General features: G+C 45.2%; 3 protein-coding genes and 1 long non-coding RNA gene across 6 annotated transcripts; 2 read left to right on the top strand and 2 right to left on the bottom strand.

Moving 5' to 3' along the window:
• Positions 1 to 26241: 26241 nt before the first annotated feature.
• On the top strand, positions 26242 to 58544 carry GDI2 (GDP dissociation inhibitor 2). The gene is made up of 11 exons (XM_077837310.1): positions 26242 to 26396; positions 42979 to 43086; positions 44266 to 44365; positions 47096 to 47230; positions 51142 to 51340; positions 51828 to 51959; positions 53543 to 53642; positions 55125 to 55296; positions 56853 to 56997; positions 57420 to 57474; positions 57562 to 58544. The coding sequence occupies exons 1-11, from the start codon at positions 26352 to 26354 to the stop codon at positions 57715 to 57717; spliced, it is 1347 nt and encodes a 448-aa protein (XP_077693436.1). The 5' UTR covers positions 26242 to 26351; the 3' UTR covers positions 57718 to 58544.
• A 3138-nt stretch (positions 58545 to 61682) lies between these two features.
• TASOR2 (transcription activation suppressor family member 2) lies at positions 61683 to 137832 on the bottom strand. Of its 3 annotated transcripts, none has more exons than XM_077837296.1 (24): positions 137761 to 137832; positions 120779 to 120924; positions 116758 to 116853; positions 115877 to 115949; positions 113209 to 113300; positions 110757 to 110894; positions 110489 to 110613; positions 110361 to 110380; positions 110158 to 110257; positions 108235 to 108335; positions 106536 to 106639; positions 104221 to 104293; positions 104032 to 104106; positions 97459 to 98247; positions 96211 to 96447; positions 93455 to 94367; positions 90521 to 91055; positions 80850 to 85616; positions 77810 to 77935; positions 76098 to 76251; positions 74505 to 74610; positions 69994 to 70175; positions 68370 to 68484; positions 61683 to 62496 (listed from the first exon to the last, which is right to left on the bottom strand). In XM_077837296.1, exons 2-24 carry the CDS (start codon positions 120911 to 120913, stop codon positions 62493 to 62495), a joined length of 9060 nt encoding a protein of 3019 aa, XP_077693422.1. In that variant the 5' UTR covers positions 120914 to 120924; positions 137761 to 137832; the 3' UTR covers positions 61683 to 62492. The 3 variants fall into 3 exon arrangements, with proteins under 3 accessions (XP_077693422.1, XP_077693406.1, XP_077693414.1); XM_077837280.1 differs by lacking the exon at positions 137761 to 137832 and adding an exon at positions 136891 to 136991; XM_077837288.1 differs by lacking the exons at positions 61683 to 62496; positions 137761 to 137832 and adding an exon at positions 136891 to 136991 and having other exon boundaries at positions 68366 to 68484.
• LOC144259621 (uncharacterized) lies at positions 64724 to 66866 on the bottom strand. Its single transcript, XM_077807916.1, has 2 exons — positions 64994 to 66866; positions 64724 to 64767 (listed from the first exon to the last, which is right to left on the bottom strand). Exons 1-2 carry the CDS (start codon positions 65947 to 65949, stop codon positions 64761 to 64763), a joined length of 963 nt encoding a protein of 320 aa, XP_077664042.1. The 5' UTR covers positions 65950 to 66866; the 3' UTR covers positions 64724 to 64760.
• Positions 97883 to 128446, top strand: LOC144276899 (uncharacterized). Its single transcript, XR_013348361.1, has 3 exons — positions 97883 to 97939; positions 121611 to 121700; positions 128147 to 128446. It is a non-coding gene; the product is annotated as an uncharacterized LOC144276899 (long non-coding RNA).
• Positions 137833 to 144179: the final 6347 nt, after the last annotated feature.

The raw sequence follows: 144179 nt of genomic DNA, 5'->3' as shown, positions 1-144179 counted from the left end.
GCAGAACGAAGGTCTGTCGAATCCCAGTCTGCTGCTCTATTCACTAGGCCACACTGCCTGGAGACAGTTAGGTGCTTCTCGACACAAGTAACAGGATCAGAAACTGGCTGAGAGCAAAGTACTGCTCAGTGCAAATGTGGGTGGCAGAAGTGAGGACTAAATGAACACAGCGCAAACATTAACTCTTAAAACACCATTGAAACTGAAATGATTGGCACCATGGAAAGATATATTTGTAGTCGTGTGCACACAGGTCACTGACCCCATGTTTTAAAAAAATCCCCAGTCAGGCCTCCCAAAATGATGAGATTGATTTTACCATCATGAGCTTTCCAACCATAATAATAAATTTGGGGTACTTTTTATCTGCCTTCTGTTTTTTGAGCCTTTAAGGTTCATGTTTTCAAACTTTTCTCAGTAGCCATGAGCGCTAGAAAGTTCCTTTAATAAATGCTGAGATTCTCCCATAATCACATGACTCCAGGAATTCAGTCTTTAGGAGACTGTCATATGTTGAGACTCGTGATAAAATCGTGAGAGTGATCACCAGGGCAAATGAAAGGTGGGCTGGATAGCTCAGGGCCTTGGTCCTGGGTTAACTAGCCCTTTTGGGTCTGCATTGCCTGTTTGAATCTAACCCACATTAGTGGTCATCAGTAACAGTTACCTTCTCCAGCAGGGCCAGGACCAAAGCAGCTGGAGTGAAGGTTTACCAGGTGATCACCAGACCATAACTTTTTTTCTCATTTTATATCTAAAATATAGATTGTGCCTCATTGAAAGGAAGGGACGGAGCTTCCGGCATGAACAGGAACAGAAATGCCATCCTTACATTTTGATTCACGTTCGTTGCAGACTTGTATGTTTATTTTTGTATGTAAGCATACCTCTCCATGGCTGCAAAGCCAAACCCGGTGGGCCTACTCCTTAGCTCCTTACTCAGTGAAACGCTGCCAGTTTCCACCAGCTGGGGATCTGGTCCCTGGTGTAGTGCATGAGAAAGTGAAATTGACTAAAACAGAAAGTGAAAGTGGTTCCACTATTCAAACTGAGTGAAGTACAGGAAGTAAAGAAACAGATGAATGTTGAAAAAGTACATTTATTATTTATATTAAAGAAGCACCCAGTGGCCCCAACTGAAATTAGAGCACCATTGTACTAGCCACTGAACAGACACATAGAAAGAGACAGTCCCTGCCTCAAAAGCTTACAGTACAAATAGACAAAGGATGGGAGGGGAAACTGAGGCACAGAGGGGTGGCATGATTTGCCCAAGGTCACCCAGCAGGCTCGTGGCAATGCTGGGAATAGAACCCAGGTGTCCTCAGTCCCAGTCCAGTGCTCTCTCCAAGAGATCACACAATGTTGCTGAATTTTAAAATATCTTTTCACTTTCAATCACCCTGTGGCTTCTTTGTAACACACGCCCACCACTTAAACACACACACATGGGCCATGACTTTCAAAGAGGAGTGCCTGAAATTAAGCACCTGTCTCCATAGTTAGATATCTAAATCGTCATCTACAGTACTTAACTCTCCCCCCTTACTGTTGTACCTGAGCGCTTCACAATGTTTAATATATTCACCCTCATAACCCCAGTGGGAGGGAGGGCATTGCTGTCAGCCCCATTGTACTATTCGGGAACTGAGACACAAAGGGGATGTCTTCACTGTACACTGAGCCTGGGCTCTGACTCGGGTTTGAGCCTGAGCCACGCCCTGCCTTCTGTCAGACATAAATCAGTCTGACTCAGGTAAGCAAGGCCTAGGTAGTGGCGTGAGTCAGAGCCCAAGTCCTGTCATTTTGCAATGTGAACAAGCCGCAGGCCCAAGTCAGAAGGCCCGTGTAGTGCAGTATGGAGACATTAGCCAAGCTGCGAGACCCAGGGCCAGCAACTGCAAGCCCAGTTTATCGTGTAGTGTGGACACTCAAGGGTGAGCTTGGAAACACTAGGTATGTCTGCACTGCAATTAGACACCTGCAGCTGGCCTGTGCCAGCTGCCTCAAGCTCGCAGGGTTTGGGCTTAGGGGCTGTTTCATTGCTGTGTAGACTTCCGGGCTCAGACTGGAGCCCAGGCTCTAGGACCCTGCAATTAAACAGCCCCTTAGCCCAAGCCCCGCGAGCCCGAGTTAGCTGGCACAGGCCAGCTGCAGGTGTCTAATTGCAGTGTAGATCTATCCACTGAGTCCACATGCCCAGGTCCCACAGACCCAGGTCCACAATGCAGTGTAGACATACCCAGAGAGACTAGCCCCAGGTCACAGAGAGCAAGACACTGAACCCAGGTCTCCCAAGTCCAGGACTCGTACCCTAACCACTGGGCCACCCTCCCTCTCCACTCATTTTAAAAAAAGTGGTCGGCACCTTTCAATCAGACCAAATATTTAGCTATCTCAGTATGGACGTAGGCACCTCATTTTAGGCCTCTGTTTTTGAAAATCATGGCTCGCTCCTTCATGCTGATGTTGCCTTTCTAACCACATCCTGGCTGTCATGCACAGAGCTGAACGGAAGAGCACAGTTTGCTGCTTTTATGTGGGGTTTATTGGATCAGAGGTTCCCTGGAGTAAAACAAATTGAAAAGCAGCTCAAAGGCTATATCAGCACATGCATTTAGGCCCACGCGGAAACAATCCTCAGCATTACAAGAAAGGGACCGAGGGGATGCTCAAGTTTGGGTGGCTTTAACCGTGTCTGAAAGCATGGGTGGGTTTCTTGGCATTGAGAATTTTTCTGTGTGACCCGTAATCCTTTATTCAGCTTTCAGACGGCTGTGGCCAAGGGGAGGGAAACACTACACTGACCTTTTCTCTTTGCATTTGTCCTCGGCTCAGCCTCTCCGTGCCTGCTGGGCAAACGCCCCCACAGTCCTTTCTCCCCAGCTCAGGCACACAGCTGCATGCATTTCTGACCACACTTGCCAGTCAGATGTGCCCGATCCCCGAACTTGTTGAAACCAATAACACATAATCAAATAAGCTGAGCCACATTTTCCGTTGCTTTGTCTTTTGTCTTAGCGCTGACAGGCCATGGGAGCCTGCTCTTGACATCAGAATCCCGACATCAGAATCCCAACGGTTACGATGGCATGGTGATGGGGTGTCACGTTTTATTCAGATCAATTTATTTTCATTGTTTCTCTGCTGTCGGCAGAGAAAGCTGCTCCTGGGACTGGAAAGTGCAATTCATTCAGCTGTGACTGCTACAGCCTTCCTGGCTCTCCTGGCCCTTGCATTTATGATCGAATGTATAGCTGAGGATCTCAAAGCACTTCACAAATACGCAAGCCTCGATTACCCCCTCCTCTGAGGGTGGAGCCTCCCAGGATGGGGTTTAGGGGTGAGGAATCTCCATCCCCTCAGGATCTCTGCAGGTACTAGGGGATCCACTTGTAGCAAAGACCTTCCATGTGGAGGTCCTGTGCCTCCATACAAGCTCTGGGCTCCCCTGAACCTCCCTCAGCTCCCTGACAGTGTGGCTGCTTGGCATCTTCAAAGCAGTGCACCCAACTCCCCCAAGAGGCAGAACAGGGCTATGGAAAAGTGACTGCATCCTCAAGTCTCCTGCATCAGCTGCAGGCATTTGCTGGGCTTTGCTCTTGGTCCAACCAGCAGTAACCTCCAGGTGAATGTCCCCTGGGGACTCCTTTTGGACATGTGGTAGCATGCCTCACCGCATAGCATGCTCCTTACTCCTCCCACTCTAATCTTGCACCCCAGGGCCACTGAGCCCCAACTCCATGGAGCGCCTGCAGAGAGGCCTCCACAAGGTCCAAGGAAGTGAGGAGAAAAATAGTGGGGAGCCAGTCCACCCCTCTTATTTGGCACCACCAGCCTCTGCCCAAGCTGGGCCCCCTCCATATTCCCAGAAGCAGAGAGGGTCACACTTCAGAGCATCTGCACCTGTATTCCCCCTCTGTGGTCCAGCCAGGGCACGCACTCTTAGGTTTCGGCTCCCCAGCTGTCACCCCTTTTGGGGAGAGCCCCACATCTCTCCCTTTCTGACTGGGGACTTTCCAGGCTGCACAGTTCCCTGCCTACACGATATTATTCCCAGCAAGCCAGACTGGCTAGGCTGGCCTGCACTGGTGCAAATGCTTACTCTTCGAAAGCTATGAACAACGTAATGCCCACAGCTGCAAGCTGCCACAGAGCCTTTTCTAAGCAAGCACATTTATTCTTAAAGTGAAAGCATTACAGAGAAAACGTATTAAAAACAATAAGAAAACCTACCTGGATGATAAGACGCTGACCAGAAATCTCCCCCAACTCCAACAAGGGCTTTGAGAAGATCCAGTCCTTCAAAACCCACAAAGGGTTTTCATGTGGTTACAAGTTCATAACAGCTTTTAGCTCAGAACATGCACCCCCAGTGCATAGGTTAGCCTTCTCTTTCTACAACTTAGGTCGTTGATCTCCTGAGACCGTGAACAGGTAATCAGCAGAAAATGGTTCTCTCCTCAGGGCATAGCTTCAAAAGGTTGGGTCTGGAGGTGGGAATTTGCATTTACCTCCCCCCAGGTATTTACTAGGAAACCCTCTTAACTTTGTTTCTCCCAGAAGTTCCTTCTTGTCTGGCGTATCATCCTCTGAAGCTTGTAACACTTCCCAGTGTTTACATAGACCATGTCTCTCCCCTCAAGAAGTTATACACAATCCCACAATAAAGCATAACCTTTGCATTTATAATACAACGGACTCCAAAGCTATTTAAACTTAATTCAATAAGATCTCCGAGAGATATTCCCGAAAACTCATGTTTCGAGAAAGAACAATCAGGCTCTTGGCACAGAATTAATGTAATTCTGGGGCTGAGTAATGAGAGACCCACCACTTCTCTGAGACTACTTAGATTATGACCTTTCTGGGCCAGGGACTGTCTTCTCTATGACTTGTTGGTCGCACCATGAGACCCTGATAATTGACTGGAGTGCCTTGGGCAGCAGTCCCCATACTTTTGAGGGTCACCCCCCCAGAGCCGGAGCTGGGAGTCGAAACGCAGCTCCGGGGAGAACGTGGACAAGGGTAAGGGGGCCGAGGCTGGGGCTGCAACTGGGGGTGAATCTGGGGCCAGGAGCGGGGCAGCGGCCAGGGGTCGAGGCTGGGGGAGGGGACGGGAGCGGAGCCACAACCTGGCAGCCATGGGGCCAGCAGCCAGGCCTGTGGCCAGGTGTGGCTCTGCTCCTGGCCTCGCCCCCAGCCTCGGTCCTCAGCCAGGAACAGAGCCGTGGCCAACAGCTGAGGCTGGGGGCTGGTGTGCAGCTGCGAGCGGAGCCACACCAGGGCTCGAGACAGGGCTAGGCGTGGGGCTGAGAGCTGGGGGCGTGGCTGGGGGCGGGACCAGAGCAGAGCTGGGGGTGGGCAGGGCTGGGTGGCACTCCCTCCCTGCCCCCCGTGCGGGCTTTCCTGTGCCCTGCCGCGCCCCCCCCCCCCATGGATGTTCCTCCAGGCCCCCCAGAGGGGCATGCCCCACAGTTTGGGGACCTCTGGCCTAGGCACTAACCTAGTAGAAATCAATAATAATTGTGATACACTTTTTCAGTTAGTCACCATCTTAGTGCATTCTCTGTTTATCCCCAATGGACTGGAAATGCCATGCTCATCCTAGGAATTGGTGGTGGAAACTCCTCCACACAAAAATACGTTGCCTGACCCAAAAAACTCCCCCTCTTCTATCTCAAGGGCCAAATCTTGGTTTTATTGGCATCAGGGGGATTTTTGCCATCGGCTACAATGGGATCTGCATTTGGCTCCAAACTATTAGACATGTTTTGTACAAAAAAACCCCAACACTGAAAAATATTTTCTAGATGCGTTTGACAAGGTTCAGTGTAAACGGGAGACGAGTGGAGGTGACAACCGAGAAAGTAGACATGAGTGGGAAGTGAAAGCGGCACTTGAAAAGGGAAGTACAAATAATCTATTATTATAATAGCCGCATTGCTCTGATTAAGACTGAGCTGCTGTGCTGTTTCCATTATAAATCTCTCTTTTCAAGGCTTGGAAACCCAGCTCGTCAGAGTTTGAGCTGAGCTGAAATGTGGCAGGAAAAAAAAAATCTCACTCCAGGAATAAATCTGTCATTTGGTGTGCTGATCTTTCGAGGCGTTATTTAAGGGCAAACAAAGGAAATTAACATTTTTATATTTTTTATATGGTAGGAAGGGCAACTTGGTGGATAAGGTCCTGGATTCAGACACAGTTTTACAGTGTGACCTTGCGCAAGTCATTTACTCTACCTGTGCCTGTGTTCCCCATCTGTAAAATGGGGATAATACTTCTCTACCTCTCAAGGCTGTTGTAAGGATAAAATCCATGGATGACTGAGAGGCGCTCAGGTACTCCAGGGATGAGGGCCACATGTGCAAACAGAGCCAACCTGCTAGTCCACGTCTTAATACTCAAGAGATGTGTTTGGCATATGTGTTCTACTGCCAATCTATCATAAAAGAGAGTGTTGTCCTGTGGTTTGAGCAGGGGTCTTGGTGTCTGGATTCCTTCATTCGAGTTCTAGCTCTGCCATTGGCTCACGTCTAGCTAAGGTACTTATATGACTCCACCACCATAGGATATGATCGCTGTCTTTAATGTATTTATCCTCACAATTCCTCTGGGAACTAAGGAAGTGCTATTATCTGCATTTTACAGATGGGGATCAGAGGCATAAGGAGACAAAGGCCCAGATCCGCAGAGCTGCATAATAACTTCTATTGAGTTCCATGGGAGTTAAGTGCCTAACAACTTTTGAGGATCTGGGCCTAAGTGAGCTAGCCAAGATTACATAGGAAAGCTGTGGCAGAGGAGGGATTTGAATCCAGATCTCCTAAGTTTTAGGCTACTGTTTTAAACCAATGAACCATCTACCTCAGTTTTCCCATTTCTAAAATGTGTATAAATGTTATCTACTTCACAGGAGGTTTGTGAAGGGTAATTTAGCAATATGGGAAGGTCTGGGTGGTTATGACTTCCAGGCTGAGACACTTGTTCGAAAGTTTTCTCTGTTCTCATTTTATATGGTAACCATCTGTGGCCACCTAGAAACTTCAAAGTTGTCACTATTCTGCACACATTATGGTCATCGTGAACTTCATGATAGCAGTGGAGAGCTAACGGAGATGCTCCTACTCCATACACAGGACCCTCTCTTGGGATAAATGCCAGCACTATAGGGCAGATGACACAATGGAACAGTTAGGTTCCACTCCATAGTGGGCACACACACACATTCAGTATACTGTACTCTGGGATGCAAACAGACCTTTAGTATTGGAGAAAAACTGATTAATCTTTTATGCATGTCACAGGATCCAAAGAGTTAATTTTTTCTTCTTCAGATTAATTCCTCAGACAATAAAAATCTCACAGCAGCGTCACCTGACAATACCTCACTCAACACCTGACTGGATTTAAACATGGCCAGTGAAATGCAAGGATTAACAGACAAAGAGACAGACTGCATGGCAGGGTGATATTTACCTCCTTTGAATACAAGTGACTTTTAAATCATGTGTGTTTTTCCATCCAGTTCTTGCTAGACAAGGTTTATTTGTGGATTGTTGTTACAGGAAACAGGTCTGGATATTGGTGTTTTTAAGAACTATTTCAATATCATTTGAAGGTTTAAATGTCTCCCCCAATATAAAAGACACTATTCAGTTGCTGATCTCCCAGTATAACTGACACTGTTATATAACTGATCCTCCAGTGTAACCAACATCACCATACAGTTGATATCTTGTTCCACTATCCTGAGAATCCCCTCTCATTGGCTGTTGGGTAAATCATAACAAGGCTGCTGCTGTCCTGTGCTGTCACTTCCCCCGGAAATAAAACTGCTTCATACACCAGCAATTTAACTTCCCCAGGGACTCAGCTTCTTTTTCTGTTCTCCGTTTGCCATGGCTGAAGCCCAGATAGAGAAGTCAGCTGCATTTGTAAGCAGAAAGGAAAAAGGGAACCTAACGTTGCTTCCGCAGAGACAGGAGGGGAAGCTGTTTGATATTCTGAAGTCACCATGGGACATAAGGTTAAACACAATTCAGACACTTATGGAATATTGAAGTGTCCTGACATTCTGTGGGAATCAAGATCTCCGCTCTGGTCTCAGGAACCTTTAAGCATGTGAATGGTCTCACTGACTGCAAAGGAATTGTGCCTGTGCCAAAAATGTGGTATTAGCACTGGGAAAACATGCCAATTACTTTTCTTTTTTATTCAAAATTTCCTTCCAAAATGCTTCAGGCAGCTTTTTGGAAGAAGGGGGCGGGGGGAAAAACAACCACCACCACCACCACCAACAACTCCTCGCCACCCCCGCGCCCCAAACACACACACACTTTCCGTTTCTGAAAGCCATTTTTGGTAAAAGAAAAGTTGGCTTTTGGTTAAAAAACAAAGTTTACGAAATCAGAAACTGAATATTTTTGCGCCCCCCCCCCCGCCCCCAATTCCGTTTCTTTTTTCATTGAAAAGCCAGAAAAATCCAACCATAATGAAAATTGTCTTTCCAGAAAAGCCATTTTTCATAGCAAAATCGATAGAACAAAAAATATATTCAGCTGGCTCGATCCAGTAAAAGTCTGCTCCTGCTCCCACGCAATTCAATGGGGGAACCTCCACTGACTTCGAAGGGGCAGGACTGACTTCTGTTTTCTTAAGTGCTGGTTAAGGGACTTCAAACAGAAGGCAGACGGGGCTCCTTGGTTCTGTTCGCAGCTCTGCACAGAACTGCTGTGTGACCTCGACTATAAGTAAGGCCATGATTTAGTCACGGGTATTTTTAGTAAAAGTCACAGACAGGTCACAGGCAATAACCAAAAAATCAGGGCCAGTGACCTGTCCGTGACTTTTACTAAAAATACCCGTAACTAAATCTTACCTGCTGGGGAGGGCGGTGGGGGGGCGGTGCTCCAGGGGACACTGTGGGGGGGGGGTGGCCTGGGGCGCTGCTGCCGCTGCTGCTTTGGGGGGGGGAGCAGCCTGGGGATCCCACCACTGCTGCTCCAGGGGTGGAAGGGTGGCCTGGGGCTCCACCACCGCTGCTCTTCCGGGCAGGAGGTGGCCCCACTGCCACCACTCCAAGCCGGGGGGCAGCCCAGGACCCCCCTGCCGCCGCTACTCTGGGCAGAGGGCAGCCCGGGGCCCCACTACACCTGCTGCTCCTCTGGGCGGGGGCGGCCTGTGGTGCTGCTTCTTCTCCCAGACTGCTGCTGTGGGGCAGCGCCTGGGACCAGTTGCCTGGGGTCAGCTGCACCAGGCCGCCCCAGCTGCTCAGGCGGGCAGCCCTGGGGTCAGCTGCACCAGCCGCTGCAGTTGCGGAACTCACGGAGGCCTGGAAAGTCATGGAGTCCGTGATTTACGTGACGTCCGTGAAAGATTTGCAGCCTTAACTATAAGCATGCAAGTACTCCCATTGACTTAACTGGTATTCACACACGCGTAAAGTTAAGCACGTTTAGGTGCTTTTCTGGATGTTTCAGAGTAACAGCCGTGTTAGTCTGTATTCACAAAAAGAAAAGGAGTACTTGTGGCACCTTAGAGACTAACCAATTTATTTGAGCATAAGCTTTCGTGAGCTACAGCTCACTTCATCGGATGCATACTGTGGAAAGTGTGCATCCGATGAAGTGAGCTGTAGCCCACGAAAGCTCATGCTCAAATAAATTGGTTAGTCTCTAAGGTGCCACAAGTCCTCCTTTTCTTTCTGGATGTTGGCCACCATGAGATCATATACTACTAAGAGTTCCCTTTTTTTTTTTAACTTTGTTGCAATGCATTTGTTGGGTGAGTGTAGAAATACATATAAGTAAACTAAAGATGTTGTGATGCCATATCCTTGACACTAATTTGCAAATCACTGTAACCTGCAATGAGTTCCCCCAGCGGTCAGTGTGAACTGATGAGGTTCTGTTCCATTATTTTATAGGTGTGTAAAATCCCATAGCAGAACAGAATATGGAAAACAAACAAAGTTGTTGTTTTTTACATATGGGTTTGCTTCGTTTTGCACTTCGGCCCATACCCAGAAATGCAGATCTTTGAAAACTTGGCTTGGAGAGTGTGCGTTGAACCTTGCGTGTCCTTCTCTGGGACCAGTGTTATTGACTGCATAGAAATAACCTTGTGAACTGGGTGAGCAGGATTAGCCCCATGTTTGATGTTAATGAAGAATAAAGAGGAATGAGTCTTTCTCTGACTCACACTTCCAGATGCTATACGTTTCCTCATGTTTCCTCCTTAATCTCTTGATTCAGTGTCTCTCACACGTTACTGAATTTTAACTGTTCTTACTCGTTTATCCAAACAATACAAGAGGCAGTGCAGCAACATCCGATCATAACAGGCTGATACCTGAACATGCAGGAAAAAAGCCAACAAGGCAATGAGACTGGGCTCGGAGTCTGGGTCCAGTTCCCACCTCTGTCACGGTCTTCCCATGTGATGCTGGGTATGTCACTTCATGTCTTTGTGCCTTAATTCCCCATCTGCCAAATGTGGTTAGAAATAACAATGCTTCCTTTCTTCCAGCCCTTTATCTGGGTTGGCAATTTAGATTGTAAATTCTTAGAGGCAGAGACTGTCTTTTGTTAAGGCCTGCTCTACACTAGAAAATTAGGTCAGTTTACCTACATAGGTCAGGAGTGTGAAAAATCCACACCCTGGAACAGCATAGTTAAGCCGACCTAAGGGCTTGTCTACACTACAAAATTAAGTTGACTTTATCTCATTCGACTTCGAGCCTCCAAATTAATTGATTCGATTGTGCGTGGCCACTCCATGCTCATTGGATGGTGTGCGTCCTCACTAGCAGTGCCTGCATTGATGCACAAAGCAGTGCATCGTGGGTAGATATCTCAAAGTGAAGCTTGCCACCGTGTGTTTTGGGAAGTTTGTGCAATGCCTCATGGGACCAAAACATTGTCGCAGGGGAGAATGGGAGCATTGCGTCAGCATCCCATGATGCACTGTGTTCAACGGCAAACAACCCAGTGGTTTTTCTGCTTAAAACTGCTGCGTGTACGCCATAACCCCAGAAGCATGGAGCCTGCTCAGTCGTGCACTCTTGCTGTGAGCATCTCAAACACCTCGCGCCTTCTCCTGCAGTATTTCCAGAGCCGAAGTAGGGCCCGCCGTGAGGAACACAGTGATGTCCTGCAACTGCAAGCCATTGAAAAAAACAATTCACAGTTGCTGCTGGCAGTCACAGAGCAGCTGCACTCTGTTGAGCGCTGTTTCTGGTCCCGGGAAACAAGCACTGACTGGTGGGACTGCATCGTTTTGCAGGTGTGGGATGACGAGCAGTGGCTGCAGAACCTTTGAATGCGGAAGCCACCTTCCAGGAACGTTGTGCAGTGCTTTCCCCTGCACTGCAGTTCAGCAACGCAAAAAGAAGAGCTGCTCTGACAGCGGAGAAGCGAGTGGCGATCGCTATTTGGAAGCTTGCAATGCCAGACAGTTACCGGTCAGTGGGAAATCAATTTGGAGTAGGTAAATCAACCGCTGGAGCTGCTGTGCTCTGAGTGTGCAGGGCCATTAATCGACTTCTGCTATGAAGGGTAGTGAGTCTGGGAAATGTGCAGGACATAGTGGATGGTTTTGCCGCAATAGGGGTTCCTAATTGCAGTAAGGCAATAGATGGCATGCATATCCCCATCTTGGCACCAGATCACCTTGCCAAAGAGTACATAACCAAAAGGGATACTTTTCAATGGTGTTGCAAGTGCTGGTGGATCACAGGGGGCGTTTCACCGATATCAATGTAGGATGGCTGGGAAAGGTTCATGACACGCGCATCTTTAGGAACTCAGGTCTGTTCAAAAAGCTGCAATACAGGACTTTCTTTCCAAACCACAGAATGAACATTGAGGACATTAAGAGGCCTATCGTTATCCTGGGGGACTCAGCCTACCCCTTGCTCCCATAGCTCATGAAGCCATATACCGACCATCTGGATAGCAGTATGGAACAGTTCAACTATAGGCTCAGCAAGTGCAGAATGGTGGTTGAATGTGCCTTTGGCTGTTTGAAAGGGCGCTGGAGAAGTTTACTAACAAGGTTGGACCTTAGTGAAGAGAACATCCCCATGGTTATAGCAGCCTGCTGTGTGCTCCATAATATCTGTGAAAAAAGGGAAAATTTTCCGCAAGGCTGGGCAGTTGAGACAGATCACATGGCAGCCATTTTTGAGCAGCCAGAACCAGGGCAATAAGAAGAGCACAGCCAGGGGTGCTGCTTATCTGTGAGGCTTTGAAAAGCTGTTTCAATATTGAGTCACAGTAATGTGAGCTGCTTGTCTACTTTGTGTTTTCCCAAACCTTCACCTGCCCTGTATCACTGTCCCTGTAAAGCCAAGCCCATTGCTTCTACTCAATAAAGAACATTTATTTCTCAAATCCATTTACTTTATTTAACAAACATAAGTAAAGAGGGAGAACAGAAAAAAAAGGTAACCTTAGGGAAAAGGGGCTGTAAAGTTGGAACAGGAGAAACATTTTCAGCTCTGTAACATAATACCGCACTCCAGACCATCAAAGGTCCATGAATAGGCTCCTTCTGTTCCTTATACCCTCCCCCCAAGTTAAGTGAAAGGGATAATGGACTTCTTACCCATGCCTCAGGGAATGCTTGGGGGAGGGTGATTCTGCGCCAGCGATGCTAGATGTCTGTCCTCCAGGGTTTGCATAGGGATTCTACCCTCCTGCTTCTGTTCCTGCAGTTCAACCAGACGCCTCAACATGTCTGTTTGGTCCCTCATAATCTGAAGCATCTCATCCTGCACTGCATGCTCTTGCTCATTGGAAGCTTTCCTGCTCTCCATGTCCATGTCTAACTTCTTGGACAGTGAAATCCTCCACACTCTCCGCTCTGTGTCAGCTGTCCTGGAGCCGTTCATTCTCTCGGTGAACATGTCCTCCCATATTCTCTTTCTCTTCCTTCTAATCAGCGAAAGTCTGCTTTCAGGTGTTGATGACCCACCGAAGGACACATTTCCCGCTGTCAGTCATGGGAAAAAATAAAGGAGCCATTTTACATGAATAAAATGTTTCCATAGCAAGGCCATTTTCATTAAAAAAAAAAAACCCTTATTACACTAGGTGCAGCCATAACATCATCAGAATCCATAACTGTTCACTGTGCCATTTTGTTGCTCCAGCCATAGTGAGTAGGCCTCCCCGGGTCACGGGTGACTACACTTCTAATGAAGTTTATGGCAGGCCCATGTCAGGAGCAGAGGTAGCTAGTTGAACAATGGCCCTTCCCCATAGCACCATGGGAAGTTGAATTACACAACACTGCACCTGCACTTCCTCACAGCCGACCCATGAAAATCGAATTAAGCGCTATGCCTCTCGCAGAGGTGGATTACAGAAGTCGACATTAATGGTGACTTAGGTTGGCGTAAAGGACCCGGTAGCGTAGACACGTACATTAACAGGTTGACTTAAGGCGGCTTCCTTCGACCTAACTTTTTAGTGTAGACCAGGCCTAAGTCCCTGTGTAAACTGTGCTAGGTCAATGGAAGAATTCTTCCATCACCCTAGCTGCCGTCTCTTGGGGAGGTGGATTACCTATGCCAATGGGAGAATCCCTCCCGTTGATGTCAGCAGTGTCTATGCTGAAGCATACAGTAGCACAGCGGAGCCGCTGCAGCATGTTAAGTGCAGAAAAGCCCTAAGAGGTTGGAGGGAGAGAGAGTATAGCCTAGTGGTTAAAGTACGTTGGTGAAAATCAAGCGATCTGGATTCTATTTCCAGCTTGCCTCAGCCTCCCTACGTGACTTTAGGCAAATCACTTAGCACCAATTTTTCTAGAGTTTAGGGTCTAATTGCCAGTTTTGCTGAGCAGCTGCATCTCCCGTTGATTTCTACAGGAGTCGGTGGTATGTGGCAGTTGTGAAAAATCAAGCCCTCAGTGTCTCGTATTGGACACCCAAAAGGAGTGGGCACTTTGGAAAATGTGGCCTTTAACCTCTCCGCGTCTGAGTTCCATTTGACCAATGGGGATAACAACACTTATTAAATACCAGGGACGTTGTGCAGATAAGGGTCACCATTCAACAAAGCCCTGGCACACATGCTGAGCTTTAACTTTTAATTCAGTGGGTCTTCCGCACATGCTTAAAATTAAGCACATGCCACAGTGCTCAAGGAATCCTAGCAAGTGGCTCACAGAAATAGTCTTTTGGGAACAAAGCTTCTTGTAGATCTGTTGGTTTCCAGGCATGGGTATTTTCCATAAATAGCCTTAGCAGATATTTCAGGTTGTTTCTTTAGCATAATAACACTAATAGTGGGGTTTTAAAAAACACTCAGCTTTGGCCTCACTCTGTTCCCGTTGAAGACAGTAAGGCCCGTTGACTTCGGGGGGAGGAGAGTCAGGCTGAAAGCTGAGCACTTTTGAAAAATCCCACCCATAGCTCTTGTTTATTGCTTTGCATCCAAGGATTCCAAAGTGGTTTGCAAAAGCGGGTAAGTGTCATTATCTCCCATTGAGCAGAACGAGAAATTGAGGCACTTGGGAGGAATTCAACTAATAACACAAAGCCAGCCTGTTGCAGAGCCAGAAGTAGAAGTCAGGTCTCCTGCCATATGCTCCTATACTCTATGCATGGGACTTTGTCATTGCATCTAAAGCTGAAAGGTTCTGGTGCTTTTATATAAAGGTAAAACTGTCCGCAAGCCTCTTTAATGGTGGGGAAAGGCTGGGCTTGCCATGGAGGCTACATGCCTAACCCCTAGGGATGTCGGGGGAGACCACGCATTCCCTTGGATGACTGTGGGTATCAGAGGGACTCTGATCTAATCTCTCAGCTGGAAGAATAGCATCTATGACTTGGGGGACCAGTCAGGCTAGGGGAAGGGTTCTTAGAGGTCTGACAGGGATGTGAAAGACTCTTGCTGGGGAAAAGAATTTGAGGCAGTTGCTAAAAGTGGGAATAAAATGTGTACTGGGATGTGCATAGGGACCATTTCCTGATCAGGGCTACCATGCACATATATATGCACTACGTACCCTCTATCTATGGGCCATACCCTGTTATACACCGTCCGTGACTCATGTGGCTTGGAGGTGCAGGCTCCCCACAACTTGTCTAGGAAGCCTGGAGAGGGGTATCTTGCTTCCATCATGCAACTGAATAGTTATCCCGTGGGTTTCCTGGTCCTCTCATCCAAAACGGCTCCAGGAAAATACAAATCTTACACGGTGTGCAGTTTATCCTCCTCCTCCTCCTTTTTCTTCTATTGTGGTAACACCTAAAGGCCAATTAAGTTAGGCCCCATTATGCTCAGCGTTGTATAAAATATCGAAAATGACAGTCCCTGCCCCAAAGAGCTGACAATCTCAAAGACAAGGTGGATGAGACAAACAAGGGCGTGAGAAGGAGAGCAGGGACAAAAATAATCGAAGGTGCTCAAGTCTTAGCCAGTCAGGAGCTGTAATGGCCACAGAGAGAGAGGTTTAAACTCATTCAATAAAGCAAGGGGGGAGGGAAATTTACATTGCACTATAGTATTATTAGGTAACAATACACCTAGAGGCTCTAACCAAGATCGGACTCCATCATGCTAGGCACTGTACACACATAGTAAGAGACAGCCCCTGCCCTGAAAAGCTTACCAGCTAAATAGACAAAGGAAGCATTTATTACCCCCCTTTAACAGACAGGGAACTCAGAGTGAATAACTTACTGAGAGTCACACTGTGTGATCGACCCTATATCTTCTGAGGGCCAGTCAAGTGCCTTTCACCACAAGACCTTACTGTTGCATGTCTTATAGCAGAAACCTTCTTTTTATTTTAGTGCCAACCTCAACCAATCATCAGAACATTCTCAGAATGATTCCCTAAGAACATATATCACTTTGAAGTGAAAATCCTCTTTGGCTTATTCTGTGGAGAGATCAGTTAATACATCAAACAAAATCAAGGTCCAATATTCCCATTCATTTTCTTTGGTCCAGAATTTGCTTCTCCACTATCCCCGCCTCAGTGAGACATAAAGCAGTGATGAGCCTTGCCGCCATTTTTCATTCTTCTAGGATATTGATTGTTGAATTTATATGGGCTGCCTTTCTGTTGTATTTTCTAGTGTCCGGGTTTGCCACTGTTTATACTGTAAAGTTAAAAAAAGGGGGAGTCTTAAATTACAAAAAAACATAAGACTTTCCTGGATCTGCATGGGACGACTCATGACAGTAGAAAGTATTTCTCTAATTTAAGGTCAGTCTTTAGAGGAAACTGTTGCAACAGCTTCTCACAACTGGCTAACTTTTGCAGAACAAAAAGAAAAGAAGGACTTGTGGACCTTACAGACTAACAAATTTATTTGAGCATAAGCTTTTGTAAGCTACAGCTCACTTCATCGGATGCATTCAGTGGAAAATATAGTGGGGAGATTTACATATAGAGAGACCATGAAACAATGGATGTTACCATACACACTGTAACGAGAGTGATCACTTAAGGTAGATATTACCAGCAGGAGAGCGGGGGGGTGCTGTCAGGGTGCCAATGCCTGAGATAATGGGGCGTCCAGGATTTCCAGGTTTATGGATCTTGGGTAGCAAAGAATACCCCAGGTCGGGGTTCCAGGGGTGTGTCTGTGCGGATTTGTTCTTGTGCTTTTTCAGGGAGTTTCTTGAGCAAATGGTGTAGTTTCTTTTGGTAACTCTCAGTGGGATCAGAGGGTAATGGCTTGTAGAAAGTGGTGCTGGAGAGCTGCCGAGCAGCCTCTTGTTCATATTCTGACCTATTCATGATGACAACAGCACCTCCTTTGTCAGCCTTTTTGATTATGATGTCAGAGTTGTTTCTGAGGCTGTGGATGGCATTGTGTTCTGCACGGCTGAGGTTATGCGGCAAGTGATGCTGCTTTTCCACAATTTCAGCCCGTGCGCGTCAGCAGAACTATAAGCACAATAAACTAACTTTTGCATCATCAATTTTGCAACAGCTAAACCTCTGCTACCTCTGTTTATGCTGCACAGCACAGCCACTCATAACTGCATTGTGACCGTGGGATTGAACCCAGATCCTCTTGCACCAAAAGTTTGAGCCGCTAAAGGAATACCTTTAGCAGGTATTAGTAGTATAGGGTCTATAACACACACTTAAGTAGATGACTCCATCCAGCAGTGACTAGTGGTGTACACGTACACGACATACTTTCTTTTGAGGACTCCAACATGCTTTACGAACACTAATTAATAAGTTAAGCCCCACAGTACTCCTGTGCGGGAGGTAAGTGTCACTGTTTTCAACCAGGACTTTGTCTACTCTTTTGATCTGAGTATTTTGTATTTCAGAGCTCCCTGTATCTCTGCCATGCCTGAAAATAGTAACCATTATACAGATTAGTATACTGAGGCACCATTGGTAAGACTAACATTTTCTAAAATTGTTAACTGGAGACACCCTGTTTTTTAGCAGTAATGAAAACCCAAAGCTTGTGCTATTGTCATTTGGAGTTGTGAGTGGTCAGCACCCATGACTATCTGGCCCAAGGTGCTTCACTGGACACAGAAACAGAGGCACCAACATTTTGAAAAATTGGGGCTCAGTAACTCCCCCAGAGTCACCCAGAAAGCAGGTAATAAAAACAGGGGTCTGGATTCCCAGTCGTGTGCTCTAAACAGTTCTACTCAGTATTAATCACACAGGAAATAAATGTTTGTGCTGTTGACCATGCCAGGAGCTGGAAGCAAGATTTATGATAAGGGAAGTTCTCGGCCAGAGATTTTCATGCCGTGATACAGGCTAGACTTTCTGAGGTGCTGATCTCTTCAACAGGGAAGTATAACTAAGCACAAGGGGTTATTTTTTTTTTGCCTTCTCATACTATAACTTAACACAAGGATAGGCAAATTTGCAAAACTAACTCTCTGACTATTCACCATATGCTTATACTTTTGCCATGTCCTCAGCAGAAATACCCTGACATTGGCCCACCTGCAGCTGCTTCCTGTAGAAAAAAACCCCACTCCACGCAGCACATCTATGTATGCAGAAAACAGACAAAAAACCAAAACCCTGAGCAGATGGGTTCAGACCCAGCAAAACCATGCCGGCTGATAGGAACACAGTCAGATATCAGTCAAGTCTTGCAGTTACCAGCGATGTAAAAATGTGTGAATGGCTAGATAGACTGGTTTGATCTAGATCTGGGCCCTGAATCAGCAAAGGACTTAAGCATGCATTTAATTTTAAGTGCATGCGAAAGTCATATCCAGTTCAATGGGACTTAAGCACATGCTTAAAGTTAAGTACGTGCGAGTGTTTTGTTGATTTGGACCGTAGTTCTGTCTGTTTATCCAACTGTAGAACAAGTGCGAGTAAAACAAAGATGTCAATCACATTGTAATCACTTAACAAATCATAAATAATATCTAGCTAAATAGATCTGTCCGTGTAGCTGTCCGTTTGTGAAACAGAAAATGTGTCTGTCTTTTTAGATCTGTGTGCCTGTCCATCTCAACAAGAGGGATTGTCCCATCTTTTTCTCTTAGAATAGCTGATGGTTGGGGGTATCTCTGAAGCTACAGATAATATTTTGCAGTATGCACTTAATCTATAATCTGCAGAACTGGTTGACATTTTTTTCTGGTCCAAAATTTCTGAAAATTTCAACCGCTGGTCAAAAACACATACGTTTTTGCAAAAAAATTTCTTTGCAGTTTTGAAAAATGTTGACCAATTCTAAGTATCAGCCTTTCCGCTACAGCCAACGCCGACCATACGCACAAACAAGTGCCTGCATGGGGAGCTGCAGTCAAGAATTGTCTATTATTCCACTTTAATTTCACCAGGTGATGAGTGTTCCTATACTGTACACTCAAAATATACACGTTTTGAGTCCTGATTTCATATTGATTTTAAAAGTCTCAGGATTTAGCTTCCATCATCTCCTTTCGACTTTCAAATACCCAGCCTGTGTTCTTTCAAATACCCAACCCCAGAGGTTGCCCAGTAAAAATTATATAAAGAAAAAATTAAAATGAAATTCTCTGAATTGACTCTTACAGTTTCATTTCCCATTTTTTAAATTTAATTGTATGTGTTTGAGACTTTTTTAAAATGGCCTCTTTTCACCATCTTTAGTCTTGATAAAAGAAGCCTGAGGGAAGACCGGATAACAGTCTTCAAATATGTTAAGGGCTGTTATAAAGGGGACTGTGATCGATTGTTCTCCATGTCCACTGAAGGTAGGACCAGAGGTAATAGGCTTAATCTGCAACAAGGGAGATTTAGATTAAATATTAAATAAAACTTTTGAACTATAAGGATAGGTAAGATCTGGAATAGGCTACCAAGGGAGACTGTGGAATCTCCATCATCTGAGGTTTTTAAGAACCGGTTGGACAAACAGGTCAGGGAAGGTCTAAGTTTGCTTGGTTAGGCTTTGTCTACACTATCACTTTTGTCGGTCAAACTTTTGTCAGTCAGCCCTGGTCTACACTAGGACTTTAGGTCGAATTTAGCAGCGTTAAATCGATGTAAACCTGCACCCGTCCACACAGTGAAGCCCTTTATTTCGACTTAAAGGGCTCTTAAAATCGATTTCCTTACTCCACCCCTGACAAGTGGATTAGCGCTTAAATCGACGTTGCCGGCTCGAATTTGGGGTACTGTGGACACAATTCGATGGTATTGGCCTCTGGGAGCTATCCCAGAGTGCTCCATTGTGACCGCTCTGGACAGCACTCTCAACTCAGATGCACTGGCCAGGTAGACAGGAAAAGAACTGCGAACTTTTGAATCTCATTTCCTGTTTGGGCAGCGTGGCAAGCTGCAGGTGACCATGCAGAGCTCATCATCAGACCATGATGGAGTCCCAGAATCCCAAAAGAGCTCCAGCATGGACCGAACGGGAGGTACGGGGATCTGATCGCTGTTTGGGGAGAGGAATCCGTGCTATCAGAACTCCGTTCCAGTTTTCGAAATGCCAAAACCTTTGTCAAAATCTCCCAGGGCATGAAGGACAGAGGCCATAACAGGGACCCGAAGCAGTGCGGCGTGAAACTGAAGGAGCTGAGGCAAGCCTACCAGAAAACCAGAGAGGCGAACGGCCGCTCCGGGTCAGAGCCCCAAACATGCCGCTTCTATGATGAGCTGCATGCCATTTTAGGGGGTTCAGCCACCACTACCCCAGCTGTGTTGTTTGACTCCTTCAATGGAGATGGAGGCAATACGGAAGCAGGTTTTGGGGACGAAGAAGATGATGATGATGATGAGGTTGTAGATAGCTCACAGCAAGCAAGCGGAGAAACCGGTTTTCCCGACAGCCAGGAACTGTTTCTCACCCTGGACCTGGAGCCAGTACCTCCTGAACCCACCCAAGGCTGCCTCCTGGACCCAGCAGGCGGAGAAGGGACCTCTGGTGAGTGTACCTTTTAAAATACTATACATGGTTTAAAAGCAAGCATGTGAAAGGATTACTTTGCCCTGGCATTCGCGGTTCTCCTAGATGTAGTCCTAAAGCCTTTGCAAAAGGTTTCTGGGGAGGACAGCCTTATTGCTTCCTTCATGGTAGGACACTTTACCACTCCAGGCCAGTAACACGTACTCGGGAATCATTGCAGAACAAAGCATTGCAGTGTATGTTTGCTGGCATTCAAACAACATCCATTCTTTATCTCTCTGTGTTATCCTCAGGAGAGTGAGATATAATTCATGGTCACCTGGTTGAAATAGAGTGCTTTTCTTCAGGGGACACTCAGAGGAGCCCATTCCTGCTGGGCTGTTTGCCTGTGGCTAAACAGAAATGTTCCCCGCTGTTAGCCACAGGGAGGGGGGAAGGTTGAGGGGGTAGTCAAGCGGTGGGGGGAGGCAAAATGCGACCTTGTAACGAAAGCACATGTGCTATGTATGTAATGTTAACAGCAAGGTTTACCCTGAAAGAGTGTAGCCACTGTTTTATAAAATGTGTCTTTTTAAATACCGCTGTCCCTTTTTTTTTTCTCCACCAGCTGCATGTGTTTCAATGATCACAGGATCTTCTCCTTCCCAGAGGCTAGTGAAGGTTAGAAAGAAAAAAAAACGCACTCGCGATGAAATGTTCTCCGAGCTCATGCTGTCCTCCCACACTGACAGAGCACAGACGAATGCGTGGAGGCAAATAATGTCAGAGTGCAGGAAAGCACAAAATGACCGGGAGGAGAGGTGGCGGGCTGAAGAGAGTAAGTGGCGGGCTGAAGAGAGTAAGTGGCGGGCTGAAGAGAGTAAGTGGCGGCTGAAGACAGGGCTGAAGCTCAAATGTGGCGGCAGCGTGATGAGAGGAGGCAGGATTCAATGCTGAGGCTGCTGCAGGACGAAACCAGTATGCTCCAGTGTATGGCTGAGCTGCAGCAAAGGCAGCTGGAGCACAGACTGCCACTGCAGCCCCTCTGTAACCAACCGCCCTCCTCCCCAAGTTCCATAGCCTCCACACCCAGACGCCCAAGAATGCGGTGGGGGGGCCTCCGGCCAACCAACCACTCCACCACAGAGGATTGCCCAAAAAAAAGAAGGCTGTCATTCAATAAATTTTAAAGTTGTAAACTTTTAAAGTGCTGTGCTTAAAGTGCTGTGTGGCATTTTCCTTCCCTCCTCCACCACCCCTCCTGGGCTACCTTGGTAGTCATCCCCCTATTTGTGTGATGAATGAATAAAGAATGCATGAATGTGAAGCAACAATGACTTTATTGCCTCTGCAAGCGGTGATTGAAGGGAGGAGGGGCGGGTGGTTAGCTTACAGGGAAGTAGAGTGAACCAAGGCGCGGGGGGTTTCATCAAGGAGAAACAAACAGAACTTTCACACCGTAGCCTGGCCAGTCATGAAACTGGTTTTCAAAGCTTCTCTGATGCGTACCGCGCCCTCCTGTGCTCTTCTAACCGCCCTGGTGTCTGGCTGCGCGTAACCAGCAGCCAGGCGATTTGCCTCAACCTCCCACCCCGCCATAAACGTCTCCCCCTTACTCTCACAGATATTGTGGAGCACACAGCAAGCAGTAATAAAAGTGGGAATATTGGTTTCGCTGAGGTCTAAGCGAGTCAGTAAACTGCGCCAGCGCGCCTTTAAACGTCCAAATGCACATTCTACCACCATTCTGCACTTGCTCAGCCTGTAGTTGAACAGCTCCTGACTACTGTCCAGGCTGCCTGTGTACGGCTTCATGAGCCATGGCATTAAGGGGTAGGCTGGGTCCCCAAGGATACATATAGGCATTTCAACATCCCCAACAGTTATTTTCTGGTCTGGGAATAAAGTCCCTTCCTGCAGCTTTTGAAATAGACCAGAGTTCCTGAAGATGCGAGCATCATGCACCTTTCCCGGCCATCCCACGTTGATGTTGGTGAAACGTCCCTTGTGATCCACCAGAGCTTGCAGCACTATCGAAAAGTACCCCTTGCGGTTTATGTACTCGGTGGCTTGGTGCTCCGGTGCCAAGATAGGGATATGGGTTCTGTCTATGGCCCCACCACAGTTAGGGAATCCCATTGCAGCAAAGCCATCCACTATGACCTGCACATTTCACAGGGTCACTACCCTTGATATCAGCAGATCTTTGATTGCGTGGGCTACTTGCATCACAGCAGCCCCCACAGTAGATTTGCCCACTCTAAATTGATTCCCGACTGACCAGTAGCTGTCTGGCGTTGCAAGCTTCCACAGGGCTATCGCCACTCGCTTCTCAACTGTGAGGGCTGCTCTCATCTTGGTATTCATGCGCCTCAGGGCAGGGGAAAGCAAGTCACAAAGTTCCATGAAAGTGCCCTTATGCAGTGCGAAAGTTTCGCAGCCACTGGGAATCGTCCCAGACCTGCAACACTATGCGGTCCCACCAGTCTGTGCTTGTTTCCCGAGCCCAGAATCGGCGTTCCACAGCATGAACCTGCCCCATTAGCACCATGATGCATGCATTGGCAGGGCCCATGCTTTCAGAAAAATCTGTGTCCATGTCCTGATCACTCACGTGACCGCGCTGACGTCGCCTCCTCGCCCGGTATCGCTTTGCCAGGTTCCGGTGCTGCATATACTGCTGGATAATGCGTGTGGTGTTTAATGTGCTCTTAATTGCCAAAGTGAGCTGAGCGGCCTCCATGCTTGCCTTGGTATGGCGTCCGCACAGAAAAAAGGTGCGGAACGATTGTCTGCCGTTGCTTTGACGGAGGGAGGGGCGACTGACGACACGGCTTACAGGGTTGGCTTCAGGGAGCTAAAATCAACAAAGGGGGTGGCTTTACATCAAGGAGTATTTCAGGCAGGACTTCACGGAGGGTTCCAATAAGAAATGGTGCACCTAAGTTATTGTTCTTATTAGAACAAGGAGGTTAGCCTGGCCTCTGATTGATACATGGCTAGATTTACCTCGCTGCACCTTCTCTGTGAGTGACTGCAGGGTGACCTAGAGGAATGAGTCCCCTAGACAGGGGAGGAGGCAAATGAGTACAAAACAAATCTGGTCTATTTCTTGTTTTGACCCACTCCATCTATCTTTTACATCTTTGGCTGGCAGCAGACGGTGCAGAAGGACTGCATGCCATCCACATCTCATGGCTGCTCGGCAGAAGATGGTACAGTACGACTGCTAGCCATCCTCATCTCTTGCCTGCCTGGCAGAAGATGGTACAATACGACTACAAGTAATCCTCATCTCTTGCCTGCCTGGCAGAAGATGGTACAGTACGACTGCTAGCAGTCCGTATCGCCTGCCCGCTCACCATAAGACAGTTCAATAGGACTGACTGCAGGACTAAAGAGAATGACCTGGTCAAGTCACTCCAAATTTAGTCCCTGCGCCCATGTCTGTCCAGGCGCTCCCAGCCGATGTGGCCAGGAGCACCTCGGACACGACGAGGACGACTACCAGTCGTATTGCACCGTCTGCTGCCACAAGGCAATGGGTTGCTGCTACGGTGTAGCAAAGCCGTACTGCGTCTGCCAGCACCCAGGAGACATAGGGTGACGGTTACCTGAGCGGGCTCCATGCTTGCCGTGGTATGGCGTCTGCACAGGTAACTCAGGAAAAAAGGCACGAAACGATTGTCTGCCCTTGCTTTCACGGAGGGAGGGAGGGAACGGGGGCCTGACGATACGTACTCAGAACCACCCGCGACAATGTTTTAGCCCCATCAGAGTGCTCCATTATGACTGCTCTGGACAGCACTCTCAGATGCCCGATTGTTTGCCGTTGCTCTGATGCAGGGAGGGGCGACTGAGGACACGGCTTACAGGGTTGGCTTCAGGGAGCTAAAATCAACAAAGGGGGTGGCTTTACATCAAGGAGTATTTCAGGCAGGACTTCACGGAGGGTTCCAATAGGAAATGGTGCACCTAAGTTATCGTTCTTATTGGAACAGGAAGGTTAGCCTGGCCTCTGATTGATACATGGCTAGATTTATCTCGATGCACCTTCTCTGTGAGTGACTGCAGTGTGACCTAGAAGAATGAGTCCCCTAGACGGGGGAGGGGGGGAAGCAAATGAATACAGAACAAATCTGGTCTATTTCTTGTTTTGATCCACTCCATCTATCTTTTACATCTTTGGCTGGCAGCAGATGGTGCAGAAGGACTGCATGCCATCCACATCTCATGGCTGCTCGGCAAAAGATGGTACAGTACGACTGCTAGCCATCCTCATCTCTTGCCCGCCTGGCAGAAGATGGTACAATATGACTGCTAGCAATCCTCATCTCCTGCCTGCCTGGCAGAAGATGGTACAGTACGACTGCTAGCAATCCGTATCGCCTGCCTGCTCACCATAAGACAGTTCAATAGGACTGACTGCAGGACTAAAGAGAATGACCTGGTCAAGTCACTCCAAATTTAGTCTCTGCGCCCATGTCTGTCCAGGCGCTCCCAGCCGACGTGGCCAGGAGCACCTCGGACATGACGATGACGGCTACCAGTCGTACTGTACCGTCTGCTGCCAGAAGGCAATGGGTTGCTGCTACTGTGTAGCAGTGCCGTACCGCGTCTGCCAGCACCCAGGAGTCATAGGGTGACGGTTACCTGAGCGGGCTCCATGCTTGCCGTGGTATGGCGTCTGCACAGGTAACTCAGGAAAAAAGGTGCGAAACGATTGTCTGCCCTTGCTTTCACGGAGGGAGGGAGGGAGGGAACGGGGGCCTGACGATATGTACCCAGAACCACCCGTGACAATGTTTTAGCCCCATCAGGCATTGGGATCTCAACCCAGAATTCCAATGGGCAGCGGAGACTGCGGGAACTGTGGGATAGCCACTCACAGTGCAACGCTCCAGAAGTCGACTCTTGCCTCGGTACTGTGGAAGCGCTCCGCCGAGTTAATGCACTTAGAGCATTTTCTGTGAGGACACACACACTCGAATATATAAAACCGATTTCTAAAAAACCGACTTCTATAAATTCAACCTTATTCCGTAGTGTAGACATACCCTCAGGGGTGTGAAAAAGCCCGCCCCTGTGACCAAGGTAAGTTTCACCAGCAAAAGTGCTGGTGTGGACAGCTATGTCGGCAGGAGAGGCTTTCCTGCCGGCAAAGAGCGGCCACATGGGAGACCTGCCAGCGGCACGGCTGTAGCGGCGCAGCTGCAAGGTCGGCAGAGAGAGCCCCAGCGCAGGGGGCTCGACCGGATGGCTGGACCGGATGGCTTCTTGCGGGTTGCGGTCCGCCACGAAGGGCATGGCTGAGGGGCTGCGCGGCAAAGCCGTACCTCGAAGCCAACTGCAATGCACTATCCGCCGCCACGCTGGCGCTGGCGAATGGCTCGGCCGCGAGCTCCGCGCCCCAGCCGGTATTTCACCCCCATGGAGGGCGTTTGCAGGGAAGGAGATTGCTGCGGGGCCTCGGGAGGGCTACACGCCGTGCAATGCGTATGCATTGCCAGGCCTCGCTGAAAATGCATTGTGCCCCCTCCCCCACCATGCCCCCGGTGAGCGCGGCTCTGCCAGGCGGCGGCTCAGCCAGTGCAACCGTCTCTTTGCACCAGCGGCGCCCAGGGCGGCTCGCGCGGCAGCACTCGCGGCGCCCCGGGCTCAGCGCAGCACCCGCCTCCCTCCGCGCAGGCGCGCCCCTCCGCCCCAGCACCACGGTGGCATTCCCGTTGGCAAGGCCGGCGTCCCGCCCCTTAGCGACGGGCGGGGGCGGAGCCGTCCGACTGACAGCCGAGCGGCCCAACGGGGGGGAGCCGATCGGGCGCGATTGACAGGGGCTGGTGCTCGGCCCCGCCCCCTCGGTTCGTTGCGGCGGCCCCGCCCACCCCCCTGGCGCGGTCTCTTCACGGCGGCGGCGGCGGCGGCGTCTCCATTTTGCCCTGCTTCTGTCGCCGCGGCCTGCAGCGCCCGACCCGCCCGCCCGCGCCCCGGACCCGCCCGCGACCCCGCCGCCATGAACGAGGAGTACGACGTGATCGTGCTGGGCACCGGCCTCACGGTGAGGAGGGGGCGCCCGGCCGGGCCTCGTCCCCGCTCCCCCGGGGCGGGCGGGCGGGCAGGGCCGGGCTCCCGCCCCGTCTCCTCTCACCTCCGCAGCCCCGCCCCGCCCCTCACCCCGTTTCCCCCTGCCCCCCCCTCCGCCGCCCGCCCTCCCACTTCTCCCCCTCACCGCTGTCCCCGCCCCTTGCTTCTCCCGTCTCTGCCCCTCCCCCCGCCCCTCGCCCCCCCCCACAGCCCTGCCCTGCCCCCACTCCTGCGCCCGTTCTCCCACCCCAGGCGTCTCCTCCTGCCCCCTGGCTCCCGACCCTGCTCCCCCACTTTGCCCCCTTCCTGTCGCCTCTCTCATCCCCCCCCCCCCCCGTCTCCGAGGCCGGCTGGGTCCCAACAGGGCCTGAGCCGCTCGCTGTTCTCCCGGCTCCGCTTGCGGAAGAGGAGCCCGGCCCGGCCTGTTGGTGGGGGGGGATCTCCCGTGTGACTGCGGGGCTAGGGATCGGTAGTGGTGTCTCCCTTCCTTGAGGCGGCTTGAATATTTAGCTGTAAAATCCTGTTTCCTGAAGCTGCCTCTAGGAGGCCTCAGGAAATGCAGTTCTTAGAAAAACAATAAAAACCCCAGTAGGGCTTTTATTGCCTGGTTTGCTGGTGGCTTCTCCTCTCTCCCCCCCCCCACCCCGAAAAAATGCACGCGCTGGGGTGAAAGGAGTTTCAACTGGGACTCCGATCTTCGTGGGTGGGAGCTGGAAAGGCACAAGCCTAGCTTTAGGGTGGAGGCAGGCAGTCTTTCTCCCCCTCCCTTCCTCAATGCAGCGTTCATGCTCTGTCAATCCCTGACTGCAGTAGGAGGGGGTGGGGAAAAGAACAAGCAATTGCGTGACTGAGTTGTAAACAGGCAACCAGTCCCTTCAAGGGATTTTCTTCTGCCCACAAATTGTCCTTCTTTTCTCCACTGCTGAAATTTGACTATTAGTAATACTTCTGGTGGTCCAGATGCAACATCCTTTAGTGTTCATCTTATGAACACAAATCTTAAAAAGATCACATTGATCGTAACCTGTTTAAGAGCTACAGGTGCTCAACAGTTTTATTTGAATGGGTATACTTGAGTAAATGGCTGTATTGTTATAAAGTGCTTGGAGTGAAACTTAAAGATAGCTTGTGGTAAAAGGTAGGATTTAACTATTGTTTCTTTGTACTGTAGTGCCTAGGAGCTCCAGTCACAATAGGCATTGGATTTAATTGTGGAAGTTCTTCTAAAAGACTTTCCTCTTCAAAAGAATACTATGAGGAGATAAAATTGAGGTTTTTTTGTAAGGATAGACTCAAATGTGGGGAAGTGAATGCATGGGAACAAGGGGAGGAATGGGATAGCTAAGGGATTGGAATCAATAAACATAAACTGCAACTTTGAGAGGGAAATAGATTACCAGCCAAAAGTAGGGGATAAACGTCAAACCTGGAATATCATTCAAACTTGACTACAGGATTTCTGCCCCCGCAAATAAATGAGGTAACACACAAGAAGCTTTCAGAGTAACAGCCGTGTTAGTCTGTATTCGCAAAAAGAAAAGGAGGACTTGTGGCACCTTAGAGACTAACCAATTTATATGAGCATAAGCTTTCGTGAGCTACAGCTCACTTCATTGGATGCATACTGTGGAAAGTGTAGCAGATCTTTTTATACACACAAAGCATGAAAAAGATCTTTTTATACATGCAAGAAGCTTGAAATTGTTATGCTGTGGTCAATGTGGCAGCAGCATCTCTGATAACAGATGCTTTGAGTCCAGTGACGACTATGGGTAGAGGCTTAGGGCCTGTCTACACTGGCAATTTACAGCACTGCAACTTCCTTGCTCAGGGGTGTGAAAAAATACTCCCCTGAGTGCAGCAAGTTTCAGTGCTGTAAAGCACCAGTGTAGACAGTGCACAAGCACTGGGAGCCACACCCCTTGTGGAGGTGGATTTTTTTAGAGCTCTGCCATGACCATACAAGCCAGGTTAAAGCACTGCTACGGCAGGCTAGCCCTTAGAGAGTAAAGCTACAGCAGAATGACATGAATAACCTCTTTGCCCTGTTGATCCCCAAACCCCTGTTGAAACTTCACATGTCGGCTGGCCACACCCCCTTAGCCTCAAGGAATCTTCATCTGAGAGAAGCTGGATAGGGTTCCCTTCAGAGGTCCAGGTAGGAAGATGAGTAAGGCATGTTTTCTAAACTTTCTTGAGGGGGGTGCTTTATGGGATGGTTGTGAAGCTCTGTAAGAGTCTCTGGGGGTTCACATTTGGTATGTGTTTTGAGGGGGAATGGAGAGATGTCAAGCTCCTAGAGATGAGGAACCTTAATATATTATACATGGAAATACCCTTAACCTGCTTGTCAGAAGTAAACTGTAGAATAACTTGTATCCCTAGGCACTAGAGAAGTGTGTTAGCATTCAAATGTGTGACTGCACAGTACAGTGTTGCTATGCTGCACCTGTCCTTCGAATTACCATCATATCAGCACAACTTTTGGTGGACATGCCAAATGTTGCTGAACTCTCAACACAGTGATGTCAAGAACTTTGGAATTCCAGTCTATATAAAACACAATATATGAAATCTTCTTCCTTGTGTTAATCCCATCAAATGGGATCTGTGTAATGAGTCCTCCCTCCAAAGTACTCTGTTCAATGTCATATCCTCCATCACACTACATGCTAGCATGTCTTCCTTTATTACATCCCACCACCTCTTTTTTCTTTTTACTAATTTAAAATAAAAAATTGTTCTAAAAGCACCTGTTGCTTCCCCCTTTTTGTCACTCCCATCAAATGTGAAATAAAATCAATAAGTTGTCAGTGTTAAAATCTCCCAAGCCTTTGTACTGGGGCATAAAAACATGCATTGTCTATTGATCATTCTAGATCCATAGGTTCACTGTTATATAAATGTTGTGGAGAATTAGTAACCTACTGTATTGTCAAATAGTTAGTTTTGATACTTACTCAATTGAGGTCTCCTGTCAAATTGGGGAAAACTTGCAGTACAAATTTAAATAAGCCCCTCTCATGAATATCCAAAAGCATCACATCACAAACAACTGAAACATTTAGAAACAGATTAGATCTGCTAGTGAATTAAAACAAGCTAATTCTAGAGTTTGCTTTCCCAAGGAGCCTGGTGGATGTGGTAGCTTACAAAAAGTAAACCAACCCTTATACACTTTTGTAAGTCAAATTGGTAGTTCTTTTATTGTTACTTTGTACCTTTAGTGGGAGATGGATCAATTGCAATGCTAATTAGTCATGGTATTAATTGATAAAGAGGTGTTGGGATGTTTGTGCAACTTTAAATTACTAGGAAACTTGGTTTTCCTAGAGTTAAAAGTACAGCTGAACACGTGAACTCCTCATTCATGACAGGTTTCACAATCTTTTGTCTGTAGGAATTCAAACTTTGATGCTACTTGTGACCTATCAAATTAAACCTGTATGAGGATGGTGGGGGAGCAATTTTGATCCATCTTAAGAGGTGGTGCCTGTCTGCTTACATGCCTACCAAAAGGACAGTTTGTATTTTCAGAGCTGACTGCTGCAAACTATGATTGCAGTACAACACCAAAGCTAACACAGGCCCTGCAGTTTTCTTACTATGTCCTAGAAATCCTGGGGGCGAATGGCATTTCAAAGTTGCATTTCAGTAGACTCCTAATGAAGTCTTAACTTCTGACTACAACAATGAAGGTTATGTGCTTAAGGTGCATCTTCAGTTGAACCTATGTCTTGGTTACAGCCTGGTGTTGGCTGGCATCAAAGGGACAGATAGCAGTGTCATTCATTCCATGAAATGATTAGGTGATAAATCTTCAGTGTGTAAGAGCATTGGTTGAAGTAGAAGAGAGACTAAAGAATGAGTTTTTGCTGGCCAGGGGTCACTGTCAAAAATATTTCCATAGCATGCTTGGTTGAAAAGGCCTAGATAGGCTTACTCTAAACACTGCAAAGAAACATGTGTCAGTAATACCTTTCAAGTATCTGGAAAATATTATTTTAAACAAAATCTCTTGTTACTAATGTGTTTTTTCTCATTTTCTTAGTTTAATCAGAAATGAAACTGATTAAAGTAATGGCTTGAGCTCACGTAAGAAAGTGACATGTACTTGTGGCTGGAGGAGTCTGGTTTGACTGCCTGTCAAATCAGTATACATTCAAACAAAGCAATAGTCATAACAGTATCTCTGTAGGAGTCTTCACTTTGTCAAATAGTAATACACTGAATTAGATTTTGTCACCTTGGCAAAAATTATAGAACTAAACTGTATCCACAGATTAAATTGCTATACAAACACATCAGTAGATACTGGTCCTATACAAAACGATTGAGGTAACTCAACTTTTCAGCCTGTCAGCTGATATGCAACTTGGGGTTGATTTGCACTCCATAGGTAACAACTTTGGTTTAGATTCCTTGTCCAACCTAAATCTACCTCTGGGGGAATGTAATTTCCAAAATGGATGGCACGCTGTTTTGTGCACATCATCTCTTCTGGTAGCTGATTATGGAGATGGGATATCCCATTAATCGGAGCTTTAAAATTAGCTGACTAAATTCTCTTCTACCTTGATACCCATTGGTTAGAATATATTAATGATGGTGCTGTGAGTCTCCTAGAGATTTTTTTTGGGGGGGGGGGAGAGTGGGGGAGCTTTGAATAACATACACTGTATGTAAACTTAAAGATGAGGAGTATTTTCTCTAGTAAGTGAGGATCTCCACCTACTGACATACTACCTGTCAGGTTCTTCTTCGAGTGATTGCTCATGTACATGCTAATAGCCGTATGCACGTATGGGCCACATGCACGATCGCTGGAAGCTTTTCCTTGTGGTACCCATCGGGTCAGCAGTGGCGACCCCTAGAGTGGCGCCCTCATGGCGAAGTATATATGACCTGCTGCCCGTTCAGTCCCTTCTTAGCGCCCTTGTTGGAACAGCTTAGTGCTTGCTTGCAAGTTACTTAGCCTAGTGGTTTCCTTTGTCTTCAGTGTAGATAGTTATTCAGGTTGTTAATAGTTGTAGTTATTGTTCTCCCAGGGGGTTCCCCCCCTTAGTTCTACTCTTCCCCAGTGTTGGGGAATGCCTTGGCCGCAGGGGTTTAAACCGTGCAAGAGGTGTGGGAGGCCTATGCCCACAAGTGATCTGCATGCTGATTGTCTCAAGTGTCTCTGCAGGGGCCATCAAACAGATAAGTGCCCTATTTGCAGGGGCTTTAAACCCAGAACAAAGAAAGAGCAGGACTACCTAGGCCTGAAATTCCTTTTGATGGAGTCTGCCCTTCAGCCGCAGATGGAACCAGCGCTGGTCTCCTCTGTACAACATGCGCCGGTCTTGGTACGGGATGTCCCGGCACCGAGGAAGGACCCGGCAAGGAGCCCCCGGCACGCAAGGCCAGTGCCTTGTGTCCACACCGATACCAGTCTCCGGTGCCACATAAGAAAAATAAGCTGGACAGAGGTCGTTCCCCTGTCAGGAAGCCGAAGGGCAATCACAGTGGGGCGCATCCTCCAGCTGGACACCCCTGCAAGGCCCTCAAGAGCCAATACCATCTTCCTCGGCCCTGGCTGCAGAGCCCTTGAGTCCGGTGGGAACGGAGTCTCCTACCTGTAGGGAATTGGAGGAAGAGCTCAACCTCCCCTCCACTCCAGACACCTCATTGATATGATGTCGCAGTACCCGGCTCCGTACGTGCGAGATCCGGGCCTGCAGTCTCAGCTACCAGCGTAGGTACCGACTGTAGCACCTTGCCTGGCACCGAGGGGCGCCACTATACCACCAACAACTTCAGCACCAATGATGGGGGTTCTGATGACTACGGCACCATTGGGGACAGCAATGCCAGCACCGATGACAGCATCACCACTAATCCAGCACCGTGCTAAACCCATGATGCTACGGCGCTGGTCTCCGTCCACGCACTACCGTTCTCCGGCACCGTTGGGCTCTGCTCTACCGTGGTCGGCGTCGGAGGCCGAATGTTCATGGTCCCGATGCAGTCATTACCGATCTTGGTCCTGACATTGTTCCCGGCACCAATGGCTGGCGGACCAAGCGGCACCCATAATCACTTGGCCACCCCAGTGGCAGGACCCAGTGCAATGGCCCTTTTGGACCCCCGGGTCTACCATCAGGCATAAGGCCAAGGGTGTAGACCTGTGTTGGTGGTATCGGGACCCTGTGCCACTCCATCAGCGTCATCGATGGCAGTCCGCTCCCCTAGGGCACCGGAGGACCCTACACAGGATGTGACTGTTGATCAGCCGCAGTCGGCCACAGCTCCCGCTCCACCGACAGTAGCGGCCACTCAGCTGGTCGTTGTCAGGCCTCCTGAGTTACCATGTCCAGCCTCTAGACAACTGGAGGGGCAGGTTCCGGGAATGTCTTCCTCCTCTTTGCCTGATGAGGCTTTGGCGGGCACATCCACCGCTTTATCACCAATGGATGTCAAGGGCCACCAGGACCTACTTAGGAGGGTGGCAATTAACCTTAACCTCCAGGCGGAGGAAGTTGCCGAGGATTTAGAGCCCACAATAGATATCCTCGCCCTGGAGGGTTCCTCCAGGGTTGCATTGCCCCTCATAAAGTCTCTATAGACCACCACCAACGTGCTTTGGCCAGACTCCAGCTTCTATACCACCTACGGCTAAGGGTGTGGAGAGACACTACTTTGTGCCACAAAAGGGCTGTGAGCACCTTTTCGCACACCCCCAACCGGGTATGTTGGTTGTAGACCATAAGGAGTGGCAGGGCCAACTGGGTTCCGCTCCTAAGTCATGTGACGCAAAGAAGCTGGACCTCTTCGGCCATAAAGTCTGTTCAACTGGGGGTCTCCAGCTTCTAATAGCTAATCAACAGGCAGTGCTAGGCTGATATGCCTTTAATTCCTGGTCGGCGTTGGCCAAGTTTCAGGAGTTTATCCCAACTGATTCACTTAGGGAGTTCGGAGTCCTCCTGTAGGAAGGCTGGGTGGTCTCTAGAACTGCTCTTCAAGCAGCCCTCGATGTGACGGATTCAGCAGCTAGAACTATGGCCACTGCCATCACTGAGACATAGTGCATGGCTCCAGGTCTCTGGTACCTCTCCCGAGGTCCAAAATACAATACAGGACCTTCCCTTTGACCGTGAGGGCCTGTTTGCCCAAAATACGGACTAATGTTTACACAGCCTCAAGGACTGATGGGCCACGCTGAGATCTCTTGGGCTGCACACCCCTGCACCTCAGAGAAGACCTTTCAGGCCTCAGACCCCATCTCGCTTCTACCAAGGACCCCCTAGCTGGGACCCACCTAGAAGGAGGGGCAGAAACAATAGGAGGCACCCACAGTCCTCTTCGGGCCAAGGCCAGGGTTGGACTAAACAGCCCCCTGGCCCTAAGCCTAAGTTTTGAAGTTACGCACGAGTACGGTGCACCAGTTGCCTTACCGGACCCTTCCCGTCCCTTTATGAACCGACTGCAGCTTCTACTGAGCTTGGGCTCAGATCATGTCAGGGTTCTCAGCACAGTAGGGGCGGGATATTCTATCCAATTCTGCTCCCTACCACCCTCTTTCCCTCCCCGCCCCTCTTCAGGGACCCTTCTCATGAGCAACTTCTTTTACAGGAGGTTCAGTCGCTCCTAGCGCTAGGGCAATAGAGGAAGTCCCTCAGGAATTCAGGGGCAAGGGGTTCTACTCCCGTTCTTTCCTTATCGCCGGGGGGGGCCCTTTGGCCTATCCTGGTCCTGCGAGACCTCAATTCATACATAAAAAGTGACGTTTTGCATGGTCTCTCTGGCCACCATCATTCCCTCAATGGAACTGGGAGACTGGTACACTGCCCTCAACTTGAAGGAAGCGTATTGCCATATTTCAATTATCCCTTCCCACAGGCGTTTTCTCAGGTTCGTAGTCGGTGGCCATCACTACCAGTTCAGGGTGCTTCCGTTCAGCCTTTCTGCGGCCCCTCGGGTATTCACCAAGTGTATGGCAGCAGTGGCAGCGTTCCTCCGCAGGTGCCAGGTCCAGGTTTTCCCATACCTGGATGACTGGCTTCAAGGCAGAATCTCAAACAAGGGTAGCGCAGCATGTATCCCTGGTCAGGGACACGTTCCTCAGGCTGGGCCTTATATTGAACGAATCCAAGTCTATCCTGACCCCCACTCAAAGGATAGAGTTCATTGGAGTCCTCCTGGACTCTACGGTCGCGAGGGTGTTCCTCCCAGACCTACGTTCAAAACAATTTCGGACATTATTCATACCCTCCTTTGTTTTCCAACCGCCACAGCCAGAAATTGTATGGGGCTTCTGGGACATATGGCGGCCTGCACATACGTGGTGCAACACGCCAGGCTCCGCCTTCGACCTCTATAAGCATGTCTAGTACAGGTGCACAGGCAGGGCAGGGATCCACTGGACTCAATAGTGACCCTCCCTCCACGAATACTCAGCTCCTCCACTGGTGGCTCTAACCTCAGATGGTCTGTGTGGGAGTACCTTTCGCAAAGCCCCAACTGACTATTGTCCTGGTTACAGACGCTTCGGCACTTGGTTGGGGAGCTCATCTGGGCAGTGTCAGAACCCAAGGACTCTGGTCCCAGGCAGAGCTGTCGCTGCACATCAGTGTCTGAGAGTTGAGAGCAGTTCTCCTGGCATGCCAGACCTTCCAGAGTGGTCTCTGAGATAGGTGCGTATCAGTACTCACAGACATTGCAGCAGTGTGTTATATAAACAAACAGGGTGGTGCTCGCTCCTCTTCCCTCTGTCGGGAAACCCTTGCCCTGTGGGATTTTTGCATCACGCACTCCATACACCTGCAGGCGTCCTACCTTCCTGGGGTGCAGAATGAGCTGGCAGACCGCCTCAGCCGCTCGTTCCAGGGACACGAGTGGTCCCTCAGATTGGATACCGCCCACTCAATTTTCCAGAAGTGGGGCTTTCCCCACACAGATCTGTTCGTCACACGGGGCAACAGGAAGTGCCAGAGGTTCTGCTCCTTCCTGAACTACAGCCCGGGCGCTGTTGCGGACGCCTTTCACCTATCTTGGGCAGGGCACCTGATGTATGCATTCCCACCGTTTCCCCCTTATACACAGAGTGCTCCTCAAGGTTTGCGAGGACAGGGCCTCGTTGATCCTGATAGCACCAGTGTGTTCCCACCAGTACCTGTTCACCGTATTGCTGAACCTTTCAGTGATCACACCAATAGCACTCCCCATCTGCCCATCCTTAATTTCGTAGGACCACGGCCGGCTGCAGCACCCCAACCTGGAGTCCCTCCACCTCACAGCGTGGAAACTCCATGGTTGAACCCTTTGGAACGTCAGTGCTCAAAGTCGGTCAGGGAAGTCCTGTTGGGATGCAGAGATTCCACGTACCTGGCCAAGTGGAAGCGTTTCTCCGTTTGGTCTCGACAAAGAGGATCTGAACCACAATCGGCCCCAGTTCCCCTTGTCCTAGACTACCTCTTGGACCTCAGTGCCAAGGGTTGGTGATATCCTCCCTAAGGGTACACCTAGCGGTCATTTCGGCCTTCCACCCGGAAACGCTGCAGGGATCAGCATTCAGTAATCCTGTGGTGGGCAGGTTACTTAAGGGCCTTGACAGACTTTACCCACCTGTAAGTTGGCCTATTCCCCCTGGGACATAAACCTGGTCCTAGCCCCTCTCCCCCGATTTGAGCCTATGGCTACCTGCCCTCTCTCCTATCTGTCCTGGAAGGTGGCCTTTCTTGTAGCTATAACATCTGCGAGGAGGGTGTCCGAGCTCAGAGCCCTGACCTTTGAATCCCTGTACACAGTGTTTTATAAAGATAAGGTGCAGCTACGCCCCCACCCTCCATTTTTTCCCAAAGTGGTCTCCCAGTTTCATGTGAACCAGGATATATTCTTGCCTGTGTTCTTCCCTAAACCCCACGTCACCAGCAGGGAGTGCATGTTTCACACCTTAGATGTTAGGTGGGCCTTAGCCTTTTACATACAAAGCTGTTCCGTAAATTACCACAGCTTTTTATTGCAATTGCAGAAAGGATGGGGCGGGTTCCTATCATCACAGAGAATGTCGTCATGGATCATGTCCTGCATCAGGATGTGCTATGACCCGGCTAAAATTCTAGCTCCACCTATTACAGTGCATTCCACCAGAGTGCAAGCGACGTCCGCAGCTTTCCTGGCGCGGGTCCCTATCCTGGACATCTGCAAGGCAGCAACGTGGTCTTCAGTCCACACCTTCACTTCCCATTATGCCATTACCCAGCAGGCGAGAGATGCTGTTGCTTTTGGTTTGGCAGTCCTCCAGTCGACAGTCAGGTGAACTCCAACCCCTCCTCCGGGGTAACCGCTTGGAAGTCACCTATTGGAATGCACATGAGCAATCGCTTGAAGAAAAAAGTTACACACCTCTTGTAACTGTTGTTCTTTGAGATGTGTTGCTCGCGTCCATTCCAAATCCCGCCCACCTCCCCACTGTCGGAGTCTTCCGGCAAGAAGGAACTGAACGGGAGGTGGGTCGGCAGGGTCATATATATGTTGCCATGAGGGCCCCATTTTAGGGGTCTCCACTGCCGACCCGATGGGTACTGCTAGGGAAAAGCTTCTGGCGATCGTACATGCAGCGTGCGCACACCTCTATTGGAATGGACATGAGCAACAGATCTGGAAGAACAACAGTTACGAGAGGTGAGTAACTGTTCTATCACCTGGGCTTCCAGCTTGTTAGGTTAGAACACTTATGCCTCAACGTGTGCTTAGAGGGCCTTAAAATCAATACTTAATCTTCTAAACTAGAGGCTGTGTCACAAGATCACTTGAATACAGAATCTTTTCAGCCAATTGTGTCATTGTGGGGGAGTTTCTAGGATTCTGGCAGTTTGTGGCTGTTTCTGAATTTGTCATACTTGGCATCGAGCTCTAGGAGAAAATCCATACAAACTGAGACTTTTTTTTTTCTCGAAGGTTTTCTGTTTGAGAGTGAGACTTCTGCCATGTTGGCACCAGCAGAGAGAAGCAAATCCTGTTCATGTAAACAGGGCAGGTCACTTGGTGTCCTTGCTTGTGAAAAGCTGTTACTAGGAAGCTTAACTTAAGCCCCAGTGCCTCTGAGCTATCTTTTTCTGTCCCTGTGTTGATATGGGTTCATATCTTTCCTTACCTGTTACTGTATCAGACTATGCTGAATCACAAACTGGACTCTTGGATGCATACTTAAGGATGCATCCAAAAGGGAATCTGCTTTCAGCTACCTGGCAGCTAGTGAAAGGCCCTCAACCTGTTTTGAAGCCGTGCCCTGGACAAACAGTCTATGCCCTCAAGGAGCTTGTAGTCTAAAAGGACATATCACTGACTGACTGCATATGCTACAATGGCACATTGCTGCATGAGTATGGTTAACACTAACTTTCACTTTTCTGATAGTTTGAAAAATCTCTGGGTGTTCATCATGATTTATATGCAAAATGAGCGTGCTAAGCCTCTTATTACTACTTCATTCTTTTCTTACATTTTAAGATTCCCTGGGTTATCTGGGTCCCTTTCCCTTGTAGAAGCTTTGATGCATTTTCAGCAATATTTTGTGTTCCAACAGCCACTCTAACTTATTTTAAAAACTACTTGTTGCAGGCTGAAGGGCCTGATTTGGTTCCACCAATAAAATGGGTGGAGGTCCACAAACTGCTACTGAAAGGGAAGTTTGGCAGTTAAAAACTATCACTTTCTCCACCTCTTCCTCCCTCCCCAGAGGCTGTTCTTATTCTGTTCTCTGACTAACTTTCCCATCCCAATTTAACATATGGGCATAAAGTTTCAGCAGTGGGGTCCCAGGTGTGAACTGCTGCACCTGGGGCCTGGATGTGACCTCAAAAGCCTGATCAGCCAACAAGTTTGGCTTTGGACAGTCTATATCTGCAACTATCTTATCAGATTTCAGAGTAGCAGTCGTGTTAGTCTGTATTCACAAAAAGAAAAGGAGGACTTGTGGCACCTTAGAGACTAACAAATTTATTTGAGCATAAGCTTTCGTGAACTACAGCTCACTTCATCGGATGCAACAGACTCCATCAGAGAAAAAGATGACATATCAGCCTGATACAGGACATGACATAAGGCTTGATACAGTTTGTTGCTGCCTCTTTCACATTCTCCATCTGACATAGGCTTGTGGTATTTGGTACAAACTGCTTAAGTTGAACTTCAGTGCTGTGTGCTAGAACCTGCTTTTGGAGTTCAGTAGCAGGCCATTAGTTGCATGGATTTTAATCTATTACAAATGGATCTTAAATAAAATTGTACTAGTTCTTAAGTCCTGAACTATAAGAAGAACTGAAGGAATGAGGCAACTAGAACACTTCCTAGCCTTTTACCAAGCTCCAAATTCATCTTTTGCTGCTTCCTCTTAAGATTGTCCTGATGGAAGTAGCATACACCTGTGAACAGAGAGAGATGAGGCAAAAGGTACCCAAAATGTCTATTTGTGTCACTACTGGGGAGAGGAAGTCCGCTGACATCCGGCTTCAGGAATTTAGTTATTGAAGGCATTAGAGTAACTCAGATATGTTAAGTTGACTTTTTCCTTTTGTTTTGCAATCCTAGTCAGCTTTCTCATGGCTGAACTCAGGCATAGAAGTTATCAGTGCTGTACCACCATCTGCCAGACCTGACAAGCCAGTGTTTTGGCAGATTTTAATTTTTCAAATAAGTCACTGGAGGCACTTGGCTGTTGAAGAGCAGCTGTAAAGACAAGCCATTCAGTTAATGAGGACCTGTCAAGCCAAATCCACAAAACTACAAATGAAGACTTTGCAGGTTAATTTAGTGAACTGAGTCCAGGGTTTCAAATTAGCCAGAGCATTAATCCTGTTGTTCGCTGTCAGAATACAGCTTAGTGGCACCCTCTCTCAGGTAGGGATCGCTCTAATCTTTGCCAGCTCTGCTTCTTGATCAGTGTGACTTTTTTCTTTCTGGATTGAGCAGTAGGTAGGCTAACCCTCGTTCAGGACAAAGGCAATCTAGACATGTAGTTATGCATTCCATTTGGGCGGTATGTAACCAACCAGCAATAACCTCACTTTACTCGAAAGAGATTCACGTCTTCCTGAATTCTGGCAATGGTAAGGAATGTTGCTGCTGCTGCTGCAGTGTTCCTGCTCTTGGAGCTCTGATGTTAGCCACATTTGCGGATAGCGCGACATGAATTCAGCAGACCTTGATCTTACTCTAAAGAGAGGCCACAGGCTTGGTTCGGTGACGAAGGCACTCAGCTGGGTTTACTGTTGACAAAGCACAGTACTAGTGCCCTGGCTCCATGGTTACAGATGCAGAAACATGTATGGCCACAACAATGGGACCAGCTCAGTGAGCGTACCAAGATGCTGCCCCCTTGGCTGGCCAGAGATGCCCCTTCTATGACTTCTCCTTTTTATACACTAATACAAACAAATTACTTTTACTCCAGATATTGCTAGTTACCACCTTCTCCTTGTACCTGCTAGTTCGAACAGAACATCCTTATCCCGTATCCTGTCATCCCATCCCTATTTTATAAGGCATTGGTGTGTTCCTGTACCATCTCTTAAGAATGTTTATGTAGGTACTTGAGAACTCTGGGTGTTCTTGTACCTTCCTCTCCTGTCAGGAATATGCTTACTTGGTTAGCCAAAAATTAATGCGTTTTGCCAAGGCTGGGGGGGGGAACCCAACCCTGCCCCAAACCAACCAACACAAGCACCACTTAACTTGATCTTGAGACTCTGTATGGGTGGGAGTCAGGTTAGAGGCAACACTCCAGTTACAGCTTGAGCTAAAAATGCAGTGAAGACAAGCCCTTAATGTATTCTTGTTAAACATATCCGTGTTCTGTCTAAAAGGTTTAAGAGCAAACAAGTGTTGACTGTAGCAGAATATTCTAGTTCTGTAACTTACTTTTTGAGATCCATACACTAAAATGTAGACCCACAAGGGCAGATGTTTGGACTGTTAACCAATATGGGTTAACAGGTTCACTTAGCATTGTGGTAGACCAGACTCTGGGGGAAAAAAGAGAGAGCAGTGGACAATGCTGAGAATAGCAAACTAACCACAACATGTGGTGAATGTTGGTGAAAGAGCATGGCTAGATATGATGGCTTTTCGCCGACAGCTGCATGCTGCAGATTTTCAGGAAGTTGGTAGAAGAAGCATTAGTTTCACTAAAGAAGTAAACTAAACCCTTGGCCATTCTAGAGGGCAACTTTTGACATCTGAATGTCTTAAGGATGGATGTTAGCATATCCAGCTCCAGGTCAAATAGGGTGGCAGAGGAACGCTAACAGCTGGTAGCTATTAGGCATGGCCAAAAGACTTAGCATCACTATTGATGCCTCTGACAGTGGATGTAGAAGTCAAGGACTGAATGTGGAGAACTACCACCTCACTCTGCAAGCTGTCCTGGGATAAGAGGGAAGGTCCTCTCATGGATTGGTAACTTGTTAAAAGATAGGAAACAAAGGGTAGGAATAAATGGTCAGTCTTCACAACGGAGAGAGGTAAATAGTGGTGTCCCCCAGGGATCTGTACTGGGCCCAGTCCTATTTAACATATTCATAAATTAACTGGAAAAAGGGGTAAATGGTGAGGTGGCAAAATTTGCAGATGGTACAAAACTAGATAGTTAAGACCCAGCAAGGCTGCAAAGAGCTACAAAAGGATCTCTTAAAACTGGGTGACTGGGAAACAGATGAAATTCAATGTTGATAAATGCAAAGTAGTGCATGTTGGAAAACATAATCCCAACTATACATATAAAATAATGGGATCTAAATTAGCTCTTACCACTCAAGAATGAGATCTTGGAGTCATTGTGGATAGTTTTTTGAAAACATCCACTCAATGTGCAGTGGCAGTCAAAAAAGCAAAACAATGTTGGGCCTCATTAAGAAAGGGATAGATAATAAGACACAAAGTATCCTATTGCCTCTGCATAAATCCATGATACGCCCACATCTTGAATACTTCATGCAAATGTCGTCGCCCATCTCAAAGATATATTGGAATTAGAAAAGGTATGGAAAAGGGCAACAGAAATGATTAGGGGTGTGGAACAGCTTCCATATGAGGAGAGTTTAAGAAGACTGGGACTTTTCAGCTTGGAAAAGAATCCAGTTTCATTTATGTGCTCGGGCTATCACTTCAGCTGTTTCTCTACAGGGCCAATGTAAATGTGTTCTAACTTCAAACATGTGAATGGGGAAAAAGGGCCACAACTGGGTCAGTGTTAAATGACTAGTGGATTCCTAGGTCTAATGTTCAATAACATCTCTATTCTTAAAGGGCGCCAGCAGCAGCAGTATAAAAATTGTGTTAAGTCAAATTCAGAAGAACTGTGGTGTGTGTTCATATGCTCTTCTGCACATCACTCCGCTTGAACAGAAACATGGCAAAATAAACCTTCAGTTTTAACTTTTCCACAGTATGCATCCGATGAAGTGAGCTGTAGCTCACGAAAGCTTATGCTCAAATAAATTGGTTAGTCTCTAAGGTGCCACAAGTACTCCTTTTCTTTTTGCGAATACAGACTAACATGGCTGTTACTCTGAAACCAGTTTTAACTGAAGCTTACTAAGGAAATATCAAGGCCTTGAGTCCTTCAAGGCTTGGCTAGCACTTCTAGTGCTGATATAACAGCAGCTGCATCTCCCCATAAGATGGGCATCTTTAAACTGGTTGTAACCTGTAGCCCCACAACAGCCAGCTTTCCTGTCTTGACACACATGCACTTCCCAAAGCTTAATGTGAGAGCCACCATAGCTTCCGTTTTGAACAAAGCTCAGCAAAATGGTAACACAGCTTGGGTCTTCTACAGTCCATGCCAACACTGATGCCAGGCACTGCTTTCCTTCTAACTTGATGGGGAAAGTGGAGACGACTACTACTTGTTCTACCTTCAGTGGACATGCTAATCTGCAGCAGGGAAAATTTGTGTTAGATATTAGGAAAAGATTTCTAACTATAAGGATAGCTAAACTCTGGAATAGACTTCACTGCAGATTTTTAGGAGGCAGTTAAACATCTGTCAGGGATGGTCTAGTAACATTACTTAATCCTGCCTCAGTGCAGAGAACTGGACGAGATCTATTGAGCGCCCTTCCAGCCCTACATTTCTGTGTATGCTCCTAGTCTGCCAAAAGTTACTTGTGTATAACAGGCTGACGAGCTTCACTCTGAAAAAGAAATGTTCACAACGTGGGGTGATACCTCAGACAGAATATCTAGAACCGCTGTTTTGAAACACTTGACATCAATGGCTTTTATCACAAACAAAACTGCTAAAGACTAGCAGGCTTGTATTGACTTGTTAAATCAACATTGGATTTTGAGTTGCTTGCATCTATTCAATTTTTGCTGCTTATAAGTTGTCTTGCAATTAAAAAGTACTAAAATAACTACTTCAGCATATACTCTTTCTAACAGCATCTTAAAAAGATGCCTATTCCTCATGTCTGCCTGGTGGTCACATTGTCAAAAACTACAGCTTCCTGGCATGTGGTGGCTATATACTCCAAGGACTCTTTCCCTGCATTTAAAACCTCTTATTTGTACAGGAATGCATCCTTTCTGGCATCATGTCAGTGAATGGAAAGAAGGTCCTTCACATGGATCGCAACTCGTACTATGGAGGTGAAAGTGCGTCCATAACACCACTGGAGGATGTAAGTACCTAGAATAATACACTGTATTGTACTCACTCCTGTACCTACATGATCTTGCTTCTAACTCTTTAAGTATCCTCATCCTGAGTGAAGACTGAATCTTGCCCCTGTTCCTAAAGGGAGGATTAACTGCACATCTTACCAGGAGTGCAGCTAGTACAAGCATGGAAGAGACCAAAAATGTAGCTAACACCTAAAACAAAGAAATGCTGTCTTAGAGCCTTTGGTCCTTATTCCTACACCACTTGGGGAGCTTAACAATAAGGACAGCTCATTCAATGTCACGTGTAATCTTTCAGTGTTCATGCTAATAGCTAGTATTTTTAAACATGTCTCTAGAAACAAGTTGATCCAAAATAGCTTCGTTTCGACTGTCGTGGATATGACATGGCTGTCTTCTGTATTGCTGTCCTGCTCGCTGAGTGACATGACTGTTGTATTTTTATGCCAATGTGTCAAGGCGTCTAGCACTCAAATAGGATCAAAAGTAAAAGCACTAATGCATTTTAATCCAAAAGTCACTGATTGGAATAGACTTAATTGCTTACCTCACTTACGCATGATGATTGCAAAGCTCTCTGAACATCCTAGCCTCAAAGCTGCAGTTGCTGCAAATCACTTATTAATATTCTAGTAGGAATCGATCTCAGTAATCTCAACGCATAAATCCTACAATACAAGATGGACAAAACACTAATTCACATGGAAACTTTTGCTTTAAAAATCAGTCTCACAAATATGGATATTTGCCTTTCTGCTCAGTGAGGCAACAGACTTGATCAGTGGAGTGAAATTACTCTTGCAGTATTATACAACTGCAACTTCAGTTCGGCAGGTCACAAACCTGACAAGCTTGTCTCCAGTTTAAGAGCTCTGTATTAGAGGAAAATCAGACACTGAGGAAAGCAGGCCTACCTGATGCTATACCTAAAGTAGCAATAGCTTGACGTGATTTGCACATGTCATCAATTAGTCCAGTTTCCACCAAACTAAATTCTGGCTGGCCACAGGCTTGCAGCGGGAGGGCGGGCTATAGACTAATGCACAAGAAGTTTTGGCATGTTGTGGGAGCATAAGCATGTATTGTGATGAGATTATTTGTAACCGTGCAGATTCATTAATGTAATGAATAGTGCATGTTTTCTCCACTGTATAAGAGCATTTATCCTTTTTCTAAAGCTTTACAAAAGGTTTAACATACCAGGATCTCCACCAGAATCAATGGGCCGAGGAAGAGACTGGAATGTGGACCTAATTCCAAAATTCCTTATGGCTAATGGTAAGTAACTTAACTTAAATCAAACCAAAGATCCCAAGCTAGTAAACTTTCTATGAATCAGTCACTCTAACAGCTACAATTAAGGACTGGTTTATTGCAGTATCTACTCCAAGGCTTGAAATACTGCTCATCCAAACCAGCCAGATACAAGAGCATGCTCTCATTACTTGTAATACACATCTACCCTCTGATGGCAAGTCACACAGGTGCACAGTTCTAGCTGTCTTTCCAAATGAGATCTTGCACATGAAGATCTGTCTCATAGTAGATGCACTGTAGCGTCCTGGGCTACTCTAAAGGAAGCCTAAAAACACAACTGGAAAATTCTTGTCCTACTGTGTAAGAGAGGAAAGTCTGTAGATGACAAATTAACACCTGTTTTGCACACTAATTAATCAGGGAAAGTTGAGCCATGACTTGTGAGGACTTTATGGAAAAACACACTCTAAAACCCCTGTGCTTACTAAAGCAAGGTTTCTGAATTTTTAGCTAGAGTGGATGCCATTTGGCTGCAGTACTCCTCAAAAAATGTAGGAAGAAACAGTGACTGCAATTGTGTTGGGTGGGAAAATTGAGTTCACTGACACAAGCTGTTAGAGTCTATGGCTTGCATACTTCTCGACTCCAGTGATCCCTTCCTAACTTTTCCAAAAACTAATTTCTTTATAACCACTGGCAACTTCAGTAGTACTGAGGTTTCCTGCTTCTCAGTGCTTATTGGTGCTGTTAAGTGTTCTGGGATGGCTTCCTCTCTTTCATTGGCAGCTGCAGAATTTTTAGGGTGCGGTTGCCTTGTTGACTAGTCAACAACTTGTCCTGTGGTGGTGTCCCTGAGAACTTATACTTTCAATCTGACAGTGTTACTTCTGGTGACTTTGTCACTGAAATGTATGTAAGGGATAAGACACTACTAAGCATAAAACTTGTCTTTGCATAGTGACAATAACTACATAAAACTAGCTAAAGCTTGAATGTAATAGCTCTGGAACAGCTCATTATGTTGAGACTACTTCGTGTGCAGAACTCTAAACTCAACTAACCCACATGAAAACAATTAGGGATGTGACTTTTTCTGTCAGTAGGCTAGGTCAGGGGTCGGCAACCTTTCAGAAATGGTGTGCTGAGTCTTTATTTATTCACTCTAATTTAAGGTTTCGTGTGCCAGTAATACATTTTAACATTTTTGGAAGATATCTTTCTAGAGATCTATAATATTTTCTTTAAATACAACAATAGTTTAGTTTTATATAAGGTTTTTAAAATGTTTAAGAAGCTTCATTTAAAATTAAATTAAAATGCAGATCATATCAGTTTAGTGTGATCCTTGCCCTTGCTTTTCCTTGTTGAGTTTTCCAATGTCTGGCACATATTTGGATACTTTAAGCTGCACAGGCTTCTGAGTGATCAGTTGTTAACCGGCTCCGAGAGGGACAGATTTCATATGTGAAAATACCTGTTCACACAGGCACGTGGATCCAAATGCTGAAAGCATTGCAAACACAATTTTCTTCAAACTGTTAAATTTCACTGGCAGGGATGTCCAGCAGGTCAGAATAGAGGCCCTGTGATCTCTCTTGGTAGCTTCAAGTGCACTCCGCAGATCTCCAAACTTTGATGCCCACAATTCTGACCTTTTTAACTGAATGAGCTGCATTTCGGAATCTTCAACACCCATCCACTGAAATACAGACAAATCCAAGTCACTTTAATTGAACTTTTCAGGTTTAATTAGAAAAGAAAGCATTGGGTCAAATTGCTGGAAATCTTGAAATCGGTCAGAAAATTCTGATTCCAGTTCTTGCATGTACATTCTAGTCTCAACATCAAACACAGTGCGCTCTTCCATGTGGCACGATAGTGATGTCAAAGCAACAGACCAGGACTTAAAAATATCCCAGTACAATGGTGCTAGAACAATTTTTAAGGGTGGGGGTGCTGAGCTGTGCCCCCTCGTGCCCTTGTCTGCCCCCCTCACTGCCCCAGGCTGGGGCCAGTGGGCCGGGGGCTGGTATGCCAGCCGGCTGGGGTCCAGGATGTGCCACTGAAAATCAGCTTGTGTTCCGCATTCGGCACACGTGCCATAGGCTGCCTGCCGCTGAGCTAGATAGTAGTATGTTGTTTCCTGCCAGGGATGTATTCATGGGGTCTGAAGCAGGAGGGACAGGGGCAGGGGACCACACTACAACTGCATACAACAGCTTCTTTGTTTAACTTGTTTGTATACTTGACTAATACTCTGCTCTTATGGACAAGAGCTCCTGTCCCTGCTACTACAGTCTATTCTATGTAACATTATTTACAAAGTTGAAACTTAAGTCTAAACGTTGCTACGTGTAGCAGGCTCCATGATAAATGACAGGGATACTAATAGAGTGGGGACAGTGGTTGTAATATTCTTGTATACTTACCAATGCTTTAGTGTGCGTAATTTGTATCCAAGGAAGTTGTTAAACAGCTGTAAGCTGGCTAAAACTAATAGAATGTCAACATTTTCATAAATCTCTATAATTTGTGCAACCTCTACCTTGTGTGTGCTAATCTGTGGGAATGCTATGGCAGAGCAGTGCTCCTAGCATTGCAGGAGCTCATCCTAAACTGCAAAAGCACACTTCAGTCATAATGGGGGCCCTGCAAAAAGACAAACAGTCATCTGTCCTTCATACACAGAGTAAATGATCACCTGGCTGCAGACTGCGGGCTGACTTTTCTGTTGAAACTTCTTAATTGCAGGTCAGTTGGTAAAGATGCTGCTTTACACAGAAGTCACTCGCTACCTAGACTTCAAAGTGACTGAAGGAAGCTTTGTCTACAGGGGAGGAAAAATCTACAAAGTTCCTTCCACTGAGTCAGAAGCCCTGGCATCCAGTAAGCTGTTATACTTTGCTGTACTATTGCTTGTGTCCTTCTGAGAGGTCATAGCTGTAAGCTTAATTATTTGACATTTCCTGTGACTTGAGTTGTACCAAGGTCATCATAGGTCTCGGATGAACTGGGACTCGTTCCTGGATGTGTTCATCTGCAACCACGCTATAGAAAAGGGCAACAAGATTTGATTAATGTGTCAAGGTAATGATATGCATTAGTAATGGTGTTTATAATGTGATCTGTTCCAGTAGCGCATTCTATGCCTGAGTACAGTAATCATCCTCAGCTGCTCACTTTGCAGCAAGAAATAGATTTCTCATTTGGAAACACCAGATGTGGTCAGTGTGGCTGACAGATTCTCAACCTTCTTTGAATTGCACCCCACCTTAGTACTTTTTTTTCTTTTTTTTCTTTTTTTTTTGCTTGGAGCTCCTCCCCCTTATAGTAGCTATAAGGATGCTGTCTGGTATGTGGGGTTGCAGTGCCATTCAGATTTGATCCACAGCCCTTCCATGATAGGCAAATGCAGGTGTGTGTAGAAGTGCCTTTCAGCCAGAGGTGGCTGCAGGCAGGTGCAGGACCTAAATTTCAGTTTTGTAACTCATTAACTGTTGAGTTGGCAGTAGGGCCTGTTACCCTCCATCAGGGGCTGCATACCCCCCATTCTGCCATAACTGGGGTGGGGGAGGCAAAGCCCCTCTGGGGGCTGGCACTGCCAGGATCACTGTCCTAGCCCTGCTCCCTGCAGAAGGCACAAGACCTGGCCTCACTGAGCCTATCTCTTGGCACAGCTGGGTAGCTATAGAAGGGGCAGCCCTCAGGGTGCACAAGAGCTGCTGCTGCTCAGCAGGCCTGGCTCACATCCTCTGACAGAGGCAGAAGTACATCTGGGGTGAAGTGTGAGGCCAGTGTCAGTAGGGCTAAATGCAGGGGGCGATGCTTTGCACAGAACCTGAGCAAGGTGAGCCTCCTGGGGAACTAGGACCCATGCTCATCCTGTTCTGATCCCTTCTCCCCACCTGATCCTGACTGAAGACTCTCTGGAACAAATTTGAGTGGTGGTGTAACCTCATGCACCAAGTCATAATGCCACATATTCAGTCTGGGTCTGACATGCTCTGCCCCCTATTGGGTCTCTGAGGGATGGTCTCTCTAGAAGGTCTCCTGTAGTACAGGACTAGCAGACCAAACTCTGCCATAGACTTATTACCTTGTAGCTGTAATCTTTCCATCTCCAAGTTTCTTCACTGTGAACAAAGATGCTTGCTTATCTTGTATTGTAGGCAAACTGTTAAAATTCTCCTCCTCATATGAATGTGTTAAATAACTTTTCACCTGGCAAACCTGAACTTTCTCATTCCTTTACTACAAACTAGGAATCCGCTAGCAACAGTTAAGGCTAATGACTGAACAGTTTTGTCTCCAAGTAGTATGCTGGTGATTATTCACAGTCCAGTGCAGCTTTTTAGGATGGCCTAAGACAAAGTCAGGCACTCCCAACACTGCTCCAAATATTAAAATTGGGGTACTAGATAATACCTAGAGCCTGGAAAATCCAAAGATATCCACAGACCATTTTTGCTGACCACAGCTCCAATGCAGATACAAATTTTGTATCCGCGCAGGGCTCTGCAGCACACTCACCAGAACAGAGTGACGGTCACCCAGCTCTGGGGCTGCAGCTCCACTCTCTGAATCACACTGCAGCAATTGCCTGCTGGGCATTCTGGGAGTTGTAGTCTCTCCAGTTTGTTCAGACGGAGGTGATAAAATACTACTCCCAGAAGGGAGTGTGACCGTGCACTCCTGTGCAGTGAGTCAAGCACACTATGTGTTAGAGCTGCTGCTGCTGCATGGCGGTGTCCAAACCCCTCATTGGGTGGGTGGCGCTGCACGTGAGGGCCCAGGATGTAGGCTCCCCCCCCAATAGCGGAGAAGGAAGCATGAGTGTGCTATGGGAGGTCTCTGGGGAGAAGTGGGCGGTGGTTGGGAGTTTGGCAAAGCCTTGTGTCACTGTTGTGTGGTGACCTGTGGAGCTGTCAGTAGAGCCCTGCAAATCTGCAATATCTGTAGACAATTTATGTGGATCGGATGTGGATACAAATTTTTGTATCCATGCAGGGCTCTAGTAATACCCTCTCCAGAGGAACAAGACAGCCCAGAATCTTTCACAGGTGAATTAATAACCTTCCTGACGACAAGCTGGGGGAGGCTCTGAATGTGCCACGGAGGACGCTGCATGTGCTCTCCAGATGCACATATCATGCATGATACAGGGGAGACCTCTTTGTCAGTAGCAGACCTGGCTGTTAGGAAACCAGAGAGAACAGGTCCAGAGGCAAAACTGTATCCCTTAGTGACCCTATCAAATCAGCCCTTTGTGGCTAGTCTCTTGTTCTGATTAATTGGCCTTCTATAAGTTTTCTGTGGCATTCCCCTGCTTCAAGTTCCTATTTAACTTTTTCAGGTTCACTGACATGTAAAATCCTGAGACTCCAGGAAATTGGTGTATTTGACTTCTTGCTCAGTAGCAATGCCATCTCTCGGCACTTTAGAGTCTTTAGGTATGTGTACACTAGAAATGGCATAGCTGGAGCACTTTAGTGTAGACACTACAGCACTGGGAGTGGTCTTGCACTGCTGTAGTACATGCATCTCTTCAAGAGGCAGTAGCTAGGTCCAGGGAAGAACTCTTCTGTTGACCTGACAGTGTGAACACTGGGGCTTAGGTGGCTTAACTTCATCTCTGAGGAGTTTTTTCTCACCCCCAAGCGAGGTAGCTGGGTTGACCTAACTTTGTAATGTCTGCACTCAGACTCTTAAATGACATTAAGCAGGCAAGATGCATAAACTGAGGAAGAGTTATTTAGGTAGCCCTTTTAGTTCCTTTTGTACCCATTGCAAAAAAAGTGACCGTCTAGTAACTTGTAATCATATACAGGGTCCTTGTGCATTTCTGTTGTGGAACACACCTGAATAATATATCATGGGGCAAGACTCTCCCACTTGCTGTCCTATCCATGTAGTTGCTACAGTTGTTTACACGGACCAGCATTACATAGCCAACTCTGGCAAGTATGGGGAACTAAGCCATTAAGTTCCTTAAAGTTGTTGTAAAGAATTCTCAAACGTGAACTGAAAGCAACCAATGAAATGTCTGCCTAAATCTGCAGCTGCTCAGTCTAGTTCAGCATTGCTATCTGTTGACAGTGATTACCTTTTGCTTTTGCTTAGAACAGCAGTGGAATGATCACGTCTGCTTCATGTCTTCAATTTGAGGAAAGCTGGCAACGACATATACAGTTGCTAGCCTTTTGGGGAGGAGCCAAATGCTGTAGAAGAGGGTGTCTGGTTCCCAATGAATTGGATAGGGGGGAGAGCTCCTTCTCCCTTAGCTAGAGGGTAATAGAGCTTAACACAGACTTCTGCTAGTCTGAGGCTGATCCAAAAAAGCTCACTGACCATGGTCAGGGTCAGTTCCCTCCCCTCTTCCAGTGACTGGAAGTAGTGGAAGCCAGGCCACATGTAGGTTGTCTCTGAACTCTCTGGGTGTGGCTGTCATTCTTCCTGCCTCTGGGTAGTGTCTGGCACATCTTCCAAGCTCTTAATAGTCAGTTACTATGGCAGCTGCCAGTATTAAGCAAACTGGTTTTCCATGCTTAGCTGGATTTTTGGCCTCTGTAGCCTGAATGGTTACTTCATACTCGGGCACAGTTAACTTAGGGGTACCTTAGGGAAAGATTAAAGTGTAAACTTTTGCTGTCTGGGGTTAAACAAAGCCTTTCATCTCTGTTGTAATACTCCATGGTCTTTGCCATGGAACTGGAGGAAAGCTTACTTTGAAAGGACCTTCAAAGTAACTCATTCCTCACTTCTAACCTCTGATCTGACCCTTTCTTTTGGTGTTGTAGGTTTAATGGGCTTGTTTGAGAAACGCCGATTCAGGAAATTCTTAGTGTGTGTTGCCAACTTTGATGAAAATGACCCCCGGACTTTTGAAGGTGTTGATCCCAAGAAGACCACCATGAGAGAGGTGTATAAAAAGTTTGACCTGGGCCAAGATGTCATAGACTTCACAGGCCATGCCCTTGCACTCTACAGAACTGATGAGTAAGTGTTTGCTATTCACTGGCTTTTCCCAAAGTAATCTAGTGGCCAGTGAGTTGGGAGATAATCCTTCAGAGTAATGGACCATGTCCATTAGCCACAAATGTACCTTTCTTGAAGTAAATCTCATGCAGCATCCTTGAGTGCTGCTTGTTGGAATGGAGCCTTTAAACGCTGGGTCTTCAGTACTGATTGGGTTTCTTTCACAAGCAGAAATATCCTCCAGAGGTACTTAAAGCCTAAATGAGTTCTCCAATTGTACACTGAATAAAGTGTTCTCTTCCCTTTCAGCCTGACTGAGAGCTCTTCTGAAGGATAAGCCTTTAAGGGGAAGCAGTGGAGTCGGGGGAAGCATGGGGAGCATATCTTCATGGGGGGGGGGTGAATGTGAATTCTTAAAGCACAACCTAATCCAAGGCCATCTTGGGTCTGAGTAAATCGCAACTCATTTCACCACATGCATTTTACAGTCTTGATTCTCTTTTTGCAGCTACCTAGATCAGCCATGCCAAGAAACAATCAACAGGATTAAACTTTACAGCGAGTCTCTGGCTAGATATGGTAAAAGCCCATATCTTTATCCCCTCTATGGCCTTGGAGAGCTGCCCCAGGGATTTGCAAGGTGAGGACTGGGTTGTGGTGGTGTGAATAACTTGTCTCAAATGCGTCAAGTGTATTTGAGGATTCTGTTAGAATCTAATGCACAGACTCTGCTGAGAACCTTTTAACTATTAAACAGCATTTTCTTTAGCTTCCCTCTTGTCTCTAGGTAAATCCCACTGTGTGGGATGGGCAGCATCAGCCAGGAGCTGGGAAGGGCAGTGCTTCTGCAGGAGGGCAGGATGGTACTTGAATAAGCAGTGTGGATGGGGGCCAGGTGTTTCTCAGGGGGTGAAGTGTCTAGTGGGTCACATATTAGTTCTCTGGCCCCAGGTTAACTAAACTGACTTGAAAGGGGAAGGTCTTTCAAACTAAACTTTTCTGCAGAGTTGAGCCATGGTCTATGCTAATTGTTTAGTGTCAGAGGTGAGCTAAAGCAGAGGTTGTTAATATTGGCTTAACTTAGCAGTTAGCAGGGCATCTGAAATACTACAGAAACTGACTAAGCTGCCTTTGGGAGGTGTGGGTCTTGGTTTTTTTTTTTCTTTTTTAAAAAAAACAAACTGGAAACTACAGTAAAATGCAGTGACTAGCATTTCTACTTCAAATGTGCCAGTGTTTTATGTGGAATCACACTCCAGCTTCTTCATAACTGAGGCCTGCTGGCTGGTTTTCAGAATTACTAAACCTTTCTCTGACAAGGGAGATCTGACAGGGAGATCTGTATAGGCCGAGTAGAATTTGTTCAAAGTCCAAATCTTAAAGCTGAAACAGTATCCAGCTTTTTTGAATAGACTTGGCTTTTCCACCACAGAACAGTTGCCTGAATGCTGCAGATCTTGGAGTTATTAGTGGCTTGAAGCCTATTTGAGTTACTTGGCCATCAAGTAGCTGATTTACACCAGTCAGCAGATGTGAATAACGGCTTTGACTAGTCCCAAGTATTGGCTGGTGTCTTGACAGTTCACTCCAGCCTCCTCCTTTGGCCTTAAGCTGACAGTCCTTGACTCTTAATCAAAGAAGTAAGTAGTGACTGGACGTGTTAAGTCTCTGCTTTCAGTAATTCCCATGCAATTTCAAAACTTGTTGCTTAAGTTACCACATATTGGCCTCTCCTCTTAATATTTGAAATAAGCAGTTGCTACAATAAGATGCCTGTCTTGGCTAGAACTGCAACTGCTCTTAAAAGTTAATTGTAAAATGGATATTTGGGAGCAAGTATCTAAGTTACTGAACTATATTCTTAGTGGTATCCTAGGCAGTAAAACTATGACCCCAGATTCTTGAGTTACAGGAATAAGACACTTCTGACTCCAAACTAAAGGTTCACGGACCATTTAAATGGCCTACTGAGGAATAGTCCAAGTTACCTAGACTTGGGCAGGGCATGTGTTCACTGGGCGAGGTGGGGTGGGGGTGAAGGGGATTTTTCTTCAAACCCTCCTGGCTCTGACTCTTTCCGGAGACCAGGAAACTGTTCATTTACTCTGCCTTAGCAGGCAGCTGCATACACTGGAGGCGACTGAGCTTCTGGTAACAATGTGCTATAAGAAGGCTGTAGCAAACATGAGGCTTCATTATGCTAAAGCGTCCTTACTCTTGTAGGCTAAGTGCTATTTACGGAGGCACCTACATGCTGAACAAGCCAATTGAAGAGATTGTGATAGAAAATGGCAAAGTCATTGGTGTGAAATCTGAAGGAGAGGTACAGTAATGCTTTGGATTATTTTCTCAGATATTTGCTGTTCGAGACCTCCTCCTCAATCGGCATTAACACAAAAGCAAGTGTAGAGTCTGAGTAACTCAGGCTTGGTTTGGTACATGCACAAACTAGGTTGAGCCATCAGATTGTAAACTCATTGGGATTTTTGATTCAATCTTAAAATTGCTTTTAAGCTCCCAAAGCTGTGCCACCAGAGTGATGTGGTAAAAAGACAGTAAGAAAATCTAAACGGGTGAATGTCCTGTGTTACTTGAAGTAGACTTAGAAAATAACTTCAGAGGGATTTTATCCTAAACCTTAACTCTGGATGTATGTCAGGATTGTTGTTTTCCTTGAAAGCTGAGGAGACCGTTCAATCAAAACGAGACACCTTTCCTTGCAGCTGTCAGTGCATCTAACCTAAACATACAATTGACTCTGCCTGTCCTTGACTTGTCCTTAAGATGCATTAGTTGCTTGTATATTTCTGGCACTGAATTTTCTTACTGTTTCCCCAGATACACAATTAAATCAGCCTTGCACAACTATCAGAATTTGCCAGCCCAAGCAGAAAATCTACTTGCCCATATCTGATGGAAGCTCTAAATACACTTTACTCATCTGCCGGTTTGCTTGCAGTTTTACAGGGCGAGTTGAATTTCTCACTTGCTAACCATCTCTATAATACAGATGCCTCTTAATCTTCAAATCATGAAAAAAAGGCACAGTTGTTCATACCAGGATGAATCCAAATAAAACTCTACAAATGATGGATGCTGTATATAGCAAATATCTAACTTGTGCTCATATAATGTTTCCAAATCTCCAGATGGCCTCACTGACTGGACACATGCATTTATAACCTTAATCCCTCTGATGCTGATGGGGCAATTCTTGTTCAATGTCCCTACATTCTTACTATTGATACATCCATAAGATTGCACAATATAAATGCAAAGTTACACTTAATAAACGTCTGGATTAAGGAAACCAAACTTTGCAGCATGTATTAACTTCTAACCTTTCAATAGTTCATGCATATAGCTCAAAAGTGTAGAAAAATGTAAGTGTCTGCTTGTAAAGTTGCAGATAATGACTTGTATTGATGACGACATGTACAAAACTATGGTCTAGAGCTGATGGTGGAAAATCCAGATCTGCTGAAGGTGGAATACAAACCTATGACACAAGGAAAATAGCTCCTAAATGGAATGTTTCATAATACTGGAGGCTTCATTGCTCTAAGCATTTACTTCTCTGCTGTGAAAATCTGATACTGCACTAAACTGTCAGGCTAATCTACTAGAAACAACCACCTCACGGAACTAAATCTAAAATAGTTTTGTTTTTGTTGCTGGTCAGCAGCAGTGCATCTCATCAGTTCTGACTAGCGATGCTAAGAGGCTACTCTGTGCTTGAGAACATCTGGGAAAACTTTTCTTCCAGTTGAGGAATTTAAGTTTGTACTTTGTCCATCCTTGGCAGGTTGCTCGCTGCAAACAACTCATCTGTGATCCCAGTTACGTCCCAGATCGTGTAACAAAAGTTGGCCTAGTGATTCGAGTAATCTGTATGTTAAACCACCCAATCAAGAACACAAATGATGCCAATTCCTGCCAGATCATCATTCCACAGAATCAGGTCAACCGGAAATCAGGTGTGTGGGCAATAGTGGCTGTTAAATGCTTAGCATGTCAGTGTATAAGTGGGTGTTGCTATAGACTGTCTGCACTTAAGTTGGCATGCTCATTAAATCCATACTAAGTGGACTTGCCTCCACTGGGCCAAATGAAAGTCTTAGGCTTCTGTGAAGTAAAGAACTTTATCAATCATCAAGGAAAACATTTAAACAATTCATAATAAAAACCACTTCAGGAAGCCACCCTCCCAAAGAACATGATCACCTTCCTTTTTAATGGCTTGCACATGTGCTGCTTCTTGGGGTCCTCAGTGTCTTGGTATAGCTCCCTTCCTGATCCTACACTTGTCAAATTTGGTATTTCTTACTGGGGGGAAGAGAATACTAACATGGCTGCACATGTTCAGCTTTAATGAAGTGGGTACATTATGCAGTTGAGATCCCTGACTCGTGTTCAGTTCAGCTTCTTCTCTAATTTTGCACTGCTTTGCTGTCTGAGGCAATGTGCACTCTCCACGCTTGTTCCGTGTTGTCTCAGCATCATGTGGCAGTAATTCCTGGACTCCTTCTCCCACACACTAGTTTCTAGTCCTTTCCATTGTGGAAGCAGGATTGGTTCCTGAAGAAAACAGCTGTTGGCTGTTTCTGCAGGTAATGGTATCATTTAGGCATGCAAAGCCCATCACTCTCCCCAGCATGCATAAGATGTCGAAGTGCTTTATGGACCCAAGTTTGAGCTGCTTGCTGCCCTCCCATAATCTAGGCAGGGACCTCTGTATCTGAAGCACCAAGTGCCAGTAGAGCTACATGAGAAACTAAAAGGTTTAGGTGAAGTTTGTATTTCAGACTGATTTAGGCCGCAAACCTAGGGGGCCTTTCGTATTCAAATCCCTTGTCTGAATCCAAAGCATCCAAGTGGTTGCAGTCCAATACTGGGCACGGGCATGAGCCAGAATGTGAAACTTGCTGCTTCTAATTCAGCTTGGATCTGGAAACGCTCTTTTATGCCTGACACTTTCTTGAAGGGTTGTGATGTACTGGCTTATAAATAGCTGCCCGGTACTGGAAGTGGTTGGATCTGCCCAGTTTGCAACTCCGTTGATTGGCCTCATGAGAAGGGCCACCTCTTCTCTTACTGCTGTCAGTTACTGTCTGTCTTTACTCAAGCAGTGGAGGCAGAGGGCTGAATTCTGTTCCTAGTGCAATCAGCTGATGGGGGTTTGTGTGGCCAGAGATCTCAATACTGGGTGTGTAAACTCCTTGAAATTAGGGGTTTTCATATAAAATCCCACTGTATGCTGAGGCCAAGGGCTTGATGTACGTAGAGGTCTGAATTACATGTAAATCCTTGTCCCAACAAACTAAAACTAGATCTCAGACAAGGTTCAAATGCAACAAGTTCTAGGAGGAAAAAGAGGGAAACAGAAATGTGAATGCACATCCCCATGGCCCAGCTATGTGTGCAGCTGGATGGGTGAGTCAGCTCACATCCAAAGTCACTGCCAGCGTCTCCCTAGCTCTTCTCAATTGGCATGTGGTGTAGATGAAATCTCATTCCTGTAATGTTTTTCTAGATATCTACGTTTGCATGATCTCTTCTGCACACAACGTGGCAGCGCAGGGGAAGTACATAGCCATTGTTAGCACTACTGTGGAAACAGGAGATCCAGAGAGAGAAATCAAACCTGCCTTAGATCTCTTGGAGCCCATTGAACAGAAGTAAGCTTTCCACCTTGCATCAGCAATCTAGCGGCTCATATGCGTTCGTGATTACTAAACTAGCCCGGGGACTAGTTAACGATTACTTGCCACACACACAGACAGATCTGGGTGTCTTTTGGTTGTATTCTGATCTTGAGAGGTCATGGGGCAGATGAGGGAGGCTGGAAGGCCCGTAGATACATCCACTCCCATGGGAGTGGATATATCTGTCATTGGAATACCTACTCGGCCTACTCCTTCACCCCCAAGACAACTGCTCCAATGCTCTGTCCTAGCACCAAAACCTCCTCACGTGTGCTTCTTGCCCTGGGGCTTTGGCATTTGATCATATTGCAAATTACCTGGCTCCTGTATTCGTTCACCTTTCATTGAGGCGCTGGGGAACATTTAAGCATTCTGAAAAATGTCTTCTCTCATAGGTTTGTTAGCATCAGCGATCTGTTTGCACCAACTGACTTGGGAACCGAAAGCCAGGTTAGTATGAAATGGCAAACAATCAAACTGGTGTGCCCATGTAAGGGGAGAATCTCCAAACACTAAGCCTGAAAACTTATTTTCCAGATCTTTATTTCTCGTACCTACGATGCTACCACTCACTTTGAGACGACGTGTGATGACATCAAAGATATTTATAAGAGGATGATGGGATCAGAGTTCGATTTTGAAGAGATGAAACGCAAGAAAAATGATATCTATGGGGAGCAGGAGCAGCAGTAATGAAGTAATGTCTAATTAGGAGAAATTAAATCGGCTAATATGAATATAAGGAACTTTAATGAACACTGTATGAAACTCAATATTGTAAGGCCTGCTTTTGTAATCACATCTCTGAGAGACTGAAGAGTACTGCACTGGTAAATGCTCCCCTTTTGGGTATCATGTGTTAATTTCATTCTAGCAGGGCTGCTGTCCAGAATCTGGCTAATTACTGACACTGATTTAACTGTTCACTAACCTTATAAGCAAACAGCAGACTACTGAACTTTTTTTTTGCAGACCTAGACTTTGGTGCAAACTGAAATAACTCATTGACCGGTTACCTTTGTGTTTTTAATCATTTGTAAACCCATTTCCCAATTATGTGCTTCTGGTGCATCCGTGAATTTGACAGATGCCATTCAGACCTGATACCAAGAAAACGCTAAACTGAGCACTCCATTATTGTGGACAGCATCCCTAAAGTCTTTCCCATCAATCTTAACTTTGTGGCAAGTTGTATTATGGACAAAGCCCACATCTATTGTAGCAGCAAATGTTGGCATAGTTTTAGGCACAGAACCTAACCCACCCTTAAGCTTCTAAAACTGTTTACATCAGTTGGGACAACTGTGCCTAAGGTTCCTTTGTGTGTCAATCTAATAAAATTGAGAGAACAAATTACAAAGCAGGCATGATGTGAAAGTATTTTCTGTACCCCATGTGGCTTTTTGGATGGACCAATATTGCACTGCAGTATTGATATGACAGAGCCTCTGCTTCTGATGTCTCTTGAAAAGGCTCAAATGATTTCTGTACTGCAAAGTAAAGCCAAATTCTGGAAACCAGTCCTTTGCTCTGGTCTGATTCACTCCACTTAGTACAAATAGCGTCTGCTTAAGATCTTAAAAGATGCGTGCCTGCCAGAGTGAAGCCTCTGTGCCTTGGAATTCAACCATCCAAATACAAGGAAAAACCATGGATTTAAACATCCTTGGCTTGACTTTCAAAGCAGCTGTGCACTTACTTTCAGAGCAGTTGATGACCACGTAAGCTGTAAGCCCATCTCATGGACACTCAGTCTGTCCCCGCTAACCAGCAGTAAGGGCATAGACCAGATGAATCACTATACAAGGAGTGCACTGCAGCACCTGGGCTAAACACTTGAGCCCTTACTTCTAGCATTACTTGGCCCTATCCTCACTCTCTCAGCAGGAAGTTTGACAGCTTGGTGTGCAGCCAAATTCCTAGACTCTATTCAATCTCTACTTTCATTTGCCCCTCAAGTGCCACTGTTGCGGTTGAAAACAGCACAGCATCACCTTGGTTCTGGACCTCAAACTCCTGTCTAACTTGATGCCCATTAACAAGTCTAACTGTGGCTGTTTTAAAGATTCATGGGTGTCTCCTTTCTGATGGGGTACTTCAGACTTTAACCAGATCTGTTAGTACTTCTCATTTCAGTGTTCACACAAAGTAATCCTGCATTTACCAGAACAAGCTTTGCAGGGTACAGCTCAACGTGTTGGACTAAAGCTATGCTGTTACTCAACCTGTATGGGAGGTAGTAAAGCAATTGCTGACCTAGGTTTGGTAAATTGCCTCTGAACCATAACACTCAGTGGATGTGTAAGTTAGGAAGTGATAGCTAGCACCACTGTCTCAGTGAAAAGCCTCCTCTCAGCCCTAAATGTGAGCCAACGTGCTTGTGGGGGTGACATATGGCATTAGTGACTGGCCAACTGAACAACAGAACCAGAAGTACAAGGATGTTACCTTGCTACCCTACTGTTGCATGCTAAATTTGAATAAAATACTCAGTTTTACCAGTACCCCTCAAACGCCTCAGCAGTGCTTTTGGAAAAGCAGAAATGATGATGGTTCCTGACACACCACCACAATAAAACTGTGTTCAGTTGTAAACCAAGGGACCAGGCTGTCTGTTCCATTCCCAATCTGTTTCCAAGTATTCCAGTAATGTGCTAAAAGTGGGTGTTACTCCATTGATGTGGTGGAGGTGAACGAGGAATAGAATGACTTGCCTTGTTCTTTGAAGACAGGGCTTCTCTGAAGATCTATGTATAGTTGGAAGCCTCTGGTACCTAATAGGTAGTAAGAGTTGTGCTTGGTAGAGCAAGAGCCATTTCCAGATGTACACTCGCAGGAAGTGTCTCTAACTTGAACTAATGCACCTTGAGAACTTGCATGACTAGTTAGTTCTTACTATCCCTTTCATAACTCTCCCCTCAGTTAGTGGTTGCTATCTCCAATAGGCTGGTTTTAGTCTCAGTAGACTGATTTCTTTTTGGATGCATCTGCTAATTGCTGTCAGTACTGGCCACGCTCTTCACCTTTCAGCAGGCAGTGTCTCATCTCTTGTCTGATTCAACTACTTTTGGAGCCAGGTCTTACTCTTGGGTGACAATCAAGCTATGGGAGGAGTAAATCTTGCCTTTCCCTAAATTTGGCCACCTATGCAATAGCAGAGGAGTGTGTAAAGGTAAGCTAACAGAACTAACTTGTCTTCCACTCAAAGCTCATGGTGTAGGTGGTGGAAAAGGAATGTTACTGTAGTAAACTCTTTCCTGTGCTGTTGCTATCCATCCATTGAGTTTGCAGCTTCAAACAGTGAACTGTAGTCTGTTTTCAGAGTTGTTAGAACCCTGAACTCCCTGCTCATGCCCAAGAAGCTTGTTTCCTTCATGCTGTCAGCTAGTGGTTTTGGCATGAAACCTATTTCATAAGTGCTGTCTGGCTGCAGGCTCCTCCTTGGAGGCTTTAAGTGAAGAGGCTTATTTCTTAAACTATATCTGGTTAGCGCTCTCCTCTTCCTCCCCCCCCGCCACCCCTCCCAAATGGGGAAGGAGTAGGGGATGTCCCTGGAAGCCTACATCAGTAGTATCTGAGTGTAGTGTTTGCTTTCTCTTCTCCCTACCCTATAATACCATGAATATCTTCCTCATGAAATCCTTCATCTTTTAAGGTATGAAGTGGAGTGCCTACCTGGCCAACTACTAGAAAGATGTAGGCTTTGGATTCCATCTCAACTTAGTCTCCCTTGCTTCTAGCACCCTTTTTAATCATGAAATGTGAGAGGTTCATGGACTTCTGCAAACTATTTGAGCTGTCCAAAACCATAGCCATGTAGGCAGTCACACCCTGACATGACAAAGGACTAGAGAAGTGAACTTTCACTGAAGATGCTAAATACCCCAGGAAGGGTAGGATCACTCCATTGCCCAGTGTAGGGGGAAAAGTCAAGTCTTTCCTAGAATTATTGCCAAACTCTAAGCACTGCTATTTCCCTACAAGCCCACTGAGGGGTGGGGTAGTGGAGGAATCTTTAACCAACCACCAGCCATGGCTTTTTAGCTTGTGGCAACCAGTAATGCCCTATTACTGTTATCTCTTCAGCAGCCCCTTGAAACACAGGCCCTGACTCCGTGCCAGAGAGGTTACTGCTGGTGTACAGTAACTGAGCTTGAAGATGTGGTTTCCCCCATGCTTGTGACACTGTATGTTATGCAGTAGTGCTCCCTGCAGCTGGGATCAGAGATCTTTAGCCAGTGCCTGCTGGACTGCACACGTGCTCTCCCTCACTTGTGCTGTGCGTGGCAGCTCTAGAGGGCCGGGGGTCCTGTTTTTGTAGACTTAAACTCCCTCTCAAGGAAGTAAAAGCACCAGCGCAAGCTGCTTCGTATCCTGCACACCTCTACGACCGCAGAACCTTCCCTATCACCAAGGCCCTTCTAGATCCAGCCAAGGTTCTTTAGCCCAGCCCAGCGTTGATCCTGCCAACCTACAAGCCAGCAGATAAACATTACAGCCCTGCTAAGGATGTGGAATTTCTCTTTTCCTGCCCAACTCCCTGTTTGTCAATGCAGTTCACCAGAAGGATTTGTATTCGGGGGTAAGCTACACTAGTTTACAGGGGAGGAAGGTTGAGTGCTTTGGTAAAGTCCTAAACCAACAGCAATGCACGAGACTTTGAATTGTCTTGTTTTATTTGTCAAACATTATACAAAGTCATCTTGTACATGACAGCTTTGTTTTAGTCTGCTTTATTCTAAAAAAATGATTAGTTACAAAACACTTCCCAGTAGATACTGTAAGTATCTTACAAATGTCACGTGACTGCTGCAGTTTCCTTTCAAAGTCTATTTTTTTTTTTAGAATACCATAAATATGATTTTTGTTCCAGAAGCCTGACGTTCTGCTATTTACAAGAGTTCCATCTAGTGGAAAACAGAAGTCCCACAAGTCAAATGGAAATGGTACCATCAGAAAACCAGTGAGAACTTAATGTAGTGTTGATTAACCAATTGCAGACTTAGTGAGTTGGGGTAATCTTGAACACGCTGAAAATGTACAAAACTCCTGCTGCTCATAAACCACATGCATGTTGTGGACGTTATTTACATAAACACGCATTTATAAAAAGCACTTCCTAAAATGGACTAACATCTCTCCTAAGCTTCAAGTAAACTGCACTTCCCCTAGTTTCCATATGTAGCTGTACTAACTTCAGAAAACAAATAATTTAAAATACTGTATACATTAAAATAGTTCTCTTCCTATGCAGCTGGAGTAGGGTGCATCTGTTCCTCTAAGACTCATTGGCTATCCTTAAATAATTAACATTCTACTAAAAAAGGGAAATCTACTACCTCTGCCTTCTGCGCCTAGAGCTTTAGGCTGTAACAGCAGAACCCGAACAAGTTACCTTTTATCTAAACTATTTTAACAAAAGCTTCATTCTTTGTTACTGGAACCACCGCTGCTGTCCTTGAATTTCATCACCTGTAACACATGAAGTTTCCCAGATTGTTTTTAGTAGCTGTTTAAATGGCACTGGCTACCCACGCTATGCTGTATGACAGGCAGGATGTTCTGTACGTTCACAGGGGATTGCCATGCTGTCAAAATAGGGGCCGAGTCACTGGAAGAACATCCAGGCATCTGGTCGAATGACCGACTACCAGCTGGTGTTACCTCCAGCAGAGTCTCACTAGGGGAAACATTTTCAGGAAGTCTGCTCAATTCTCCCCCCTGCCCAAGGCTCTCTCCTTTCCAACAACAGGCTCTGAGCCCATCCCTTCTTCCCCTTGTGAGCGCAGGAGAAAGGAGAGTGCAGCTTGTGTGTCTGCTTGGCCACCCTAGAGCTGGCTTCATCAACCCCCGCTCCCTCCCTCTCCTTCCACTGCTCAGGGGAGGGGGGCGAGGGTGAGCTGGATTGCAGGTCTTCATTCAGTGCAGCACAGCCCCCTCTCACTCAATTCCTGCCAACCTGAACATCACAGCCAGCACAACGAGACCTGGGCTCAGCCGAGGCTGCTGCCTGCTGTCAAGGGAGAGGCTGTTCTTATTCCACACATGCTGTCCCAGCTGAGCTAGAGGGGAGTAGGCTGCTGACCCCCCCACTGCATAATTACCATAACAACCCTTCATCCCTGGAAAGTCTGTGCCAGCAGTTCTCAACCCACAGACTGCATGTGGCCCAAATAGGGCCCAGCTGTGTGCTAAAAAAAATTCAAAAATTTGCTGCTCCGGTCTGATAAGGGGAGGGCTCCTGCCAGCAGGGGGCTGGTGACTGGTCTATGGGCAGGGGCTTTGGGCTGTGAGGGGGCGGAGGATGCTGGGAACCAGAGGTTTGCAGGGTGCCAGCTTTTAGGTGGGGCTCTGTGCCTAGGGACTTGGCTGCTGGCCCTCCTCTGGCACTCCTGGCTTGGTGCAGGAGTCCCAGCTGCCTGGCCCCATGTGGTGGGATCCTGGGGTCTAGCTGCCTGGCCCCACACCACAGGGTCCTGGGGTCTGGGTTTGGCTGCCTGCCTCAGTGCAACGGGGTCTGGCTGCCAGCTGCCCGGTCCTGCATGGCATGGTCTCGGTCCCGCTGCCTGGCTCCCCGCAGCGGGGTCTAGCTGCCAGGTGCCTGGCTTCGCACTACAGGGCCCCACTCCAGGTACCTGGCTCCCCGCTGTCCAGTCCCCCCTCTCAGGGCTCCCCTTCGGGTCCCCTCTGTGGAGGGTTCTCTGGGGGGTGGACGCTGGACATAGGGGACTGTAGCTATGGTTCTCACTGATAAACAACTTGAGAATCACTGCTCTGTGCACGAGCAACCTGCATGTTAACACAAGGTGGGCTGTAAGGGCTTATCTATGCTGCAGTGTTAGCTTGAGTTGTTGCCCCTAATCTGCCTCCTGTCCACGCCAATCTCTAGCTCATGCTAAATGGTGCTTTATGCGGGAGCTAGTTGGTCTGTCCAAGGGCAGTGGGCCTTGGTTTAAAGCTCGACTGCTGCTCCTGCCAGAGCAAGTAACACAGCTGCTCTGCAGAAGGAGCATGCTCAGCAGAGCTACACGAACTCCAGGAGTTCATTTGCTAGCACAGCAGGGAAGCTAAGCCCTGAGGAGTTACGTGCACACCGAAATAGTCAGGAACTGCAGGGTGAAAGCTAACACGTGCCTGCCTTTTGGCTCCATGGTCTTTCAGACTTCTTTCATCATTAACCCCTTCTGACAGAAAGAAGAGGAGGACTTGTGGCACCTTAGAGACTAACCAATTTATTTGAGCATGAGCTTTCGTGAGCTACAGCTCATTTCATCGGATGCATACTGTGGAAACTGCAGAAGACATTATATACACAGAGACCATGAAACAATACCTCCTCCCACCCCACTCTCCTGCTGGTAATAGCTTATCTAAAGTGATCACTCTCCTTACAATGACAGGTTTCAGAGTAACAGCCGTGTTAGTCTGTATTCGCAAAAAGAAAAGGAGGACTTGTGGCACCTTAGAAACTAACCAGTTTATCTGAGCATAAGCTTATAATCAAGTTGGGCCATTTCCAGCACAAATCCAGGTTTTCTCACCCTCCACCCCCCCCCCCCCCACACACACACAAACTCACTCTCCTGCTGGTAATAGCCCATCCAAAGTGACCACTCTTCTTACAATGTGTATGATAATCAAGGTGGGCCATTTCCAGCATAAATCCAAGTTTAACCAGAACGTCGGGGGGGGGGGGTAGGAAAAACAAGGGGAAATAGGCTACCTTGCATAATGACTTAGCCACTCCCAGTCTCTACTTAAGCCTAAATTAATAGTATCCAATTTGCAAATGAATTCCAATTCAGCAGTTTCTCTCTGGAGTCTGGATTTGAAGTTTTTTTGTTGTAAGATAGTGACCTTCATGTCTGTAACTGCGTGACCAGAGAGATTGAAGTGTTCTCCGACTGGTTTATGAATGTTATAATTCTTGACATCTGATTTGTGTCCATTTATTCTTTTATGTAGAGACCGTCCAGTCTGACCAATGTACATGGCAGAGGGGCATTGCTGGCACATGATGGCGTTGGTGGATGTGCAGGTGAACGAGCCTCTGATAGTGTGGCTGATGTTATTAGGCCCTGTGATGGTGTCCCCTGAATAGATATGTGGGCACAGTTGGCAACGGGCTTTGTTGCAAGGATAGGTTCCTGGGTTAGTGGTTCTGTTGTGTGGTGTGTGGTTGTTGGTGAGTATTTGCTTCAGGTTGGGGGACTGTCTGTAGGCAAGGACTGGCCTGTCTCCCAAGATTTGTGAGTGTGTTGGGTCATCCTTCAGGATAGGTTGTAGATCCTTAATAATGCGTTGGAGGGGTTTTAGATGGGGGCAGAAGGTGACGGCTAGTGGCGTTCTGTTATTTTCTTTGTTAGGCCTGTCCTGTAATAGGTGACTTCTGGGAACTCTTCTGGCTCTATCAATATGTTTCTTCACTTCCGCAGGTGGGTACTGTAGTTGTAAGAACGCTTGATAGAGATCTTGTAGGTGTTTGTCTCTGTCTGAGGGGTTGGAGCAAATGCGGTTGTATCGCAGAGCTTGGCTGTAGACGATGGATCGTGTGGTGTGGTCAGGGTGAAAGCTGGAGGCATGTGGGTAGGAATAGCGGTCAGTAGGTTTCCGGTATAGGGTGGTGTTTATGTGACCATTGTTTATTAGCACTGTAATGTCCAGGAAGTGGATCTCTTGTGTGGACTGGACCAGGCTGAGGTTGATGGTGGGATGGAAATTGTTGAAATCATGGTGGAATTCCTCAAGGGCTTCTTTTCCATGGGTCCAGATGATGAAGATGTCATCAATATAGCGCAAGTAGAGTAGGGACGTTAGGGGACGAGAGCTGAGGAAGCGTTGTTCTAAATCAGCCATAAAAGTGTTGGCATACTGTGGGGCCATGCGGGTACCCCATAGCAGTGCCGCCGATCTGAAGGTATACATTGTCCCTAAATGTAAAATAGTTATGGGTGAGGACAAAGTCACGAAGTTCAGTCACCAGGTTAGCCGTGACATTATCGGGGATAGTGTTCCTGACGGCTTGTAGTCCATCTTTGTGTGGAATGTTGGTGTAGAGGGCTTCTACATCCACAGTGGCCAGGATGGTGTTTTCAGGAAGATCACCGATGGATTGTAGTTTCCTCAGGAAGTCCGTGGTGTCTCGAAGGTAGCTGGGAGTGCTGGTAGCGTAGGGCCTGAGGAGGGAGTCTACATAGCCAGACAATCCTGCTGTCAGGGTGCCAATGCCTGAGATGATGGGGCGCCCAGGATTTCCAGGTTTATGGATCTTGGGTAGTAGATAGAATATCCCAGGTCGGGGCTCCAGGGGTGTGTCTGTGCAGATTTGATCTTGTGCTTTTTCAGGAAGTTTCTTAAGCAAATGCTGTAGTTGCTTTTGGTAACTCTCAGTGGGATCAGAGGGTAATGGCTTGTAGAAAGTGGTGTTGGAGAGCTGTCGAGCAGCCTCTTGTTCATATTCCGACCTATTCACGATGACAACAGCACCTCCTTTGTCAGCCTTTTTGATTATGATGTCAGAGTTGTTTCTGAGGCTGTGGATGGCATTGTGTTCTGCACGGCTGAGGTTATGGGGCAAGTGATGCTGCTTTTCCACAATTTCAGCCCGTGCACATCGGCGGAAGCACTCTATGTAGAAGTCCAGTCTGCTGTTTCGACCTTCAGGAGGAGTCCACCTAGAATCCTTCTTTTTGTAATGTTAGCTGTAGCTCACGAAAGCTCATGCTCAAATAAATTGGTTAGTCTCTAAGGTGCCACAAGTCCTCCTTTTCTTTTTACCAGCAGGAGAGTGAGTTTGTGTGTGTGGTTTTTTGAGGGGGGGTGTGTGAGAAAACCTGGATTTGTGCTGGAAATGGCCCACCTTGATTATCATACACATTGTAAAGAGAATGGTCACTTTGGATGGGCTATTACCAGCAGGAGAGTGAGTTTGTGTGTGTGTGGGGGGGGGGGGGGTGGGCGGAGGGTGAGAAAACCTGGATTTGTGCTGGAAATGGCCCACCTTGATTATCATACACATTGTAAAGAGAGTGGTCACTTTGGATGGGCTATTACCAGCAGGAGAGTGGGGTGGGAGGAGGTATTGTTTCATGGTCTCTGTGTATATAATGTCTTCTGCAGTTTCCACAGTATGCATCCGATGAAGTGAGCTGTAGCTCACGAAAGCTTATGCTCAAATAAATTGGTTAGTCTCTAAGGTGCCACAAGTCCTCCTTTTCTTTTTGCAAATACAGACTAACACGGCTGTTACTCTGAAACCCTTCTGACAGCTTTTCTTAAACTGGGGGAGGAGTCGGGGGCAATCAGGTGGATAGCGGCCGCAAGACAATTAGGCAGGGAATGCCCCGGTGGTGGGCGGGGTGGGGAGGGAGCTGGAGTGGTGGCAAGGGGAGGAACAGATGCAGGAGCAGGAGAGCAGCGGGGTGCAGAAGAGGTGGGAGGCCAGGTGCCTGGTGTGGCAAAGTGTTGCAGAACAAGGGGCGCAGGCTGGGATTCTCAGGAAGACGACAAGAGCCTAGCGGAAGTGTGTGCGGACACAGCTCCACTGTACCCATTTTACTTGTGCGCCGTCCAAGAGACGGCACGGCCCTTTGACATGCTCAACTGTCTGACGGAGGGAAGTAGTTTGAGAGAAGGAAGGCACAGATACCCGGGCGCTGCTGACCACTGGAAACATGCAGGCTGGGTAGGAGGGGCGCTGCCTTTCTGCCTTGACCTCAACGCTTTAAAAAACTGCAATGGATTCAATAAGGAGCACATGCCAAGGCAGGTACGTGAGTGTGTTCCATGTCCTAAAGAATTCTATTCCGGAGCACTAAGATTCCTTTATTCGCGTTCTGGACCCTGCTGTTCCCTTTTTCAGCTGCTGGAAGGCAGCTACCACTCTAGGAATACCTGGCGGGTGTCAATTTAATGTATTGGTGGCTGTGGGTCCCTAGCCCTTGATGCAAAGCACTAGTGCAAAAGACAGCAGCACTCAGGAATCCCAACTCCTGGGTCTTAGACACAACACACACAGGATTTAGCTACAAAGGTAACTCCCTCTCCCAAAAGCACCAGAGGGAGCCATTGAGTTGTCAAGCTCCTGAAGTGACTGGGAGGAAAAGAACAGTAATAAGCTATAATGTTATATAGCCCCCCCTGTGGAACAGGCTAGATCAGCCTCATCTGAGTAATTCTAAACTCCAGGACTCCACTCTCTCCCCACAGAGCACTGATAAATTCCCTCTATTATTGAGAAGTCTGTTACTAGATTTGCTGCTTCTGCATTTCTACAATTCCCAGCATGGGCATTAGTGCACTTTCTGATAGAGGGATTCGCATCGTAAGCCCTCGTTTGCTCTTACCAATAGCTGCTTTGAAATGGGACAACCACGTTTTGCACAGTTCCAGTGAAGTTATTTACATCAGTGACTAGGATCCCTTTGCTTTCAAAGACCTCTCTGCTGACACTGGGCTTATCTGCAAATGGAAAAGCAGCAAGAAGAAGAATACCCTTGATGAAATGAAACAGTCCTTTTTTGCTTATGGAAACCCTAAAGTAACTGTCAAACTGACACATCTAACCAGCATGTATTCTCTTCCTCGTGTCAGAGTGAAGTGGGTTCATCTCCCTGGGTGAAATGACTGATTCCAATTATTATTTGCTGTTTTGCAAATTTCAGCAGATTAATGGAAAGTGCCTTGTAAATATCTATTGAGCAGCCAATAATAAAATGATCAAATATAAAAAAATACGAGTGCATTAAATAGCCTTGAAAAATTGGCACACAAAATTTACTAACGCAGGCAGAAAATTCTCTTGCCCTTTACTGTGGCGAATGATAACGAAACAATCTTTTATTTGCCTGATAAAAAAAATATTACTTGCACTGAGCAACTGGAAGTTTGCAATCCAGTACAATAGTACTGAGGATAGCACTGGAATGGGAGACCCGGATCATATTTCTGCTCTCCTTGTGTGACACTCGTCTGTGCATCAGCTCCCCCAGCTCTAAAGAGCAATTAACACAGTCACTTCACAAAGCTATTCTACGCTTTAATTCCTTAACTGCTTGTAAAGCACTGTGAGATTATCCGAGGGAAGGAACTCTAGAGCATGCAACACCGAGTTATTAGCTATGCCTGTTCCATGGACCCATCTGTTTTCTACCCTCCTAGACTGATGGTCCATGGAACCACAATGCTCTGTGCCGACAAGCAAACTCTCATCTATGCAAAGCTCACAGAGCACACAGTGAGCCTGCGGGCATGTCGGCAAGGCAGGTAAGCATCTTCACATCAAGCAGCTCCTTTTGAAGAAGGGTGAAGGGAAGCCCAGAGGTCAGGTGCATCCTTCCAGTGAAAAAGCCAGATAGTAACAAAGCTGGGAAGACAACAAGATGCCTGTGCTTCTAATCCCCTATGCTATAGACACTGCCCCTTTATCAGGATCAGAGGACACTGCAGGTGCTTGCCTCACAGCTTTGAGTTAATTAGCATTCAACTCCCAAAGGAATCTTTTCTTTATTTTCACCAACTATAATTCATGTCAAAATCCGTTTGTCATCAAAAGGGAATGTTTAATAGAATCCGTAAGAACGGCCATACTGGGTCAGACCAAAGGTCCATCTAGCCCAGTGTCCTGTCTTCCAACAGTGGCCAGTGCCAGGTGCCCCCGAGGGAATGAACAGAACAGGCAATCATCAAGTGACCCATCCCCTGTCGCCCATTCCCAGCTTCTGGCAAACAGGCTAGGGACACCAGAACTACGTGCAACCGGATGTCCCTGTTTTGTTACCCTTGCCTCATGCTGTGTTTCACACCCACCTACCGTGTCTGTTTATGTTCTAACGAAGGACAATTTGGGGGCAGACACTGTCTATTTTACTATTGTAAAGCACCCAGCACAATGAAGCCCCAATGCCGACTAGGGCTAAAGGGTACTACTGTATGACAAATCATTAGTGGTGTTCTGAGCTCAGTTCTCACCTGTGAGATACACAGCAAACCTAGCACTGATGTGCTGAACCTGCAAGTTTAATAAGCACTTCAGATGCTCGGATTTTGTGCAAGATTTGGAGTCGCACTGATGGTAATGAAGAACTTCAACAGTATTAGCTTCTTGGCACGATTTCAGTATCCAGTTCTTTTTGTGCGCAGTAGAATCCACCCTGTTGGAACAGAAACAAGTTTTACCCCGTGAATCATGGCGCTGGTTTACGTTCAGACAGAATAATCATGGATAATATTTAAAGCCTTTGTTCTACACATTTGTTTCTTTCCCCTTGACTTTCCTCCCTACATGTGTTTGCTTTTTAACCTGTGCCAATGCAATTACATTAGTAATTATCACTACGGCTCACCCCCACCCCGCCACCTTGCAAGAAAGTTTGCCAAGGGAGCTCCCAACGCTGACCACTGCTTAGGTGGTCTCAGGGTGGCTTGTTACCAGCACCAGAACAGGGCTTGAGAAGGGCTGCTTGAGTCTAACTGAAGTAATGGTTCCATCTATGTCGCTAACACCTACAGATGTTACGCACTGCAGGAGCCTTGTCTGGTAGATTCTGAAGCGCGAGCCGTCGAGGGAACGTCCGCAGTGCAAATAAAACGCTGCAGCAGTGAGTCTCCTGCTCCGGCACTCAAAATAGTAGCACAGATGCTCCCACTAGGGCAAGAGCCCAGGCTCTGAAAGCCACCTGGGCCTGAGCGGGAACGTCTACGTGGCTATGGTTAGCACTGGAGCGCAAGCTTGAGTCCGTAAACCCAGACTCGCTGCCCCGGCTTTTGGTTTGGTTTTTTTGCAGTGCAGATGTCAGAGGCCCAAAGTTTCTGAGACACCAGAGGCCATTCAAAGGGACGTACTGTCCGATGACAAATCGCATTTCCTGACCTGTATCCACGCGTTAGGTTGCTGAAGGTGAAGGAATTTTAAAACTATATTTACTTTTCACCAGTTTTCCTTTCAGTACTTCTCTCTGCTCCGGCAGTGAAAACAGACTGCTCAGTTTTCACCTCTGATTCTAGTAAGTTTCACTTTCTGTCTCACTTGCTAGCTGGGGAATGTTCAAACAAATGGTTTTCATTTAAAAAAACCATGGAAGCAATACTATTAAATGGACATTGTTAGCTTTAAAAAAAAAAATCACTTTTTTTTTAAACTTAGGGGTCTTACAAGTAGCACCTAAAATGACTGACTGACAGAGATGTTTTTTCCAGCATATATAACTTTGTCCATTTGACAGTACTTCCTAATAGTTGGTTTCACGGTTTTCCTGGCACGGTCATTGTTCGTGTGAGTCTTTCACACAGCAACAGCGGGAAAATGTTTTAAAAAACACAAAGCCACAAACATTATTCTGGAAACTTAGTGGCTGATGTAGGACCACAAAATACTTGGAACTATTTTTCGTTGAAAATTGACTAGAGTTCAGGTTGACAATGTCCCTTTAGCTTTCGCAAAGCTCTGCCTTTACAAAGCTTACACTGAGCCTAATCTGATCTGACAGTTTAATAATAGTACAGCCAAACCCACTTTACCTGAAACTGCTTAATGGAAATTTGTAAAATTAATAATTTCCTTTTTAATATCAATTGGAAAACCCACAACCCACTCCAAACAGCCCTCAATAAACCAAATGTTGAAGTCCTTACACAGATACCACTCCCAATGATTTCAATGGGAGTTTTGCACAGTAAGGACTTCAGGATCTGGCCCCATGCCAACAAGTCCAGTACAGCATGAGTGGCTTTTTAATTGCCTATACAATACACCTTTGTTTTCAGTGTAGCTGCACAGTTCGTATATGCACTGAATGAGGCAGGTGTCTGGTGGAAAGATAGTATGTGATCATTTAATTAACGACTATCATGAATATGCACAAACAACCTTAATTCTGGCATTTTCTAACTCCAGAGAGCTTGACTTGGCAAGCATAATCTCTTTCACCACCGTTGTGTGTGTGGTTTCACTGATTGAGGCCTTTTTTCACACTCCCCAAGGTTAACAGATTAAAGAAGCGTTTTTGCTGACCTGGATCAGATGATTTTTTGTAACTTTTACTTGATTTATAGATCGTCTGGATTTCAGATTTTAATTATAACCTTGCTGGAACTGGTCCTTGTCTAACAAAAAATTGCTCAGGTAAACAAAAAGTAACATGAGCAGAACTTAAAACCCTCTAATCAGTCCAATAAGGGACCAAGACAAAGTTTCAGATGCTTAACTAGCCCGATCAGTCCATACTGGACTTTCTGAAGATTGTGATGTCAGGATGTATTACTCATGCAACTGACGAAGGGCTGGAAGCTAAATGAATCTGATGGGGCCTGGTCTACAAGGGGGTGTGATTTCTGGAGCACTCTAACATATTGTGCTCAGACTTCTCCATAGACCCTGCTGGCGTGGTCTTAAAGGTACTTAATGTGCATTAATGTAGTCCTGTTTGAAACACAAATGAGAGATCTTGTAGTTCGTGCCAGCAGAGGCTACATAGGGCAGAATGCTCTAGAAATCACACCTCTGTAGTCCACACTGCAGCACTGTGTGGACAAGCCCTGGGAAACCAGCCAGCCAATGCTGTCATTACTTTAGAATCACAGAATCGCAGGACTGGAAGGGACCTCGAGAGCTCCAGTCCCCTGCACGCAAGGCAGGACTAAGTATTATCTAGACCATCCCTGGCAGGTGTTTGTCTAACCTGCTCTTAAAAATCTCCAATGATGGAGATTCCACAACCTCCCTGGGCAATTTGTTCCAGTGCTTAACCACCCTGACAGTTAGAAAACCGAGGAGTACCAATTCATTAAGGTGAGCTATTCTTTATTCTTTTGTGTAGAGATTGTCCAGTTTGGCCAATGTACCAAGGTTGCCAACAATGCTCCTCTGCCATGTACATTGGCCAAATTGGACAATCTCTACGCAAAAGAATAAACACAAATCAGACGTCAAGAATTATAACATTCAAAAACCACTTGGAGAACACTTCAACCTCCCCAGTCACTCAATTTCAGACCTAAAAGTTGCAATTCTCCAGCAAAAAAACTTAAAAACAGACTCCAACAAGAGACTGCAGAATTGGAATTAATTTGCAAACTGGACACCATTCAATTAGGCTTGAAGAAAGACTGGGTCAGTACGCAAAGTAAAACTATTTCTCCGTGCTAATTTTTCCCCCTACTGTTACTCACACCTTCTTGTCAACAGTTGGAAATGGGCCATCCTGATTATCACTACAAAAGGCTTTTTTTCTCCTGCTGATAATAGCCCACCTTAATTAATTGGTCTCCTTACAGTTGGTATGGCAACACCCATTTTTTCACATTCTGTGTGTGTGTGTGTATATATATATATATCTTCCTACTGTATTTTCCACTGCATGCGTCCAGTGAAGTGGGTTTGGGCCCACAAAAGCTTATGCTCAAATAAATTTGTTAGTCTCTAAGGTGCCACAAGTACTCCTCGGTTTTTTTGCTGATACAGACTAACATGGCTACCACTCTGAAATCTGACAGGAAGTTTTTCCTAATGTCCAACCTAAACCTCCCTTGCTGCAATTTAAGCCCATTGCTTCTTGTTCTATTCGCAGAGGTTACTTCCCTCCTTCTTGTAACAGTCTTCTCTTCTCCAGACTAAACAAACCCAGTTTTTTCAATCTTCCCTCATATGTCATGTTTTCTAGACCTTTAATCATTTGTGTCGCTCTTCTCTGGACTCTCTCCAATTTCTCCACATCTTTCCTGAAATGTGGTGCCCAGAACCGGACACAATACTCCAGCTGAGGCCTAAGCAGTGCAGTGTAGAGCAGAAGAATTACTTCTCGTGTCTTGCTTACAACACTCCTGCTAATACAGCCCAGAATGATGTTTGCTTTTTTTGCAACAGTGTTACACTGTTGACGCATATTTAGCTTGTGATCCACTATGACCCCCAGATCCCTTTCCACAGTCCTCCTTCCTAGGCAGTCATTGCCCATTTTGTATGTGTGCAACTGATTGTTCCTTCCTTAATGGAGTACTGTTCATTTCTCCTTATTGCATTTCATCTTATTCACTTCAGACCATTTCTCCAGATCATTCTGAATTTTAATCCTATCCTCCAAAGCACTTGCAACCCCTCCCAGCTTGGTATTGTCTGCCAACTTTACAAGTGTACTCTCTGTGCCATTATCTAAATCACTGATGAAAAATACTGAACAGAATTGGACCCAGAACTGATCCCTTGCTGCGGGACCCCACTCATTATGCCCTTCCAGCTTGACTGTGAACCACACTCTGGGAATGGTTTTCCAACCAGTTTTGCACCCATCTTATAGTAGCTCCATCTAGGTTGTATTTCCCTAGTTTGTTTATGAAAAGGTCATGTAAGACAGTATCAAAACGCTCACTAAAATCAAGATATACCACATCTACCGCTTCCCCCCATCTACAAGGTTTGTTACCCTGTGAAAGAAAGCTGGTGGTTTGGCACAATTTGTTCTTGACAGATCCGTGCTGACAGTTACCTTATGTCTTCTTTTAGTTTTTTACTTTCTTTGTAGTGAAGCAGCCATTTCCACTTTCCATGACTGTTCAGCTTTTCCAGTGTTTTAACTATTTCCTTCAGCTGACCTGTGGGAATAAAATATTTCAGTATCGTGTCTGAGAATCAGGTGGTGTCAGAAAACCAGATGTCCAAGCATTACTACATATAAAAAGCACATCATCATGTTCTTAAAGAGCAATCTGAAGGCCAAAAAGTCAAAGAGTTTTGTATTATTTTCAGTGAGAGTTCAAGGGGTTATTAGAACAGAGGCATCTTTCATCTCTAACTCGCCAGTGGATCCAGAGAAGTTTGATATTGGCCAAAAGATGTTACCCACTAACTACTGTCCTTTGGCCTATGTAAAATCAATTAGTGGGAATCTCTGCCTAGTTTCTAGTGTACAGATGTTCATACCACAAAACACTCCCATTCTCACTGGAATGAACTGACACCACAACTGTCATAAGAATGGCCATACTGGGTCAGACCAAAGGTCCACCTAGCCCAGTATCCCGTCTTCCGACAGTGGCCAGTGCCGGGTGCCCCAGAGGAAATGAACAGAACAGGTCATCATCAAGTGATTCATCTCCTGTCGCCCATTCCCAGCTTTTGGCAAACAGAGGATAGGGACACCATCCCTGTCCATCCTGGCAAATAGCCATTGATGGACTTATCCTCCATGAACTTATCTAGTTCTTTTTTGAACCCTGTTCTAGTCTTGGCCTTCACAACATCCTCTGGCAAAGAGTTCCACAGGTTGACTGCGCATTGTGTGAAGAAACACTTCCTTTTGTTTTAAGCCCGCTGCCTATTAATTTCATTTGGTGAGCCCTAGTTCTTGTATTATGAGAAGGAGTAAATAACGTTTCCTTATTTACTTTCTCCGCAGCAGTCATGATTTTATAGACCTCTATCATATCCCCCCTTAGTCGTCTCTTTTCCAAGCTGAAAAGTCCCAGTCTTATTAATCTCCCTCATATGGAAGCTGTTCCATACCCCTAATCATTTTTGTTGCCCTTTTCTGAACCTTTTCCAATTCCAGTATATCTTTTTTGAGATGGGGCGACCACATCTGCACGCAGTATTCAAGAGGTGGGCGTATCATGGATTTATATAGAGGCAACATGATATTTTCTGTTTTATTATCTATCCCTTTCTTAATGCCCATGAAGGGCCATGGACACTGAACTACGCTCTCAGCCCTAGAGATGATCTCGCATTGTTAGGGTTCAGGAAAGCTAGCAATGGTGCCCATTTTGTGGACAGAGGGAAGCCAATCCAATGCCTTTCACAAGCATTATATTCAATACACAGAAAGAAAAAAGTTCTCTCTTCTGGGGGGAAATGCTCCATCCTGAATGGCTTTGGGAATACTGGCATCTGCTACCAACCAACATCTCTCGAGAGGCTCCTGACAATGCCACAGCCTTCTAGAGCCACGTGTTTCCCTAGATCCATCCTAAGCCTGCGCTGTATTTAAGTCACAGTTATTACAGTACTGCAATATCATCCTCTTGCAACAAAGACCAATGATTTTCATGGGTATAAAGAGGGAGGGGGTAATTAGACTCACCTAAAGTTACAGTTTCTAACACTTCATCATCAGAGACCACAAACCCCCCCATGTGAAACAGCTCCTGATAAGTGTGATCAGTTACGTCCTCTGGGCTGTCCACTCCAGCAAAGGTTACATTTGGGCAATGCTTTAATCTCAGCAAGGAAGGGATCTGTTAAAGGCAAAAACATTCTTCATGTACAATATGTACCTTTTAATGGGTCAGACTTCACACACCTAACCAGGAACCTCTCTCATTCTTTCTTCTTCCAGGAGACGGGCGTCCCTGCTGGAGTCCTGAGGATGTTGCCCATTTCCTCCAGTTTTACGCACTCCATCCTCAAGTCTCCACAGCACAGCCCCGCCAAGCTGTAGATGACTCAGTGGGACTCTGCAGGAGCCTCTGAGCCCTCTTTTTATGAATCCAGTGGTGATCGCTGTGAGGCTATGAGGTATTTCTCTCTCACGCTGAGCCACGGGGCTGAACACATCACACTGCTCCCAGCACACTGGCAGCAATTCAAGGACTATGGGTACGTCTACACTGCATGCTCAGCCCAGGGTCTGACTGGAGCCCGAGACCTCCTTCTGTCCACAGACAAGACACAAAGCCATCTGACTCAGGTCAGCAAGCACTCAGAACCAAGGTCCAAAGAGCCTGCTTAGGGGATGTGTCAGAGCCCAAGTCTTGCTGCGACTCAGGTCCAAGTTGTATTGTCTTGCAGAGTGGACGCAGTCCAAGCCACAGATCGGAGTCAGAAAGTCTGCATAGTGCAGTACGGACACATTAGCTCGGCCATGAGACCCGGGTCCAGCCATTTTAAACCCAGGTTTACAGTGCAGTGTAGCGGCGTAAGCATGGGCTTGAGAACAGTGAGTCCAAAGACCTGGGCTTAGTGTGTAGTGTAGACATGAGACCAGGTAGAGAAATCAAAACTGGGTCACAGGGTACAGTGAACTCTAGTACGTCTTAAAACATGCAAGTTAAAAAAAAGACAGAGAAAAGCTGGAGCTGGGGACAGAAAGGGGTACTTTGATAAATAGTCTCTGGTCACATCTTAGAATTAGCAACTACTGGGATAGGCTCACAGGTAAAACTGAAGAAATGCAGGATTTACAATTACCACACAGGCTCCAGAGAATTATTCTAAATGACACTCTGCCATAGTGTAATTATAACATAATTTCAGAAAGTGGCAATTCCTGTGTCTATTCAGTGCCAAGTGAGTTCAATGAAAGCCTCGCCTGGGTTTTATACCTTGTGGACAGCACTTAGACACTGCAGTGATTGGTGCTGCTGGAATGCTGATGGGGATCTCAACAGGGGCATACGAGCCAGAAATTCCTGCGTTCTAACCCTGGCTCAAACTAGTTTACTGTGCAGACTTGGAAAAGCTAAACCAGACAACCCAGACTGGTGCCTTGCCTGGTTTGTACGGACTTCTGAGGTCGCTAGCTATTTTGTGATCTGAACTGGAGCAACAGCAGTGAAAGAAATGGGCCCTCTGTTCTTGTGGTTTTTACAACTCCTTAGCCATGGACCCTGCGTATGTATTAGGTTAGCTTTAAACTGTGACATCTTTAGGACCTCACCAATAGGTATGCAGATGTGAACAATTAAAGATAAAACTCTGGATAGGTGCAAAATTAGAAACCTGTTTAAAAATGGACTGTCGTATTTAGAAAGGGCATTTCCAGTTTTGACACAAGAAAGATACTTCTGAACCTACTTTATGAATATGCAAAGATATGTCCTCATTTCTAATAATGACAATCAGTCTGTCTGTCTCCAGGTGTTGTGCTTTACAGAAATTCAGAGGTTCAATTTCAGCGTGGCCACCTTTCTTCAATAAGCTCTGAAACACAAATAAATCATCGCAACAAAGTAAGAATGTTTGTATGGCCAACATTTTTACACCTTACCAAAAACAGATAACCAAAAACCAAAAACATTTAATATGATTTCCAGTTGAGTATGAAAGCTATGATTTATCTGCAAATAACCTGGATATTCAGACTCTGGTTATGCTAAAGCTCAACATGAAAAATAAATCTTGTCTTGTTTAGATGGGTTTTTTCCCCAATTCTGCAAACAAATTTATATAAAGTTTGACCTTATATAGTTCAGGCTTGTTTGATGAGAGTACCACTCAGGACTGGAAAGAGTAAGCTATTTTATCAATATGCCTAAGGCAGGGGTTCTGAAACTGGGGGTTGGGACCCCTTCAGGAGGTTGCAAGGTTATTATATGGGTGTCGCGAGCTGTCTGCCTCCACCCCGAACCCCGCTTTGCACTCAGCATTTATAGTGGTGTTAAATATATAAAAAAGTGTTTTTAATTTATAAGGGGGGGGGTCACACTCAGAGGCTTGCTATGTGAAAGGGGTCACCAGTACAAAAGTCTGAGAACCACTGGCCAAAGGTGTATTTCTGTTATTATTTGGTTTCTAAAATAATCTAATTATCTGAAAATTCAACTTACTCTAAATATCAAACACAAAACTTTAAAAATAAATTGACCACTTACTCAACCACCACACAGGAAAAGAAAGAAGAAAAAAAATGGCAAGCATTTTGAAATGGACTCTCCCGTGCCAACCAGTTTGCAGTGAGGAGAGATTCAGAATGGCCAGCACCTCTCTCATCTCAACTCATCAGCACAGCAAAATCTATTTTCGTACTCTAATATACTCTTGGTTAGATAAACATCTCGATCTATGTATTACATGTGCTCTCGGGAAAGTCCGCTGCAGCCAAAATGCAGAGAGTAGATGACCCAGTACTGAGACAGCGTGCTAGCTCATTTAATTTTACATTTTTTAAAGTGCCCTTTACAGACAAACTCTATCGCAGAATTAAGTTGCTGAGGTTAAAAAAAAAAAAAAAAATGCACCCAGTCAATCAACTACATAGAAAAGCATGAGTAAGCAGATGGGCTTTCCACCACGCTCTGGAAGTCAGGCTGGAGTTCAGTCAGACTAAGGCTGTGTCTACTAGAGTTGGCCGGAAAACAGATATACCTTCCTGCATAAAATGTTGCATGTTTGAAATTTTTCTTTTGTCCCACACTGGGACAAAAGGCCAAAAATGCAAAAATTTTCACGGGAAGGGTTTTCAGGAAATCTTTTGTTTCGGGAGCACTGTTTGGCTTCCTGTCTGCCTGCTTGCAAGACACTTGTCAACTACACTTTTGAAATTCACAAGAGCCTTCCAGCCTGCCTGCAGGAGCTGGAGGGAGTCTCCAAGTGACACAGCCTGGCAGCCCTCCAGGAAAGCTTTTGTCGATTTCACAGGCAGAAAGTGCGCTTGACCAGAGCCTTGCTGCCAGGCAGCTGGGGAGCCCTTATTTTGATCTTCCCAATGGGAAAAAAAGTCTCCTTTTTTCCCCTGCAAAACTGAAATTTTCTTGTGGAAAACTGTGTTTTTCTGCTCCCCCCCCCTTTTTTTTTGTGTGTGTCAGAAAAGGCACAACTGGGAGCACAGAGAAGGCACTGACACACACCATTGTTTTTACCACCCTGTTTTCTAGACCAGTTCAGAGCCGGTATAGACAACAACAGTGGTAAAGATGCCAGTGACTGTCTATACTAGCTCTCCAACGTTGCTACTTCCAATGCAGCTGAAACTGAGAGATTTCCCCAAAAAACTCTAGTATAGACATAGCCTAATTGGGGAAACAAATTCCAGTGTCAAAGACCCGCAATGAAAACCACCTTTCAGTAGCATGCAGATGTTCAAAACACTCGGGACTCTCGGCTAAACTCGGCTGTCACAACCAGGCACGGTGAGAGAGGCCGGTTTCTCAGGTTAAACAGGAATCAAACCATGTACTGTAAGGTTTTTTTAAAAAGCACCATCATCAATGTCTTGAAGTGTGATCAAAAGCAAACGGAAGACACCAGTACAGTCTATGGAACACTGGTACAAGGTGCTCTCGATGGCTAACTGCCCAAAATAGTTGGCAACCATAATTTACACCACCTGAAATGTGTGTGGGGTCTCCAAGAGTGGCCCCATTTGGATGAACTACGTCACCGGAGCAAGTAGGCAAGACCTAAATCAGAAACAGTCATAGTTGTGGCAAATGCAAATGAAAAAAGGCATTTCAAGCCAGAGAAGCCACCTGGGACTCCGGGACAATCCAGGAGCCAGGACTATTCCTAAACTGTGCAAAACCATGACAAAGGCAGAGCAAAGGCTGCCTCACATTCTTCCCAGTATAAACATTTTTAAAAAATTATGAAGCATACACAAACTACGGCCATGATACAGGCCTGGCAAATGCAAACCGTAGTCATCTGGCACGTGGTTTTGTGTGGTTTGCCAATTTTCTTTGCTATTATGAGCAGAAAAAAATCTGAGGTGCTGGATTACCCTTTAATGCCTGCAGTCCACCTCTTTTCTTTGCTCACCAGTGAAAATTAATCAGTGATCGCTGATCCTAGTTCCCTCTGTTTATGCATCACTAAACTACCACACACTTCGGCATAATTTGGTTTGAATTATGGCTCCAGAGAGCCAAGATGAAGTAGCAGAGGGTGTTACTGATCAGGACTGAAATCCCCTAGGACCAACACAGCAGGAAGATACTGCCGGTCAGCATTAAGAAGCATTGGCCAAATCGTGTGAGGAAGCCTGCATAGAGACCCCCTCTCCCCCCCCAGTGCCATACCTGACTCAAGCCACTGGTACCAGTTCAACCTTATAAGCAGCACTAAGTTCACTCACAATTTTAAACAAACTAGGAAGATTTAGAAATTGCCACATTACCTTCATTCTCACAAAGAAAGGGTCATCTTCTGTTTCAACTAGGTAGAACATACATGCATTTTTGCAAGCCTCTTTAACAACACTTTTCAGTCTGTAGTGCAGAGTGTTGCATAAGTCACTAATCATGTTCTCATAGGAGGCTGTTCTTTTGGGGAAATGTGTGCATTTTTTCCTTTTGCCTGCACACTCTTCTGAGGTAGTGCTCGGACCTCTTCCTTTGTTACCCGCATGTATATTGTTCAAGATCACCCTGTTGAACTCAGCATATTCATTTAGAATGACCGAAATATCCCCCCGGGATTCTTTTAGTTTATCATCGTATTTTAACTTGCTGAGATGTAAAGGAATACCATAGTCACGGCCCTGGCTTTTGACTTTTGCCGCATTTCTTTCACTGCTAAATTTATCCTGCCATGGGACAAAGAGAGGTGGTTCAGCAAAATCTGTGTATATATCGTTTCTCGGGTGCCAACTTGAACTACGCTGCCTTGTATCTGAACGCACAACTGTTACCAGAAGGGGGCTCCTACTCCTGCATGGTGAATTTAGACTAGGGGCTTCAGGAGCCTCTCTCAGGGGCAAAGTCTCAGCCATTACCTGGGCAGAAATCTCTTTTGGAAAGATACAATTGGAGGTAGAAAGTCGTGATTTCTGGCTCTTTATTACTTGTTTTAGCTTATAACTGAAACGCAGACATTCCATATCTAAAGTGTTCTGGGTAAGATCATCAATAACCTTCCAGGTCCTAGTCAATGAGCTTATTAAGTCAGATCGTTCCACAAAATGGTCATGTCTCTTTGAAGGCTGTAAAGGTCTAGTTTTGTGTTTTTTGGTAACAATAAAGTTTGTATAATCCCTCACGGTGCCCTGATCATCTTTAATATTGACAAAAGGGGGCACATACCTAGCATCTTCCCTAAACCCAACAGGCCAGCCTGACTCAACCACTGAAAATCTTTTGCCTGCTTCCAAGGAGTCCCAGTCATCACTCTTCCAATTTTCATTCGCTGAGCTTATACATGAACAATCATAATTAGTCCTTGTAACGGTTGTTGCGCGGATAGTATCAATGGGTCTTGTGCCACAAGAACCCCTAAATTTAGCTGTGGGATGTACAGTACCTCCAAAGTACTCCTGGTCAGAGTCTCCAGAAAAAGACTCATACGATAAACTTTCAAAGGTCAAATGCACACCTCTACCTTTGTTAGGGAATTTTGTACCTTGGTTGGCCAAATGTTTCTCCAAAATATCCTCAGTATCACTAACTTCTAGAGTCTCTCTAGAGTCTGTGTGTGCATATAATGTTGTAGGCATTTGAACAGAGGAAACAGGGATTTCTTCCCTAGTGTCATCTAAGTTGGTTTGATGTAAATCACCAAACATATTAGATTCTTCCATCATACAATCACTCTGCAGTTCTGTTATTTCACAAACAGAGCTCTGGTCACATGCTTCTGCGAACTGTTCCTCCTCCTCTTCTAAAATAGATGGAGTGCTCGCAGCACGGCTAGTCCTTCCTAGATCAAATTCCTCATGTGATGTGGGTTCTTCTTTGTCATCATTCTCTAGTAAGTCTGCTACTTTGCCGACAGGGATTTTATGGTCTAAAAACATGTCTTTTTTTGCCCATTCTGTGTAACAGGAACCTGAGAAAGCTTCTTCTGCTGTAGAAGACATTTCCATCACATCTATTTGATCAGTGTGGTCAGAATTCATACTTTTGGAAAATACTGGATTCTTCTCACTTTGCTTTAATAAATTAGTGTGCACATCTGTCTCTCGGCTGATGGGGATACTATGCTGCTGAAAAGCAACACCAGTCAACAATTCTGGGTTAGTACAAGTGGGCTTGTCAGCTGGAGAAATCTCTTCCTCACTCCTCAGTAAGTCTGCTATTTTAACTACAGGCGTTTCGTGTTCTAGAAATTTGTCTTTCTTTGGTCGTTCAGTATAACAAGAACTTGAGGAGTCATCCCCAGCAGACAAGGGTGTTAGACTCTCAGAGATGGAGCATATTTTCGTAACATCTATTTGATCAGTGTGGTCAGAATTCATATTTTTGCAAAGCACTGGATCATGCTCACTTGGCTCTAATATACTTTTGTGCAGTTCAGTCTCTCTACTAATAGGGCTGCTATGCTGCTGAAAAGGAGTGCCAATCATCAATTCTGGGTCAGTGCGAGTGGACTTGTCAGTTGGACTTGTCTCTTCTTCACCCAAAATTAGACTGTGCGTATACTGATGGTTTACAAAATTAATTTGTTTCAAGTCCAAATGTTCTTTAGCAAAAGATTTTTCGTTATCCACTGATAAGATACAAGCCGATTCTACCAATTTGCAAAGAGAGGTCTCATGTTCTCCATGTGTAATAACCATAGTTACCTGGTTTAATTCATCATTACATGGTGACTTTTTAGTAACAGAACAGACTTCAGTATTCTTAAATTTGTCACAGCTTTTCTTGGCTTCAGAGTCAGCTTCCAAGTGTGTATTTTCAAAGACTAAGCATGGGCTTTCACTTGCTTCTGAAGATTTGTTCAGCAGTTCTGTTGTGTCAGTAGAAGGGCTCTTTTGCTCTCCTTGAGTTGCTGTATTGCTTTGTACTTGATTGGATTCTTTAATACTCAGAGAAGTGTAATCAGCAGAACCAGTTCCGCTGTCTTCCTGAGAAATGCAGCTGTCCTCTACTGAATCACTTTGTGCTAATGACTTGATTTCTTCAGCTGGTTGGACAGTGATTTCTTGGTTCTCAGGAAGTGCATCTGCAGATTGTGTTATTTCATCAGAAGGTATGTCCTGGACAGGACTTGCACCAGGTGATAATGTTAGAGTTAATACACTATCAAAGGGTTCTTCCAAGTCAACTGGACTGATTGCTTTGCTCTCTTCAGGTATGCACATTTCTTTAGGAAGTACTACATTGATTGGATCCTGGTCCATATCTTCATGTTCCATATCTGCATCATTAATTTCTTCAGCTGGTTTGACAGTGACCTCTTGGTTCTCTGGAAGTGCGTCTTCAGATTGTGTTATTTCATCAGAAGGTACGTCCTGGACAGGACTTGCACCAGGTGATAATGTTAGAGTTAATACACTATCAAAGGGTTCTTCCAAGTCAACTGGACTGATTGCTTTGCTCTCTTCAGGTATGCAAATTTCTTTAGGAAGTACTACATTGATTGGATCCTGGTCCATATCTTCATGTTCCATATCTGCATCATTAATTTCTTCAGCTGGTTTGACAGTGACCTCTTGGTTCTCTGGAAGTGCATCTTCAGATTGTGTTATTTCATCAGAAGGTACGTCCTGGACAGGACTTGCACCAGGTGATAATGTTAGAGTTAATACACTATCAAAGGGTTCTTCCAAGTCAACTGGACTGATTGCTTTGCTCTCTTCAGGTATGCAAATTTCTTTAGGAAGTACTACATTGATTGGATCCTGGTCCACATCTTCATGTTCCATATCTGCATCATTAATTTCTTCAGCTGGTTTGACAGTGACCTCTTGGTTCTCTGGAAGTGCGTCTTCAGATTGTGTTATTTCATCAGAAGGTACGTCCTGGACAGGACTTGCACCAGGTGATAATGTTAGAGTTAATACACTATCAAAGGGTTCTTCCAAGTCAACTGGACTGACTGCTTTGCTCTCTTCAGGTATGCAAATTTCTTTAGGAAGTACTACATTGATTGGATCCTGGTCCATATCTTCATGTTCCATATCTGCATCATTAATTTCTTCAGCTGGTTTGACAGTGACCTCTTGGTTCTCTGGAAGTGCATCTTCAGATTGTGTTATTTCATCAGAAGGTACGTCCTGGACAGGACTTGCACCAGGTGATAATGTTAGAGTTAATACACTATCAAAGGGTTCTTCCAAGTCAACTGGACTGATTGCTTTGCTCTCTTCAGGTATGCACATTTCTTTAGGAAGTACTACATTGATTGGATCCTGGTCCATATCTTCATGTTCCATATCTGCATCATTAATTTCTTCAGCTGGTTTGACAGTGACCTCTTGGTTCTCTGGAAGTGCATCTTCAGATTGTGTTATTTCATCAGAAGGTACGTCCTGGACAGGACTTGCACCAGGTGATAATGTTAGAGTTAATACACTATCAAAGGGTTCTTCCAAGTCAACTGGACTGATTGCTTTGCTCTCTTCAGGTATGCAAATTTCCTTAGGAAGTACTACATTGATTGGATCTTGGTCCATATCTTCATGTTCCAGATCAGCATCATTACTTTCAGAAAGTGCTAAATCAATTGGTTCTACATTTATACTTTCATAGTCAAAATCTTCCTCCTCCTCCTCCTCTTCTCCCTGGTTTTCTAATAGATCATACGATTCTCTCCCTTTTCCACATGGGCTATCATGTTTTGTGCTCTTCATATTCACTTCTAACTCTATTGCTTCACAGAGATGTAGTGATCCATCACCACCAGCCTGGCAATTGTCATTGTCCTCTGCAGAGAGAGTGATGTTGTCCAGTGTCTGTCTTTCCTCAGAAATGACAGTATCATCACTAATAATCGCTGGCTGTTTATTTTCCTGCTTCTCTGGAAATTCAGTCTGCGAAAATGCAGAGTCACTCTGTGAAACTTTACTTAAATCAAGGGCTTGATGTGCTTCATCTGAGTCATCAGTGGAAAATTCTTCAGGTCTTATCCTTATATTGCTGGGTTTACCAGAAGGACTGCAGGTAGAGTTACTGATAGAAATTACAGGGTCCAGCGATTCCTCTCTTTCATTCTTCTCTTCATCAACCTGAAATTTCAAAGTTTGAAATTTAACTACCAAGAAAGACAAATGTAGGAAGAGAAAGATCTCTGCAACTGGAGAATGTATCTTTTTAACTCCTCAAGCTTTCATAAGACAATCTTTTTTAAAAAACCCTAGAGAAATTAATTTCAATTCACATCCCAAATATTTTACTGCCAAATTCTGTACTCAAAATGGACAAGTGAGCCCATTCATGTCCCCTATCCTTCCAATTCCTCCTCAAGATCTTCTTCTTCTGTGATACTTATAGGGTATTGGCAGCTAACAACAGCTAGGGAGATGGCAAGTAGGAATTCCTGATTTGCTATTTTGTTTATTTGTATCTTAATATTTATTTTTTTAAACTGCCTTGAAATCATCTCATGGTGCACAGAGCTAATAAAAAAAAAGAAAAGGAGTACTTGTGGCACCTTAGAGACTAACCAATTTATCTGAAGCAAATACTCACCAACAACCACATACCACACAACAGAACCACTAACCCAGGAACCTATCCTTGCAACAAAGCCCGTTGCCAATTGTGCCCACATATCTATTCAGGGGACACCATCACAGGGCCTAATAATGTCAGCCACGCTATCAGAGGCTCGTTCACCTGCACATCCACCAATGTGATATATGCCATCATGTGCCAGCAATGCCCCTCTGCCATTTACATTGGTCAAACTGGACAGTCTCTACGTAAAAGAATAAATGGACACAAATCAGATGTCAAGAATTATAACATTCATAAACCAGTCGGAGAACACTTCAATCTCTCTGGTCACGCAATCACAGACATGAAGGTCGCTATCTTACAACAAAAAAACTTCAAATCCAGACTCCAGCGAGAAACTGCTGAATTGGAATTCATTTGCAAATTGGATACTATTAATTTAGGCTTAAATAGAGACTGGGAGTGGCTAAGTTATTATGCAAGGTAGCCTATTTCCCCTTGTTTTTTCCTACCCCCCCCCCCCACAGACGTTCTGGTTAAACTTGGATTTAAACTTGGAGAGTGGTCAGTTTGGATGAGCTATTGCCAGCAGGAGAGTGAGTTTGTGTGTGTGTGTGTTTTGGGGTGGGGGATGGGGGTGAGAAAGCCTGGATTTGTGCTGGAAATGGCCCACCTTGATTACCATGCACATTGTAGGGAGAGTGGTCACTTTGGATGAACTATTACCAGCAGGAGAGTGAGTTTGTGTGTGTATGGGGGTGAGAGAACCTGGATTTGTGCAGGAAATGGCCCACCTTGATTACCATGCACATTGTAAAGAGAGTGGTCACTTTGGATGGGCTATTACCAGCAGGAGAGTGAGTTTGTGTGTGGGAGGGCGGAGGGTTTGAAAACCTGGATTTGTGCTGGAAATGGCCCAACTTGATGATCACTTTAGATAAGCTATTACCAGCAGGAGAGTGAGTTTGTGTGTGGGGGTGGGGGGGGTGAGAAAACCTGGATTTGTGCTGGAAATGGCCCACCTTGATTATCATGCACATTGTAGGGAGAGTGGTCACTTTGGATAAGCTATTACCAGCAGGAGAGTGAGTTTGTGTGTGTGGTTTTTGGAGGGGGGTGAGGGAGTGAGAGAACCTGGATTTGTGCTGGAAATGGCCCACCTTGATTATCATACACACTGTGAAGAGAGTGGTCACTTTGGATGGGCTATAACCAGCAGGAGAGTGAGTTGGGGGGGGGGGGGGGCGGAGGGTGAGAAAACCTGGATTTGTGCTGGAAATGGCCCAACTTGATGATCACTTTAGATAAGCTATTACCAGCAGGACAGTGGGCTGGGAGGAGGTATTGTTTCATGGTCTCTGTGTGTATATAATGTCTTCTGCAGTTTCCACGGTATGCATCCGATGAAGTGAGCTGTAGCTCACGAAAGCTCATGCTCAAATAAATTGGTTAGTCTCTAAGGTGCCACAAGTACTCCTTTCTTTTTGCGAAGACAGACTAACACGGCTGTTACTCTGAAACAGAGCTAATCAGACCTCACGCTTTCCAACTTTACTCTCGCTTATTGCGTCTTGTCTTGAATTAGATTGTAAGTTCTTTGGAGCCTGGAACTGCCTCTTACATTTGTACAACACCTAACATAATGGTTTCCCAATGATCCCAATTATGGCCGCTGGGTGCTACTGTAGTACAAGAAATAGTGAAATCAACAGACACTGTTCACACTAATCTGAGGGCTGAATTTGGCTGTAAAAGCTGACTTTTGTCCACGTGGGGCTTGTTCACCTGGTGGGGTAATGGGCTCTCCAGGAGAGTGATTTCTAAAGCACACTAATGTGTGTACATTAATTGGTCTGGGTAGAGCCTGCTGGTGCACTTTAATGCAGTACTGTTTCAAACAGCACTATGTTAAAGCACACCAGCAGGGTCTACATGGATCAGTTAATATGCAACATGTTCGTGCTTTAGAAATCACTCCCCTGGAGAGCCTATTACCTTACCATGTAAACAAGCCCAAGTGGACAAAAGTAGTATTATGTAGACTCAGCAGGGTCTACACATTGTATGGACCAATTACCGTGCAAGACGTTCGTGAGCTGTAGAAATCACACCCCCATAGAACACATTATCCCACCATGTAGACAAGCCCTTGGGTTCCTCCCAAAGTACTTCTAAATTTACAGTACAATACTAAACGTATATTAAAAACCTTTGGTACATCCTTTAAAATGCAAAACGGGATCCCACTCTATAGTCTCGCAATTTGTTCAAGATGCTCCAGGAGACCCAGTCTAGGGGCTGAGTGCTCTATCCCAAAGCCGAAAAGACTATCAAAAGGTAGCCCAGAAACGGGTTGGGAACAAGGCCCAGAGGGTGGGCTGAAGAGAAGCCCTGGAAGGCATAAGAATCCTTTGGTTTGTTTGGACCTTTGTAGTTTGGACTTTTGCTACCACGGAACAGGTTATGTTTATTAGTGACTTGCCCAGAGGGCTAAGCCACATCTCCAGCACAGACTGGTGTCTGGAAGGCCGAGGATACCAACCCTGGGGAAGGAAACTGAGGCTGGGAGTGCCATGCTCGGCCAGTAGGGGACATTATAGGGCAGCCATACCCCATGACACACACCCTATAGAGAAAAAAAACCCCAAACATAACAAGCTATCCCAACCTCAACAGTTAAACCACCCTCCCCACCCCCACTCCCCAGCCCAAAATACCCCTGCAAACAGACAGCCTTTGTGGTGGGCCATAAAGGCCAACAAATTCTGGCTATTTTGGACTGAGGGTGAGTGAATTCCAAACACAAAGGACCTTCATGAATGGAGAATGTCTGGCCAGAGTACTTATAAACAGAAGGGGACTCCATTTCAAACCCCTTGGCTGAGCAGAATGTGGCTGCATCCCATGGGGAGATAGGGTGCCTCTCAAGTAGGAAAGTCTCAAGCCACTCACCATTTTGTTTCAGCAACGAATGAATGAATGAATGACTGAAACGCTGGTCAGCTTAAAAGAGGCACTGTAAAGCTTTTTATTTTTTTTTTTAAAAGGATGATTTATGATCCTGAAATCAGCATCTATAGACTTAAAAGGGTACAAAAACATCACCAACACCCCTTCTGCCAATCAGTTCCTTCCTCATTTGTCTGCCAGAGCATGAGTTCCTCAGGGTCCACAGTGCTTCGTGTGCAATAACAACTTTATTAGGGTCTTAGCAATGAAAATAGGGGCGAACACGCTCCCAGCCTCTGCCTAGGTGTCTGTGATGTCAGGAGACGCTCTAAGAGACACTGAAGCCTGAACGTGGGACTCAACTGTCTGTCAGGTGCTCTCTAAGTCCAGCGGATTCCACTTAATCAAATCCTGGCATTAGCAACTTCTGCTTAATGGCAACATATTGCTGGGAACCATGCCCATCCCATGAACATCAATGATAAGGGAGTTTGGATATTGGCAAATATTGGATATTTTTTAAAAAAAAAAAAGGGAGCTTAAGAATGGCCCCACTGCAGGCAGGCTTGTGCAGCTGCAGCCAGGGAAGGAAGTTCTGGGACCTGCCTGCCCTGGTCGCCCCTCCCCCCCAAGCAAATCTGCCTGCAGCTGCTGCTTAGCCTGTCACAGCACTTCCTTGTGGGCTGCAACCCGGCAAACCTGCTGGCACGCAGGGACCACACTGGAGGTAAGGGGCCCTGGGCAGGGCTGCAGGCTGGGAGGGGAAACAGTGGGCAGGGCAGTAGTAAGGGGAAGGGTGGAGGGTGCAGCCTGGATACCAGAGTCTCTCTCCTTGCACTCTCCAGGCTGCACCCTGCTGGGGGGACTGCACGAAGCGCTGGGATGGGCTGGGCCCTGAATGCTGAAGAATACAGGAGAGGTAGGGTACAGGCTCCTATCACCCCTGCTCTCCGAGGAAAGCCCCAGCATCCAGCCTGCAGCTCCCCTCCTTGCTGCTGCCCTGCCTGTAAGCAGGTTTGCAGGGCTGCAGCCAGGGAAGGCACATCCCTATGCTTCCTTCCCTGCCTGCTGCTGTACAAACCTGCCTGCCACTTATTAGCAACTGCTGGACAATGGCAACTTTTTGCTGGCAACTGAGGGGTTACTAATCAGTGGCATCTACCGTATGATTAGCTCCCACCTGCAGGGCATGGTCAGAGCCTTCAGGACTCCTCACATTCCTCCCCGTTCTGTTACCTTCTTCTCCATCAAGAGAGTCACTGTTGTGGCAACATTCCCCTAACAGGGATGGATACAGCTCCTTCCAGTTCCCATGCACACTGGTAGTTATGAACCCAGCAGAAGAAGCAAGTGTCACTGGAGTGGGAAACAAGGCCCTCTTGTGCCCCCTTTTTACATTACTTAGTATGGGTCTTTGAGGCAGGTGTTTGTTACAAACACTCCCTATGTCTTCCCTGTGTTGTATTTCTTACATAACTATAGCGACTGAAATCCATGATCTTACCTTATTGAATGCATGGACAATATCTACGCATCCATCAATAATCACCTCTTGTGGTCCATCTTTCAAAGGTGGGCTGCTAGGATCACTGCAGTCATTGTTTGAAAAGGTCTTTATACAACTTGTGGATGATGGTTCATCACAAGAAAGCAATTGCTCAGAGGAATAGGATACTGTGCTATGGACAGTGCTGGAAACTTGATTGACCTCAGACTGAGAATCTGCAGGACATTTTTCCAAGCCGAAAGCTCCTTCACAGTCATCACTTAATTCCAGAGTAGTGCTGGAAGTCTGATTGGCCTCAGATTGAGAGTCTGCAGGGCACTTTTCTAGATTAAAAGCGCCTTCACAGTCATCACTTAATTCAAAAGCATCCAGACTACTGTTTATGGATACATATTTTTCAGGGTTACTGTGTTCTACCACCTTCCTTGTACTGCTTAGGAATTTGTTTGGTTTGCTATAAAACAGAGCTACCCACATGTGAAGTATAAGCTTCATTTCTTCCACATCATCGGGCATACCAGGGTCCCAGGGCCTGGAGGGAAAAACAAATAAACTTAATTTCTCTAGCTGGTTGTGCAAAACTAATTCACATCAGCCCAATGGATTCAGAAGTCTCAAATGCAGGGAGCTCTTAGCAGAGGTCTAAATTATAAACTAGGCGGTTGTTTGTTTTTGTTTTTCCTTGTCTGAAAAAGGGTGAAATTTGTAGCCATAAATCAGTGGCTACAGTTTTGGATTTGCAATTCACTGGATGGGGACACCAGCCAGGAGCAGGGGGGAATCTGCCCAGAGTCTGGTTGGCTGCCGTGCTCCCTGTGGGGAGCCCGGGTGGCAGCCCAAGCCAGGAGCCTGGGTAGCAGCCTGGCTTGGAGCCGAGACCTACCAGCAGCCCCCCATTGGGGAACTGGCTTTCTTGTCAATTTCACAGCCCCATCAGAGCCATGAAATTTACAAGATAGCCAGCAGCCAGTGTAAGGAATGCAGTCTCTACAGGACACTGCCTCGCCCTAAGTACACTGACATAAGCCCAAAGCCTCTCGTAGAGGTGGAGTTATTATTAGGGCTGTCAAGCAATTAAAAAACTTAATCATGATGAATCGCACTGTTCAACAATAATAGAATACCATTTATTTAAATATTTTGGATGTTTTCTACATTTTCAAATATATTGTTTTCAATTATAACACAGAATACAAAGTGTACAGTGCTCACTTTATTTTTTATTACCAATATTTGTGCTGTAAAAAACAAAAGAAATAGTATTTTTCAATTCACCTCATACAAGTACTGTAATGCAATCTCTTTATCATGGAAGTTGAACTTACAAATGTAGAATTATGTACACAAAAAACTGCATTCAAAAATAAAACAAAATGTAAAACTTTAGAGCCTACAAGTCCACTCAGTCCTACTTCTTGTTCAGCCAGTCATTCACACAAACAAATTTGTTTACATTTGCAGGAGATAATACTGCCCGCTTCTTGTTTACACTGTCACCTGAAAGTGAGAACAGGTGTTCTCATGGCACTGTTGTAGCCGGCGTTGCAAGATATTTACATGCCAGATGCACTAAAGATGTCCCTTCATCTTCAACTACCTTTCCAGAGGACACGCTTCCAGGCTGATGAGGGGTTCTGCTCAATAACGGTCCAAAGCAGTGCAGACAAATGCATGTTCATTTTCATCATCTGAGTCAGATGCCACTAGCACTAGGTTGATTTTCTTTTTTGATGGGTCAGGTTCTGTAGTTTCTGCATCTGAGTGTTGCTCTTTTAAGACTTCTGAAAGCATGCTCCACATCTTGTCCCTCTCAGATTTTGGAAGGCACGTCATATTCTTAAACCTTGGGTTCAGTGCTGTAGCTCTCTTTAGAAATCTCACATTGGTACCTTCTTTGCGTTTTGTGAAATCTGCAGTGAAAGTGTTCTTAAAATGAACAACATGTGCTGGGTCATCATCCAAGGCAGAAATACATGTCAGAAAGCGCGTAAAACAGAGCAGGAGACATACTATTCTCCCACAAGGAGTTCTGTCAAAATTTAATTAACACATTTTTTTAACGAGCGTCGTCAGCATGGAAGCATGTCCCCTGGAATGGTAGCCGAAGCATGAAGGGGCATACGAATGTTTAGCATATCTGGCACCTAAATACTTTGCAATGCCAGCTACAAAAGTGCCATGCGAACACCTGTTCTCACTTTCAGGTAACATCGTAAATAAGAAGCGGGCAGCATTATATCCCAAAAATGTGAACAAACTTGTTTGTCTTAGCGATTGGCTGAACAAGAAGTAGGACTGAGTGGACTTGTAGGCTCTAAAGTTTTACATTGCTTTGTTTTTGAGTGCAGTTATGTAGCAAAAAAAAAAATCTACATTTGTAAGTTGCACTTTCTCGATAAAGAGATTGCATTATGGTACGTGTATGACATGAACTGAAAATACTATTTCTTTTGTTTATCATTTTTACAGTGCAAATATTCATAATAAAAATAATAATATAAAGTGAGCACTGTACAATTTGTATTCTGTGTTGTAATTTAAATCAATATATTTGAAAATATAGAAAAACACCCAAAAACAGTTAATAAATTTCAATTGATATTCTATTGTTTAACAGTGCAATTAAAACTGCGATTAATAGCGATTAATTTTTTAAATCGCGATTAATATTATTGAGTTAATCGCGTGAGTGAACTGCAATTAATCGACAGCCCTAGTTATTATATTGGTGTAGTAGGGCCCTTACATTGGCAGGAGCAAGGCTGTAGCGTAGACACTGACATAGTTAGGTCGACATAAGCTGCCTTTTGTCAACCTACCTCTGTAGCGTAGACCAGGCCAAAGAAACCCCTTTTCAACAGTGCTCCAGAAGTACTGTAGAGAAGATAGGGCAAGAAATATCTATAATTTACCCACCACTGAGCTACTTACCCATGCAGAGCACGAATTACAGTTTTCTCTAAAGAATTGTTGGTGTATTTGCTATCTAAATTGAAGAGGTATTCAGCTTCCCATTGACATGTCACCTTAACAGATCCATCACAGCTCTTCACTGTGTGAGACTTGGAGAAGTCTTCCTTCAACCTGGAAGAAAGGGCACCTCTTCTGCGTTTTACCACTAAGTCGTCAAATGGCTTCTGAGCATGAGTATTGTTCTGCTGATGCCGGAAAGGCAGAACTTTCCCAACTAGAGGACCCGATTTAGCACTTTTAGCTCCATTTCTGAAGGCAGCAGGGCCCTGTGCTCCTTTTGGGAGGGCGTTTTTTTTAGAATGTTCTGATATCTGTGAGGCATAAGAGTGCTCAGAGGCAATAGAAGAATGCTTGTTCACATCTGAAGTATCTAGCACCTCCTTGGAAAGCAATGGCCGGGCTTTGGCAGAGTTAGGGCTTGTGCAGTTCTTCTTGCTGGAAATTACAGGGCTTTTATCTCTTGGGATAGCAGCTAAGTCTTTTCTTAAATCAGATTTTGCAGGAGAAGAAAGTTTCTGATTCTCTGTTTGGCTAGAAGAGGATCCTCCCTTTAGATGTTTATCCACCCTGTGGTATTCATGATCTGAAGCAATTCGCGAAGGCTTCCTTTTCCGAAGAGAGCGTCGCTCTTTTGACAGGTCATAAGGAGAGGCAGCTCTACTATCTTTATGATCAAGTGGAGGAATGCAAGAGCTCAGAGCTAGATCAGCCAACAAATTCAACCCATGTGATTCACAGTTACTTCCTTTCAGAGTCAGGTTGACATCTTGAGCAGTAACACTGTGTGTGTAAGTCTCATTTACGCCACTGACTGTCCCTTGACTTTCTGATGGAACTTCATTTGATGACAGTGACAAAGTCTCTTTCTTTACTGCATAAGAAAAACAAAATCAGATAATAAATACTGAACCACATATTTCTATCATGAGAAATACTTAAAGTAGAGTTCTGCTCTTAAAAGTGACTGTCCAAATGGCATCATGGCATTTATTACTTCTCAATTATTTCCACCTCAAATATACCCAGTTTGCAAGTAAAAAGATGGTAAATTTGCAAATTTAAAATAAAGTTCAAGAAATACAAAAGTTAATTTTGCTATTGTTGTTACAGTAGCATTTTAGGATTCGCTTTGTTGTGCAAGGAGCTGTACAGAGAGAGGCTGAGAGTTTACGGTGTAATAGAATCTTAACTTGAACACACTGCACATACTGAATATATTCAAGTATACATTTAAACAATACAGCCAGTAAGGAAAAATACTACATATATACAGTGTAACTGCTCTTTAACCTTACTTTTACATTTCCTCTCTTTTTTCATTTTAATTTGCAATCTTCATGTTGCATGAACAGTGGTTTGCTTTTAGTTCTCCACATAGTTTCTGAAGTCTTTAAAAAGAGGAAACAAACCCCACTGATGCATGCTTCCAAGTAGTGCATAATCAGTTCTTCCAAGTGCATAATACAGATACATGCATCTCAAAGACTGTGCACTTTATACAGATCCAGGCACAATTATGGTGCCTCCTGGAAGTCATCGAGTGACACAAAACTCCAGAGCGTCAAGAATATTTATTTATTTATTTATTTATCCAATGTTTAAAATGCACCCACCACCATGTCTCTGGGCATGTGCATATAAAAACAATACAAAAATTATATAACATTACATAAAGTAGACTCATAATAAAAAAAGTACAAAAATATCCCTTCCCACTCTTCATGCAAAGCCCTGAAAAGATACGCTCTGTATAGTGTCCTGAGGGCTAAACTCTGGCTCTGTAGCAAGGCATTTAAATTGTGTTTTTCTTCTTCCTAAAAATTTTCCCTTTTTTTGGCACATGCTGGGACTCTGCTCCCAGTTTCTTTCCCTAAAATATTATACATCTACATACGTGTGTAACCAAACCAAAACAGGACGTGCCCTCTGAGGGCATAAACAAGACACTGGAGGGGCTTGGTGCTCAACTTTGAGATTCCACCTCACCTCGGCCACAGCCAGTGCACAGATGGGAGACGAGTGCTAATCTAACAAACGCTGAATGAAGTATATTGCTTACACCACAGACAGCACTGCTTATTTTTTATGGTCTGTAGTAAAAGAATAACGATTCATAATTTGAGTCCAGGGAGTGAGATTACTCTCCAAAACCTTCTCTCCACTTGGCAAAGGGGCCAGAGAGAAAGAAAGACTGGAGACAGAGAGATCTAGAGAAGGATGTTGTAAAACATGCTGAGTTTAAAAAATGTAAGGGCTTTCCTGTTCCATCGTTTATTCTGGCACTTTAATACTAGTTCTCAGTTGTAGACAGAGAGTCTTTGCAAGCCAACATTTGCACATACTGTATAAACAGGCTTTCCACACTGCTTTTGAAACTCTCTCTAGTTTATTCTTTTGAGTTGTGGCAATTTCACTATTTTTAAAAGCACTGGATTTACAGTATAATAAGCTAAAAACCTGGTCAGATGCCAAATATAAATTGGGCTTATAAGACACATTACACAATTTGCCTTAAAGCAGTTTAAAAGCATGAGCCATTCTCAGATGTGAAAAGAGCAGTTTGAATGATCAGAGAACTGCACATTTTCCAAGCTTACTATCTGAGTGATTAGGAAGTGTCTCAAAGAGGCTGGAACAATTTACAAATCAAATTGGATATTCATGATATCCCTAATATTTTAGATGAAAAGGTACACAAAGAACAACATTCTTACCAGGTTCCAATTGTTGTATGGCTTTAGGCTTACAGCTCCCTTTAGGTATGGTTTTTATGGTCTTACTTTTTGTTTGCTTTGCGACTTGCTCAGAAATCTGATCATTTTTTGCATCTGGTTGCTTAAGTTTCCTTGGTTTCTTGGCAGCCAAGCTAGTACCTTCAGGCGAAGACGTTCCTTTAGTTGTAGGCTCAGATTGTGTTCTGTGTACAAATTCTGCAGATAGTACCTCAGCACCTTGGATGAAAAAAGGTCTTTTTAAAGGGGGGTTAGTTAAAAAAAATTTTTTTAAAAGAAACACTAGTTTCAATAGACATAGGAATGTACAAGTTACTGGTGACAACACAGTCCAGATGACAACTGGTTTAAAATATTTGATTTTAGAAAGAGGGGTATATGACTGAAAGTAACCAGAAAGTGCTTATTAAAATTTAAGCTTCAACACACAAGCTTATATTAGTGCACTATTTCTCAACACTTTCACTGTCCAAGAATCAACACTTGATCAGTGTGAACTCATTTGACAAGTTACTGTACTCCTCCTGCTTGGCACATCTAGATGTAAAGCCTAGATGTATTTATTTAGCATTCCAAGTGGCTTCTGAGCCCTTGTCTCATATTGCTCAGAACTGTAGCCAGGAGCAGAAGCTTTTGGGTAATTTCCAAATGGAAGGCAGCGCAGTGCAGGATGGAGTTTGGCATGTTGGTTGAACAGGTGCAGCCATACTCATAGTTTCCAATCCACATGGAGGAGAAACCATTGTAGACTCCACAAATTCAGCCTAACCTGAACTAAAGACCAGCTCCTGATGTTGCAGCTACTGATACAAACACACACTTCTAAAATGTCTGGAACGACTGCTGTGTGTGGACATATACGACAACAGCTTTGCATGCCCAAGGCATTTTAGCTGCAAGCTTAACACCATGTTTTTTCACCTAGTGTCATCTGGGTCAGAGTGAGAAGGAGAGTCCCCTGTAAGGAAGCCAGAAGGAAAACCATGAAAGGAAGTCTTTCAATCAACTAGCAACAAGTGATGACTCAGCAACTGATCTACCTGCCCGAGATATTGGAAACCTGTTTATTATTATTGTTAACATTCTCACCCAAGGCAGGAATCGAGTGATGTTCCTTAAGTATATCAACACACAAACAAGGTAAGACAATTGTGATCGAGTTTTAAACTTCAGACATGGATTATATATACGATGAGTTTTTTTGAGCGAGTTGGTTTATATGGTGCTTACCTCTTTTCCTTTTATGTGGAAACTGCAAATTTGCTAATTTAAGTGTGGGTTCATTAGAATTTGTTGTGAGTCCTTGTTTTTTGGGAAAAGGAAAAGAAACATTCATCCTTTTCTTTTTGGTCCCTTTTCTGTTGCTGTCCACCACAGAAAGAATTTTCAAAGGGGCCCATTTCTTCTTTGTGCTGCTCACAATGGCTCTGTTGGATTTCCTCTTATTCTGCTGCATCTTCAGATTACCTGCTGGGTTCATTTCCACCTTGGTATCTTCCTGGAACTGGTTCAATTCTGGAATATTCTTAGGTTTTTCAGTTTCAACTCTGATCTCTGCTGCTATGTCAGGAAGCACAGAGTCCGGTGGCAAAACGAAAGCCAAGTCAGCCTCACAGGTTCTGTCAGAAATGCCGCACAGGGACTGAGGACTGCCCGCCAAACAGTCTAAGGCCACGGACATTTCCAAAGAATAGCTGCTGGGGTCAGAAAGGTAAGACTGCAATTGGGAAAATGACTGTTTCGGGCATTTTTCAGAAGGACAAACACTTTCAGACTTATTTGGTGATGGATCACAAGAAAGGGGCAAATTGTCATTTGTGCCAGAAGCTGCAAGTGAATTTTTAGCAAGTTTTGCAAATTTCTGGAAGTACCGCTTCACCAAAATGCTGGAATGGAGTCCCGCCTCAGGTGGACATGCTGTCGCTTCCTGTATGGCATAGTGAAGGCCAGGCAAAACAGAGGTTACTTTTAAAGAGATCTCGTTGAGTTTGTTTTCACAGTTCAATTCCTGTTTTTTTACTGGGGGGGAAAAAAATAGTACTTCAATAATATAACAATATGATCACGCAAACACACAAACATATCAAAGCTAAAGTAATGTTAAAGGTCTGAAACACCCACAAAAAGTTATCCCAAAAACAGTCTCCTCACTTTGATGGATGCTTTTAACTCCTGCTAAAGATAAGGAGAGTTCCACATGGATAACAAACATAGACTAGACCCCTCGGAGTCAAGAAAGAAATTCTAAGCTAATTCTCTTTCATTAGCTTGCCCCGTTGTGCAAGTTATTACAGAGGCTTTAGAGAAAAGTGTAACATTACATATCGTACACAGATCAAGTTCAGTTATCTGAATGTTTCCAAGGAAATCTGAAATGCTGGGATAAACAGTTTTGAATAAATGAATTTTTGGTTCCATACCAATTTAAAATTTGAGATACCTCAAAATTCAGGTAACTGGGGTTGGCGTGTGCTGTTTATCTCCCTGTTTAGATGCTACCTTCAATAGTATTTGCATCTTTACTATGCCGACCGCTGGAGAAAGTAATTGGCTTGGAAACTACAGTTCTACTAAACAAAAGACGTATAGTACGTTGTGCAGAATAGGGAAAAGAGGGTATAAACAGGAGGCGCTAAGGTAATACAAATAAATAATGCCAGAATGCTACTCTCAGCTGGACACATTGCCTTTAATGGGGCCAGGATTTCACCCACTGGGAGTTTTACCATTGACTTCAATGCGGCCAGAATTTTACCACCCATTGTCTTCAACATTAGGGAAACAGCCAACTTGCTGAAGGTACGGATCTCCATTTGTTAAATGTCCCTGCTGTTTGAGGGAATTCATTTGAAGGTAGAGTCAGATGCTTTTCAACCACCCATTTCATGAATAACCAATGTGAGACATGGCTTGCTGGGTTTCGCCAGATGCCCAATTTGTGCAACCTGCTTCATTATTTAGCCTACTGCAATCTCACAATTGCAACACAAGCCCTGGTGAGCCCAAGACTTGATTGACATATGTCACTCTTAGCAAGGCTCCCAGCAGTGCTGCTCCGCTGCCCGTTGCTTGTTCAAGAATGCAGCAGCTCATCTGTTCACTGGGTTGAGCAACCCCCATCGTATTACACGTATCCTACACTCTTCACATCGGGTGGGCTTCAGAGCCCAGGCTCCAACTTGAGCTGAAACTTCAAAGTGCTGTTTACACAGCTATTTTTAGAGCACCAGCCCTGCGAGCCCAAGTCTGTTGACCAGGGGTGGGAGGCTTGCTGCCATATGTTGTGCAGATATACCACGGGCGGGCAAACTTTTTGGCCTGAGGGCTGCACTGGGTTTCCGAAATTGTACAGAGAGCTGCTTAGGGGAGGCTGTGCTTCCCCAAACAGCCAGGCGTGGCCCGGCCCCCACCCCCCATCCAACCCCCCTCTGCTTCTCGCCCCCCCCCCCCCCCCCCCAGGACTCCTGCCCCATCCAACCCGCCCTGTTCCCTGACAGTCCCCCCAGGACTCCTGCCCCATCCACCCCCCCTGCTCCCTGTCCCCTGACTGCCCCCCGCCACCCCATCCAACCCCTCCTCTCATTCCTGACGGCCACCCCCTATCCAAGCACCCCTTCTCCCTGTCCCCTGACTGCCCCTGGAACCCCTGCCCCCCACCGCCCCATCCAACCCCCCCCTCCTTCCAGACTGCCCCCTGGGGACCCCTGTTCCCCGCCCTCTGACCGCCCCGACCCCCATCCACACCCCCGCCCCTGACCACCCTCCCCAAACTCCCCTGCCCCTTTACTGCGCTGCCTGGAGCACCGGTGCTGGGGCACCAGAGCGCCAGGACAGACAGAGCATTGTGCCGGCGGCACAGTGAGCTGAGGCTGCGGGGGAGGGGCTGGGGGCTAGCCTCCCGGACCAGGAGCTCAGGGGCCGGGCAGGAGGGTCCCACGGGCCGGATGTGGCCCACGGGCCATAGTTTGCCCACCTCTGAGATATACCCTTAGGTAGGCTCACAACAGACACTGTTAATTTTCAAAGCCTCAAATCTCCAACAGCATAAGAATGGCCATACTGGGTCAGACCAAAGGTCCATCTAGCCCAGTATCCTGTCTACCGACAGTGGTGAATGCCAGGTTCCCCAAAAGGAATGAACAGAACAGGGAATCATCAAGTGATCCATCCTCGGTCACCCATTCCCAGCTTCTGGGAGACTAGAAACACCATCCCTGCCAATCCTGGCTAACAGCCATTGATGGACCTATCCTCCATGAACTTATCTAGTTCTTTTTTGAACTCTGTTATAGTCTTGGCCTTCACGACATCCTCTGGCAAAGAATTCCACGGGTTGACTGTGCATTGGGGGAAGAAATACTTCCTTTTGTTTGTTTTAAACCAGCTGCCTATTAATTTCATTGGGTGACTCCTAGTTCTTGTGTTATGAGAAGGAGTAAGTAACACTTCCTTATTTACTTTCTCCACACCAGTCATGATTTTATAGACCTCAATCATATCCCCCCTTAGTCATCTCTTTTCCAAGCTGAAAATGTCCTAGTCTTATTAATCTCTCCTGATACGGAAACCATTCGATACCCCTAACCATTTTTGTTGCCCTTCTCTGCACCTTTTCCAATTCCAATATATCTTTTTTGACATGGGGCGACCGCATCTGCATGCAGTATTCAAGAGGTGGGCGTACCATAGATTTATAGAGAGGCAACATGATATTTTCCATCTTATTATCTCTCCCTTTCTTAATGATTCCCAACATTCTGTTCGCTGTTTTGACTGTGGCTGCCCATAGAGTGGCTGTTTTCAGAGAATTATCCACAATGACTCCAAGATCTCTTTCTTGAAGGGTAACAGCTAATTTAGCCCCCGTCGCTGTATGTGCGGAGTTGGCATGACTATTAATTCTTAGAATTCTAAAGTGAGAAACAGCAACTGAGTAAATTCAGCGCCACCTCTCTTCTCCTCTCCCTTTGCCCTCCCTTTTCCATCTTGCCATCTTCACAGCCTCACAAAACCCCAGTACAGAGCCAACCAAAAGGCTCTCCACTCCTCCCCTCAGAGCTAGGAGAGGGTCTATAACAGGGGTGGCCAACCTGTGGCTCTTCAGAAGTTAATATACGGCTCCTTGTCTAGGCACTGACTCCAGAGCTGGAGCTATAGATGCCAACTTTCCAATGTGCCGGGGGGTGCTCACTGCTCAACCCCTGCTCTGCCCCAAGCCCTGCCCCCACTCCACCCTCTCCCCCAAGGTCTCTGCCCCTTTCCCCAAGTCTGCCATGCCCTCGCTCCTCCCCCACAGAGCCTCCTGCGCATGCGAAACAGCTGACTGCGGCAGGTGCTGACTGGCGGGGCTGCCGGCAGGTGGGAAGCGTTGCAGGCTGGAGCTGATGGAGGGCTGCTGACGTATTACTGTGGCTCTTCGGCAATGTACACTGGTAAATTCTGGCTCCTTCTCAGGCTCAGGTTGGCCACCCCTGGTCTATAACAACTTTATTTTTAACACTGGGAAGGAGAAAGTTCAGTTCTGGCAGGAAAGCAAGATTTGAACTGGGTTAACACAGGTCTACAATAGCTCATTCAGATAACTGAAATTAAACAGCATCCTAAAAAGGAGTCCTGTTGAAACCAACAACTGGAAGCTACTAAACGTTAAAATCTTACAGTGCAATCTAATTGAAATTACACTATCAATATAAATTTAAGAACTGTAATGTAATTAGAGTACTAATTACTATACATTATCCTCTCCTCTTCCCTCTTTTCCTGGCTTGGAACCAGGAAGTAATGGCAAACTCCTTCCCACATCCACACTGTGCTCAAACCTGCCACTTCATTCTCCACAACACATCAAAGCTCTGTCCTTTCTGCCCCATTCACCTGGGCAGCGCTGGGCTCCAATAATTTCCTGTCTTGACTATAGCAAAATCCTCCCCTCTGGCCTCAGTGACACCCACATCATCCTCATTCCAGTCTGTCCAAAATGTGGCCATCAAAATTATCTTCCTTCACAGACTGACCATCTCACCCCACGTTCTGAATCCCCTCCAGTAGCTTCCCTTTGGAGACACGTCAAGTTTAAAATTCTCACATTCATCTTCAAAGCTATCCATAACTCTATTCCAGCCTACATCTTGGATCTTGTCTGCTATCACATTTTCCCCTTCTTGCTCTGCCATTTTCTGTGATTTCCTTCTCTCACATTACTCTCCGTATGTCTCCTCCCACTCCAAGCATGGAATGCTATTCCCAAAGCAGTGTGCCAAGCTACAGTCATCTTTTCATCCAAATTACGTTTAAAAGCCTATTTCTGCCACAGCTGCCCGAAGGAAGAGAGTTCATAGCTTAGTTCAAATTATGAATACAAGCTAAACTCCTCCCACCTCTGGATTTCCAACTGGATCCTGTCTACTTTCTAAATTGTGAGCTCTTTAAGGCCTGGTTTGTTTTTATTTGTGTGCTGTACGGCACCGAAGCACATTGTCAGCACAGTAATCACTAAAACAAGAACAGAATAAAATACATGATAGTGTGTGTTGATGTAATGTTTTACTGGCTTGAGTTTAGGATGAATCACCAAAAACAAAGCCAAAAGTTACACAGGTCATTTAAAAGGAGAAGCAAATACAACTTTTCTACCAGCATCACGTATTATATTTCATATGTTTAAAATGAAAAGTTGTTTCAGAAACTATTTTAGAATTGTAACATTTTGAGTGCTATAATTTTTTGTATCCTTCCTCCTGTACAGTCTAGTTAGTTGCATTACAGTACATCCTCACAGCAAGAAAAAAGCCTATGGCAGCAAGTCTGAGAGCCTGGGTCACCTGACTTGGGCTCACACTGCAATGCTAAAAATAGCAGCTTAAATGCTTGGCCCTGGGCTGGAGTCCCGGCTCTGGAACCCAGGGACAGGGGAGGGTCTTGCAGCCTGGGATCTAGCCCAAGCATCTACCTGGCTATTTTTAGCCCCGCAGAAGGAGTCCTGAGAGCCAGAGTCTTTTTTTGCTCTGTAGACGTACCCTTCGTTACTATGCGATGAATTCTACAGGTCTCAGGAGGAAAAGAAAAGTTATAATACATGTTTAAACACATGACTTTAAATAGCTTTACTGTTCACTGGGATTACACAGATCTATAGTCCAGTATCTTATGATCCACCAGAGATGATACGGGGTGTGTGTGTGTGTGCGCGTGTGTCTGTGAGCGATGTGGGGTAACGTGCCCCCCCATTTGCTGCTTGCCTTGTACTGTTCAGAGGTTTGCAATATTAGAAGTATTCCCTGCTGAGGTGAATTAGTGAAAAGACTGCAGGCGGGGCAGTAAAAAGTGAATAACCATTTTTTCACATGATTAAATAAATAAACTTTACACATTAATACCATCACCCTCTGTAAGGCATGGTATAAAATTAATATACAGATATAAAATGTTATGTGACTATAACACTGAAGTTGAAATTGTATTATATTTCGAGATTTGTGTGTTTAAATTTGCAACCTTCATTTTCCATTCATTCAATTTTTTTTTACATAAAACAGAGGCAAATCTTAGAGACCACAAACAGCAGTGAACGTAAGTAGTGCTTTACTCAACAAAGCTCCTACACTTAACTTCTAGTTCTTACTTAAAATATCATTCAAAGATTTATAATAGGTAAACCACTGTTTATAATTCCATCCGTATTAGAGTTTTAGAATCTGCTGACCAAGAGGCCTAAAGGGAATCATGTAATCAAAATACAAATGCTGTGTTTTATACCAGTTCAATATTTTCACACATATAATAGATGCAAACAGAACACCCTACCTGTCAAACATACTGATCTAGAGGAAGTGAATAAAAACAACGCTTGGAGACCGATGGGCTCATCTAGGTCAAAACCTGTAAAAAAAAAAAAAAAGAAAATGCAGTTTATTTATAAAAAAGAGAGTGTTCTACAATTTAAAAAAAGGCATACAATGTGAAATATTTATTTAGACCTTAGTAAATTCTTACCTTTGTCACCTGTTAACGCAGAGGATGTAAGTAAAATAAGAAACCCTTGATCTTGTAAATATTTGATGATTGCCTAGAATAAGTGCATATGAAACTATAGTGAGTTTTTTCTTTTCCTTTAAAGCAAATTCATTACTCACTAAAGACACACAGCATAGTCACCAGCACTGCAGGTTTTCTCACCAATGTGTCTCAACAAAATCTTAGCAGCGAAACCTCTAGAGATAAGGCAGCAGTTCAGCCTCTAGACCTCTCGGCCTGTGCTGAGACCATCAACAAGAGTGCCAGCTGGGATGATTTTCTAATGTAACTGTTCTCTAAGAAATAAACCAGCATGATCAACTCACTCATTTCTTATATACGAGGTCAATGAACCACAGTCAGATGGTAAAAATGTTTCAGTCAGTACCAGCCTGTACCAATTTGAGCTAGTGACCCATAGATGAAATGTTCCATATAGTCTATTATCAATCCCCCAAATTATCCACTCCCCCCTTATTTATTAATAATTATATACAGATACACACGCAAAACTAAGAAAATTTGTCCAAATAAATCCAAGAGTACGAGCGAAATAAAACTCCAGTATCCTACCAGCATACAATAAACATTTATACCCACATCACCAAACTAAAGTGAAAATAAAATGTTACACGTGTTTGACTTATGAATATCAGCAATATAAAATGGGAAAAGTAAAAAAAAAAAAAAAAAACCACATTCACAGTGAAAATACAGTAATTTAGAAACATTAAATATTTTCACTATTTAATATTTAAACAAATAAATGTTAAAACATTTTATAGTTGTTTTGAACCAGCACGTGAAAAGAATAAAAGCCAAGTTCATCACAAAGTTATTACAATGCGCATCCAAATAAATAAAACAATGACATTTCTTATCCGTATGAAGGCTGCAAGCAGGAAGGATGAGGAAAGCCAAACGCTAATTAAACATCAGAGTTTAAAATACAGTTCAAAAATTTATCCTGACCAAAATAGGTGCAGTTTGATTTCACGCAGCACAACTTACCCCAATATCACTTTCATTTTTAGACTGCAAGAAGAGTATGTATGTGGGCACACACAATTGAAAGTGAAACTGTGATGCTAGTAATTTTAGTTTCACTTTCAATTAGGTGCCAATGAAGTAAAATTACCAGCAATTAACTAACATAAATAAATGGTAAAATAATAATAATATAATAAAAAGCCACAAAACAGAACGGGGCAATGCTTGCTGCCTCCTCCTTGAAACACAGAAGAGGCTTTTCAGCCCAATTTGACTATTTTTTGATACTTTAAATACAACTATGAAATGTTCTTATTTGCACTCAATTCCCAATTCCCATTCACCACCACTGTGAAACCTTGACTTCATAGGCTCCTCTGAGATTCCATTCCACCAGTGCTTAATTTATAATGAAAGAGGTGCCGGGGCTCAAGCAATTTTTTTACATTCAAAACTGACACAGCAAGCCCAGAGGTGCCAGGGCTCAGCCCTGAGGCAAGCCCTGGCACAAATTAAGCACTGATTCTGCCCATGTCACACAAGATCGAAATCCAGCCATCAACCTCTTCAGCCTTTCTGAACAATGAGAAGCTGTAGAAGGCTGCAGACCTTGGGCCAGTCCTCAGCTGGTATACATCAGCATACCATACCTGAAGTCAACAGAACCTTGCCAGTTTACATCAGGTGAGGGTTTGGCCCCCTAGCTCTGAGTCAGGAGGAGAAATTCTTTTTCAGATCACAGCATAGCGTCCACAATTTCAGAACTCAGGAAGCCTATGAAGCTTCTAGGGGACAGCTGCCAAATATCTGGTTGGATTGGGGCTCCTTATCAGCCATAAAGGAGAACTCTGAGAGTGGGGCACCTGGTATCCTTTGCTCAGTAACTGGTCATTCTGCATGCACTGCAGCAATCAGTCTCCACCAGCTTAATAGATATAATGCACTAAGAGCCCTTTAACTATATGATTTAGTGTGCAATAGTAAAAAAAAACAACCCATCTTGGCAAGACATAAAGGAAGACTCAAAGGCCTTGAAAAATGCATTGTATTCAGTGCTGTGTTTAATTCATGCTAGAAATCAGGTCACAACTTGTACCCTGTGATCTTCTGTCAACACTCCATAAATTACAGTCCCCCACCTAAAAATATACAACATGCCACTTTTCAAAGTTAAGTAACTCAGATGCCAATTTGCATTATTTAGGAAAAGGCCTGTACACCCCTTTTAAAGGCTAAGAATCTTCACATAAAAATTAAATATGACCATTTTTCCCTGGACTACAATCACTTAAAATAATTCTTACCAACTCCTTTTCCTTTAGGTTTTCTAATAATGGATCCATTTTATGTTGGTCTTTATTTGAAATTTCCACTTCATACAAACTGAAGTAAATATCTTGATAACAGACTGGGAAGAAAACAAAGAGCACTTTATATTTAAATAACTGACTTAAATGAACCTCTGACATACAAAACAGAAAAAAAACAAAAATGTTTTTGACCAGCATGATTAGACCAGCATGACTAGTTTTCAGAGAATGAAAATCCTGGGTTTTAAAAGAGTAAATACTGCAGAGATTTTCTAAACAGTTGCATGAATTCACATCACAGGAACAATCTACTGCAATGGTTCCCAAACTTGTTCCGCCACTTATGCAGGGAAAGCCCCTGGCGGGCCGGGCGGTTTGTTTACCTGCTGCATCTGCAGGTTCGGCCGATCGCGACTCCCAGTCGCTGTGGTTTGCTGCTCCAGGCCCATGGGAGCTGCTGGAAGCAGCGCAGGCCGAGGGACGTACTGGCCGCCGCTTCCAGCAGCTCCCATGGGCCTGCAGCAGTGAACCGCGGCCACTGGGAGCCGCGATCGGCCGAACCTGCGGACGTGGCAGGTAAACAAACCGGCCCAGCCCACCGGGAGCTTTCCCTGCACAAGTGGCGGAACAAGTTTGGGAACCACTGATCTACTGCTATCACCAGTTTAAGAGGAAGTTCACAGCTGAAACACTGCAGCAGACAAAAGCAACTTAATGTATTTTCACTGATTTTGCAGAGCTTTGCGGCGTTGTCCAGAGGAATGTACCATGCAATATAAAATACAACAAGTTGTCATAAAATGCTCATGAATGCTATCAACACCACCTATTTTATATCCTGGATTCTATAGGCGGTGTAGTGGAACACAGACACTGGGCCCTATCTAACAGCTACTGAGGTCAATAGCAGAATTTTCCGTTACAAATTAATGTTTAAATCTATCATTCGGCATGGTAAAAATTGGTTGTAAGAGTCCATAAACCATATCCTAATGGTCAAAATCCCATGCCAAAAGAAATATAAACTGACAGACCCAAACTTGAAAACAGGAACACATTTCTTCTTCACATTTGTTCTCCCTCCACCCACCCCATTGACTAGGGCAGAGGGAGAGAGAAAAGAAGAAATCCCTATGTGAATACTTTATACCAGAGTGACAAGGGCAGTATAAAATTACTAGCTTAGTAAATCTCTTTTCTCTCCCTCCCTAAGTTTGCTCTGATATGAGAATTTCTCACACTTGACTTCAAATGGTATCTTCCGAGCCTCTCCCAGAGCCCTGTGGATCTTCCCATTTAATTTCTCCCACTCACAGACACTCAAAGTCACAGTAGCTCTCCCTCTAGTAGACAGCTGGATGCTGCTCCCTGCAGACTCTGTTCTTTGGGCTTATCAAAGGTTGCTAGATAGCGCCATGAGGCCTACACATTGGCTGCTGAATGCCTCCTGCTGGCTTAGGAGTGAGTGACTATGGGTTTGATCAGGCAGGATGTAAAGTACCCCGAGATCAATGATAGATGAGGATACCCAACACCGTGCAGATTCAGGCTCCGAGTGTGGATAGGCAACGGCAAAAGTATCTTGCGCTACCCTCTGTCACCTTATAAAAAGGGCTGTTTTAAAGCAAACAAGCCACATATGAAAAATTATGAAATAAATACTCATTCATACTGTGAGTGATTTCACACATACCTTCATTTTCAGTGTAATTACTTTTTCCAAATGCAGCTTCCGGCAGCTTTTTTTTCAAATCAGACACGCCTATGATGTATTTCATTTCCAGTTTGGCTGGCCTATCAAAAGAAGAGCAAAAGTGGTCAAGGTATAGTTCTAACTCAAATGATGAATCTAAGGTTATTATACTATTGAAAAGCGGACAACTTCTCATTCCACTGAGCAGAGCTCTGACATGTGGCTTATTGTTTGCAGCGTTGTAGCTGTACTGGTCCCAGGATTCGAGAGAGACAAGGTGGATGAGGTAGTATCGTTTACTGGACCGACTTCTCTCTCTTTCACCAACAGAAGCTGGTCCAATAAAACGATATTACATCACCCACTTTGTCTCTCTCATACTGATTACTGGCTTCCAGAGAAAGGATCCTGAAGTGGACCTAACAGACTTAATTAGTTTCAGTTGACAAAATAGAATAGTCTTCCCAAAAATTACTTCTTAAAAATAATACCAATTTATGGCTTCTTTGACTAGCTTGACAATGACGCCAAATGGGTAATAGTCACCACAGACCAAAGCAGACATCAGAAAGAATTATCAATCATAGATATAGGTGATGCCACCTAATAGTGAAGTGTCCAATCAGATGTCTCAAAAATAAAAGCATGGTCCCGCACGAGGTAGAAATGGTTAGGATACAAAGCCACGTGGATGCCTACTACAGCAACAGAAAGGTGGCATTGTGTATTCTGTACCAGACTTTGGCCTAGACCAGCATCAAGTGGTCTCTACTGACCCAACATCAAGTGGTCTCTACTTAAACAGTGGCATGTTACTGAAAGTCAGGGGGCATATGTTGAAGAAAACAGCTTTTGACCTGAAGAGTTATAGCCAGTATCCTTCCTGTCTGACACTACTTGCTAAGAACCTACGTAAAGCAGAAGACAATATATTCTACTCTCTCCCACTTTAAAACTTTTTATAAATATGTTTTTAGCTTCGATGCCAACACACACTCCCTGTGAAATTTTATAAAAACCACAGCAAACCTGGGAGGAAAGTATGATCAGAAGAAAATGAGTGACTAACAAATCCCTAGCACCAAACAGACTACAAACCCTTTAACTTGTTAAATTCTTCACTGTTATCTAATTCTGACTAAATATTTTAAACACTTACTTTAATATCTTATTCACCATTTCCCCAAGCTACAGTTCAGCAGTTTGACTTTATTAGTATAATAACAAAGTCTATTTGCCATAGAAAAAAGAAAAGGAAAAACTGGGAATAATGTATTAGACTCAATACTCAACACTAGACACCTCACGTAGCACAAGGAAAATATGCCCTTTCTTGGTGCAGCTCACTTTCCTCTCGGTGCCAGCTCATCTGGCAGCATGGGGGTGGGGGGGCAGCAGAGCCAGGGGAGGGGAAGCGAGGGGCAAGAGCAGCCACTGCTACCTCTGTGCCTGGGAAGGAAGGAGGAGGAGCGGGAGCTCAGAAATGCTAGTGGCTGGCCTCCCCTAACACACCCCCTGTGAAAGTTCAAAGAGATAAGGGTAGCCCATGTAGGGTGACCAGATAGCAAGCGTGAAAAATCAGGACACTTTTTTGGGGTGGGGGTTTATAGTTGCCAAAATAAAACAAAGCCCCTAATATTGGGATGGTTCCAATAATATCAGGACGTCTGGTCACCCTAAGCCGATGTAAGGGAGTAAGGGGGCTCCTTACCCCACTAAGCAGGGGTGCAGCTGAGCTTATTACTGAGCCTTTAGCTTTTAGATCTGCTTGAAGCTGGAAACTGCCTTTCTAGCTAAGGTGCCAAAGGATACATCTGTGATTCCCAGCATCAGTGTCAATAAAGCCTCAAATTGTGGTTTTTTTCCATTTCACTCTGCGGCTACCCAAGCATACAGAAAAAGGGAAAAAATACTTATACTTACAGTTGTGCTGGAATCACAGCACTATATGGGGACCTAAGGGCTATATCACACAATAGGTGCCCCTGGATAGAAAGCTGCCCTCTCCACGGGCAATAATATACTAAAAATAAAATTAGAAAAATAATTGTTATGTGTAAATGAAAACAGTGCCAATAAAGCTACATTTAAATACCACATATCAAACCAACAAGAGGCTCTCTTACCTTTATTTTCAAGTTCAATTCTAGAGAAAAAAGGGCGGGGGAGGGAGGGAGAAAAGAAGAATGCTTAAAAATGGTCAAGGAAAAGCGGCACATGACTGAATGTTGTACAATAATGTAAAGTTGCTTACATTCTTTTATGATTTAATGTTGACATTATTTTAGGTTCAGTGTACTGAAAGGCTATTATTACATAGGGACAGATCTGTCTAGGGCGTTCAACAACAGTGTCACTGGAAAATTCATACACGTAATACTGGAAAGAAAAAAAAGGAAAAACAGATGAAAGAGAATGACTTCATTCAGCAGTGCCTTAATGCAGTCCTTCATCCCACACCCATCTCACATTCAGTTCAGAAATATTTCTTCAAGCCGTCTGTTTGTTGCCAGCCACTGTACCTGACTCAATTCGAAGGCCCGAAAATGACTAGTCTCCAAGGAAATATTGTTTATATTCACAGAGATGTGGCAGTCATAGCCAGGAGTCGGATTGGTGTAATTTGCCGTGTAATTCTCTGGCACGAACTTGACCTTTCCCTGTGACAAACACATTTGCAAAAAAACAACGCTGGTAAAAATGCTTTAAACAGCAGCAAACCACCCTTGAATTTGAAGATAACTTTGCCATCCCTCCCAGAATCTCAAAGCTCTCTATAAAAGGGGCTGCTCGCACATCCTCCACAACTCCCTAAAAGAGGGAAGAAGACTGATCGATCCCTCCTCGGGATCCCACTGAGCAAGGGAAGCCGGTGGCGGGGAGACAGGGAGCCTATGTCCCCCACCGCACACTCCTTGCGGGGAGTGCGGGGAGAAGACCCAGAACCAGAGCCCTGATGGGAGTCTGGGGCTGTGAGGGGTGGAGAGGGGCTGGGGGGAGGGAGCCTGGCACGAAGCTTGGGTGGGTTGCTGGGAGCCTGGGGAGTGGCAAGGAACGTGGAGATGCCTTTCCCACTCTGCTCTCCCATTTCCGCCCCCGCTTCACTGCTCTGCCCCCACCACCCGCCTCCCTGCTGCCAGGAGGGCTCAGAGAACGCTGGCCAAGCACCACCTGGAGACCCACAGAGAGGGGAGGCAAGAGAGGATGCCTGAAATCCAGCACCACAGCAGCGGCCAGGGGCCAGGAGGACAAACTTGCAGATGGATATGGGACACCGTAACAGGGCTGCGGGACGGATCGGCGTCACGCCAGATACGTAACACTTGGAAGTGCTGTAATTTTGCCTTTGGATAGGAGTATGTGCACCGCTCCAATCAGCTTCCATGGGAGCCCCATCTTTGCACGCAAAAGCTGAGTTTCTCATTTAAGTCTAGCAGGGTAGTAAATAGGGTGACCAGGTGTCCGGTTTTCGACCAGAACACCCGGTTGAAAAGGGACCCTGGCGGCTCCAGTCAGCACTGCTGACGAGGGCCATTAAAAGTCCGGTCGGCGGTGATGCAGAGCCAAGGCAGGCTAGTCCCTTCCTGTCCTGGGGCACCGCGCTGTGCCCTGGAAGTGGCCAGCAGGTCCAGCTCCTAGGCGGGGGGGGGCACAGGGCTCTGCATGCTGCCCCCGCCCTGAGCACTGGCTCCACACTCCCACTGGCTGGGAACCAGCCAATGGGAATTGGCGGGGGCGGTGCTTACGGGCGAGAGCAGCACGCCCCACGGAGCCTCCTGCCCCCCACTCCCCACCTAGGAGCAGGACCTCTGGCCGCTTCCGGGGTGCAGCACAGTGCCCCAGGACAGGCAGGCAGCCTGGCTTAGTTCTGCTGCACCGCTGACCTGGAGCTGCCCGAGGTAAGCTCGCACCCCAACCCCGAACTCCCTGCCCCAGCCCTGAGCTCCTCCCCAAACCCGGAGCCTCCTCTTGCACCCCAGACCCCTCATCCCTGGGCCCACCCCAGAGCCCACACCCCCAGCCCAGAGCCCTCACCCCCCTTCACCTCAACCCCCTGCCCCAGCCCAGAGCCCCCTCCCACACCCTGAACCCCTCATCCCTGGCCCCGCCTCAGAGCCCTCACCCACTCCTGTATCCCAGCCCCCTGCCTCAACCTGCAGCCTCCTCCCACACTCCGAATCCCTCAGCTCCAGCCTGGAGTCCCCTCCTGCACCCAAACCCCTAATCCCTGGCCCCACCCCAGAGCCCACACCCCCAGCTGGAGCCCTCACCCCCTCCTGCACCCCAACCCCCTGCCTCAACCTGCAGCCCCCTCCCACATTCCAAATCCCTTGGCCCCAAACCCCAGCCTGGAACCCCCTCCTACCCCCCAAATCCCTCATCCCCAGCCCAAGCCCTCACCAGCCCCACACCCCAGCTACCTGCCCCAGCCTGGAGCCCGCTCCCACACCCTGAACCCTTCATTTCTGGCCCCACCCCGAAGCCCACACCTGCATTTAGAGCCCTCATCCCCTCCCGCACCTCAACCCCTACCCCAGCCCAGTGAAAGTGAGTGAGGGTGGGGGAAAGAGAGCCACCAAGGGAGGGGGAAATGTAGTGAGTGGGGGCGGGACCTTGGGGAACGGACAGGGCTAGGGTGTTCAATTTTGTGCCAACAGAAAGTTGACAACCCTAGTAGTAAATAATGCATCGTGAAACAAATACTGAAAGACTTTCTCAGATGAAACTCTCAGAGATATCCACGCTTCTGGAGTAATACCAAGGCACCCTTTGATCTCATACTTCATGGTGCACCGTGCCCCTAATCAATATGTACTAAATACCCAGATTCCAAAAAAGGTATCAATATAGTATTGATTTTATAGCATATCAATATTAGGACAACACACCAACATTAACATTTTTGTCTTGCCTGCTGCTCTATGGGAACTTTCATTAAGCAGTCTGTGGGGGGACAAAAAGATTGAGTTTTACCTTAATTAGTTTAAAAATTACAATACAGCCAGATTTTCCATGATACCAGGGCCTTGGATGAAGGTAGTCTGAGTACTTGGAAACATAAGCCCCTTTAAAAAAAAATAAAATATAAATATATTTAATACTCTTTTTGGAATTCTGGATTATAAATAATGACTAAATAAGAAAATCCCAATGAAAAATATTTTAGCTATTATACTGTATGATTTGTTCTTTGAGTAAAACCTTAATTTTGAGCCTAAGCTACCTGAAGTGTCCCTTTGTACCCTGAAAAGGGTTCTTAAAGGACTGAAACTGTGACAGCTCAGTGTTGTTTGCTATTGTAGATTGTGGGCCCCGCATTATATTGTTTGTATGATACCCAAGCATATCATGTAAGACCGCACGATTACTTCGCACCCCTCCCGAGACCCTCAAGTCTCACAGGAGATATGTATGTTATAAGATTTTCCCAGTCAGAAGTGTTTAAATACATTTCAAAGTTAAAACTAGGGCTATGGATTTATTTTAGATATGACTGGCTACAATACACCTCATTCACTGCCAAACTTAGGGACTACTCCTGTGAGTAGTCCTACTGATTTAGTAGGAGTACTTACAGTATGCGTTTGCAGGATCAAGGCCCTCTATGGTGAAACCTGATGAAAGGTCATAAAGAGCTGTGTATGTTGGCCTAGCACTGAGGGGGTTAATACATGCTGAGGTTATCAATTTGGAATTTACATAAGTAGGAGAGCTCAGACCAGATGTAGTACTGTGGTGTTTGCTGAGGGCTTGTTTTTATTCAGCTTTCACCTGGGTTAATTAAAGATGGATAGTCTGTGGTTCAGGCCAGATGACAACCACACCTTCCGACTCCTTCTCTGTAACCTCTACATGCCACTCAACTTCCAGATAAAATAACTCTAAACTATTTCATGACACAAGGGAGCTTTATGTGAAAGTCAGCATCTCCTATCCCCTTTCTCTGTGGGGAAAATCCAACAGTGCTTACAACCAAAAATACAGATAGCTACCAGCAACAGTCAAAAACAATAACTTCCAGTTCATTGGCTGCATTTATCCCTTGATTTCCATATACAAAAGGGTGGCAAGGGAAGGGAGTGAGATTATGTGTTTGAATTCATAGAGGCAACAATTTCTTGGCAGCTGCTAGTGTACAAAACATCAGGAAAAAATGAAACCGCAACAGATCTTGAATTACTTTCAAAAGAAGGAGCTATGTACAAAAATATTAGGTCAAGCAGGAGAAAAAACCCTAAGAAATTAAAATATTTCAGACACTTTCTGTTTTAGCATTGCTTTCATGTAGCCCCCTTCCCCAAAAAAACACAAACGCATGTCTAAATTCTCAGAAATGTAGTGTGTGATTCACTGCCACACTACTTCAGTTTTACTCCCGTTTGATTCCACTGATTCCACAATGTACGATTCCTGACCAAGGAGGTGTAGTTACAATATTACTTTCAGTGGAACCAAAAACCTATTTCAGATTCCTGATACCAATAATAAAATAGTTTAAAAGAAAAGATATAATGCTGACAAACATGTCGCCTTAGTTTCAAATCTTAAGTCAACTTCACAGGGTGGTTTTTTTGTTTGTTTGTTTGAACTTTAAATTGTAAAATTGATGTAAACCTCTGAATTATGCATTGATCAGCTATACGTTGGGTGTGTAAATCAAGTTACGAATATCAGTGGCCCTAATCATCTAGATTTGCTTGTACTATTTTAATTTATATTGAACAAAATGTGCCAAAGTGTCAGGTTATAACATTTGGGGCATTCAATTAAATATCTAAAACAAAAACGACAAACAAACATCCGTTTGTTTTTTTAATACGAAAATTCACCCTCAAGAACATTAAATTAAAAGGGTGAAAATCCACAGGGCCTTTTCATCAGCTTCCTGAAATGAATGCGACTTTATGTAATTTATTTAAAAGTTCTTGTTGTCATAGTACTCTTCATAATCCAGTGGGATTAAGATGCAGACATAGATGAAGCAATTCTAGCCTTCCCCCTGTCTGTTATTGTCTAAATTGTTTCTAAATTTGGGGCTCAATCCTGCAAACATTTCTCTGAGCCTAGCATTTACTATCATGAGTGGTCCTACTGATTATCAATGGGATTACTCATGATGGTTAACCCTATACCAAGTATCTTTTGCAGGATCAGGTCCTTAGACTTTTGGGTAAGGGAGAGGGTCTTTTCTATGTTTTGTAAAGTGTGGAGCACTGTATTATTTTGGCACGATATTATTATTAAAAGTAGTAATAACAAGAACTGGCAAAATGCAATGGACCAGCAAGAGGCTCTGGACAAGCATGATGGTCAATGTAGAGGAAGATGTTTTAAATTTTGGCATCTTTGCTAAATTGTTATTCTGACTGAAAAAACTGAGATGGAGAAGAAAGGTGGTAAAACCATCATCATTTCAATAGCTAACTACATTACAGGAGGAAAACAACACTGATTGCTTGATCCATAGAACAACTGAATCTAATTTTAAAAAAATAAGAAATAACAGATTGTTAATTTTATTTATTTGAAAGATTAAAAAAGTAAGTCATAAAAGTTCATTTGTATGTTTCTTTTCAAGAAACTGCTTGCAGTTTATTATAACAACAAGTCAGATTTTTTCCCCTCTGTACTTTAACCTTACCTTTTGCTGGATCACCTAGCGTGGTAAGGGATCGGGTGTTTATACGAAGTCCACTCTGACACACCGCTTTTGCCTTCAAAATAAGTTATAGCCTCATTTATTTATTTTAAAGATAACACGTTTAGCTATCCTGTCACTATTACAACACTTAGCAAACATACTTTCAGTTAATAAATGTATTTAAGTATTGCCAAAAAGTTAATTATTTTCACATTCACAAAACACTTATGATCTGAATATAATTACGGACAGATCCAATGTTCATTGAAGTCAGTGGAAAGATGGCCCTAAATGCTGAGAGCCATTTATCAGGTCTGGCTATGACATTTAATGAACATTTTATATTCATGCAACACACAGTGCTTTGGAAGTTTTTGGAAAATTCCACCCCCTCAGAAAAGTCTTGGCAGACAGAAGGCTTATGTCTTGCACTTTCTTAATATTCTAGCACTTTACTTCCACAACCTACAGAGTTTCTTCAAAAGGATGCTTGTAAACTGCTGTCTTCTGTCACTGAGGTTCTTTTTCATTATAAATGTATCTGAGCTGTTTTGCTCATGTCTGCACTGGACTGTAAATTCACTAGGGGAGGGAAAATGCCTTTCCCTCTGTATGCACAGTCTGTCAGCACTCAGACAACAACAATAGACTTTTTAAAAAAGATCAGAGTCACTGTCAGATCCTTTTTATCAGATAAATTCTCCTCTGGCTTATTTATACAGCAATGATCACAATGAAGAGGCAGTGCAGATTACAAAGAGAAACTAAACCATTTAAGAATAATTCTGATGGACTTCCTTGGGGAGGAGCCTCATTGAAAATGAAAGTATTCAAAGATGCAGCATCTCAATATCTTATGCTGAACAACTTTTCCACTTTACCTCGCTTTCACTATCAAACAGAAGAAATGCATAGGTCTCATCAAGTTCCTCCTTGGTATAGCCACTCGCTTCCTTTTCCTGGGTAAAAGTTTTGTACTGCAGAAGACACAAAAAGGCTGCTTCTTTTATATATTCCAAGGACTAGACCCACATTAATATTGTGATACAGGGATTATTATGCAGTTATATAGCACACTTCATTTAAAGATCTTAAAGTGCTCTACAAACATTCACTAAAGGTAACTAAAATGCTTTTTTCTTCATTTCAAAAAGCATTTAAGGTCTTACGGTCTTGAAAGCATACATACTTAATATGTATTAATAATTATATTTTATAAATCAAAATATGGTAGTTAATAATTAGTTCCTCCTTTATTTATGTGGCAAGACCCAAGTTCAGGGTCTGTGATTTCCCTACAAATATCAGTGACCTTACTAACTCCCAAAGCAACCTAAAGAAACATCTACCTGCACTGTTTAGATGCTAGTAAGATAAACAACTGCTGGTGCAGGAGAAACACGGATCACGGAATGCCTAAAAAGCCTTTCAACACAAGTATTTATAGACTCATAGACTTTAAAGCCGGAAGGGCCCATCATGATCATCTAGTCTGACCTCCTGTTCTTGCACACTGAAGGCCACAGAACTTTTCCCCCCCATCCCTTTAATAGACCCATAACCTCTGGCTGAGTTACTGAAGTCATCAAATAATGATTTAAAGACATAAAGTTAAAGAGAATCCACCATTTATACTAGTTTAAACCTGCAAGTGACCCGAGCCCCATGCTGCAGAGGAAGGCAAAAAGCCCCCTCGGTTTCTGCCAATCTGACCCAGGGGAAAATTCCTTCCCAACCCCAAATATGATGATCAGTTAGACACTGAGCATGTGAGCAAGACCCAGCAGCAGTGTATTTGTATTATTTGTTCATCTCCTCACCATAGTCTGTTAATTGCTTGAGGCCATTTTTATTATTATTAAAAGAATTGCAGCAGTACACTTTTTACCCTCGCAACTTCCATGTGATGTCGGCATATGTTATATCCATTTCACGGAAGGCGAAACTGATGCACAGGGAAGTTGGAATTCTGTATAGCCTAGGAGTCTTGGTTCCAGTCCTCTGCTCTAAACACACTCCCTTTCTAGGGCATAAAATATATTTAAAATGGTGACAGAATTCAAACTGACCTGCTTAAACTAAAACATTTACCGGGTCTAAACAAACCACACACAAAAAGAATTCTTCATTCTTGCCCCTCTTTACAGAAATGATGTGAAGGTTTTGTATCCAGTATTAAAATTTCTTTCATGACTTGCTCCCTGGACATGCAATCATTGACGAATCATGCAGCAGGCCAGCTGATCTATCCCACTTGTTAGTGCTCGAAGTGTGCACAGGGTTTGAAAGGAAATCCAGGGGATTGTTGAAGTGCCCCTGATGTTCAAGGCTGACAGTGCTTTGAAAGGGTGAAACTATGAGACAGTGGCTTTGACAGACAAGCGTGACTGTGCCTACTCCAGCAATTTTCTCCCAATCTCCTGCGGGTGCACTACCATTGATGGTATCAGTAGGAGGAGGAAAGGAACAGTTGTTTTTACCACTGTCTCATCTGTTTACATTTGGAAGGATTTCTTCACTGGCGTATGAGCTAAAACTTCATTTGAAAGCGTAGTTTGACTCCCCCACTAGAAAGCAGGGGAGTGTGTTTGTCAAGGCTTGTGAGAACCTCGGTCCAGATGCACAAAGGGACTTGCTCGGCATTCCATTCTGCCCTTTCTGCTGGCCAAATGCAATTATGGGGGTTTATAGTTTGATTCTTTTAAAACTTTTTTCCAGGGATTTAGTACTTGTATAACTCCAGCATGGGATGCTTTTAACTGAGCTCCATGCTACAGAAAATGTAACAAGAGCCTAAGTGAGCAGGCAGGGAGCTAATTTTTTCAAATTGCTTTTCTTATCTCATGGAATTGATTTATTGAAATCTCCTTAAAAATTGTGGGAGGACAGAAAAGATTTAAGATGAGACTGCAAGTTAGAAAAGCAGTAGGCTGAATATCACACTTTCGTTTTTTGTACTTACACCCAAGTGTGACTGCAGCATTGAAGACGGTCTGATCGGATTTTAAAACAAACGTAGATGTTTGCTAAACTATTGTTAAATAGCAAATGAACTGATTTCTAGTTTAGGAGTCCATGACTGGGATTCCTGGGCTACAATAATATAAATAATATTAATCTAAAAAAATAAACCGTTATTAGGTTGACAAAAGAATTCTGCCGGCGACCTACCTGCGCCTACAGTGGGGGTTAGGTTGATCTAACTATCCCACAGAGGGCATAAGAACATAAGAATGGCCCTACTGGGTCAGTCCAAAGGTCCATCTAGCCCAGTATCCTGTCTTCCGTCAGTGGCCAATGCCAGGTGCCCCAGAATAGAACAGGTAATCATCAAGTGATCCATCCCCTGTCGCTCATTCCCAGCTTCTGGCAAACAGAAATTTTTCACAACCCTGAGCCATGTGGCCAGGTTGACCTAAGATTTAGGTGTAGAGCAGGCCTCTCAGAGCCTTGGATTACCTACATCAATGGAAAACCCCTTCCACAGATATAGGAAATCTCTACACTCTACAGTGTAACTGTGCCACTGTAATGCAGTGTGAAAGAGTCAGAGTGGCCTAAGGCTGATTTGGCAATCGTCCCCATGCAAGTCCAATTGAGGAGATAATTGGCTAAGGACTGGATGTTTAACCAGTTAACAAGGCGAGTCAGCTCCTCAGCTGAGGACCCTTAAAAGAGAGACAGGAAGAGGAAAGAGCAGGGAGGGATACACAGGAAGGAAGGGCCAGTGAAGCCCAGGATCTCAGGGAGGTGAGATCTCTTCCCTCCCCTCTTCCCCTCCACCTCCCACCCCCCTGCCTAGAGGAAATGTAAAAGTTTTATGTTGTTGGAGGGACAAGGACTTGTCTACTGTAAATAAAGCACTGGGTGTTGAACTTGCCACTGGCATACATGAGGACTGCTTGAAGAGAGGAATCCAGGGTGAGGTGAACCCTGCCCTGTGACATGTTGACTACGATTTCAGCTCTATTTTTAGTTAATGACAACAGAAGCACTGGTTCCTGGGGGCTCGAAGAGTCATTTGCAATCTTCAAAGAATACAGCCTCGAGCACAATACAGATGAAGAAGGTACTGGAAAGCCCTCTTTAAATAAATATTTTTAAAATGGTTTCACCCCTGCTGTAGAAAGGGCATGATGTAGTTCAGTCTTGTGCATGTGTAACCCACACACCTCCTGGGTGTGGTGTTCTGTCCCATCTAGTGGCACCGAGACCACTTAGAGAGAGAGTTAAACGAGTCTGCTCTACAGCCTTAGCTAAGAAGTCAGTTGGCTTTTAGCTCATGCGGTAGAAGCTCATGCACTAAGCTCCAGAGATCCCCTGGTTTGATCCCGCCCGCTGACAACTGGGGTCTGTCGGCATTACACATGAATGTTTGCAAGAGGAGTTAAGGGAAGAACATAGGGAGCTATCCTGGTCACAGTTAGATGGAGGACCTGACATATCCCAGCCAGGGCCACGATAAAAGGAGAGACATCCTGATTTAACTTGGGGCTCAAGTCAGCATGAAGCAGCTCATGCTCCACTCGAAAAGCCCTCGAGCATAAGCATCGCATTAGCATTTCAACCGGGCCTGAGGGCCCCCCATGACTTGAAGAGGAGGCCCTGCAGCTGCAGATTTTGCAGCCTTTATTCCACAGTCAAAGGAAGGAGTGGGGTAGGGAGCAGAAGGGTCAAGAAGAGAAAAGAAAGAAAATGCTCGACTCATTCAGGAATTGTAAATTGGGCAAAGGTCACAATGGGACGTATAAATTAACTGAACTCTGGAAACGAAAGAATCAAAACATCTGCCACAAATGGCAGGCAAAAAAAACAATGGAACATAACAGAACCCTGGAAGACACGGAAGAAATTCCCTCCTTTGCAAAACCTTTAACTAAACCCCTCGCCCACGAAACATACCTCCTTTAAAAATACATCATTATTCACCAAAGTCACTCGACTGTACTGAAAGCCATTCCGAGATGTGGAATCCAAATATGAGTTATGCAGCACCGAAACTGCTGACTGGTAAAGGGAACTTGAATCCACTGGCATTTGGTGAAAAGCTGTAAGTAAAACAATAAAAAAGTGAAAATATTCAAGAAGACAGTGTGTGTACACAGATCACCACGAGAGTCTCTTCTGATTTTGGTAGCAGCTGAGCAAAAACAACAACAACAAAAATTGCTAAACTTATTGATAATTCAACAAACCCTGACATTAAATTACAATTAAAAATGTAAAATAAAATTGAGGACATAGGGAAGAGAGGTCTCACCTCATTTCCCTGGTGCCTGTAACTCAGTTCTACGTAGGACTTGTATATCAATCTCTCTGTTTGAATTGGGAAGGCTCTTGGTAGCAACTACCCTCAAATTCATGTAACCTACAATACTTTATAGCTGCAGTTTAAACTACTATCGAACAGGAAGAATAAGAGTTCACTGTTCTCCTCTAGCTTCATTAATAACCTCTAACAACTACTGAGTTCAGTCCCCACACTTTTCTCACAGGACCCCTTCTCTCAACCCCCTCTAAAGAGACATGACGCTGAGGAAGCCTTATTTTATTCCGAGGCACACCTTCAAATTCCTTTTCGCAGCCCTGTTTTGTTTTGTTTGCAAACGATATAAATGCAATACCAAAGAGAATAACATTTAAATAATAGGGACAAATGAGACCCTACAGCAAATTATGTTTGTGATTCCTAATAATGCCAGATTTGATCATAATATTACAAATATCATTTTAGATCTGTTGTCTCTCTGCTGAGCAGTAGCGGAGGTTGGGACCTTGGGAGTTGGCTTTGTCTTGGAGGAGAAACCAATGATGTGGAGTCAAGGTATTTTCTGTGTGTAACTTGTTTATTTACACTATATACACCAGTCATTGAACAAAGGTCACTAACCACATGCAGGCAATCCCAATCCCTCGTTAAGAAATGTCAGGCCAAACACCAATGCCAATTCCCAGGAAGCCACTCTTCAGCAGTAAGAATAGTTAGAGAGAATGATTAAAGCAGAAAAACTCATGGTTTACCACAGCTCCCTCAAAAGAGCGGTGGTAAACAGCCAGTCAGTCACAAAGCTAACACAAATACAGACTAACACGGCTGCTACTCTGAAACCTGACATCAATACAGTGTTCAGACCGCATACTGCTCACATGCTAAGAAAAGGCATTTGCAAACCCACGTGTAACAGTAGCAATTGGTGATTCATGCCATAACAGATCCCAAACTATATGTAAATATATTTGACTAGGGAAAAACAAACAGTGTGTTACTATAGAGCTATAGTTGCTAAAATCCATTCAGAGAAAACACAAACACTTAAAATACAGGAAATCCTGAATTAAGGTTCTTAGACTTCACAAATCTTTACTACAGGTGAGGGTGCACAAGCCGGAAGCTTCAGTTCACAGGTTTAGTTTTCAGTACAGACAAATTACAAAAGACGTTTTTGTAACTTGTGAACTTAAAATAGAACATGAGCCTGAAGTCACTGAAAGACAATAAATATGGAAGCTCACAATGCCATTTAGAGAGTAATTTTTCAGTGGATAGCGGTGCTTTAAGAAAGATACCAGGAGACCTGTAAAGGCAAGGGGTTAGATCTCACATCAAAAGTATTATCTTCATCATAGCTATGACTAAGTAAGAGATCATTAATCTCTCTCACACCACATTTTTCACTTTTATGATCTCAGGTTTTTTAAAGTGAGTTTGAAGGTTTTTCTTTTTTGCTTCTTTACAATAAAAAACGTCCCTAGTCCTCAAATCCCATTATCCCTGTCAATTACTCAGATCCAAAAAGATCTAACATAAGGAAAATAATAGGCCAACACTCCCAAACTGGCAACCTTTTAATTTATTTAACATAGGCAATGTTGCCTATAACCTCAGAGTTATCTGATTTTGCATTTCTGCAGCATATGATTTGCAACAATAAAGGGAGATAAATTCTAGTTTTATGTGGGTCAAATGAAACATATGAAGAAAGGCAATTATATCAGTGGAAAAACAGATTTAAATAATTGTTGTAATAAATGCATTTAGAGGACAGACAAGAATGGATATCAAGTTATAATTATGGAAACTAATTATTCGAAAGTGCCTTTTTCTCTTTTAACCTTCCTGTGGAAAAGTTACCTCTTTTTTCCCTGTTCACATTTGCCCTTTATCTATCCTGTATTGTACTAATCACTCTGTTGGGATTCTTATTTAAAAAGCAGAAGTAAAAAAGTAAGAAGCAGAACTATTTTTCCTAAACACACAAAGATGAAAAATATAAACAGCTTAAAGAAAAACATCTGAAAGATATTAATCTATTTTCTCTTATTGAACCTAATGATGATTAAACGGAATATATTAGTTTGCTTTTTCCTGACCCCTCTTTTGTTTTTCTTTGTCTATAACTTTCCCGCTCACATCTTGAAGATATTAAAAAGATAACATGGGAGGTCAGACTTGTTCCTGTAAATCAGATGAGGAATTTTATAAAGGTAGAATAAAATTACCTCAACGGTTTCAATTGAAATACACTCGCTTTCTTCCCTTCCTGTCACAAATTTTATGAGAGTGCTGCTGTACGCTTTTACATTCCACCTCAGTGATGGCTGAATTTCATTGGTGAAGGAAGTAATAAAGGCCCGGTTCTTCAAATACGTAAGCTCATAAATCACTTTACTCACACAGGTAGTCCCTGTGATTTGAATGGGGCCAACGCACAAAAGAAGATTAAACCAGCTAGAGACACAAAGAGTAACAAGAAAACATTCTACAAATACATTACAAGCAAGAGGAAGACCAAGGACAGGGTAGGCCCATTACTCAATGAGAGGGGGAAAACAATAACAGAAAATGTAGAAATGGCAGCAGTGCTAAATTACGTTTTTGTTTCAATTTTCACCAACAAATTTAGTAGCAATTGAACATCTAGCTTAATGAATGCCAGTGAACAGAAGATAGGACCAGAGGCTAAAATATGGAAAGAACAAGTTAAAAATTACTTAGACAAGTTAGATGTTTTCAAATCACCAGGGCCTGATGAAATACATCCTAGAATACTCAAGGAGGTGACTGAGGAGACATCTGAGCCATTAGCGATTATCTTCAAAAAGTCATGGAAGATGGGTGAGATTCCAGAGGATGGGAAAAGGGCAAATATAGTGCCTATCTATAAAAATGGGAATAAAGACAACCTGGGGAATTACAGATCAGTCATCTTAACTTCAGTGCCTGAAAGATAATGGAGCAAATAATTAAGCAATCAATGTGAAGAAACCTAGAAGATAATAATGTGATAAGTAACAGTTAGCACGGATTTGTCAAGAGCAAATCATGTCAAACCAACCTAATAGCTTTCTTTGACAGGGTAACAAGCCTGGGGCGAGGGGAAGTGGTAGATGTGGTATATCTTGAGTTTAGTAAGGGTTTTGATACTGTCTGACAGTTTATGACTGTCTCATAAAATAGGGAAATACAGCCTAGATGGAGCTACTGTAAGATGGGTATGTAACTGGTTGGAAAACCATTCCCAGAGAATAGTTATCAGTGATTCACAGTCAACCTGGAAAGGCATAACGAGTGGGGTCCTGTAGGGATCAGTTCTGGGTCCGGTTCTGTTCAATATCTTCATCAATGATTTAGATCAGAGGTCAGCAACCTTTGGCACCCGGTCAGTCAAGATAAAGCCACTGACTAAAGCAGTGGCTAGCACTTCCTTCGGCCCGTGCCGCTTCCCGCAGCTCCCATTGGCCAGGAATGGCGAACTGCAGCCAGTGGGAGCTGCGGGGCTCCATGCCTCTGGACCCTCCAGATAAACAAACTGGCCCGACCTACCAGTGGCTTTACCCTGACAGGCTGCGTGCCAAAGGTTGCCAACCTCTGATTTAGATAATGGCATAGGAAGTACACTTATAAAGTATGCTGGGAGGGGTTGCAAGCACTTTGAAGAACAGAATTAAAATTCAAAATGATCTGGTCAAACTGAAGAAATGGTCTGAAGTAAACAGGAAGAAATTCAATTAGGACAAATGCAAAGAACTCCACTTAGGAAAGAACAATCAATTCTACTCACGCAAAATGGGAAATGACTGCCTAAGAGGGAGAACTGAGGAAAGGGATTGGGGAGTCATAGTAGATCACAAGCTAAATATGCGTCAATAGTGTAACACTGTTGCAAAAAAAAGCAAACATCTTTCTGGGATGTATGAGCAGGAGTATTGTAAGCAAGACATGAGAAGTAATTCTTCTGCTCTACTCCACACTGATTAAGCCTCAACTGGAGTATTGTGTCCAGTTCTGGGCACCACATTTGAGTAAAGATGTGGACAAATTGGAGAAAGTCCAGAGGAGAGCAACGCAAATGATTCAAGTTCTAGAGAACATGGCCTATGAGGGAAGATTAAACAAACCCAGTTTTTTCAGTCTGGAGAAGAGAAGACTGAGGGGGGACACGATAACAGTTTTCAAGTCCATAAAAAGTTGTTACAAGGAGGACGGAGACAAATTGTTCTCCTTAACCTCTGAGGATAGGATAAGAAGCAGTGGTCTTAACTTGCAGCAAGGGCAGTTCAGGTTGGACATTAGGGAAAGCTTCCTGTCAGGGTGGTTAAGCACTGGAATAAATTGCCCAGGGAGGTTGTGGAATCTCTGTCATTGGAGATTTTTAAGAGCAGGTTAGACAAACACCTGTCAGGGATAGTCCAGTTAATATTTAGTCCAGCCACAAGTGCAGGGACTGGCCTAGATGACCTCTCGAGGTCCCTTCCAGTCCTACGATTCTACTCACAAGAGTTACTCACCTATGTGTTTGTAAGATTGGGGTGTTGGAGCGCTTCAGTGAGACTCCACACGCGTCTAAGAGTCTGCTTGCATGGATCCAATTACAGTATTGGGACCTGTGTTTGTCTAATGCCTTGGGATCCTTTGGAATAGAAAGCACTATTAAAGTGTCAGATACTCATGTATTATTAGCTGAGGGAAGGTAGACCTTACACTCAACTCGATGGCATTTCTCTGTCTGCCTGTAAAGCAATCACTTTTGAATGCCACATTTGTAGTTATATTTCTCGCTTTTTCTCTAATTCTCATTTAAACACTTCTGATTTACACCTGGTTTCAGGACCAGCGGTAGCCACTTACAGGAAGCTCCTATAATTCTCAGAACCTAATCAACAGAGGTGGCGGGCATGAAAGAGGGGGTTGTTGGCATAAGCCTACGGGACTCAATACTGAAATTCACAGGGGGAAATGCAGCCATTTGTATTTCACCACAAGTCTAGTGAAGATAAGCCCATTGGGGTGAGAAGTCCTGGGGGCTCAACTGGGCCCAGAGACCCCATAAAGAGCTTGGGGGGCGGTGGAAGAGAATCTGAGGGGGAACAATCAACTGAGGGGTTAATCTTCAGGAATGTAGCTTACTAAATGGTCTCCCACAATGCTGAACCCCAGACTCCCCTGGGACTCTGTGCTTCCCCGTGTTGGATCTGTGGGGTAGGAGTGTGTGTGCACTCTCTGCTACTCCCGACTGGACTTTCTCTCTGGTGTGTGCGTGTGTGAATCCTGAAAGAGCGGTGGGCAAATGGCAAGAGGAGAAGGGGGCAAGTGGGGGAGGTTTAGCTCTATTCTCTGAGCACCTGCATAGGTCCAGCTCTCTCAAACTAAACAAGGCACAGAAATGCCACAAAGCCATAAAAGTTCTAGCTGCAGAGAACATTTGTGCTCTTCCTTCCGATAGGAAGGTCCCCAGCTCTGCCACAACCTTCCGGAGTGACATTGGCCAAGCAAAAGTCAACCTGGGCCTCAGTTTCCCATCTGTAAAACGGGGCAGAGGCGGGATTGGGACTGTGTGTGAAAGAAGACTGGGAAGATGGCTTCCAATACCAATGAATTGGGATCTGTTTGGGACTGGACGTAGGGGTTCATTGGACGAGGTGGGGACGGGGGAAAGAAATTGAGGGAACAAGGTCTGAAAGAGGGTTGGGAAGATAGGTATGTGGGGCTGGGTGGGCAAAAGAAGAAGGGTGTGAGAGGTAGTTGGGGTGTGGGGGGGGAGATGGGGTCCTTGGGTGGGGGAGGCTATGGTTGAGGGGGGCCTGGAGACTGGGAGTGGGGCACATGGGGGGGCTAAGTGGTTTGGGTGTGGAGGCATGGGGACTAAGGGGGTTGGGGTAGGGTTGAAAGGTGTGGGTGAGGGAAGATAGGATGGATAAGGTAGGGTTGGGGGCACAAGGGGGCTGAGTTTGGGGGAGATGGGAGCCAGGGGGGTTGGGAGTAGGGCCGAGGGGCTCAGGACTGAGAGTGTGGGTGGAGCCTGGGATCTGGGGGTAGGGCTGAGGGGGCAGGGGACATTGAGGGAGGCTGGTTGTGAGAGCACTGAAGGAAGGAGAAGGGTGAGACTGGAGGAGATGAGGCAGCAGTGGGGGGCTTCCCCTTCCCCTCAACTGCGGGCCTGGCTCACTCCCCGGAGGCCGCTCCCCATCCCACTCAGGCCCACCCGAGGGTGGTTACCTCTCTCCAAGTAGCCTGGCCTGTCTGTGCGCAGCAATCCCGGGTGAGCAGCTGACACCGGCGAAGCTAAGCACTGGGAGAGGGGCCAGCGGTGCATGGCCCTAGTGACAGAGACTGGCGGGAGTGGGGCCACTTGCAGGGGGGAGGGTGATCTGGGGAGCAGTTTGGGGAGGAAGGGGGAAAATTTTACAGGGGAGCAGGATTCGGGGGCAGTTTTCAGGAGGTGGAGGCAGTTTTCAAAGGGAAGGGATCTGGGGGGCTGAGAGCCATGCCAGCATCACCCCACAACCTACACCAATGGAAGAGGTTTTCCGTTGCTATAGGAACACCCTCTCCCTGAGTGACGGTACCGTTCTTCTGTTGACGTAGCTGCATCTACTGGAGGGCGGGTCAGGTCAGCTCAGTTACAGCCCTCACACCCCTGACCGACGTACCTACGTCAATCTAAATATTAAGCGAAGACCAGAGCTAATAGTGTAAAACCCACTTATATATAACTGCAGCCACACTGAGCGGTTGTACTGCTTTAACTGTACCAGCAAACAAGATTCACCCTGCTAACTGACAGTGATAATGATACAAAAGCAGTCCTCAGACTCCTAGCAATGACAGCAGGAGACTATTGGGCGTGCCCAGCAAGTCCTTCAGTGCCCTAAGGTCTGCGCCAACTCCCACTGAAATCAGTGACCGTCTTTCTACTTCTTTCAAAGGGGGCTGGATTGGGCCCTGCAAGTGGCTACAGCCTGATGTTTTGGCTTTTCTTTGCATAACAGATCTTCTCCGAAGGTTCACCAGAGAGCAACTGGGCCTTGTGTACGGTCATGTCTTCGGTTGGAGAAGGGGCTGATGGTAAGAGGATGAACTGCAGGCTTTACCCATGTCTGGCCTCGACGCATTACACGACTGATGACAGCATCTGCCATGAATGACTTTTCCCGGCTAACTTCAGAAATGTAATTGGGTTAATTTGCTAAAAAACATCATGGGCCCCTTCATGGCTTGAAGATTCAATCCCCTCTTTCTTGTCCTACTTCCAAATAAAACCCCGCACAATTATTGGGACCCTCCCACCATTCCTCTGCAACATGATCTGTCTTTTAAGTAAAATAAGAGCCAGAGGAATGCTGAACCTCAGCCCAGGGGTGGGCAAGTTTTTTGGCCCGAGGGCCACATCTGGGTATGGAAATTGTATGGTGGCCCATGAACGTTCACGAAATTGGGGGTTGGGGTGCGGGAGGGGGTGAGGGCTCTGGGGTGGGGCCAGAAATGAGGAGCTCAGGGTGCAGGAGGGGGCTCCGGACTGAGGCAGGGAGTTGGGGTACAGAGGGGGTGAGGGCTCCGGCTGGGGCTGAGGGCTCTGGGGTGGGGCTGGGGATGAGGGGTTGGAGGTGCAGGAGGGAGCTCCGGGCTGGGACTGAGCGGTTTGGAGGACGGGAGGGGGATCAGGGCTGGGGCATGGGGTTGGAGTGTGGGAGGGGGATCGGGGTGCAGGCTCAGGGTGGCGCTTACCGCAAGCAGCTTGCCGAAGCACTGGCATGTCACCCCTCCAGCTCCTACACGGAGGTGCAGCCAGGTGGCTCTGCACACAGGTCTGTCCATAGGCACCGTCCCACAGCTCCCACTGGCCGCAGTTTCTGGCCAATGGGAGCTGCAGGGGCAGCGCTTGGGGCGGGGGCAAGGGGGACATGCTGCTGCTTCCAGGAGCTGCGCAGAGTGGGGCAAGCCCCTGGCTGGAGCACCAGAGCTGGGCAAGCCCCGGACCCTGCTCCCCGGTGGGAGCTCAAGGGACGGATTAAAACATCTGGATGGCTGGATGTGGTCCCCAGGTTGTAGTTTGCCCACCCCTGCCTCATCCTTTGTCTCTCATCACCCAGGTTTGCAGAATTATTAACATATTCCGTCAGTAGTACGTTTTTCCTGGTGTCCAAAACTAGCTCCACAGTCTGCCTGGGGGAACGGCAGCAGCATGCAGCTAATTCTAGCCATTTAATTACTTTTCCTTTTTGTGGCCAAATGCCACATCCAGTGTGGACTATTTGTGACTTGGAACACACAATTTGGCAGACAGCAGAACTCAAGTGAACAGTGAAGACTCTGATTTCAGACTCCTCTGGCTTGTTTGAGCTGCAGAGTTAGCTCAGGTGATCAGCACGCAGGTTAGCTTAGCCCTGGTGTGAGCAGCCGCCCTGTAATGCCCTACCCGAGTGACTGTGTCCGCACTGATGCTGCGCTCCCCTAGCCTTCTGGGGGCACATCCCACGGCTCTTTGTGCAACAGTACGCTTTGTTCAACAAGGCGACCTCACAAGAGCCTGGGAAGCTTTCTGAAATGTGACAGAAACAGAACATTTATAGTTAACTAGAAACAAGGAGTTGTGCAGCCTAAGGCATACGCTATTCAGTAAAAACTGGAGAAAATTTTAAAAGTTAGTATGTAGATATGTATCAGAGGAAACAATTACAGAAAATGCAACAAATCTGGAAATTCAGAAAAATTCTCAGGTTCTCTTTAAGGCTAAAGGGGCCCTTTCAACTATATTTAGGCCCAAATTTAGATTCTGCATTGAAAAAAAGTTGCAAAACTTAAAAAAATTGAAAGCTTTTTTAATTTTAATGGAAACAGCCGTTTCCGTTTTAAACATTCTCCTGTTGTGTCTGCACTGTACTGAGAAGCTGAAAGTGAAACATAGAAGAACAGAAACAAAAGTGAAACTGCCTATTTCCCCCACTATCTTAGCTGAGTATCATAAGAGAAAGAAAAGTAATAGCTTAAATGCTGAAAAGGAAATTAGATTTGTAATGCTGATTTAATAATCCCAGGCATTCAGTTATTATACAAGTTGTACTGAGAGTCCCTTGAATTCTGCAGCGTAAAATGAGTAGTCTTACATACTTGATTAAATCTTTTTAACTTTGAGTCTTTAACTATATTCTGTATGGTACATATTCTGTAATCATTCTTTGCTATTTAAGTGCCAATCCTGGAAACACCTATGCAGGTGAGTAACTTTACTCACCCACCTACTCCTCTGGATATCTGTGGGGTTATTCACATGTGTAAAGTTACTCTTAGGCATCAAAGTTTGCAGGACCAGCGCCTCCATTTATAAATATATTAAGTCTGTAAGGCATTGAGACATGTTAATATGAAATATACTTTTTTATCATCTGACTACGACAAACTATTCCTAATTAGTAAGATAATGTAAAATTCATTTAGGTCATTGCTCCAAGAGTAACAATACACATAGAATTAACAGACTGTTCCACGGTTAAGTGTTATTATGGGTACTTGGAAACTGGCCACCAGAGGCCAACCCAGGACGTAGTCTACCAATCATTTCATGGATCAAGTGACTATATAAAGCATATAGTGCAGTGTTTCGGAACAAACACATACTGCATTGCAATGAACAGATGCTTAGAAGTTAATTCCTTTGCTGTATGTCAGAATCTTTACCTGTAGAACAAAACACTATAATTACAGGGAAGGCAAATGATTTCAGCCTAGATTCATATCAATATTGACTGTCTACTTCTAAGTACAGTTCTGCACGGTTAGATTCTTGCCAGGGAATCGGCAAATCATAGTATAGGAAAGACAATTAGAATTTTCTTTGACAAATCTCTATATGCAGCTAGGTGGCACCAGAATGTTTCAGAGAGCAAGATGGATAAAGCTGCAAGCATCTCTGATAGTTAGGGGACTTGCCATGCCATATTCAGTCCCCCTTTTTTTTTTTTACTTAATGTTTTCTTTTATTTAAAAGATCACCACAAAATATCATATTCATAAATTTACTTTCTGGAATGAAGCAGAATGTGTTAAGTGTTCGGAATTCCTTTTTTACATTTAAAAGTCAATTTTATGGAGTAGAAGTGAGTTTATATGGGAGTTTTTTGTTCTTAAAATCTTTTCCACATTGAAGATGCAAATAAGTCGTGGGCTATTATTGGTTTGGAATACACCCACACAAATGCATGTCTTTGTCTTAAATTAAGTATTAGTGTTAGACAAATGGTTCTTATCTCAGAAGCAGATTAGGCAGGCAGGATTCATTTCAAGAAATTCGCTTGAATAGTACAGAGTGAGACCCTTACAAGAGTGAGACAGTTTTTTGCCAGCAAAACTATTACAACCTTGTTCCTTCCTACAAATTGGACAATCCCACTGTCTCTCTTCTTTTCCCTACTGTTCCCCTTCGTTATCTCCTCCATTGTTCCCTGACCTATTCTCTCTCCCTTGGCCATTACCCCTTCCCCCCCTTTCTCTCCATGAGCTCGCCACTATGAGACACTGGCAACAGTTATAGTATTGTATCAGAGGCACAAGTAGCATTGAGTAGGGTTTAAAGTACCACATGCTTCTAGTGATCCGAGTTGTAGGGCCAGGGGGATAAACATGACATAATAGATCAAGGGTATGCCTAGGAGACAGTCATGCAGCTTGAGGTGAATCCTGGGGATGGGAGTACTTGCAAGGCTGTATGTTCAGATCCCGGAGCAAGGGAGTGCCTGAGTAATCACCTTTGCCCGTGAGATCAGCATTAATAATTTCTGGAAAAAGCCAGGCTAGCTGCAGCCACCTGGATGTTCTGAAGAAAAAGAAGAGGATTCCAACGTCTTTTTGTATTTCACATTTTCCTAGGCCTATGTGGCCTGATCCAACCTCCATTAAAACAACAGGAGTCTTTCCATTTACCTTAGTGTACCCTGAGTCAGGCCCCTGGGAGGTGAATTTTAAAAGAATATGTAATTATCACATTGGAGTGATTGTGGCACGAAGGCAGCTCCTATGCTACGATGGAAAAAAGCCTTAACGAGTCGGACCACTGGTCCAGTATCCCATCTGACGACAGCTGATAGCATTAGCGATTTCCTATAACAGACAATTACAGACTAACCTGTCCATAGGGGAAGTTTCTTTATAACCCCAGGAAGCTATTTTTACCGAGATGTATGAGCACTCATAGTGCCCAAATTGAGGGGAGCTGCAGGTCTTTACCACTTGGGAAGATCAGACAGAAAGGTGTTTCAAGTTAGGCACCCAAAATCAGTAAACATTCCTGGAAAATTTTAGTTTCTTATTCTCAAATACCTCCCTGGGTGGCTTCACTTATTCTTTTGTAGTTGGAATAGGGAGATCATCTCCTTTGATGGTCCAGTAATTGGTTGCCATCCTGTTGTGGATTCACTTAACTGCAAATACTTATCCGATTGAGTATTCCCAAACCTACCACACTTTCACTATGACTTAAAGACCTTTTAGCACTTAGGAAATTAGTGATACTTTTCCTTGCAGCCTACACACCTAGAAGAGTATGCTCACAATCTTCTGATCCTCAAACAACATGCCACATTTCTTATTTCTATCTTTTTTCAGGCCTCGGTTTTCTCTTTTGCTCTGGTTCACCTGATTCACTTTAAATGTTTCCCTGTTCCTTGCTCTCTGTATTGGATGTCTTTGGGCATAATTTAGCTTTCTCCCTTCTGGTTCCTCTACGATCTTCCTCCAACAAAACTGATTCATATCGCTCTCCTGATTTTTCTGAATCACACCAATGTAGATTTAGGTTAGATATTAGGAAGAACTTTCTAAATATAAGGATAGTTAAGCACTGGAACAAGTTGGAGGTTTTTAAGAACAGGTTAGATAAACATCTGTCAGGGATGGTCTAGGTATACTTGGTCCTGTCTCAGGGAAGGCGGATGTACTAGCCCTACATTTCTAAGATTATGGCTCACCAAAATCCACTCACCACTTTTAACAACCTTCAGTTTTCTGTCCCCCAAAGCATGCGTGTACAGTGTTAAACAAGTTAGAGTGCAGTAGAACCTCAGAGTTACGAACATCTAGGAAATGGAGGTTGTGCGTAACTCTGAAACGTTCGTAACACTGAACAAAAACATGATGGTGGTTCTTTCAAAAGTTGACAACTGAACATTGACTTAACACAGCTTTGAAACTTTACTATGCAGAAGACAAATGCTGCTTTTAACCATTTTAATTTAAATGAAACAAGCACAGAAACAGGTTCCTTACCTTGTCAAGTATTTTTTGTAACTTCCCCTTTATTTTTTTTAGTAGTTTTATATTTAAACACAGCACTATCCTGTATTTGCTTTTTTTTTTTTTTTTTTTTTTCGGTCTGTGCTGTGGCCTGATTGCGTACTTCCGGTTCCAAATGAGATGTGCGGTTAACCGGTCAGTTCATAACTCCAGTGTTCATAACTCTGAGGTTCTATTGTATTCCCTTTCATTTTTGTGTCTAATCAGTTTCACTTTCTGATTCACCGGTAGAAGCACAATGATGACAAATTTGGGTATCCAGGGAAGCCAGGGGAAGTTTAAATCCACTAGAAGGATATTTTAAAGAAATATTTTGAATAGGTTTTGCATTAAAAAAAACAAAACAACACAACAAAACCCAAACTTGGATTTTGTGCCTATACTTCCTATTAATGTAAGAGGGGCATCAATACTATGGAAAAAATGCAATATTTATACCTGAATTAAACATAAAACAGCATTTTCTTGTGGTAAGAGCAGAGGATAGGGAGTCAAAAGTCCTGGATTCTAGTCCAGGCTCAGAAACTGACATCTTTTGTGACCTTAGGCAAGTCTTTACACCAGATTTTTCAAACTTGGATGCCTAAAGTTAGGCATTGACATACGGGCGGATACTCAGGCATTCCGAGTACCCAGGCTGCCCTATCAATTTAAATAGGAACTAGGGTGCTTAGCACCCCCAAAGATCAGTCCACTAATTTAGGCATCCACATTTGAACATGTTGAGTGAGGCTCACAAAGAACCTTAGGTGTCTCAGTCTGCGGTTTAGGCACCTAAGCCCAGTTTTAGGCCTCACTGCGATGCATAAAATTCCTGCTGAACCCCGTAGGCGCCTAAATGCACTCGCTCCCTAAATTTTCAGAATAGCAGTTGCCTCAGTGTCTAGTTTCTGCCTCTGGGCATGTGCACTCCTGCCTCCTTCTGGACACCTATTTCCCTCCTAAGCCCTAGAGATTCACGAACCAGGGGATGAGAGGTCTAGCTCACCTGTGAAGCCCAGCTCACCTGTGAGGCCCAATCCAGCCCAGGGGCCACCTATTAGAACGGGTCCCGTTTATAATCTGGCAGAGGGAGGTTGTAGTGGAGGTGCCCACCTTATAGCTTTTATCTCAGTGATTAGAGCACTCACCAGGGATGTGAGAGACCGAGGTTCAGTTCCCCTGAGGGGCGGGTGGAGGAAAGGATTCGCACAGAAATCTCCCACTTCTCAGGACAGTGCTCTAATCACCGAGCTGTGGGATATTCTGGTGTGTGGGCTCCCCCACTCTCTCCTCTTGAAGCTGTTCCACTGTGAGCACCATGGATTAGGCTGACCTAACTATGGAGCTCAGGGTGTGAAATTTTTCACAGGGCTGAGCGATGACGCGGCTGGCTTGATCTAATTTTTAAGCATAGACCAGGCCAAGTGTTTCTCCCACACAGCCCAGCGTCTCCTCCTACTTGATTCAACCGTGAAGATATAATCATGTGCTTAAGTCCTCAGAGGAAATTACTTTGCTATCGTTGAGTCATGCTTACAGCTTCAAGTAGGCAGAAAAACAAAGCTGTGAAGTAGCAGAAAACCCTTCCTAAGTGCAGTGTCCTGACCAAATTGTAGTGGAGGTAATTTATTCCGCCGATCACATACAGTGTATATTGGATAAAATATTCTTCACCTTCCCGCCAAACCTGCTGTTAGCTGACCAATCAGTTGCTGTGTTTCAACCCAGATGTGGTATTCTGGTGGTAGCGGAAGTAATCCTTATGTGTTGTGCCTACCTGCAGAAAACCATGCCCTTTGGATGTGTGAGGAACTCTGTTTCCTCTTTAATTTTTTTTTTCCAATTGAATATATTAGATGTGCCTGAGCATTGAGAGAAGTCCTAAGGGTAATGGGAATCTCATGCCTAACTGAAGAGGAAAACAGACCAAACATTACATAACACTGCAGGATCAGGGTCAGAGAATGTGGACTCTAAAAAGATACGTCTACCCAGGAGCTGGGCGGTGCATTTCCCAAATTGGGTAGGTGTACAAGGTGTTAGGGCTGTTTGAGCTAGCACACTAAAATAGGGAGTGCGGCCACGGTGGCAAGGACTAGCCCGCCGAGTACAAACTCGCTTAACCCCTGTATAACAAATTACACACTCTTTAGGGCCGCAACAGTCGCCTTTGACTGTCCTGTACCTTTACAGCACTAAACAAATAATCTATCGCTAAGCAGAACATGGAAGCGACAAATGATAAACAAAGAACAGATTTTTCAGTCTTCAGTTGTGTATAAATTGGACCCTTTACCATTTTTTCTGTCAATTTATAAGCACCTCTTATGAAATGCTGGCCGATTTTTACTGCCTCTGCTGATTTTTACTGCACTGGCAATAATAAAAGAATCTGAAGCATTGTGCAAAATTAATAAATAACTCAGGCCTTTGTCCTGCAACATGATCCACACAAGCAGGCCTCTCCACAGGCGGAGAATCAGTGCAGGAGGGTCAGCTAATGCACACTGCAGACCCGGGACCTAAATAATAAGGGTGCAATACATAAATAAACTGACCTCCTAGCTCTCTCCCCAAAACCCACTCACTTATCGCAACCAGGTAATTTTCTTCACACAAAAACCTTCCTGAGGCAGCAAGGCGATACAGAGATTTTGCTGTTCATCTCCAGATGCAGAAACGTTTGTTTGGAAATGCTATACATTACAATATTTCACGTACAGTCGCAATTCATCCACGGAAAAAGCGAAGAGACACTGTTTCTTTCTCGCCTGTGTATTTTTCAAGAGATCGCACCGACATGCAGGGTTTGCACAGATTTTTCTGTGGTGTTTATATTTGCCCTTTTCTTGCATTGCATTATCAACAGGTAAACTCTTTCTTTCTTCAGTGACGGCGTTGTTTGCCTGTTTAAATGATAACCCCCTGGGAGCAGGCTCCATGTCTCCCTTGGCCTGGTTAGTACAGCATCAACGCCCACAGCCCTCGCTTTATATATATACACATATAAAAATCATCTCTTCCCTCGCCCACCACTGGACAAGCCATAATTCTGCACCTGGGGCAGGCTCCTCAATACCCCCACGCACAATGAAGGCTGAAACCACCACTGCAAGGAGGACGGCGCGTCCCCAGGGCTAAGGCTGCCCGCGACCCGCACAAACTCTCCCCGCAGCAGGAGAATCGCCTCTGGGGGGAAACGCACATCGACGTGCCCACCCGACTGCCCCTCCTGGGCGCCCCCATAAGGGTTAAACACTCAAGCCGAGCTGGGGGGGGGACGGGGACGGTGTCGTCGGATATTTAAAAAAAAATAAATAAATAAAACAAACACAAAATCGCCCCCCCACCCACACTTTGAACCCCCCCCCGTCTGACCCCCTTGTGCAGAGACGTGTCCTGCCCTGCGAAGAGCAAACGCTGCCCAGAAGCCGCCCGCCCCCCGCAGCCATCAGCCCCCGCTCACCTGCGGCCGCGGCGCCGGCGTCCTGCGGCTCCCCCATGGCGGCGGGCGTCTGCTCTCTGCCCCGCCGCCCCCCACCCGCCCCCTCAGCGGGGCAGCGCCGGACCCCGCCGCCCGTCCCCGCCGCTCCGCATGGCCGCAGGGCAGTGGCTGGCCTCCGCGTCCTTTCTGCGGGGGGCTTTCCCGGCGCCTCCCCCGCCAGTCACAGACCCAGAGGGGCCTTTGCTGCCCCTGGGGCTCCGATCCAGGGGGGCAGAGAGGACGATGCTGGGGGGGGGACGGGCTGGGAAACCACTCATTCAACCGCGGGGCAACGGGGCGTGTGGGATCGTCCCTTCTCTCAAGCTTGCGCCAGGACGGCAACCCGCGGCCGGAGCAAGGGGGCAGAAATGGCCAGGGCTGACGGGGAGGGTTTTTTTCCGCCCCCTCCTCTCTGGCAAGGCGGCCCGGTCTTCTCTCCCATCTGCTGCCCTGGCCAGGGAAGCGACATGGCTAAGCAAAGGGAAACATGTCCGACGCGGGCTCCGCTTTCGCAGGGGAGGCTGCACCAACCATCCGCCAGCCCCAGGAAGTAAAAAGGGAGCTGGGGAGGAAAAGGAGGGAGGAAAAAGGAGAGAAAGAAAGTGAAAACTGAACCGGAAAGCTAACGCGTTGTACTTCCCGCAAGGTCACCGTGCAGTCAAGCCAGCAGCTGCGTTTGCAAACCAGCCACTGCCCTGCCAGAGAGGGAGTTGATTCCCCTGAGTGCCACGAAGCTTTTAGTTTACTCCGGTGGCCATCGCCTATGCTGAGGGATTGTTGCCCCCACCCCCCGCAGGGCTGAGCTGAAAAACAATTGCGCCACAAAAGTTGATCCTCAGAAAGGGGGGTTACCGTGTGAACGGGGGTTTCAGTGGCGCACGCTCCGAATACACACTCGAATCCCCACTTCTCCTTCCCACCACGGCTTGGCAGCCTGGAGGGGGTTTGGAAGGAAGAGCGAGATCTTGCATGTGTCAGTGAGACGTTTCCGTAAAAGCCTTCCTCGTTAGAGGGGGAGGCTTTAAACATGGGGCATCCAGCTCTGTAAACCCACACAGCCCGTGGCATGGGTGAGCACAGGGAATCTAATCCAGTAAAATTAATCCGAAATCTAGGAGTCCCCTCTCTAAAAGAAACTCACAGCCTTTCGGCCTGCGCGCCAGGATTAACATTTAAAGAGAACAGGAGAGTTTAAAGGGGAAAGGCAGGAAACATGCCTGTTAAAAAGGTGTATTTTGAAAATCAGTGCTGTAGATTTAGTCAAGGTATAGTAGGGAATCACTTAACTTTACATGTCCCTGTTGAAAACATGCATATATTTAGGCATGGACAGATTAGATTTGTATAAATGTCAGTAAACATGGATTTCAGTGCACACCCACCAACCAACCAAAATATATTTCCACTGATAATCATTGAAATTACAAATAGGCAAACTAAGAAAACCGCTGTTGGAGAACTTACTAGACTTTTGAATTAGGCTTGTTACAAATAGTCTAGTGAATGGATACCAAAACCAGGTCTGATTTGTTAATTTAAGCATATTTACTTTGTATGTTTTGCCCTGTGGTGTTGATACGTTGTGCTTGAACGGTTTATAAAGCTTTATCTTGTTTGAATCTCAGCGTCTCCTGTAGTTAAATAATTGTCCGACCCCCCCACAACTTCCTGCAAGTGTGAACATTTAAATAGATAAAAATTAAAAAAAAAATACGTACAAATAAACATTAATATTATCGGTCTAAATCATAAAAAAATAAAAATCAAATTCTGCCAACCCTACATATACTGCTATTAAATGTTAGGATCAAAGGCCCGGATCCTCAAAGGTATATAGATGCCTAACTCCCTTGAGATCAATGGAAGTTATGATCTTTGAAGATCTGGGCCGAATTGAAGACTGAAATCAAGCACACAATGGCTCACAATTATTTTTTCCCCTGGTTCAAAAGAAAATTATTATCAACCCCTCACCCCGGCTTTCAGCTCCCCTTCTTCAAGGAAAGTATATTTAAGTGAAGAACTATAGATAAATAATGTAATTCACCTCTCTCAAACCAAATTCTATCCCAGTAAAACTGCTGAGTGAAAATGAAAAAACAGTAAATAAATAATACGTGTATTTCCCTCAACCACCAAGAGCTGGCTTGTATCAGTCCACGTTGTAGCTCAATGGTTACTTTTGTAGCTTGCTTATCTTATAAAAAGTGAGTGGAGTGAAGTAGGACCTGTTACCGATTCTTTTGTGCCTGACCCCTGCTTTCTCCACCCCTTTAAATTTAATTAGCTGATTTCGTTGGTTTTCTGTGCCTGGAATGGGCCTGGCAAAATACACTGGGCCGGGAGGTCTTGCTTTACTGAGCCGTTCATGGTACCTGTGGATGCCTACCTTGTGTTTGCTCCAGTGAATGACTGCAGTTGGGGTAGGGTTCATTATTACTTACTGAAATGCTATCTATCTATCTGGGGAGTACATTTGAAGACTGAGGTAACACAGCCCCTTTACGGTGTTGCAATAGATAGCCTAATCTAGACGGTACTGATATAGGACTTGCTGTACCTGTAATGGACTTCATTATCATTCACCACATTATTATTGCCTGGAATCTTCAAATTCATGGCCTCTTTGTGCTGGGCACCATACAAACATGTAGTAAACACAATCTCATTGATTTGAATTACAGCAGTGTGTAGAGACCCCAGCTGAGAGCAGGGCCCTAATGTGCTTGGCGCTATATACAGTCATAGTAAGAGAGCTAACAAGAATAGACAAGACATACAAAGGGTGGGAGAGGAAACACGGGCACGGACAGATGAAATGACTTGCCTGAGATCACACGCAGGTCAATGGCAGAGTCAAAGACGCAAGAGAGTACAAATAATTCATCTAAGGATCTCAAAGCAGCTTACAATTAATTAAACCACATGGCCTCTGAGAGGTAGATAAGTGTTATATTATCCCCATATCATTACAGAAAGCAAAACGAAGGCACGTGGGGGCTAAGTGACTTGCCTAGGGTCACTTGATGAGTCAGTTGCAGAGTTGGGGGTATGACAAAGGAGTTGTGACTTCTAGTATGTTGCTTTCTCCACTGAACAACACAGCTCAGGCTTGTCAGCCTTTCTAGATCCCATTGCTTTACTAGAAATCTACCCATTGGCATTCATGGCCCTAAATCCACCAAGAAAGATTAATTTTAGAAATCTTTTCACATCCTAGATTGCTTGGGGGTAAAAATAGTTTTCCAGGTTCCATTGTTCTCATTCTAGAGTCAGATGATTTAAAAAAAGCCTTCTCCAGGCCAGAGTGCCAACCTGCCCCTTCAAGGGCATATAAAGTATAGTCCATGTCTGTGGACCCTGCCACTGGGACACATCAAAAGGGCCAGGAACTTCACTGCTTTTATTATAAAATGTAGAATCATAGACTATCAGGGTTGTAAGGGACCTTAGGAGGTCATCTAGTCCAACCCCCTGCTCAAAGCAGGACCAATCCCTAACTAAATCATCTGAGCCAGGGCTTTGTCAAGCCTGACCTTAAACACCTCTAAGGATGGAGATTCCACCACCTTTAGGTTTAGGTTGGATATTAGGAAAAACTTTTTCACTAGGTGAGTGGTGAAACACTGGAATGCGTTACCTAGGGTGGTGGTGGAATCTCCTTCCTTAGAAGTTTTTAAGGTCAGGCTTGACAAAGCCCTGGCTGTGATGATTTAGTTGGGGATTGGTCCTGCTTTGAGTAGGGGGTTGGACTAGATGACCTCCTGAGGTCTCTTCCAACCCTAATATTCTATTCTATGACCTCCCTAGGTAACACATTCCAGTGCTTCGCCACTCTTCTAGTGAAAAAGTTTTTCCTAATATCCAACCTAAAGCTCCCCCACTGCAACTTGAGACCATTAGAACTTGAGAACGAAATTGCGAGTCCATGTGTTTCTTTCGCAAGCTATAAAGTACTCAGGCATTACAGCAGGGAGTGTGCTAAAAACACAGGTCGTATTAGAATCAATTGTGGATTTCTAATGCCAGCTTCTGTTCTCAGTGCTCTGTTACAGTCTCTCTCGGTGGGAAGGGCATTAGCAACTCCTCCAGCTTATTGTTTTCTGTAATTTTATGTAGAGATGGCACCCTGATTACAGCGACTGTAGCTTTTCTATAGGCTTGTTCGTGCCCTCTTGTAGGTGCATTTGTGCGACTTGAAATAACAGAAGTGGCTATCATCTAACTTTGACGAGGTCCTTATTACTGGCAGTACTATATTTTTGGCTTCCCTGAAGCCATGACTCATCTTGGGTTTTGGTGTTAAGTACAGTGAGCAAACCTAAAATAAAGACTTCATCATTTGTAGACCTAGTTCCTCTTTTGTTTAGCCAGAAAACCTGAATGACAGAATCAGACACTTTCAGCCATTCTGGAAAAAAAAAAAGGGTTACGTTAAAATGTTCTGAACTGGAGGGGGAAAAGGAGATATCTTGAAAACTGAAACTGACTTTGCTGAAAGGTGACAAGGATAAAAAAAATCGGGATGGCAATCGTATTGTGGTAGTGTACAGTCATGGACCAGCATCCCGTTGCTCTAGGTGCTGTGCGAACACAGAAGAAAAATACAGTCCCTGTCCCAAAGAACTCTCTAATATCAGGCTTGGTCCTTGGACCTAAAAATTAGGTCAAATAGAGCTACGTTAGTTAGTTAGTGTGAAAAATCCACCTCCCTCAATGGCATAGCTACACTGACCTACCCCCTAGTTTGGAAGCAGCTAGGTCAACGGAAGAATGCTTCCATTGATGGAGATACTGTCGTTCAGGGAGCTGTTGTTCCTCGACTGGCCTGGTCTACACTACAGAGTTAGATCGACCTGTTTGTGCATGTGTCTGTGCTCAGATTTGTCTCTGGCCGATGTCAGCACCCAGTTCCGGTGACTCAGGAAAACCACCTCTCTGAACAACGCTGGGCCCTGGGTGACCTCCTGAGGTCGACGCAGCACTAGTGTGGAGACTGTGTGACTTAGCCATGCCAACCCTAGCAGTCCTCTGGTGGCTGTCCCACGAGGCCGCACGCCCCGCGACAGTGACTGCTCTGATCTCAGTTGTGAACTCCACTGCCCAGGGATCACGGAGACTGGAAGCCACGTCCCCCTCCTTAATACCCCCTACGTATTCTTGAAATGCTTTTTCCAGATTTCCCACACTGGCAAGCAGCGCGGGCAGCTCTCCCTGGTTCCATGCAGCTGCCCAGCTGACCATGCTGGTTTCATGCACTACATGCTATTCCTGCCTGGAGAAGACAGGACGTTTTGGATCTCCTGGGCCTATGAGGAGGCTGCACACGCACAGCTAAGGACCAGCCACAGAAACATGGACGTCCATGAGAAGTTTGCACAGGGGATGCAGGCAATGGGGTAGGACAGGGACCAGCACCAGTGCTGTGTGAAAGTGACCGCACTCTGGAAGGCAGCCACAAGGCCAGGGAGGCCGACAATCAATCATGGATACCTTCGAGGTGCCTGAGACACAGAACTTTGTTGTGAACAGTGAGGCGAGGAAGAGAAGGGGTGGGGGGAGATGTGGCAGGGTGGTGGGGTCCAGCTATGTCACAAGCCTGTTCAATAAATGATTTTGGATCTGTTCAATAAATGATTTAGATAATGGCATGGAGAATACACTTATAAAGTTGGCAGGCGATACCAAGCTGGGAGGGGTTGCAAGTGCTTTGAAGGATAGGATTAAAATTCAGAATGATCTGGACAAGCTGGAGAAATGGTCTGAAGTAAATAGGATGAAACTCAATAAGGACAAATGAAAAGTACTCCATTAAGGAAGGAACAATCAGTTGCATGCATACAAAAGGGGAAATGACTGCCTAGGAAGGAGTACTGCGGAAAGGGATCTGGGGGTTATAGTGCATCATAAGCTAAATATGGGTCAACAGTGTAACATTGTTGCAAAAAAAGCAAACATCATCCTGGAATGTATTAGCAGGATTGTTGTAAGCAAGACACAAGAAGTAATTCTTCCGCTCATACTGCACTGATAAGGCCTCAGCTGGAGTATTGTGTCCAGTTCTGGGTGCCACATTTGAGAAAAAATGTGGACAAATTGGAGAAAGTTTAGAGGAGAGCAACACAAATGATTAAAGATCTAGAAAACATGACCTATGAGGAACGGTTGAAAAAAAAAAAGTTTGTTCAGTCCAGAGAAGGGAAGACCGAGAGGGGACATGATAACAATTTTCAAGTATATAAAAGGTTGTTACAAGGAGGAGGGAGAAAAATTGTTCTCCTTAATCTCTGAGGATAGGACAAGAAGCCATGGGCTTGAATTGCAGCACTAAAGGTGTAGGTTGGACATTATGAAAAACTTCCTGTCAGAGTAGTTAAGCACTGGAATAAATTGCCTAGAGAGGTTGTGGAATCTCTGTCATTGGAGGTTTTTAAGAACAGGTTGGAGAAACACCTGTTCAGGAATGGTCTAGACAACACCTAGTCCTGCCATGAGTGCAGGGGACTGGACTTGATGACCTCTTGAGATCCCTTCCAGTCCTTCGATTCTGTGATTCTAAGACTCCACCACAGTGTAGCCAGCGAGTACAGATGAGCCTGAAGAAGGGGAAGAGACCTCAGGTAAGAGTATGCATGCATTTTTCCTTACAATGTTTAAATGTAAAGATGGTTCCCAGCCCAGCCCCAAGTTAAAAGACCCAGGTCTCGACTTTCAGTTGTTTTACTCATATGAGAAGTACTATTGGTACAACAAGCCGTGGTAGAGTTGACATCTGCTGTTCATTTTTCTGAGGGTCAGGCTGGGGGTTGGGGGGCATGCAGGACAGTTTGTTTATGTCACTCCTGAGGGCATTCTGCACCAAAAAAATACAAATGCTGAGCACAACATTTTAAAATTCTGCAAAATTCTGTGACCTTTGTCAAATAAATGCGGAGGCTCCAGCATGGCAGTGGGGAGCACAGGCCCCTGGCTGCACAGATGTAGGAGATCACTGTGCAGCTCCCCCGGGGACATGGACTCAGCAGTGAGGCTGTCCCAACCCTGACACAGCGCAAGGACCGGGCCTGCCCCAGAAACACCCCAGGGCCCTGCCCCTCCTTGCCAGGTGCACCAGGTGTGGGCAGGCAGGCTCAGGCAGGCAGGATCCAAGTGTGGAGGGGCTTAGTGTGTGGGGATCCAGGTGTGGATTGAGAGGGTTCTTTGTGGGGCAATCTGGGTGTGAGTGGCTCAGTGGGGGATCCGGGTGTGGAGGGGATGCACAGGGGCTTGTT

The sequence above is a fragment of the Eretmochelys imbricata genome, chromosome 1, assembly GCF_965152235.1.
Source record: "Eretmochelys imbricata isolate rEreImb1 chromosome 1, rEreImb1.hap1, whole genome shotgun sequence".
NCBI classification, from domain to species: domain Eukaryota; kingdom Metazoa; phylum Chordata; order Testudines; family Cheloniidae; genus Eretmochelys; species Eretmochelys imbricata.
This window is presented reverse-complemented; position numbering and strand designations above follow the sequence as displayed.

What these genes read in the sequence shown, in the direction of transcription:
- TASOR2 (XM_077837280.1), bottom strand. Translation starts at nt 136,927, where the DNA reads ATGGGGGAGCCGCAGGACGCCGGCGCCGCGGCCGCAG. An exon ending in CGCCGGCGCCGCGGCCGCAG is followed by an intron (nt 120,925 to 136,890) that starts GTGAGCGGGGGC and finishes TTTTACTTACAG; the next exon opens with CTTTTCACCAAATGCCAGTG. An exon ending in TCCACATAAAAGGAAAAGAG is followed by an intron (nt 96,448 to 97,458) that starts GTAAGCACCATA and finishes TTTTCATCCAAG; the next exon opens with GTGCTGAGGTACTATCTGCA.
- GDI2 (XM_077837310.1), top strand. Translation starts at nt 26,352, where the DNA reads ATGAACGAGGAGTACGACGTGATCGTGCTGGGCACCGGCCTCACG. An exon ending in TCAGGTCAACCGGAAATCAG is followed by an intron (nt 55,297 to 56,852) that starts GTGTGTGGGCAA and finishes ATGTTTTTCTAG; the next exon opens with ATATCTACGTTTGCATGATC. An exon ending in ACTTGGGAACCGAAAGCCAG is followed by an intron (nt 57,475 to 57,561) that starts GTTAGTATGAAA and finishes CTTATTTTCCAG; the next exon opens with ATCTTTATTTCTCGTACCTA.
- LOC144259621 (XM_077807916.1), bottom strand. Translation starts at nt 65,949, where the DNA reads ATGTATACCTTCAGATCGGCGGCACTGCTATGGGGTACCCGCATGGCC.